Source organism: Engystomops pustulosus, chromosome 2 (assembly GCF_040894005.1).
Source record: "Engystomops pustulosus chromosome 2, aEngPut4.maternal, whole genome shotgun sequence".
In the NCBI taxonomy this organism is placed as follows: Eukaryota; Metazoa; Chordata; class Amphibia; order Anura; family Leptodactylidae; genus Engystomops; species Engystomops pustulosus.
This window is the reverse complement of record NC_092412.1, coordinates 61,883,505-62,027,683: the sequence shown is the minus strand read 5'-3', so window position 1 is coordinate 62,027,683 and position 144,179 is coordinate 61,883,505. Positions and strand designations below refer to the sequence as shown.

Below are 144,179 nucleotides of genomic sequence, written 5' to 3'. Positions count from 1 at the left end.
AAATAAATGTGTACAAAAGCTCCTGGACCAGATGGGTTACACCCCAGAGTTCTTAAATAACTCAGTTCTGTTATTGCTGTACCACTAAAATCTAAAATCTTCAGAGCTTCCCTAATGACTGGTACGGTGCCAAATGACTGGCGCAAGGCGAATGTGGTGCCAATATTTAAAAAAGGGCTCTAGAACTTCTCCAGGCAATTAAATGCCTGTAAGCTTAACTTCAATTGTGGGGAAAGTATTGGAAGGGTTAGTAAAAGACAATATACTGGAGTATAATAGTATAATAAGTGACAGCCAGCATGGGTTTACTAAGAATAGAAGTTGTCAAACTAACCTGATCTGCTTCTATGAAGAGGTGAGCAGATGCCTGGATGGAGGAACTGCTGTGGATATTGTGTTCTTGGACTTTCAGAGTCATTTGACACTGTCCCTCATAGACGCCTGATGGGTAAAATAAGGTCTATTGGTTTGGCAGGAATCATTTGTAATTTAATTGAAAACTGGCTGAAAGATCATATCCAGAGAGTTGTGGTCAATGATTCCTACTCGGAATGGTCACCAGTTATGAGTGGTGTACCCCAGGGTTCTGTGCTTGGCCCACTACTATTTAATATATTTATTAATGATATAGAGGTAGGAATTAATAGCACTGTGTCTATTTTTGCAGATGACACAAAACTGTGTAGTGTAATACAGTCTATGGAGGATGTTCATAGGCTGCAGGGTGACTTGGACAAACTGAGTGTTTGGTTTACCTTCAAAAATCCATATCTTTTTCATTTTTCTGTGTACAGAGCTTTGTGAGGGATTATTTTCTGCCTAACATATTTTACTTCTCAGTGGCGTTATTATTCCATGCCGTGTACTGGGAAGCAGGTTATTCTTTGGTTCAGTATAATCACAGTGATACCGAAATTATATAGGTTTTATTGTGTTTTAATACATTTTCAAAAATTAAACAAATGTGTTTGAAAAAAAAAAACTTTTTTATACTATGGTGTACTGAGCTGTGTGCGGTGTAATTTATTTTGTGAAATGAACTGACATTTTAATTGTTACCATTTTGAGGACTGTGCGACCTTTTGATCAGTTTATTATTTAAAAAAAACTACAAATGCTCACCCCGTCTTCTTTTCATCTTGATCCCGGCAATGTCCATCTTGACACACCAGGGTCATCTAGAAAAGAGTTTTTATGCTTTTTATGTTATTGATTTCCTCAAATAACCCTAAAAGTGAAATCTATATTGAGCGCATTAGGTCTCAGTTTCCCCAATCTGTATATCCACTGAAGTTCTTTATGCTTCAATAGCGCTTGTCTATCACTACCCCTTCTCAAGGGCAGAATACAATCACTAATACAAATGTCAGGACCTGGGACCGGAGTCTAAGTGACACCTGGTCTTCACCAGAGCCCACGGCAAAGCCGGATGGACTTGATGTGGCAGGGTACGACCAGGTCGTTCCACAGGTGCGACTAGCCCGCAGTGGCAGCCGAGGTCAAGGTACCTTAGCAGGAGACAGTCTCGTGATCAGGAGCAGCGGAGAGGGCCATGGAGATGGGTCGCAGCATCACCCGTGACAACAAATTTGTAGCTGACCTTCTGTATGCTTGTCCTCCGACTGCAACACCAACTACGAAGGAAAATAAGAGACAATATGAGACTAAATTACATCTCTTCAAATTAGGAGAGTATTATAAAAAAAAGTGTATACAAAGGGGCGTGAGATCTAGAATCAGCCCAAATCTGTTTCCACATGATAAAACATTTTGTTCAAAATTTATGCAGATATCAAACAAATATTCTTTGGACCTAATTCTCTTGAATAAAGATTTTTTACAACAAGAGTCTGCTAATATTACTAATAAGCGAGTGGAGATTAAGTGTTTGATCAAGTGGCACAACAGGAATTTGATAATTTCATGATCATGGTGAACACTTCTACTGAAAGATTTCGCCTAGAGTTGGAGGAAGTTAAGAGGAAAAAATGGGTTTAAGACATGGAAGATTTCAAGGCAGGGGAAGTATATAATTGACAATTCAGCACCGGGACTTGGGATACATCACCACAGTTGGATACTTGGAAACAACAAAAGGTTTCCAGTAAAGGACCAAAAGGAAGAAAAGAGTTAACACAGGTTATTTTTGTAGAACAGACACCATCAAAATCAAGAGAAGAAGGAAAGAAGCTTAGGATACATCGATTCTCAGAAACAACAGAAAACTCAGCAAACCCAAACTGCGAGAAGTAGCACCCAAGAACAAAATTTGAAGGTAAAACAAATGCAAACACAACTGAATGTATTCAACAAAGGCTTATCCCCCTACCCTAATTCTGATACAAACTGGTCTCCACTGGAGTTAGATTTAAACTGCTTTTATAGATCTCTAAAATTAAAAAGTTGGTTCTGTGAACTAATGTATAACCCAATATGAGTGACAGTGAATTTTATTTAGAGCAGTTTAGTGGATATACCATAAATTGTTTTATACCACCAACTACTGATGTGGGTTTTGAAGCATTCATGAATGCAGCACATTAAAATATACAAGTACTCAACTCAGGGATTAAACAAGATATGTTTCTGCGTCAGTATAGCTACAGCATTCTTAAGCTATGTTCGGTTCATAATGCATGAAATCAAATGGTAGATTTCCTTTACCGTCACAACACATTTCGGAGTGAAAAAGACTGATAAAAAGAATGATACTTCAATCAATCATAGACAGGGCATTGAAGCAGTTAAAAGTAAATTGCATAATTTCAATTGTTTGAGATAAATAATTTATTTTCTCCTTGCTATACTTGGTTTTGGAAAACAATTATTTTCTATATGGTGATGACTTCTATTTGCAGTGCATTGGGATGGCAATATTAACATAACCATTTTGGAGGAGAGATTTATCTATATGTCCCACCACTTTAGAAATGTTTTGAGGTGGTTTCTGATATATTGATGATATCTTTCTCCTCTTGGCTGGTAATGAGGTTGCAGTACAATCATTTTTTGACTTTTTTGAATACTATGGAAAACAATGTTAAATTTACTGTGGTTAAGGCCAAGACAGAAATCACATTTTTGGAGATATTGATCTGTCTTAATGGCTAAGTTATTAAGACCTATATATATATAAACAAAACCAACTGATAAGAATGAAATATTAAGAGTCAAAAGCCATCATCCTAGATCCATGGTTAATTATGTTTCAACTTTTAGGAGTTATATACAGCTCTAACATCATATACACACATACGGCATGTACATATCACATATAGATACATGCACATATAGCACACACATATAAAGGCTGGACAGCTGTTCTGTCATACCACAATCAATAATATGGTCAAAATGAGGTCACCCTGAAGAGGTCAATGGGTTTAGTCAATTTGGGTAGTTAAGAATCTCAAGGGCATGTCTATTAACCCCTTGAGGTTCTGCGCCATAGCTGTACGGCACAGAGGTGCAGGGGATGTATGAAGAGGACTCAAGGGCTAAGCTCTTTTCATACACAGGTGGGGTTTCTTGCATGTTGCAGCCAACCCCCACACTAATAACCACAGTCGGTGCTTGCACTGATCGCAGCTATTAACTCCTCCGTTGCCACCGACAAAGCTGCCTGCGGCATTTAAAAGACGATCCTATCATCGCTCCACTGAACGTCATCGGGGGTGGCGATCGGTTGACGTGACAGCCTCCTGTCTTTGTCAGATCTGAGGCTGTCTGGTTTCTGCAGTTTCGTTACAATGAGCCAGTGACTCATTGTAATGTATACTGTGCAGAAATGTCATATACTGCAATACAGTAGTATGATAGGAATGATCAGACCATCTAGGGTTAATGTAGAGGGTCTAAAGAATAGTAACAAAAAAGTTTCAAAAAAGTTTTAAAAATAATTTTAAAAATCTGACGTTTTTTTCAAAGAAAAATTTTCTGCCTAAGGGATTAAACATTGGTATCTGAGCTTTTCCAATCACGAGTGTTAGTAACGGAGCTGTGACAACCCTGGCTTTGGCTGGAGCAGGACTCGAAGTTCTGAAACATTCTTCTGATATGGTGCTGTACAAAAGCGCCAAATCATAAGAAGTACCCTTAATGGCCACAGTAAAATTTCGGAACAGCAGTCATTTAGGTGTTCATGTATCCTAGTCCCAATAGATCATTATATGATGTGCGGACGTATGGTAAATTTTTTTAAAATTCTACCTTCACTTTCAAACTCCATGGGATTAGGTGTAGTTTTGAACGGACCAGAACAGCCAATAACGCCAATACTTATTGTGGGTGTTAAATCTTTAAATGCTGCTAGTAAAGTCGCCAGCACCATCTAAATTAATATTTTGCACGTGTGCGTTGGCAATATCATACCGGTGCTGCCATTTTTTGGATGATTGTCATTCCCCAATGACATCATCGAGAGCCACGATCCTCCCAAATGTGGCAGGCACAGCAGACGGCTCATCATAATACTAATCACAAATACTAAAGTACCTTACTCTTGGAGTTCATCCATAAACTTAATACTCTGTCAATAATGATGTCACTGTAGAACATTTTTTTCTTTTCCTTTAAATTGGATAATAATTTCATTAATGGAGACATTTTGAATATGCTCCCCCCAAACGCTGCCATGGCCTCTCCGTTATTCAGCTTTACCCTTGGTGTTGCTCTTTTGAGGTGACACAAATTATTCCTTAATCTCCCACCTGACTTCTGTTCTTTTCTCACTTCCAGCTTGTGCCTGCATTTATAGCTTTTAATATTCATTTGCTTTGGTGCTCTCAAGCTGCCAGGTTTTATAACGCACCGGCCAAGATCTGGTGCCTCAGCAGACCCTTCGCTCCATCTTGGGCCCGCCCTGATTTTAATTGCTGGTGACAAGGACAGACACTGGGTCCACATGGGATGCATTCAAAGCAGGGACCTCAGGGCTGGTGTCACAGTCACCATCCGCAAGCACAGGCACCCAAACAGACAAACATACAGATGGAAACAAAAACAGAAATAATTACATTGACATTACCCAGCTTTATGCCCTTGGCTTCTGAATTCACTTTAAATGCATGCAGCTGAACTGCTGATGCTGTTCTCTCTATTTTCCTCATTCATCAGGATATGTGCATATTATTATACTGATTCCAATTACCTTCTAGTACGTTACACAAAGCTGGGGAGATGGGAAAGTCTTTAATTACACAACATTGTGCCAGGTTAAGAATCATTTAAAGTTAATAGACAACACCAATCATTGACCTAACTACAAGAAGATATAAAGAATGTATAAGATATGATATACTTGTAAAATTATGGTAAAACTGTACATATGTGAGTATTGGAGAGCTAGACCTTTTCCTATTACAGACGTGCATACTTTTTCACTGTTTAAAGCTGTCGTAAAGGGGTTGTTCAGGGTTAGAGAAAAAAAAATACATAAAAAATATATATACTAGCTGTAGCCCCCTGCATGGTAAATAACTGCTCTAAGCTGTAACAGAATAGAATGGCTTAACACAAAATAGTTTATATCTATTTCCATTTATCTATGTATCTCTATCTATGTCTATCTATCTATCTATCTATCTATCTATCTATCTATCTCTATTGATAACTATCAATCAATATTTCTATTTATCTCTATCTATCTATATCTGTATTTCTATCTATGTATCTCTATCTATGTATTTATATCTTTCTATCTATGCATATCTATTTATCTATCTATTTATGTATATCTATTTATCTATCTATGTATATCTTTTTATTGATGTATATCCATGTATCTATCTTTCTGTATGTCTGTCTATCTATGTGTATGTCTATCTTTCTCTCCTCCTTGAGATGGTTCTACTCCTTTATTGGAGTCCAGTTTTGTTAATTAAACTGATTGAACATGATTAGGATAGTCACACATCTCTATAAGACCTCACAGTGCATGTCAGAGCACATGATAATCAAGAGGTCTAAGGAACTGCCCAAGTTTTTCAGAGACAGAATTGTGATTAGGCACAGACCTAGCCAAGTGCACAAAAGAATTTCTGCAGCACTCAGGGTTTCTAAGAGCACAGTGGCCTCCATAATCCTTAAATGAAAGAAGTTTGGGGTGACCACAAGCCTTTCTCAACCTGGCTGTTCAGCCAAACTAAGCAATCAAGGGAGAAGAGCCTTGAAGAGAGAGGTAAAGAAGAAACTCAAGATCACTGTGGCTGAGCTGCAGAGATGCAGTAGGGATATGGGAGAAGGTCCACAAAGTGAACTATCACTGCAGCCCTCCCCCGGCGAAAGCCTCTCTTCAGTGCACGAAATATAAAGGCCGGCATCCAGTGTTCAAAAAAAAACATGAAGGACTCCCAGACTATTAGAAATAAGATACACTGGTCTGATGATATGATGATTGAACATTTTGGTGTTAATTCGATGTGGACAAGTACAGAGATATCCTGGATGAAAACCTCTTCCAGAGCACTCTGGACCCCAGAATGGGCCAAAGGTTACCTTCCAACAAGACAATAAGCATCTCTGGAGAGACCTGAAAATGGCTTCCACCAACATTCACCATCCAATCCAAGTGTGAAAAACTTGTTGCATCATCAAAAAGACTCATGGCTGTACTAGCCCAAAAGGAGCTTCGACTCAATACTGAGCGAAAGGTCTGTATACTTATGACCATGTATATTCTTGTTTATTAAATTAGCAAAAATATCTATTTTTGCATAGTGTCTTGGTAAGAGTGTAAACTCATGCAGTTATTAGCACTTTTACTGTACAATCATATTTATAGTTCTTAGGTAACTGTTCACTGGAATGGGTCAGACGTCTTATAGGCTAGATAAATAGATTTAAAAGAACCAACACACTACCTTGTGTTGTAAACTAGATTATTCACTCGGACTATTTGTTAGTTTTGGCAGCTGATATTTGGACACTTTCCAGAAATATTAGTCAAGACTTTTTATTTTTACATTGCAGATCAATGTTATTATTTTTTGCAAAAGGCATGTACTTCTGAAAACAATCTAAAATACAAGAACCTTATGGAAATGTTGAAGCTCCAGGGAACATTAACAATAAGAAGAATGCAAGAAAGTGTCAAGATGTTTAAAACCATGGACATAATTTTATTAAGTATACTCATGGGAATACTTGGGAACTTAACCTTTTAGCCAAGGTTAAAGATGTGGCAATAGCCATCAATTATTAAATCTTTTATAATATATATATATATATATATATATATATATATATATACAGGGCCGGCTCCAGGTTTTAGTGGGCCCCTGGGCGACAGAGCCTTAGTGGGCCCCTCCGTGGGCCGCCCTCCAGTGGCCACACTGCCCCCCCTCCCCTGCGGACACACTGACTCACTGACTACCCCCCTTCCACCTGCGGACACACTGACCCCCACACCCCCCTGCGGACACACTGAACCCCCTCTCCCCCTGCGGACACACTGAACCCCCCCCCCCTGCCGACACACTGACCCCCGCCTCCGGACACACTGAACCCCCCCCCCCCTGCCAACACACTGACCCCCTCCCTCCCCCTCCGGACACACTGAACCCCCCCCCCCCCTCCGAAGACACTGAACCCCCCCCCCTCCGGACACACTGAAACCCCCCCCTCCGGACACACTAAACCCCCCCCCCCTCCGGACACACTGAACCCCCCCCCTCCAGACACACTGAACCCCCCCTCCGGACACACTGAACCCCCCCCCTCCGGACACACTGAACCCCCCCTCCGGACACACTGAACCCCCCCCTGATGACATCCACACTGATGTCATCATGTGCGCCGGCTTCAGAGCCGTCGCAAACCCTGCGGAGCGCTGCATCGTGGGAACCGGGACAGGTGAGTTTTAGATTCTGCCTCTATGCTGCGCTCCCGACCAGCGCAGCATAGAGGCAGAAACGTGATCGATCCGGATGGTGATCAATTGTACCAGTGTCTTATAGCGACACTGGTACAATTGATTCAGGGGCCCGAGTGGGCCCCTCCAGTACCCCGGGGCCCCGGCACTTGCCGGGTTGGCCGGGTGCTGGCGCCGGGCCTGTATATATATATATATATATATATATATATATATATATATATATATATATGCTGTAAGATCGTGCTGGGAGCTGCCATTGCAATGGCGGCACCCAGCACGATCTTACAGCAGAAAGATGTCTGCTCCCTCGATGTCTGCACGGAAGCCAGAAGAGGACCCGTGCAGACATCCAGGGAGCAGCGCTGCACATCGGGGCCACCGGACGGTGAGTATGTAAGTTTATTTTTTTTTTTAATGCTGGGCAGGCTGTATACTACTGGGGGCATGCTGTATACTACTGGGGGTAGGCTGAGGTGGCTGTATACTACTGGGGGCAGGCTGTATACTACTGGGGGCAAGCTGTATACTGCTGGGGGCAGGGCGGTATACTACAGGGGGCAGGCTGGGCTGGCTGTATACTACTGGGGGCAGGCTGGGCTGGCTGTATACTACTGGGGGCAGGCTGGGCTGGCAGTATACTACTGGGGGCAGGCTGGGCTGGCTGTATACTACTGGGGGCAGGCTGGGCTGGCTGTATACTACAGGGGGCAGGCTGGGCTTGCTGTATACTACAGGGGGCAGGCTGGGCTGGCTGTATACTACAGGGGGCAAGCTGTATACTGCTGGGGGCAAGTTGTATATTACTGGGGGCAGGCTGTATACTGCTGGGGGCAGGCTGGGCTGGCTGTATACTACTGGGGGCAGGCTGGGCTGGCTGTATACTACAGGGGTCAGGCTGGGCTGGCTGTATACTACAGGGGTCAGGCTGGGCTTGCTGTATACTACAGGGGGCAGGCTGGGCTGGCTGTATACTACTGGGGGCAAGCTGTATACTACTGGGGGCAAGTTGTATATTACTGGGGGCAGGCTGTATACTACTGGGGGCAGGCTGGGCTGACTGTATACTACTGGGGGCAAGCTGGGCTGGCTGTATACTAAAGGGGGAAGGCAGGGCCGGCTTTATGCTACAGGGGGCAGGCTGGGCTGGCTGTATACTACTGGGGGCTGGCTGGGCTGGCTGTAAACTACTGGGGGCAAGCCGGGCTGGCTGTATATTACTGGGGCAGGCTGTATACAATGCATTTCCCACCCTCGGCATATACTCGAGTCAATAGGTTTTCCCAGTTTTTGGTGGTAAAATTAGGGTTCTCGGCTTATACTCGGGTCGGCTTATACTCGAGTATATACGGTATATATATATATATATATATATATATATATATATATATATATATATTGGGAAAGTGTCTAATATGTTGCAAAAAAATCCCCTTTAATAAAATATAGCACAGCAACCTCAAGTTATATATAAAACAGCAACACTGCCCCTCATTAATATGTAGCACACCAATAGCCTCAGTAATTCAACAGTTCAACAGTTCCCCTTATAAATATTTTGTTTAGTTGGGTATAATATAGCAGCCACCCTCCCTGTATGGAAGGCTTAGGTTGTGAGTATAGATGAGCGGACCTGAACTTTCCGTTTGGTTTTCGGGTGCAATATGTCTGGGTCGCAAAGAATACACCCAAACCCTGAACCCGAACGGGAAGTTTGGGTCCACGCATCTCTACTCATGAGCCTTATCCATAAAGGCTGAATGACAGTGCATCATAAAGATTAAGAAAAACTGATAACGCCATTATGTACAGAACTTTATGATGATTTCTCATGGTCATGACTGCCGCAGAATTAGCTCCCCAGATGTCTATGGTATTTTGCAGCATTTCAAAAAAGAAGCTCAAAACAAAACTGACTACACTGTGTCTTCTGCACATATAAAAGAAATACCTCTGACCTCCATAATTGACCACGCTGCACCCTCTGCACACATCAAAAAAATCTTCTGACATCTACAACTGACCACGCTGTGCCCTGGCATTTAAAATATATACTGTAAGCTTAGCTATGTACCGTATCTCCAGAATTAAATATTATATTACTATTGCACTAATAATATTAAAGGCAGTCAACAAACATTACAGAGATTTATAGAGAGATTCATCACACACGTTGTTAATATGACAAAACCCCGCCACTCCATGTATCCGCTGCTGGATGCATCAGGGGGGATCCAGCCTATTCTACACCAGGCCCTGCCAAGTTGGCATGGAGGTGGTACAAAGTGAAAAATAATCGCAATGCCTGAGGGTTCGCTTGAAAACTGCCGTGCGAGTACTGATAAATGTCCCCCAATCTGTTAATGCCATAGTTTGGTTTAAAGATGGATTTTACAAGTGGACCACAGGAGTACAATTTTTAAGACTATTGTTCTTCTGTTACCATTGAGGAGTCGCTCGCCTTCTACACCACAGGACTCTGTAAATATCAGGACACATTTTACATTCAGTTTAGTAAAGAACTGAATGATTGTTCCAGTTTTAACCTCATTACAGGTAGAGCAGAGTAAACAGGTCGCCCTGGCGGAGCAGAGTTAAGCACTCGTTACCAGCTTACTGCTTCTAATCACTTTGGTCTACCCTAGGCTTCAGACACATCACTCTACAAGTATTTAGCAGGGTCATTTGAATTTATGCAAATAATTCCCACTGCAGCCACAGTTACTACATGTTCAGTAAAGCAGGAGGTACCTTAATGATATGCCAAATTCTCCCGCTGGCATCCGCTGCTCAGATGCTGCATAATTTGTCTTAACCCTATTGATGCTAAAGAGGCTTTCAAAATGTTACAGATCAATGTACTGCGGGTACCTGCAGCAGGAAAAGATTTAATGAGAAGAATAAAATATGGAAAACGATTTTTTCCTAAATATTAAAGTAGAACCACCAAGGTTTTTTTCATTTTAGATCTTTACTGCCTCCTTAGTATATTCTGCTAATATCACCCTCCGTATAACAGTAATGAGGCAAGACAAAGTGGCAGGACATTTAGCTTCCAGACAACTTCTGGCACTGTCCAAGTCACTTTGTATTGTTTCATGTAGAGGCCACAAGGCTCAGTCCATTACTTTTCTATAGGTCCCAGGCATATATTGTAATAAAAGTCATTTCATTAGTGACAATAATAATGAAGAAAGGTCTGTCTTCTCTCAGGTAGTGATGCAGTGCAAGGCTCTGGCTGCTGTCCAGGGTACTGGAAATGAAGGCTAAGAGGAAATTTTTTTGATTAGTAGTTGATAACATTTTTTGTAATTGTGTTCTAAGATTAACTCTGGTGCCTATGAGAGTATGTTGCCTGTTATAGTAGGTATTCATCATAAGCCTCACATTTATTTTTATAATTATTCTATTTAACACCACAGACTATAGGGAAGATTTATCAGAAATGTCGGACTGCAGAACTGTTAAAGTTGCCCATGGCAACCAATCAGCTCAGCTTTCATTTTAAAAACTATTGTGGGAAAATTAAAGGGAACCTGTCACCAGGACCCCTTTTTATATCTCCTCCATACCCCCATAGACAATTGGTAGAATATTCCCAATGTGTTTTTATGACAAATCAGGCTTTTTTAGTTTGAAAGAAAACTTATATCAAAGTTTACCCTTCTCTCTCTTCTCCAGTGTCGGCGTGGTGTGTCTAGTGAGGAGGGGTCCCAAGGTCCCACCCCCTCACCCTTGGAAAACCCGCTCTGTCATCAGCTAGTTTAAAAAATGCCCATCACCACCCTCCCTCCTAGCTTCTCCCTTCTGTACATCATTCCAATTTGCCAGTTCCTGCCTCCTCTTAACAATAATCTTTATTTACACTCACTGGCCACTTTATTAGGTACACCTGTCCAACTACTCGTTAACACTTAATTTATAATCAGCCAATCACATGGCGGCAACTCAGTGCATTTAGGCATGTAGACATGGTCAAGACAATCTCCTGCAGTTTAAACCGAGCATCAGTATGGGGAAGAAAGGTGATTTGAGTGCCTTTGAACGTGGCATGGTTGTTGGTGCCAGAAGGGCTGGTCTGAGTATTTCAGAAACTGCTGATCTACTGGGATTTTCACGCACAACCATCTCTAGGGTTTACAGAGAATGGTCCGAAAAAGAAAAAACATCCAGTGAGCGGCAGTTCTGTGGGCGGAAATGCCTTGTTGATGCCAGAGGTCAGAGGAGAATGGACAGACTGGTTCAAGCTGATAGAAAGGCAACAGAGACTCAAATCGCCACCCGTTACAACCAAGGCAGGCAGAAGAACATCTCTGAACACACAGTACGTCGAACTTTGAGGCAGATGGGCTACAGCAGCAGAAGACCACACCGGGTGCCACTCCTTTCAGCTAAGAACAGGAAACTGAGGCTACAATTTGCACAAGCTCATCGAAATTGGACAGTAGAAGATTGGAAAAACATTGCCTGGTCTGATGAGTCTCGATTTCTGTTGTGACATTCGGATGGTAGGGTCAGAATTTGGCGTCAACAACATGAAAGCATGGATCCATCCTGCCTTGTATCAACGGTTCAGGCTGGTGGTGGTGGTGTCATGGTGTGGGGAATATTTTCTTGGCACTCTTTGGGCCCCTTGGTACCAATTGAGCATCGTTGCAACGCCACAGCCTACCTGAGTATTGTTGCTGACCATGTCCATCCCTTTATGACCACAATGTACCCAACATCTGATGGCTACTTTCAGCAGGATAATGCGCCATGTCATAAAGCTGGAATCATCTCAGACTGGTTTCTTAAACATGACAATGAGTTCACTGTACTCAAATGGCCTCCACAGTCACCAGATCTCAATCCAATAGAGCATCTTTGGGATGTGGTGGAACGGGAGATTCGCATCATGGATGTGCAGCCGACAAATCTGCGGCAACTGTGTGATGCCATCATGTGAATATGGCCCAAAATCTCTGAGGAATGCTTCCAGCACCTTGTTGAATCGATGCCACAAAGAATTGAGGCAGTTCTGAAGGCAAAAGGGGGTCCAACCTGTTACTAGCATGGTGTACCTAATAAAGTGGCCGGTGAGTGTATATTGTGCCATCATATTCTGTAGATTTACAAACCATAGGGGACATATACAAATAAATTACTACATTAAAAAGTGCAAACATAGTCGTATGGAACAATAGGAGTAAGGGTCCTGCTCACAAGGGCTTACAGTCTATGAGGATGGGGGGGGGGGTGACACAAGAGCTTACAGACTATGAGGAAGAGGGGGTGGCTAAAGAGTTCTAAGAGCTTGTATAATGGTCCAGCCATATTTTTTAAGGGAGCAGAATAAAATAATGTAATAAATAAAAATGATGCTGCTTGAACCACCCATCAGCTGCCATCTTGTATACTAAGTCTGGGGTCAAAGAGACTGCAGAGGAGCCTGGAGCTTGGTATCTGTCTGATGTTTGCCGGATAACAGACGGAAAGAGGACACAGTGTTGGTTTGTTCACATTTCATGCAGTTAATGGGGCAGATTTACTTACCCGGTCCATTCGCGATCCAGCGGCGCGTTCTCTGCGGTGGATTCGGGTCTTCCGGAGATTCACTAAGGCAGTTCCTCCGACGTCCACCAGGTGTTGCTTCTGCGCTGAAGTTCCTCGGAATGCACTGAACTTCACCAAGCCTGGCCGAGTGAAGGTAAGCGCGTGTCCAGCGACACTTTTTTTTTTTTTTAAATGCGGCGGTTTTTCCGAATCTGACGAGTTTTCTGACGGCCACGCCCCCAATTTCCATTGCGTGCATGCCGCGACGATGCGCCACAATCTGAAAAAATTGAAAAATTTGCGTAACCTGCCGGTAAGACGCGATGCGGGCCCTTAGTAAATGACCCCCAATGAGTGTGATAGGCTTGCCTAAAAAGTTTTAAGAGCCTCTTCTCACTGACCACATCAGGCAGCTCTAAGCATCTCCTGGTGGACACGTACAGATGAGACAAAGCCAGCCGTCAGGTCTGCGCATGGATCTGTGCATGCACTGCACTATGCTCACATGCGCAGATCGATGCGGGAAACAGCCAGCTTGCTCTGCCTTATGGGGAGACAGAAAAAGGGGTCCTGGTTACAGGTTCCCTTTAAAACTGATCTCTTATTGCTTTCCATGTGCCACTAGAACAGTTCTGATAAATCTTCCCCTATGTGCCCCATATTCCACGGTGTGTTTTGCCTTAGAATTAAATAATTCTTATTCTGCATATCAAATCAAGTATTTCTATGCTAAAAGTGAACCTTTCGCTTTACTTCTGATGTTTTGCCTAAAAGCAGGGAGAGAAGCTGAGCTCTCTGTGATATATAACTTCATATGATTTTCATATGCTGACTCCGTCCCAACCAGGACTTCCACTCTATCTGTATCCAGTTTGCAGATAGAGTTGAATAAAATGATGATAGAGAGAGCTGTCTCCCACATTATGACTATGCCTCTGGGAGAGAAGCTGAGCTCTCTGTGATATATAACTTCATATGATTTTGACAGGACACCTAAGAAACAGAGTAAATGATACAGGACTCCTAGAGAGGCAGTGAGAGTCCTGATTACTCCGCCCATACACATATTGACAGCTTTCCTTGTCTGAAATTATGTATAGAGAAGGCTGTCTTTCCTTTGGTGTGGAAGGGGTAAGCAGGACTACAACAGTCCCTCTTAGAAGTATTTATGCTTCTAACTTTATTAATCTTATTACCAGGTTTTCTCCCTCTATCATACTCTATTCTCAGAAAGTGAGGCTCAAATCACCCGATATTAATGCTGTTCTCTTAGGCTTGATGCACATGAACGTGTAATGAAGCTGTGTGCTAGATGATTTTTTTGCTGTTGACACAAGGAATCATTACATTATATAAACTCATTCCCATGGACGGTGCAATAATTTAAGCTGATTTACCATTGAAAAACCTATCGGGGAAAGTCTACTAAGACTGTCATTTTGTACACTCCATCCCAATCCCACCCGGCACCCAACCAAATGGCATGTCAGATATACTAAGAGGCTCTCTCTGGCCTGCGCTCCATCAGGTCAGACCAGGTCTGACTTGGTGAAGTGTTCATTAATAGTCACTTCCATTTTCGGTAAATATGGCAGGGAGGGCAGAAAAAAAAACAGGTGGGGATGGGGCTTTTTAGATAGCTGAGAAGGCGTAGTGGATCTGCCCCATTGTATCATGAGAAAACTTACTTAAGAAGGACACTTACAGACTACGGTCTTATAAGAAATTATCTACACTCAGGATTGGACTGGACCACCGATGTATCCTGAAACCACCACTGGGCCCTAACACTTGCTGACTCCATCCATGATTGAGCTGGCCCCACCCTTGATATCTGCTGACTCCGCCCCAACCAGGACTTCCACTCTATCTGTATCCAGTTTGCAGATAGAGTTGAATAAAATGATGATAGAGAGAGCTGTCTCCCACATTATGACTATGCCTCTGATTCTGTTGTGTCCAGTAGAGCTGGTAGTCGTGATGTGATTGAGCAGTGTACAGAGCGGAGAAGAGGAGAGGCAAGACGAGTGCTGCTGAGGAGTGGGGAAAGGTAAGTACACAGTGTTTATTATTTTAATTACACAGTAAGAAGGAAAGGTAGAGTTTAGTGAACCACAATATAAGGGGTAGATCAGGGGGGCAAAATGTGAGGGGGAGATAAGGAGTGCACAATATAAAGAAGAGATGAGGAAACAATGCCACTGCCACAATGCCAATGGGAAAAAATATTACAGTGAGCTGGGGGAGGAACAGATTGATTTTAATAAAAGGTCCTGCTGGATGTGTAAAGGGAACTGGTGACCAGGTTTTACCCCACTAAACTACTAGCCCCTTCAGGTAGGGTATGAAATCTCATCTGTTTGCCTATAAAAAATCTCCACAAAATTCAAGCAAATATGACTCTTCTCACCTTATTTTCCCATCAGATAAATCAAGTTTAGTGATTGCAGGGGTAGTGTATGGAGGGCTGAGCCCTCTCAATACAAGATGGGTGTTTGCTGCATCCCACAATCAGTGCTTGCAACCTCCGTAATCGGCGCCACTATCTTGGCTTAGATTAATGCTCCCTGTGATGCCACTGAAAAATAGTAAAAAATGTAGAAAGTAAAAAATTAAAAAAACCTAAAAATGAAAATCATCCCCCTTTCCATGAAACTGATATAAAAATAAATAAATAAATAGTAAAAATCATAAACATGTTGGGTATCTCCGCATCTCAAAATGTCTGATCTATCAAAATACAATAACAATTAATTCCCGGTGTTCAATCCCATAACAGCAACCATTTTGCAACATATAAAAAATGTAATAAAAAGTGATCAAAAGGCCATATCGGGGGATATTTATCATACGCTGGCGCTCGTGTCGGGGCGGGAGGCTGCGAAGCGTATGAATGGGTATCACGTATGAAAAGTCGCCGGCAGCAGCAAGTGCACATGCGTGGGCACAGTAACGCCCCGTGCCGGCCCACTCCCGTCTGGCCGCACCCTTCCGCTCGGCCGGCCGCCCCCCCCCCTTCACGCCCCACTGGCGTGAAGGTGGCAGATTGGGGCAAATAATCGCAAAAGCTAGCAATAAGCTAGCATTTGCGATTATTTCAGGGCCTCCGGTGCGCAGAGGTCCTGATAAATATGCCCCATAGTCCTCAAAATATGGTAGCAATGAAAACGTCACCTCATCTTGTACACTGAAGTATAAAAAAGTCATTAGTGCCAGAAGATGGCGAAATGAAGCCCTCATATAGATCTTTACACAGGAAGATAGAAAAAGTTTTAGATTTTTGAAAAGTGAGAAATGGAAATGCAAAATCAAAAAAGGGCATTGGCGGGGAGGGGTTAGGTTACACTTCTATGAATGCAGATGTTGACCTAAATGTTTGCGTAAGTAGCGTCAAGTGTTTTTTTTTAAACGCTAAAGCATACTTACTAGGCCTAAACGTTCAGGGCGGAGTTACTCCATAAACACATGGCCTTACGCCATATTCACACAGCAGTGTACTCTCCTCACCAGATCCTGTGTATAGCATATGGCCAAGTCATGTAGGAGTTGACCCCAGCTCCTGAGACCTTATGAGGGTTCATGATGAAAACCAAGATGTTTGTTGGTTTCCACTTCCATAAACCTGAAATGACCACACATAATCCTCTTGGAAATACAATAAATAAAAAAAATACTGAAAAAATAAAACATAAAAAGATAAATAAATCCAGTTTAATATTGTGCAGCTGAATCACTTTTTAATATCAAAATTATTTTTATTATCATAAATTGACTATAATTCTTAGGCGCTCTTCTTCCGTGTTCATCTGTACTTTTTCCAATCGGACCATTCAGTCAATAACCTAAATTAAGGATTAAATAGTTATAGCAATGATAGTGAAAATGTACCTAAAATAGAAAGAATAATATTAAAGGCCTTGAGGGAATACATTTTTATTACTTTGAGACGAATACATTTGAGAAACCTGTATGACAGGTGGATGCATATGAGCAAATTTCTTTTTCTTATTTAATATAAGAAAAATTAATATTTACCTGCTCACATTTGCATCTACCGCCTCTCTGTGCCATAATCAGATGCATTCTTTTCCAGTATTATTATTTTCAGATGCTTGGATTTGCTGCATACACAATTATTGAAGAGGAGTTATCAATAAAGTTTTATAATCACATTTAATGTGAAACTTGAACTTTATTGTCGCATTGTTTTCAGCAAAGTTAAAAGTAGGGAACATTTTAAATCTAATTTTCAAACCACATCAATAATAAACTCTGGAGGAGATTTATCAATAGTGGTAAAATATGACAGTAACAATGGCACTCAAGCAGCAAAATGTTGGACATCTTTCTTAATTCACCTCATGGTTCAGATACTTATTTATTCATTCATTAATTTCCCACCTTATTTTCCAAAATATGGCTAAAACCGTTTTCTATATAAATAACGTCTATTATTGGGATCAATGTTAATAATTTCAAATGACAATAAACACTACATTATCTTAAGTATGTGAAGAATTTTGCTTAAATGAGTGTTTCTAGCCACTAATGAAAACAGATAATAAACAAAAAGTTCACAGTTTATGGTTTCTTTTGGCAAGTTAAAATTCAGGCTGCAGTGATTGTAAGAAGAAGCAGCTACAAAAGATAAACTAAGCTATTTTTTAAAATAAAAACTTAATGATTCTTGCCCATTAGAGATGCAAATATTGTCCTTAAGGTGTAACTAACGTATAAGTTGCTCAATTTGCTCAAGTTTTGTACTAATATTTGTTTCCATGGTAATATAATGTATGTGAATCGCTTATCGAATGAACAACACCATGGAATTATTGACTTTTTACAAATTATAATAATGATAAATATACTTTGTTTCATGCAATGTACTATGTACACATGTTATTATTAAAATAAGTAAAGGAATAAATATATGCAAACATAGACACATACATGGGGGGGGGGTATGAGCAAGCACTAAAATGCTTGGGTGCTCGTTTTCGATACGAGCTTTTCCCGATGCTCGGGTGCTCGTATTGAATAACGAACCCCATTAAAGTCAATGGGAGACCCGAGCATTTTTTTAGTAAAAGAGAACATTAAAAGAACAGTGCATAATAAAATATCCCAGATGTTTACAGATGTTTTCCTTGTAAGAACACATTGAAATAACACTATTCTTCACTTTCCAGGTGTGCGCGCGTGTCTCCGGCTAAGTTAGGAGTTGTTCGGAACATCTGGAATGTGAAGAATAGTTTTCTTTCAATGAGTTCTGCACTTAAATGGTCCTGTATTCACTGTTTTTAATGTTTTAATTCTATTCTTCACTTTGCAGATGTTAGCGCGTGTCTTCCAATAATGTCGGAGATGTGCGCGCACATCAGCAATGTGAAGAATAGTGTTATTTAAATGTGTTCTGCACTTAAATGTTCGTGTTTTCACTGTTTTTAATGTTTTAATTCTATTCTTCACATTGCAGGTGTGTGCGCGTGTCTCCCGATAGGTTCGGAGATACGCACGCACAGCTGCAAAGTGAAGAATAGAATTAAAACATTAAAAACAGTGAATACAGGACCATTTAAGTGCAGGACACATTGAAAGAACACTATTCTTCACATTCCAGATGTTCCGAACATCTCCTAACTTAGCGGGAGACACGCGCGAACACCTGCAAAGTGAAGAATAGTGTTATTTCAATGTGTTCTTACAAGCAAAACATCAGTAAACATCTGGGTTATTTTATTATGTAATAAAAATACTGTTCTTCACTTAATTTAATGCTCGATCTTGAGCCGGCGAGATACTTGTCCGAGTAACGAGCCCGTCCGAGTATGCTAATACTCGTCCGAGCAGTATACTCGGATGAGTATACTCGCTCATCTCTAGTATTTATTTAAAAGTCACAGTTCCTGGCTCTTATGCAACCTCTACAACCATTGGGTGGGAAGGGGTGTGTAGTGGGCTGAGCTGGAGCTCTGGCAGGGTACATTGACAATAGCCTGCACCATCCTGAAGGTTATAGCGCAATCCTACACCAGCCAGGATCTGGCATACAATGAATCCTGGTGGCAATTACTATATCAAGGGCAAGGGGAAAAACAAGAGCTAGCACCTTTGTGTACCATCCCTGCAATGCATATTGTGACACGTATACATGTACACATGTTTTTTGTAATATGTCTATAAGTGTGGGGGGTGGGATCAGGGCCGCATCTGCCATGAGGCAGGATGAAGTTCCCGCCTCAGACGGCAGATTGACTACTGTAGATTTGTTTCACTGTAAGGGTATTGTAACAGCAATTTCCTACCATTGTATTTTAGGATTCTGGAATGAGATTACAAGGCAGGTTCTGTGTTCATGCCAGTTCTGCTCATGACATGGGGGGACAGCTATGGAGAAAATAATAATACATCTGCTATATGTGGTTACTTATATAACTACAATTTGTAAAGGGAACAGTAGGGGTAGTAGAAATATACTAGGCTTCTTATTATGGTGTCCATCACTGTAATCGTTTGGAATCTTTGTAGGATTTTATGATGGCAACATCATAAAAATTTCATTACATGAAGGTAATGTTCTTAAAATTTTTGCCAATATCTAGGAAATTCTAGGCACCGCTGGGTCACAACAAAGCAGATATTCCTTATGATTCGGGCTTTGCCAAATTTTTTTTTTCGTCCTTCCTTTAAAGCCAAGGGGCAGCAGTGATCTTCTCATACACAGACCCTGGGCTTCTGATCATGTCCATGTAAATATGCTCTATAATTCATTGAGTAATATCTTAGGCTGCCAGATTTTACAGTATCCAGCAGATCATCCTTATTCTTCCTTCCTTTCACAGTTACTTTATATAAAATTACCAGACAATGGTAAGAAATAAACAAATATTTCATCCACAGATATTTTGCCTTTACACTTTCCATGTATGTAATTTGTTATTAAAAAAGATGTCTGCTTAACCCCTTCACAACCAGCCATTTTTGGTCCTTAGGACTGACTTTATTTATACAACTATTTTTCACTGCCATCCCAAGCCCATGACTTTTTTTTTCTTGGCATCATTGTTTTAAGTGTAGGACGATTTTTATTTTGGAATCGCATCATATTCGTGATATATACCATTTAACTTTTATTAAGCCTTTCTGTGGGAGAATGGAAAAATGCAGTAATTATTTTGTGGTGTAATAAATGTTCTACCACTGACTGCACAGTATAATTTTACCACCAAAAACTGGAATAACCTATTGAGCTGAGTATAAGCCGAGGGTGGGAAATGCATTGGTCACAGACCCCCCAGTAGCCAGCAAGCCCCCAGTAGTATAAAGCCTGCCAACTCAAAGTAGTATATAGCCAGCCTACCCCCTGTAGTATACAGCCAGCCCAGCCTGCCCCCAGTAGTTACAGCCAGCCCAGCCTGTCCCCAGCAGTATACAGCCAGCCCAGCCTGCCCCCTGTAGTATACAGCCAGCCCAGCCTGCCCCCAGTAGTATACAGTCAGCCCAGCCTGCCCCCAGTATTATACAGCCAGCCGAGCCTACCCCCTGTAGTATACATCACACCCCAGCTTGCCCCCTGTAGTATACAGCCAGCCCAGCCTGCCCCTAGTAGTATACAGCCAGTCCAGCCTGCCCCCTGTAGTATACAGCCAGCCCAGCTTGCCCCCTGTAGTATACAGCCAGCTCAGCCTGCCCCCAGTAGTATACAGCCAGCTCAGCCTGCCCCCAGTAGTATACAGCCAGCCAAGCCTTTCCTTCAGTAGTAAACTAAAAAACAAAAACTTATATACTCACCATCCGGTGGCCCCGATGCGCAGCACAGCTCCCCGATGTCAGCGCAGGTCCTCTTCTGGCTTCCGCGTCTGTCTTCTCCCTACAGTTACATCCTCCCGGCCGACAGGCGCATACTGTGATGTGGCCGCTGCTGACGCCTTGCCCTGTTATAGAAGAAAGAAGACAGGCGCGGAAGCCAGAAGAGCAGCCGCGCTGACATCGGGGAGCCGCGCTGTGCATCGGGGCCACGGAGGGTGAGTATAAAAGTTTGGGGGTTTTTTTAAGCGCTGGGCTCTGTATTGACTCCTGTATAAGCCGAGGTGTGGATTTTCAGCACAGTTTTTGTGCTGAAAAACTAGGCTTATACACGAGTATATACGGTATACTATTTTTGGGTACATCAAACCCCAAAATGATCTTTTATTAATTTATGTCACAGGATGTAAAAGTATAAAAAGAGTTTTCTTATGTTTACCTTGTACTTATGGGGGACATTTTATGAACCAAAGAAAACACATAAAAAGACAATATAAATTAAAATCCAAATAAAGAAAAATTATTAAAAACGTTGGCACCATATACAGTATGTGTATATGTTTAATGTATATATGAAGTTTAATCAACGGTGCACCTGGCATGTAATATGCAATTACTACTAAAGGGCTAGGTTCTTTTTTTAGGTTCTTTCATAGGCTAAGTTAAATTTGGCTGACCAAGGCATCCCTGCCCAGGCCAGCCTTGTGACCTGTCTGGCTGAGCCCATTTTGTATGCCTTTTTTATGGCAATATATATCAGGGCCACTGTCCTTATCACCTTATCACCTCAAGACTATACATATTGTACGTCAAAAAGACCATGACACAGTAGATAACCCATTTGTTTCATTAAATTGGTGTCAAATGATACTATATCTTAAAAATATTACCCAAAATTAAACTAAAATGGATTGGCCAGTCCCCTCTAAAGACATTGCATTATTAAAAGGACACATTGGGGCTCATTTACTAATGGTCTCGCACTGCACTTTCGTCAAACTGTTCACCTTTTTCGGGGCTAAGGCGGCTTGCACAGGTATTTAAGAAGTGTCTGCGCTGGATTGTCGCACATGCAACTTTTGTGGTGCATCAGCGCTGGCTTCCATGCGACACTGATTAAAAACTAGGGAAATAATCACAGTTATAAAGATTCCTGGGTGAATATTGCCACAGTCTAAGCTGGTGAGTCCTTAGGAAAGAAGTTGATCTGAGGGGCTCCTTATGCTGGGGTCTCCACTCTCAGCTGCTGTATACTACACACTGCCCATTCATCAGTAGCTGAACATTAATATCAAAGGACTTAGGCAGAGTCAGAGACATAGCAGAAGCACGAACTCAACAACCTCTAATACACCATTAAAAAATATAATTCTAAGATATCTCACCCTAAAAAAAAATCCAAAATTACATCTATTTCATAAGTAACCATTTTTTTTTAAGAACAGAGAAAGCACAGAGTTTCTTTTTTTAGTAACGTATCTCACTTAGGATTGACCTGGTTTATATAATCAAGTCAATTATCCTAATGGCGGAGGGCAATCAGTGTATTTCATCTTTCAATTATGCTATGAGCAATGGAAGCAAAGCCTTATGTCACCAACAATAATTCTCTGTGCAGCATTTTGTATTCTGTTAATATTTTATAGGAAGCAAATATTATTTTACATTTTTATTTTGTTATACTGTCAACTTCATCAACTTATTTTTTACTATGGTTGTAACTTTTCCAAACTGGTTCCAGACCCAACAGTGACACCCAGTGGACAACATTGGCATAACTATAAATCCGATGGATTATTTTAAGTAATTCACCATTTATAGCTTTTTTTAAATATTTGTTGTCTATGTAAATATAGTTTTTTTTAAATATAATACATATAGTTTACTTTTTTGTTATATGGTCTTTATTTTTTGTAAGTTACCAACTTCTGTTTATTCCTTCATATCTTATTTGGACATTTATTCTAAGCAATTTTAGAGGACTCATTATTATTATGTCCTAACAAAGACAAACCCATTTCTTATTATGACATATAGAGGTCCTAGGGGATCCCCTACTGTCCTCATCCAGTCATTTGAAAGGCTGGTCAATAACATTAGGGCTTTTTCACATTGGTTTTGGTGCTCAGCTTCAGTTGTGCATCCGTTGTGTTTTGTCTCCTTTGTGTCTCCATTTTTCTTCCATTTTGTCTGTGTCCTCAAAAAAAAAAACAGATGGTTTAACATTGCTTTTTCTTGCTGTATAGATAGCCATTGTAACCTCATGAAAAAAGTCAACTGTACCACTAGATCGGGTCCATGCCAAATTAGGTGTGGTTACTTACTGCAGGAGGCCGGGTTACCTGACTGTAGAAGGTGGGCTTACCTGACTGCAGGAGGTGTGGTTACCTTACTGCAGGAGGCAGGGTTGCCTGACTACATGAGGTGGGGTTACCTTACTGCAGGAGGCAGGGTTTCCTGACTAAAAGGGGTGGGGTTGCCTGACTGCAGGAGGCGAGGTTTCCTGACTAAAAGGGGTGGGGTTGCCTGACTGCAGGAGGCAAGGTTGCCTGACTGTGTCGTACAAAAGAATAAAATATGATTTTTCATTTATGCTACAACCTATAAATATGCTAAACAGACCTCAATGTGACATACATATTATAAAAGAAGGTGCTGTGTGTGGGCTCGGGGGGTTAATGTGGTGACACCTAAACCTTTCCTTTTCCCTCTTATCATAATTCTGTCTGTATTTTCGTTTCTATGTCCCCTTTTCATGTTGATGTGACATGGTGTTTATTACATGTACATGTCTCTTTTGCTTGAATTCATTTTGTAGCCCTCAAAAAACCTAAAAACCCCCAAAAAACATTGTGAACCAACAAAACGTAGTGACACATCCTACCCTGTAAGATGAGCTTCCTCTTGCCTAAAATTAAATACAGGCAAATATGATACGTTTATGCTAAAGAGCCTTTGGAAAGCGTGTGTTAGAAACAGACTGCTTAGCTGAAGTTTAACATCACGTTTGTCTGTATTCTACTTATGCCAGCTTCACTTCTGCCTGGATGCATGAGCCTGTAACCCAGAGCACCTCGAGGATAGCAGAGGTATCACACAATACACTGTTATTTCTCAGCCCGCAGGCTGTTTAAGCCTGGGGGCGTCAGGACTGGCAGTGTTTGGTCCTGCCCTCCTTTTGTTTTCCCCACCCTCCTTCTTTTTTCTAATACTCCCCCTCCACTCGTCCCCCTCCCCTTGCTGCAGCCATCACGTGGCCAGTAAGTTGCGCCTGGCCACGGGATGGCGCCAGTTCAGGGCTATTTAGCCCTTAGCGCTGAGCTAGTCCAGCCTCTTTTGGACTGCTCCGCGCTCAAGAGATTCCCGCCCGCCCTCAGGTAATGTCTGTTAGGTTTTTTGTTAGGTAATTTTTTGTTAGGTAAATTTTTGTTATGCATATTTATTTGCACAGTTATTTGTTTGTATATTGCTTGTGTTTTAATTTGCTTTCACTGTTGTTTTTGTTGGTAGTCAGCTTGGCCTGTGGTGGAATATGGACCCTCTCGGCTTGTAGCGAAATCACCTGTCGGACCAACAAGGACATGCCCCCGCGTAGGCGGGGCCAGGCATGCGAGGTGAATTGATTTGAGGAGGGTCCAGTTTTTCCCACAGGTCAGTTTAGATTTGTCAATATTGTTATTTAATAAAGCTGTGGCCGACTTCCACTTTTTCATCCATACAGCCTCGATGTTGTTTTTTGTACGGGGGGAACGAGGGGAGTTTTGGGTTGTGTTGGGCTATTGATATGGCCAGTCTTCCTAGGGTGTGAAATTAATTCCTAAAACAATGGGGCACATTTACTTACCCGGCCTCTGCGCGATCCCTGATCCGGAATGTCCAACAAGATGAACTCTGCCAGCATTCACAAAGATTGTGCGCTCGATATCCCGCATGTGTCACTTCCCCGCTCAGGTCCGCCGGAGTTTACCATCTCCGGCTTATGACACAATTTTAAAGTTAAATCCCAGACGATCCGAAACCGCCGGATCGTCTGACGACCCGCCCTCCCCCCCGATTTGTGTTGCAAGATGGCGTGCAACACAATGCCCTTCTAAATTCCTGTCCCATCGGCCCTGAAAAGTTGGAAAACCTGACGGAAATGCGGCCACGGGACCCTTAGTAAATAAGCCCCAACGAGTTTTAAAAATCAACCCCAAATATGAATATGTACATTCTGAAGTCCTGTCCACTGATTGATTCAGTGCCCTAAAAATGTGCAAATTGTTTTGGAAAATTAAAGGTAAGTAACGCTTTAGTAAGTTGCTGGATACAAATGATCAGCCATGTCTGGCATCAATGAGCAAACATAATAGTAGCGTAATACTTAATTACATTCATATGTTATATTGATGCAATCCACTTTCTTCCAGCATGTACGACAGCCTCAGAAATGCAAAAATGAAATAAAAATCAATCTTGTCGATTCATTCGGCTCACTGGTGCAGCTTACACCACTTTACAATTCTTATTCTATTGCAGAATGCTTTAGGTCTGGAGCTACCCTGGCAGAATTAAAAGGTATTGAAGGAAGGAGGCACAGGCCATTTATCTTTAGTAATGCCTGTGAACCACTGTAACCTTCAGAGGAACTCCGCAGTGCAGAACATGTAAATGCAATTCTGTGCCATCAAATGGATTATGTATTTGGGATGGCGCTTGATAAATCATGTTTACATTCTACTCCGCCGACCTTTGACAGTCACTTGTGCCTTCCCTGTCATTCTAGTGCTGGCCCAAGGTCACTGGGGACTTAGGTATATAAATCATTTAAGAGACACAAAATTGATTGAAAATCTGTTTTTGAAACTTTAATTAAAATGTTCCCATGTTGTGGAGATTGACCCTGTATGTTTTCCCTTTTTTATGTGACTGAAATAAATATTTTGATGTCGCACTTCTAGTGCTGGTGCCTACAATAGATATCGTTCTGTTATTTAGTGCAGTACTGGAAGAGGTCAGGGGTCCGAGTATACAGTAGCCATAGGATACAGTGGTCATGTGGGGTCGCAGAAAATCAACAAATACTGGAAGGAACACCCAAAACAGGAGACCCTTTGGCAATGCAGGTGTTTCCCTGGTCGGCTCTGTATACCAGAAGCTACAGCAAACAGGGTGAGGGTGCACTGCCTGTCCAAAAAGGCTTTATTCATAGATTAAAAAGCATGCATGGTTTAGGCAGAAACAAGGGAAAAATGGGGAAACAGAATGTGCAAACCCACTGCTAGCCTACGCGTTTTGACGCTTTTTTAAAAAAAAATTAAAACGCATAGGCTAGTTGTGGTCTTGCGCATTCTATTTACCCTTTTTTCCTTGTATCTGCCTAAACCATGTATGCTTTTTAATCTATGAATAAAGCTGGAAGATTTGTATTTTTACCTAGTGCGGGAGCCAGAGTTATCTGTTGTAAACCGCTGAAGAGGTTGCAAACAAGACAAGATTTTCAGGTGAGCTGACTCTCCACAATTATTATCATTACTGATGGTAGATGGGTCCTATTAAGAATTTCCTGAGGAGCATCATTCCACAGGACTTCTTTTATCATAACTCTATATGCTGTGATTGTGGAAATCTAGAATTACCCTGGGGCACTCAGGCTACGTCACCTGAGCGCTTCAGGAGCCCTGTATTTAAAGGGAACCTACCACCACAAATCTACCTATAAAGGTAGATCGGGTGGTAGGTGGATCAATGGGACGTGAGGATAGCCCTTTTAAAGGCTAATCCTCACGTTCCCGCACTTTTTTGTTAACTTTTATTAGACTTGTATGCAAATTTTCTTATGCGGCTACTGGGGCGTGGAGTAGCCGCATCTGAGGTTACATGGCGCGGCTACTCCAAGCACCGGTAGCCTCTTTTCCCCTCCTACTCACCATCTTCGGCGCGTCCGACGATCCTGCCGCCTGCGCATGCGCAGAACAGCAGGCCCACGCCTGCGCGGTCACTGCTCCGAAGCCGGGGCTGCACAGGCGCGGGCCTGCGGTTCTGCGCATGCGCAGAATGCAGGATCGCCGGACGAGGGCGCACAGCTACGAGGAGCTGCGTGCCGAAGATGGTGATTGGGAGGGGAAAAGAGGCTACCGGGGCGTGGAGTAGCCGCGCCATGTAACCTCAGATGAGGCTACTCCACGCCCCAGTAGCCGTGAAGCAGTGAAGCTGTGAAGCAGTAAACTAATGGTAGCTGTCCTTGAAATACTACTAATTACTGCACCCCACAATAGATAGACCATTAGTATTATTCAAACTAGTTGTATGCAAACAAGACAGACTAGAGAGGATTCTAGGTGGAGAGATATGGTGAACATGTGGACAGGTGGACAACTACCTTTCACACTGCTGGTTCGGTCTGCGAATGGCTGTATGCATAGCTGTATTTATTGCTGTATGTAAATCACTGCTACAAAACAAATCCTGGCAGGACCACCAGAGTGGAGACATTGGGGCAGAAGTGGGGGAAATACTCATCTGATACATCCTTTAATGCTGCTCTGGTGGTCCTCAACCTATTATAAACTGACCAACAAAGACTATCAAGGATTACCATCAATATGGCACCGGAAGACCGGTGCTAGAAATTTAGAAGGCCAGTAATGTTTTCCTTACTAGTTTTCAACTCCCAGAATACTCCCTTGATTTTATAAGAAAAGTAGACCTGAAATCCTACTAACGCTTGTCCTCATCTTCCCTGGATACATAGTTTACAATAGCCAATTATATGCTCCTTCTTCTTGCTGCTTTCATATGTTCAGGTGATGCATTGTGTTTTTTTTTATCTAGCCCTTATTATACAAAGACCCTTACCGACTGTCTCTCCGTACCTTATCTCATCAGAAAACAATATGCAATGCTGTTTGGTTAAGACACCTTTATTAAAATTGCAAAAAGAAAAAAAAAGAGTTCTGTTTATTATAAAAGCGAATGAGGCAGATTGTGACCTGAGTGATCAATATCAGCAGAATTGAAAAAATGGAAATGTTTGTGGCTGACTGTCATGGGTAAGGTGAAGGGAGGGGGTTTGCTCCTTAGCATAATATGGTTATCATTGGAACAAGGGGACTTACAGTATGCAAATCTATAGACCGCGTGGGGAACGGTGAATATTGTTTGCATTAATCAGTATTAAATGCTCGTCTTTGCAAACAAGAGAGAAACTATAGATCAAAATAGAATCTCAATGAAAGCCCCACTTTTTTCTCATCATTTAATACATTTACGGCTCAAGCAGTTTGTATCTCAGCAATGGGAAGACATTGTTTTCCATGAATTTCAAAAGCTTCAAGATCAGAGATTCTAATGGCAATTTCCCTATCTTTTAATACTGCCTATTATGGGGATGGGGATGGTGGTTGTTTGATGTGATTGTATTTTCGCCTTATGATTTATTTATTATGTCTCTGACTGCTTTATTATATCCGAATCTTGAAGGTTTTAAGTGAGGACACATATGTAGGACATAGCTACTATGAATATAGAATTCAGGGTAAAAAATCGAATTCTTTAAAGGCATTAACATTTCTTTAGAGAACTAAAACAACTCTTGCAGATTTTTGGGGCACATCAAAATTGTTGCAATGTAATGTAAGACAGTATAGAGTTAGAATAGCCAATGTTATGCTGTGCCAGATTTATCACTGTGTCTGATGTTGAATGATAAATCTGATTTAGTTTACGACTATTTAGCTAGACTTGAAGGAGGTTCTTATACACACTTGCATTCACTTTACCATGCAGCTGTACAAGACGTCTAACACCTGCTGCAGAAAACATTCCCCAAACCATGACACTTCCTCCAACACATTTCACTCACTTCTATAAATGGTTTGGGTTCTTTCTCCAGTTTTTTAAATTGAATTTCCTTTTATCAGTAAAATGAACTATGGGCAAGTCTCAGTGAGAGGTTTGGTCACTGCAGAGTGGACTTTCAGTCTTCATGCTCATAAATTTTGGGTCACTGTATGACGAGACAGAACCTTACCCTGTTCAGTGCTGAACCGGAGGGCAATTCCAGCTGCAGCATTTAAACAATTACCTTTGGAGATTCTCCACGTTTTCCTTTCCTCTCTTTTACTTGTCTTTTGGGCGTGACTAGCCCTCTTGGGGGAAGTGAATGAGTTTCTCAGGCTGTCAGTTAAATAGGTTTTGTCCGATAACTTGCAGCTATCTGAAAGTGCTCTTCAATTTTGATGAGTGTTCTTTTTCAATTATCTCATTTGCATTTTAATTCTGTGTTTTAGAATATATACCATTTATGAAAAAAGATTAAAATACTGCTGTTTGGGTAGGTAAATACAGCTATTTACTGCTAGTTAGGATATATTCACCTAGGACTGTACAATGGCCTTGACATTTAGGAAATGATGTGTTGTTCTCTTATTTTGATCTCCAGTTTATATATACTAGGGCTAAATATGAAATAACAGTATTAGGAAGCAAATCTGGTTTACCCATCAATCAGGGCAATCCAGTGTCAACTACTGTCGGAAAGAAACTTTCTTGTTCAGCTGAACGCCAATACATTTTCACCCGTAATTCTAAATTGTATGTTGTGTTGCTTCTGGAAACATCAACAAAGTCTATAATTGGCAAACAGGGTACAGAAAAGTTATAAGACGTAGGAGCCATAGGACTAGACCATACAATAAGAGTAGTTAGGTTGGATAAAGGTACGCAGAAACCTAGAGGAACCCATCATTTTCCAGTGACAGTAAAATCATCTGTAATAACAAGGAAAGCCCCTATGATCCTGACAGATCTCATTATGGGCTCAGGCTCCCTGGAGATTGAGTGTGATGGGGAGAATACGATGATACCCATGAATCACATCATGATGAAGGCTCTGGATGTTCTATCCCAAGATTTTAGAAAATTAAATACCAAATATCATTGTCTTATCTTCCATATATTTCTTAAACAAAAAACGGTGACACACATACAAATGCAGAGGGTCAAACAAGAAATGTAAATTTTAAAGAGGGCATCCAGGATCTTATTTTAAAACATCATGAAACAGGAGAATAAAGCTATGACTCACCTGTAAATTTTTTGATGTTTCGATGGTTCCCACTGGTCTTTGGTGAGCTCTCCGTCAGTGATGACAGGCTGTACATGACCACTGTAGCCAATCACCAGCCTCAGTAGTCCTGCATTGTACATTTAAGGATTTCCTCTGGGGCCAATAACTCACTGCATGGAAACATGCATGTACAACCTGTCATCCCAATAGGACAAATCAACCGAGACCAGTGGGAGCTCGTTTACGAAGATGCACCGATACTTCACTCAACATATGGCTACAATAGTAATTGGTGTGAAGCCAATTTCTTCTGTTCTCAAAATGAAAATGCATCCAGCCTGCTTCCAGACTGCCTACAAGCCATAGGAGCTGGCTACTAGTCTTATTTCCACAATCTCATCATAAAACAACAGTGTGCAGAGTGATCCATAGTAGGGAGACGTCTACAGTAAATATTCTTGTCTAGCCAAGTATCTCTGCATAAAGAAATTAATTTATCAGATATTTTGGTTATGGACGGCCAGTTTTATTTATGGAGAATATTGCTTCTTCCTGTCTCCCATTATTCAGTGCAAATAGGGAGGAGAAATAAAGCTTCAAGCACAGGACGCTGGTACAGGATGATAAATTCAATCTGTATAGGACAACAGTTCCCTGACTGAATAGCCTAGTGAGAATACTGGCAGAAATATGTACACTTAATTAATGCACAGCACATAGGAGCTTGTCCAGGGAAAATTAACATAGTGCATTGTTTTTATAAAAGAAAACAAGTACATGTGTATATTATCCTAACCTAAGTAGGTATAAAGAGAGTTATATCATTTCATTCTGTAATTCATCAGTAATTCTTAGTGCAGTAGAATCAAACTACTGTTCGAACTAGCAAGTCAGAAAAGGTCCAGGTCAGAGACAACCAATAAACAGGGTGGAAATTTAAAATAAAAACTGGAAATACACATTCCTAATATTTGGGAATTCCAAACTGAAGATAGCGGGGCTCATTTACTAAGGGTCGCGCTGCTAATTTTTGTCGGACTATGCAGCTTTTTTAGGATTACACAGCTTGCACCGGTATTCAGCAAGTGACTTCGCCGGGATTTTGGTGCACATGATCGATTTTTGCCGCAGCTGCGCTGGCTTCCATGCGACACAATTTAGGAGAAGTGAATGATTCGGACTGAGTGCAGAATTTAACTTTCAAATTGTGCCCAAGCACTTACATGCACCACGAAAAAGAAGGTGAACTCTGAGCGGGGAAGCAACACATTCATGATATCAGGCGCATGATCTTAGTGAATCGCAGCACAACGCATTATTCTCGGACAATGCACTTGGTGAACTCTGGGGTTGGGGTAAGTAAATGTGCCCCATTATGTAAAGCTGACAGTAGCATGTGAAAGGACATGAAATTCGTCCAGCTGGCCCTGATACCCACAAGAATTTTGAATAGCAGTCACCCATTTACAGCAACACCTATACAGCAATATAGTTTAAAAAAAAAAGAAGTTGAAGTGACCAAAATAACTATTTTCACAAAATAACTATGTATCTGATGCAGTGTGGACTTAGTGCTGAATTCTAATATTTTTTGAAAATTGTAATATTGTAGAATAATATTTTAGAACTGCCTTCTTCTAATACTGATTGACAGCTTTCTCCCTATCTTGATCATAGGGAGAATTCTGTCACTCAATAGTATGGGACAAAGTGAAGCAGCAAAGACGTGATTTTGTGAAAAGTACAATAGGCATTAGGGAATCAGGGCCTCTGTCTGTAATGTATTCTGCTCTCAAAAACCTAGGAAATCTACTGTCAGATTTAGGATTATAACTATTAACACTGCTGAGTAGCCCCTTTAGGATCTGGCTATTGCACTCCCCCTGGAGGACTTCTCTCCATCCTCTATGCTCCCTGGGCATTCCTCCTCTCTGCTGGAAAAATTGCATCAGTAAAGAGTTAATACTGTGTGCTGCCACAAAATTTCCAACAAAAGGAGCAGAGAGGCATGGAGAAGTGCTGGAGGAAAGGGGCATGTAATAGCGAGAGCCATCAGAAGGGCTTTGTTAGCATGAAAATAAAGTCTGTTTTCTAAGTAAAGTAAGTAAGTAAGTAAGCAGAGCTTCTAACAAACATAAGGGCAAATCTATCATATGCTGGGGCTAAGTGCGCGTATGATGCTGCCCCCATCCCTAAGCATGCGCCGGATTTATCAGGAGGCTTCATCAGTACAATGCAACAATGTATTTAGCTGACAGGGCTCATCTACGTCAGGACTACGGCAGGTCTGGCCCAGGTGCGTAACTACAGTTCTAGCAGCCATAGCAGCTGCTATGGGGCCCGCAGTGTCGGAGGGCCATGGCATCTGACTTGACACACTAAAGAATGGAAGAAGTGCCCCATTATATACATATTATTCTGCACATTGTACAGTAATATGTATATAACAGTGCACATCATCGGTAGCTCAGATTAGAAATGTCATGGAAGAGGGAGGGGACAGCAGAATGACAGGACTAGGATCTCTCCTCTCTAATTCCCATAATGCATTTCCTCCATGTGCTCAGCAGCTACTGGAACAGATCTGCGTAAATGTATAAATGTATATATCAGTGTATAAATGTATGCACATAAGTGTATAAATGTATATTTTCTGAGGCGGTCGGGAGACCCCATTCAGAAGTCTGCTATGGGGCCCGGTCTCTCTAAGTGACACCCCTGGTCTAGTCTGTTTTCAGGCGTACAAGCCATGATAAATGTACCACATAGTGTTCTTACTACACTGCTGGGATCTACCAAGCAGTGTTAATAATTAATAATCGGAAATCTCACAGTACATTTCCTTTAATAAGGGTTTTCCCACTAAGGACCTTTTTACGCAAAACACAGGATAGGAAATCTGCCTAATTGTTATTAATAGTCCCCTGAAATGTCCAATGTTTGGTCCTCTGTTCCCTTTGATAACGCATACTGTCAGTTCACATACTATAAACTTTTTACATGTCACATTTAATAATCATGACCATTGTCCAAGTGTACAAATAGCAGTTTAGTTCTGTCTTGCAAACTGCAACTGTGCACATCAAACATATGTCAAGAAGAGGACAGGGTATTTATTAAAATTTAATAAGGCCATACTTATTTTTGTGCATGTAGTTTGCCTATAAAGTGGATCTCATTAACTTTGCATAATACAAATAGTCTCTGAGCCGATGCTTATTTAATGTATTCTAATGCAGATGTCATCTGTTTGTGATGGACATTCAGGAGCCAGAAAGCTTGCGAAATTACACCCAAAATCTTGTGTTTTCTGGTGTTTTCCATGACAATGGATGTTATCACCCAAATAACCAAGGAGATTGTCAAGTGGAATGTGTCAATGCTGCTAATAAATATGACCCTGCTCTAAATAATACTGATATTATAGGAGCCCTTTCAAGTGAGAGAGATAAAACAGCAATTTTCTCAATGGCACAGTGTGCATGGGTGCTCCCGAAGCCCAGCGGAACTCACCTCTCCTAGCTCCAGCGGCGGTCTCTCTGGCTCCCGCCGATAATTGCCGCTGGCCAATTCGATAACTGCCGCTGGCATAAATTCCTGCCCCTTCCTGTGACCCTTGCCAGATCATCAAGCCATTCCCTGAAGAGAAAGCCTCCTGCTTTCCTGTGTATCCTGCTTTCCTGTGTATCCTGCATTCCTGCATTACTACCTGGCTGCCACACCTGTGGAACGACCTGGTGGCACCCCGCTGAAGTAAGACCATCCCGATTTGCGGCGGGCTCTGGTGAAGACCAGGTGCCACTTAGACTCTGGTCCCAGGTGTCAGCTAGTACCATCTCCCGTGGTGGTCCAGAGGGTCCAGAGACTCACAGCCCTGACACAAAGGCACATTCCGTGAAGTTTCTCGGTAACTTGAAGAGGATGTAGGCTTTGTGCAGACAATATAGTCCATCGTCCATGGCCAAAGGTTGCGTGCCGCTGGCCTCTAACTGTCAATGTTTGCCAGAGTAAATTAAGAAAACTTATAGATAAACTTAAAGAACATGTTAAGATGGTCATGTAGTAAGGAGTCTACCAGATTCAAAATCACTCCAGCCACACCTTTTCTAATTACCAACAATCTGCCATTATAAAGAAAATTCAACTTTTATTTTTAACCCTTTCTGTGTCAGCTTTATACTGCATTTGTTAAAGGTAATTCCACTAATGACTCATCCTTCTTCTGTGGCACAGAAGAAGTGTAAGCCCTATGCTTCCCAAACCTCTGTCCCTGTCTACTTCTGGCAGGATTCACTCTACTTTTAGCTTCTTATGCCCTGGGTTATTAAAAAAAAAAGGCTTTTAAAATCATGCAAATTAGCTTGGAGCTCTTTAGGCACATTTGCATGATATGTAAATCCTTTTCTTCTTAAAAACAAGAGCATAGGAAACTTAAAGAAGAGTGGATCCTGCCAGAGGGGTCACTCACCAGTATGTCAGTGTGCTTGGTTTACAATCCTGCATCCTGGTGGTCGATGTCTTTTAAGTATTCATTCTTCAAATTATTGTGCCTTCCCCGACGAGGCCTAAATTGATGTTTATTGTTTTATTATAAAAAGAAAAAAATATGATTAAATGTATAAAAAATGATAGACATCACTCATGGACATGTTAAAGCTGCGGTGGTGACCTCAATTCCCACTGATAACATCCGTTCCCATGTCAGGATGTTGTCAATGGTGGCCAGGATGTAGTTCCTGGTGAGGTCTACCAGGGGATCGCTATGGTGAGTATATTGTATTACTTCAAGTATTAAAAGTGTATTTTTAAACATTTTTATTTGTCTAGTCAACCAATTCAAATAGCTTCATTTCTATTTTATAATTGAGCTGATTTCAGTATCAATAGTTACACAGAAGAAAAGTGTTACGTGACTGTTTGTAGCTCTTAGAAAACTATTAAGATTTGCCATCCTCCCGAGTAGCAGCACTCATTGTGTTAAATTGAAGATGATACAAAGTGAGGGAGCGGGTATGCAAGAGCCGATGAAAATGCTGCTTCTGACAGAAAATTGCCTTGGAGACTAGAAGAATAAAAAGAAAAACACGGATTCTATTCGTACTCATTATACCGCAGAGTGCGGTCACTTTCTTGGGCCTATTTATTAGCTGATGGAAAACATGTTTAGGCACAGTCCAGAAGGAGGGGAAGAAACGAGGGATGTTGGTTCCTTATTGCAATTTCTTCCTGACTTTCCTTTCATAGCAATGAATAATGACGTATAACAAGATAGGACCACTGTGGTCGCAAATAAATTCATGGAAAGACAAATGTTTGGGGAAATCAAGCAAGAGGTCGAGAGCTGCAGAAGAAGGGGTCTGGCGGTATTAACTCTTTCAGTATTTGAGTGGAATGTTTGCGCTGGAATAAAAAATTTAAACAGAACAAAACATTTTACACCTCAATTAGACAGTTATTCTGCATGTATTGGAGGAAGTTTATAGACCATAAAATGGGAACCTGTCATCGCGTTTTGACCATTAAACCTAATGACCTAATTCTTACTGTTTCCCATTCAGTTTTTATAATGAAAATCTATAGATCATAACTTTATTTATCAGTTTATTAAAAAGAAACTGGTATCTTGCCACAAGAGTCACAAGGGGCATGCTATCTTTTCTTCATAGTTACTTTGTGACTCAGGGAATTTCTCCCTCACCTCCCTCATTCCCCCTCCCTCAGGAATAAGGCAGCTGAGGGATACAATGTCTAAGACACATGTGGCTGAAGAGAAAACATTCCTGAAGAAGGGGGAAATTAGGGAGATATTGGCCGAGTCACACAGTAACTTGGCTAAAGATAAAACATGAGGGATGTGGGGGGATAAGTAGGCTGAGGGAGATGTTGCCTATATAAACTGCCTAAAGTAAAATGTCTGCTATTAAAATGGATACATATAAAATTATCAGTTCAAATAACAGGCACTTTAGAATAGAAAAGGGTACATTTATTAGGACTTGTATGCCCTGTCATGCAAGCCCTGAAATAATCTTAATGCCTAGCGAACTCCCATTTCACTTTAAATAAGCACACCACTCAATAGCACAGTTAAAATTTCAAGTCCTCGAACATGTCAAAGCACCCATACATGGGGGCAACAGGATGAAACACCTCCAGATGCGAGAAGCATTTTGGATCCATCGCCTGGACGCCATGACCCCTCATGACTATGCTTTATTTATAACAAGACCGCATTGTAATGTTTTATTTGTTCCTTCCTCAGATTCGATAAACTTGTTGCCTCTTTCCGGATTACATAGGTATACCTCTCCTATAGGTCAATTTTTCTTTTCCATTTCCTTTTTTTCTTTCTTCCCCTAACACTTTCCTTACTTTTCCATACATCCTCCAATCCATATTACTTGACATCCACATTCTCATAGCAACTCCATACCCACACTCCGTTCTCCCACTATACATGTATACATCATAAATATCCTCTCCATTACACCTTTACATTTTGCCCATCCATGTACCATACACTATTTCCATCTAAGCATCATATACCCATCATTTCTTCAGTACATCCAGCCCATATCATTCCAGAATCTCACATACTCTCTCATTCTTTTAACACATCTACTTCTCTATCTTACACCCTCTCAGCTTTATTTTACTATTCCCTTGGATAATCGCTAGGTGCCTGTTAATTTTACATTGCGATTTAACATGTAACGCATTGTCCATCCACTTCCGGCTTGTGTTCCAAGGTGACGCGCACTTCCGGTGACCTACTTCCGGTCCGGGATGCCATATTATCCCACTGATCCATCCAAATTCAGACTTTTCTTCTCAGCAGTACTTGCTGCCTTTTCTACTACCTCTCGCCGCACTGCGGCTCATCATCATCCGGTAAGTATACTTCAAGTCCACTACCGATCATGTTGACTCATTATTATACTTGTTCATCATTGTACCTCTTATTATGTGTGCTCAGATTTATGTTAATGCTTTACTGGTATTGTAATCTCGTCTTCCAGTACCCTGTTTAGACTGTCCTTGTGGGCCATGTGCCACTACGCCGGACTATCCACTAATAATGTCCATCTATGTGCATGTTTCTCTTTGTCTATGTAAATTATAGCTGTGATTTTTTTGATCGATTCACTTAGTTTCTATTTTGTTTATGTTCACTTTCAGTGTCTGAAGAAGGTCTTTAGTTAAGACCGAAACGTTACATGAATTTGGATTGTCATAATTTGTACACCAGTAAAATTCTGTGTTTTTGCATCATCAAATGGAGTGCAAAGTGTTTTTTATTATTATTATTATTATTACATGTTGGAGCTTACTTGGTTTATATGCTCAACATGTACATAAAATGTTGTTTGTAGCCATAGCTATTGTTGCCACAGTCTAACAGTGTACCCTTTCTCCTCATTCAGCACACTTGCACCCTCGGATGAGAATTCCTAACTGTGAGGAGATTACAATGAACTTTTTGTTAGCCAGTTGGCAGATACTGATGATTATATAAAAACATTCGAACAGCAGTCCTATGTAAGTAGGAAACCTCGCCTACCAACATATATTTCCATGCAATAAAAAATCATCCTATGCCCCCATTTAATGTGCACTCTCAGTCCCACAGAGTCAGTCTTACCATATATACTCCAGTATAAGCTGTGTTTTGTAGCACAAAAAATGTGCTGAAAAACTTCACCTCGGCTTATCCTCAAGTCATGAAAAAACAACACTGTACTCACCTTAGGTTTTTCCAGTTTTTTTTGTGTTTAAATGAGGGGTCTCGGCTTATACTCGGGTCAGCTTATACTCGAGTATATGCGGTATGTTGATAGTTATAATGCAAATCCCCAGCTTCTCTCGCCCCTATATACATGAAGAGACAAGCACTTTCTCCTCTGTCACCACCTCACAGTCCAGAATCTGGAAGACCACGCCCATTCATCCCTACACCCCTTACCCAAGAAGTTCTGTCCATGTGGAGCACACAGATATAGTTGGACATAGGGTAGAGGTCAGTAGGAGAGAGTATGGTGGAGTTCCCCCTCTCCTTATAAGTGGTGGGTGGTTCTGGGGCTTGCGCCCCGAGTTCCCAGCCCTTAATCTGGCCCTGGTAAGGTACATTCCATAAGTTTAAATATACTGTTAGGGCCAGAAATATTTGGACAGTGACACAAGTTTTGTTATTTTAGCTGTTTACAAAAACATGTTTAGAAATACAATTATATATATAATATGGGCTGAAAGGGCACACTCCCAGCTGCAATATGAGAGTTTCCACATCCAAATCGGAGAATCATAGCTCTGTAATGCATAGCCTCCTCTTTTTCAAGGGACCAAAAGTAATTGGACAATGGACTCTAAGGGCTGCAATTAACTCTGAAGGCGTCTCCCTCGTTAACCTGCAATCAATGAAGTAGTTAAAAGGTCTGGGGTTGATTCCAGGTGTGTGGTTTTGCATTTGGAAGCTGTTGCTGTGACCAGACAACATGCGGTCAAAGGAACTCTCAATAAGGTGAAGCAGAACATCCTGAGGCTGAAAAAAAAGAAAAAATCCATCAGAGAGATAGCAGACATGCTTGGAGTAGCAAAATCAGCAGTCGGGTGCATTCTGAGAAAAAAGGAATTGACTGGTGAGCTTGGGAACTCAAAAAGGCCTGGGCGTCCACGGATGACAACAGTGGTGGATGATCGCCGCATACTTTCTTTGGTGAAGAAGAACCCGTTCACAACATCAACTGAAGTCCAGAACACTCTCAGTGAAGTAGGTGTATCTGTCTCTAAGTCAACAGTAAAGAGAAGACTCCATGAAAGTAAATACAAAGGGTTCACATCTAGATGCAAACCATTCATCAATTCCAAAAACAGACAGGCCAGGGTTAAATTTGCCGAAAAACACCTCAAGAAGCCAGCTCAGTTCTGGAAAAGTATTCTATGGACAGATGAGACAAAGATCAACCTGTACCAGAATGATTGGAAGAAAAAAGTTTAGAGAAGAAAGGGAGCGGCACATGATCCAAGGCACACCACATCCTCTGTAAAACCTGGTGGAGGCAACGTGATGGCATGGGCATGCATGGCTTTCAATGGCACTGGGTCACTTGTGTTTATTGATGACATAACAGCAGACAAGAGTAGCCAGATGAATTCTGAAGTGTACCGGGATATACTTTCAGCCCAGATTCAGCCAAATGCTGCAAAGTTGATCGGACGGCGCTTCATAGTACAGATGGACAATGACCCCAAGCATAAAGCCAAAGCTACCCAGGAGTTCATATGTGCAAAAAAGTGGAACATTCTGCAATGGCCAAGTCAATCACCAGATCTTAACCCAATTGAGCATGCATTTCACTTGCTCAAATCCAGACTTAAGACGGAAAGACCCACAAACAAGCAAGACCTGAAGGCTGCGGCTGTAAAGGCCTGGCAAAGCATTAAGAAGGAGGAAACCCAGCGTTTGGTGATGTCCATGGGTTCCAGACTTAAGGCAGTGATTGCCTCCAAAAGATTTGCAGCAAAATATTGAAAATAAAAATATTTTGTTTGGGTTATGTTTATTTGTCCAATTACTTTTGAGCTCCTAAAATGTGGAGTGTTTGTAAAGAAATGTGTACAATTCCTACATTTTCTATCAGATATTTTTGTTCAACCCTTCAAATTAAAGGTTACAATCTGCACTTGAATTCTGTTGTAGAGGTTTCATTTCAAATCCAATGTGGTGGCATGCAGAGCCCAACTCGCCAAAATTGTGTCACTGTCCAAATATTTCCAAATACTGTAACTATGTAAACACTTGACATTTTCTAGAAGTTATATCAAAGCTATTTAGCAAAGGTTATGACTTGTATGCCTTACATCATCCTAGGTTATTAGTCTCACCTCTAGGTACATCATCCTACGTACATCATCCTAGGTCACTGGTTTCACCTCTAATTCTAGGTTATGTTTCCAGGCCCAGGCTATCTGCAGAAGAGGTTATTACACAGTTCATTTTCTTCTTGGGTTTTAACCAGACTCATCCTGCGATATGTTATGATTTGTATCCTCACAGTGATCTCCTAACTTTTTCATCAGTAGAAGATGGCTGGTAAACACAATTCCTGCCCTTCCATCCATATGAACAGAGCTATGTGACCTTGACACGACTTTGAGCACAGAGCGTGCGGCACGCAGATGGATGGCAGATTGCTTTGTTTAAGTACAATTGCTTTTCTTTTCAGGAGGAGGCTGCTGGCTAAAAGAAAAAAAAGTAAAGAAAATCAAATGGCTAATACAGTGCTGCGTACAGCAAGCCTGAGCCCGGGGGTTGGAAGATACAATTACCAATGTGACAAAGACACGATACAGAAAAGATGGAGAAGCTCTTAGTACTTTAAAGACCTTCCAAAATAGGCCACTTCATAATTGTCCCATGAAAGCCTCGATTTGTGGCCCTTCTTGTGTTTATCACTGATTTCCGTTTCAGGTAAGCGCCAGCAATGGACATGCAAAGGAGAACATAGACAGGACTGAGAGGGCTATAGACCTGAACAATGGACTGCGGCACAACTAGCAAAACAATATAAATACTTAATATGAAGGGAGGAATTATTCAGGATGACATGAAACATTAGAAGCCATGAGTATCATGGCATAAGCAGGAACAGGCATATTTAAGTAAAGAGACAAGATCTAAAATAGCAAAGTCTATAAAGACTGGGATATGAGCCGTATACAGATAGAACGGGCATCGACACATTTATTGCAAATGGAAACAGAATATTCATTTTGCATTTAGCAGATAAAGTGATGTGTTTATTCTACTTTGTGATTTTCCATAGCGCTGCAGGTAAACCAATTCGCATCACTAATATCCCTTATATTGGACCTTTAACTCACTGGATGCCATGCCGCAGCACATAAGAGGTTACTTACAACAGGAATGTTGATCCCCCTGCCTGTGGTAATGCTCATTAATTAAGCTGCAACTTTTAGATAGGGAAAAAAAGTGTTGGAATATAAAAAAGTGTCGGAATATAGCAAATATGTGGATTCCTTTCCGAAACAGTTGGTGCTAGTTGTCCTTCAGAGCTGTCAATGTATTCTAATTAAGATATATAACAAATCATATACCACGAGGCATTTGTCTGTCCTATTAGATTCATTTCTCAAGTTATAAGTTGATATACTTACACCAGAATATTCTCTGACAATCTTCTATTTCTCTCGTAAAAACTGAGCAGATTGTATTAGGTGCCCTGTCTGCAGGCAACATATTATAATGTAGGAGGAGCTGTGTAGGTTGTACAGAGTGTCCTATCTTTAGTAAGCATGATATAAATAGGATTGGCAGGAAATATAGCTAATATTGTCCTATATGTGGGCAATATGTTATAGAGCAGGAGGAACTGTGAAGAATGTTATAGAGCAGGAATTTACATAGTGTCCTATCTGCAGGCAGCATGTTATATACTAGAGAGAGCCTTAGTAAGTATTTAAAATGTTTTTAAATGGTTATTTGGGGCACTATTTTACTGAAAGTAGGCCCCCCTCCCAATAAAATATTTTGATTAATGATTGTGCTAGGTATATTTCAAGGTCAACATCGCATAAATGGAGGATAAAATTATTATGTAGCTTATTTTGATTGTGTCCCACAATATCTGCTGGAAACATGTTATAGAGCAGGAAGAGCTTAGTAAACTGTGCATACTGTAGTGTCCTTTGTAGGCAGCATGGCATAGAGCAGGAGGTGCAGTGCACATCTGGTACAGAGCAATATGACTTTGGCAAATAGTTATTATTGTCTCATTTGTAGGCAGTATGGTATAGATTAGGATACACCAATGTATCAATTTTATATGAGGATGTTATAGAACAGAAGGGCCAAAGCAGAATGATAAAATATAAGAAAGGGTTCAATATAACCTGCCATTTATTCACTTATACCTCTGCTTTTTTTGGCTCTGCTCTGCTCCATCTGCTTAATAACTTACTGCCTGCCTTCTGAAGAAACAAGGTGTTAACACAGCAGTACCAAGATTTTTTTTGTATAATCTCCAAGAAATTAGTACAGCAGTCTGTAACAAAACCGATTCATTTGTTTTTATATTTATAAGTCCTACGCCCTATAAATCCTAGCACCTCTATCCATCCTACAGATTAGTATTTTTATACTTACCTCTATCCATCCTACAGATTAGTATTTTTATACTCACCTCTATCCATCCTGCGGCCGATCTCAATCGGGAACATGCCCTTATCCAACATGGTCACCGCTACTTTCTATGTGCTACGGCGCATGCACCCCACTCGATGACCGGATGAGACTCTCGCTGAGATACATCAGGGGAGTTTTTGGCGACATTACACAATACACTTCCGTCTTCTCTTTGTGTAACAAGCCGAGACAGGTGATTCAATTGCAAGTGATCGCTTTTTATGAATGAACAAGAAGAAGAGGGCTGGTCATAATCCCATAGACGGGACTTCCTGTTTTTAACCTTAAACACTATTGCACTTTACCAACACTGAGATATTAATTTTAGCCCTTTATGTATACGTCATATATGACTTTCATGATGTCAATGTAATTTTGCACTTATGATGTTGTTTTATGCACATCTCGCTTGTATAAACCACATTGACTCTATCCAATCAGAGGCATTTTTCACCTGGTATGTGTTCACTAAGTTTGTGCTTGAGAAAGGTGGGTGCCACCACTGGAACGTCGCAATGGAATAAACTTCACCCTTGATTTTTGTACTGACCTACCGAGTGCTACCTATTCAAGTCATATTAGATAGGAGTTTTTATTAAAATGACAGGAAAGCTACTTTAATGTGGGGGTTTAATGATTAATGGGTGTGCTCAAGCTCCATGCTGCAGCATTAAAATGAAAAAAAAAAAAACCTAATACAAAAAAAACCTTGCCAATGATAGCGTCTATATCATAAAGAAATCTATTCCAGTCTGCGCCTTCAGCGGTCACCAAGTTATTATATAATAGCTAAAAATAAGTCTGAATTCCTAAATGACCATATCATTGCTCTGCAATCACCGCACATCACAATATCATCTACAGTAAATTAGCGCATCATTATCAATTTGTCATAACATTACATTGCAGAACAGGGCAGATATTAGCTGGGCAGTGAAGAGAAACGTCCACACCGGAGAAGATACTGTAGGCAGAACAGTTCCAGGATCAGAGGGGTGCTGAGACATGAGCCACTGTAATAACACCAGATAGCTAGAGAATGGCATCTGATAGGAAGCAGGAAATTACTAAATCTGTATCTGATGACAGTATTAAGAACAGATATAGATGGCTGCTAAAGAAGGACAGAATGGTTATTTAGATACCTTTATAGAATAATGTGCACATCACTGCGGTCACTGGAGAAAGATTGCTTACCGCAAGTTACTTCCATCAATAGAAAGAATTGTAAATTGCAAAATATGCATATCAAATGTTCAGTTAAAGTAAGAAGTGTAATTTTGGTTTCAGAAGGAAGCCCTTACAAATATTATAGTCATGGGCTATAAAGTAAAATATATTATTCTGTAAAATACTACTGACAGCTTTATATTCACTTCTTGCAGAAGAAAATAATCCTGAATAATGGCAATGCCATCACTGTTCTGTGTTGTAGATTGCACATTAGACTGAAAAAAGTTTTCATTACAATGCGCCGGGGGTACACACTGACATTGCAGGATTACATTGCACAAGTCCATTATGTATCCCATAATAATGCTATATGTCCTACAAATAATAGAATTAAACACAGATCACAATGTACAAAATATGGAAAGCAGAAAACTTCTATAGTATTTGTTACAATCTGCTATCCTCAATCAAATTGTAGATACAATTACACAAAGGTATAACAATAGGCTCATGGGATTAAATGCAAAAACTGCCCCAGAACCACCTTCTACTGAACCCTATTACAGGCAGTCCCCAGGTTACATACAAGATAGGTTCCAAAGTTGAATATGTATGTAAGTCAAAACTGTATATTTTATAATTGTAGATCCAGACCAACATTTGTTTTTGCCCCAGTGACAATTGAAGTTTCCAAATATTTTGCTGTAATTGGACCAAGGATTATCAATAAAGCTTCATTACAGACGCCTTACAGCTGAATTTTGCAATCTGGAACTATAGTAAAGTATCCAGAGAGCTTCACCAGAGGCCACAGTGAGGAGAGGGGTCCGTCTTTAACTAGAGGTCATCTGTAAGTCGGGTGTCTTTAAGTAGGGGACCGCCTGTATACTGTATAATAGGGATCTTTTATAGCGCATTCATATTCTGCAGCACTTTACATGGTCTACATATACAGACAAAAAAAAGACATTACCGGGCAATAACATGGTCAGATGAAACAATCGAAATGAGGGCCCTGCTTGTAAGAACTTACAGTCTATAAAGTGTGAAACAGGAGTTGACAGTGATTTTTCAATTAATTTTTATTTATTTTCCACATAATATACAAAATCTTGCAGTACAAAACAAGACATAACAATCCATATAACATTCAAAATTGGACATAAAGATGTCCCAATCCCTCAAAGGTACATAATATTAGTATAGACAAAGTATCAGTAGACAAAGGAAACACAAAGCAAGCATAGTTAATAACCTAATAATTTATGTAATTCTAGAAGACATGATCCTATCGCACTAGTCTGATTTTGCTTTAGTTCTAATTTAGCAGCTCCAGAAAAAGCTCCCGGTTTTCTCTTAGGTTTGGGGCATTAATCAGCCCATTATCAAGTAATGCTTTTTCATAATTATGATACTCTTTTATTCTCTTAATCACGTTTAGAAGATTGGGGGGATAGAGCTTTTCCAATTGGAAGGAAGTGTATGTACAATTGTTGTACAATGGTCCAGGTATTCCTTGTCCTGTATGAGAATAAAATATGAAAATAAATAAATAATGCTGCATCATCCATAACCAGCCACCATTTTTGGTATTGTTATCAAGTGCTGAGGGATCACATAGACAAGGGAGGTGAAAATGTGAATGGCTTTACGGCATTTCAGAGAGTTAGTGCAGCTCAGGAGAAGACCTGGAGACGTGAGTATGAGGTTTGAATGAAAGAATAAAATAGTCTTAGATCACTGGTAGATCTAAGAGCAAGGGTAGAGCCAGTGTCAGACTGGGGTGCCTATGGCCCACCCTACCAGTGGTGGATTAAGTGTCCCATGGGCCCTGGGCTGTTCACACGTATAGGGGCCCCCCAGCATCCAAACCAACATGTGCCCAGATGTTAGGACTTAAGTGCTACTTTATATCCTCTATATACTGTATATACTCTATATTCTTAATCTTAACTGTTCTTAAAAGTAATTTAACAAAGAACTTCAATCTTGCTCTTATGACTGTTACCTAACTGCATGAAACCCTTCACCGCAACTACTGTTCCCCAGCCTGTGTGCTCTCTGCAGCTGAACTCCCCCTCATACTGTAAATACTCACGTATAAACCAAAGCTCCTAATTTTACCACAAAAAAACTGGGAAAAGTTACTGACTTAAGTATAAGGCCAAGGGCAGTGATGGCCAACCTATGACACGCGTGTCAACACTGACAAACGTAGCCATTTTCAGTGACACATGGCTGCTGGAGAAAAATTGCTGTAGTGCAGTTGTCTGGGGCCGGTCGGGCGGTCGGTTGGCGATGTGGTCTGCAGCGAGCGGCTGCATCTCAGTCAGAGAGATCGCAGCTGCTGCTCCTGTCTTCCTGTCTTCTGCGGAGGCCGCCCAATGACGCCAGAGTGGAGCGTGGAGACAGAGCAGCCCCAGCTCGCAAAGACGCAACCTATGATGTGTCCGCACGGGAACATCTACACAGGAGCTGAAGCGGCCTGAAGAGGAGTAATGGAGGTCCGTGGTGTCGTTGGAGCCTGTGCCAGTTAGGTAAGTTAATTTATTGAGTTGAGCTCTGCCCGGCTGGGCTGTGATGTACACTCTTTGGGGGGCACTTCTCAGGACACAAATGTCCTTAAAACTAGCTGTTGCTGGACTGCCACAGGTTTGCCATCACTGGAAGAATTCCCTCTCCCCCTCACTTATCTTAGTTCATGGCACCCCACACAAGTTAAATAACAGCAAGACCAACAAAAGAAGCCAACTGACCAATTAACAAAGAAGTCACTAAGCAGGTAAGTTAATTAACTATACGTATTTGTTATTTAAACTCTAAATATCACAAAATTAGGTTTTTTTTCTCAAGGTGACACACCACCCAAGTTATGCTCGGTTTTTTGGCGAATTTTGACACACCAAGCTCAAAAGGTTGCCCATCACTGGCCTAGGGTAAGAAATGCAGCTGCTATTCTAATAAAGAAATTACATTTCTAATTACAGAAATGTCCACTGCAGAGGCCCTTTAATGAAATTTCCACAGCAGATACTCCCTTAAATGAAATGTCCAAGGCAGATGCCCCCTTTAATGAAGTCTCCACAGCAGATGCCCTCTCTACTGAAATATCTGATCCAGATGCTCCCTTTTAATAAAATGTCCACCCAGATAGCCCCCCTTTAACAAACTGTCCACAGCAGATGTCCCCCTTTAATAAAATGTCCACCACAGATGTCCCCCTTAAATGAAATGTCCACCCCAGATGGCCCTTTTAACTAAATATCCACCTCAGGTGCCCCTTTAATGAAATGTCCACCCCAGATGTCCTGTTTAACTAAATGTCCACCCCAGATGACCCCCTGTAATAAAATGTCCACCCCAGTGGCCTCTTTTAATAAAATGTCCATCCCAGATGCCCCCTTTTAATGTTGTGTCCATGTCTATTATGACACAGACAGAGGTGGGATCTAGTACCTCACAGATGACATGTCTTCTCTATTGGGTCAAAAGGTGTGTGACGATTTCTCCCGAAATAACATTGCTGCAGAGTTCTTTGCCAGATATCTTCAGCGTAGCTTATCTCCACAAAGTCACTATCAATAAAATGTCACCTGGATAACAATGCGCCAAACTGCGTTCCATAATAATATTACCTTTGCAATACACCAGACTAAAATGTGCGACCCACATATATCAAATATATCTATATATTATAGCTTACCATAGCGTTCACCATACACAGTCTGCAGGCTAAAGCAGTAGTGGATCAACACTATGGTAGCGACAGAGAAAGGTAAGTTAAACGTCTTTAATTTTTGGGGGAAATGAGGGAGGCCAAAATTTAAAAAAAAAAAACTTAAAGCCTTGACAACCCCTTTAATTATTATATATAATCGCCTCCAAATGACTCATTTGCATATGGTGGCCGTGCAATTATTAATACATTTTTTAAACATATTTCTATTAGAAATTTTTCCAACTAAAAATATAACAGTAAACATGGAGTGATATAGTAGCCCGTGATCTAGTGAAGTTACAAAAAAGTACCTTCAACAGTGCTCATCAATGAGGGCTATAATAAAAACAGAAAAGAAGTGGGGAGAGGAAGGGATTAGGGGATAGAAGGTGGGGAAGGGTAGGGGGTAGGAAAGGCATTTTATATAGAAACAGTCATATATAGCCAAGTCTATACAAGTAAAGAAAAGAGCAGAAAGGTCCATACATGGGATAACTGTAGAGATAACCCGTATTGTGAGCTTATTTATGTGCATGGGCAACAAGGATTTGCGGTGGAGAACCAAAAATATTTATTTATATAAAGTGTATGCAATGGATTACTTTAAATACAGGGGCCCCTCAATATTCTTTGTATTATATTATATTACAGACCTCCTCCCCTTCCTCCCACACACACACAATTCTGATATGGACCCATACATTTGAGGTGCTGAGCCTCAAACCTTTATTAGTCTCCTGAACTGTGGGTATTCTGTGAACCTATAGCAGTGCTTCCGTGTCCTCCATTCCGACTTCTCTCTGATGTTTAGCAGGAGTTGGGACTGACGGTGCCCTGCCCAGTGATGACATTATGACGCATTGCAATTATACTATGGTGTATAGTGTATGTCTGTATGTCAGAAGAGACTTAAAAGCAATTGTTAATGAGTCAGTGGTCTCAGAGTGTGAGGAGGCTGAAACTTTGTGGGTTGAAATTCAAAGCCAAGAGAGCTTTGAGAAAATTATTTTTGGTGTAATTTATAGAGCCCCTAACAACTCTGAGGAAATAGAGGGTCACCTATATAAACAGATGGATCGGGCTGCATAGGAGGGGACCATAGTGATGATGGGAGACTTTAACTTTCCAAATATAAATTGGGGTCAGGGCTCTTCTTCATCTGTGAAGGGGAGACATTTTATCAACTTTCTGCAGGATAATTTTATGGTGCAGCTTGTAGAAGATCCCACAAGAGGTGACGCATTATTGGACCTTGTGATTTCTAAAAATGAGGAGATTGTCCAAAATGTCAGTGTCCGGGAACCCCTTGGGAACAGCGATCATAATATAATTATTTTCCTTTTAAACTGTAAAAAGCAAAAACAGGTGGGAAAATCGAAAACTTTGAATTTTAAGAGGGCTAAATTCCGGAAATTCAGGGCTGCAATACAGAATATAGACTGGGATCAGATACTGTCAAATGATGATACTAATGTTAAATGGGAGAAATTCAAATCTATCCTGGATCATTATATTTCTAAATTTATTCCAATTGGTAACAAGTATAGATGGGCTAGATTACACCCCGTGTGACTTACAGCTACAGTTAAAAGGGCAATTAATGAGAAAAAGAGGGCATTCAAAACATATACATCTGACGGGTCACTTGAGGCTTTCAATACTTACAAAACTTAACAAAATCTGTAAGAAGGAAATCAAATCAGCCAAAATACAAAATGAAAGACAGGTGGCTAAAGATAGCAAAACAAATCCCAAGAAATATTTTAAATATATCAATGCAAAAAAAATGGGTCAGAACAGGGTGGACCCCTTTATTCTGAAAATGGGGCATCGGTGACTGGATACTTAATGGGTTTTTTAGCTCCGCTTATACGATAGAAGAAATAACTTCTGACGTGGGTGATGCCAGTGCGGGTCATGCACCCTGTAATATAGTAGACTGGCTGAATGTAGACATGATCCAATCTGAGCTCAATAAAATTAATGTGTACAAGGCTCCTGGACCAGATGGGTTACACTCCAGAGTTCTAAAAGAACTGTTATTGCTGTACCACTGTCTAAAATGTTCAGGGGTTCCGTAATGTCTGGTGTGGTGCCAATCGACTGGCGCAAGGCAAATGTGGTGCCAATATATAAAAAGGGCTCTAGAACTTTGCCAGGCAATTACAGGCCTGTAAGCTTAACTTCCATTGTGGGGAAAATATTGGAAGGGTTAGTAAAAGACTATATACTGGAGTATGTGACATCAAATAGTATAATAAGTGACAGCCAGCATGGGTTTACTACGAATAGAAGTTGTCAAACTAACCATATCTGCTTCTATGAAGAGGTGAGCAGGTGCCTGGATGGAGGAGCAGCTGTGGATATTGTGTTCTTGGACTTTCAAAGGCATTTGACACTGTCCCTCATAGACGCCTGATGAGTAATAAGGTCTATTGGTTTGGCAGTAATCATTTGCAATTGGATAGGAAGCGGGCTGAAGGGTCGTATCCAGAGAGTTGTGGTCAATGATTCCTACTCCGAATGATCACCAGTTATGAGTGGTGTACCCCAGGGTTCTGTGCTTGTCCGACTACTATTTAATATATTTATTCATGATATAGAGGTAGGAATTAATAGCACTTTGTCTATTTTTGCAGATGACACCAAGCTGTGTAGTGTAATACAGTCTATGGAGGATGTTCATATGCTGCAGGGTGACTTGGACAAACTGAATGTTTCATCATCCACTTGGCAAATGATGTTCAATGTGGATAAATGTAAGGTTATGCACCTGGGGGCTAATAATCCAAAAGCAAAATATGTCCTTGGGGGAGTAAATCTGGGAGAGTCCTTTGTTGAGAAGGACCTGGGGGTACTATTAGATCATAAATTGAATAACAGCATGCAATGTCAATCAGCTGCCTCTAAAGCCAGTAGGATTTTGTCATGAATCAAAAGTGGTATGGACTCTTGGGATAGGGATGTAATATTACCCCTGTACAAGGCATTGGATCGGCCTCACCTGGAATATGCTGTCCATAAAAAGGAGGCTCTGGAGCTGGAGAGGGTTCAACGTAGAGCCACAAAAATGATAAGGGGCATGGAGGGTCTCAGTTATGAGGAAAGATTAAAACAACTAGATTTATTTAGTCTGGAAAAGAGACGACTAAGAGGGGACATGATTAATTTATATAAATATATGAATGGTCCATACAAAAAATATGGTGGTAAGTTGTTTCAGATTACATCAAATCAAAAGACGAGGGGGCACTGTCTCCGTCTGGAGAAAACAAGATTTAATCACAAGAGGCGACAGGGCTTTTTTACTATGAGAACTGTCAATCTGTGGAATAGCCTGCCTCAGGCGCTGGTCACAGCAGGGACAGCAGAGAGCTTCAAGAAGGGTCTAGATGCCTTTTTACACCTAAATAACATTGAAGGTTATGTTATATAGAATTGTTTCCCCTAAATCCCACCCTCATGCAAACCCTTCCCTTCCTTGGTTGAACTTGATGGACAAGTGTCTTCTTTCAACCATATAAACTATGATACTATCAAAGGCACCTAAGCCTTAAATTCTCTGATGCCATTGACTGCTTTAACTTAAGTCATTGTCCTACAGCGGCCGGAGATGAAGGTCCCTGCCATTGTACAGGTGTCAGGGCCCACTGGTGGGCCACTCCTTGATAGGATAATAGGCAGAGATGAGGGAGGAGATGTAGGAAGGTGTAGCACAGGTTCTGGGGTGCATCTGCTACTAGCGGCACATGACTGTGTTTGGTCCAAAAATCACGGACATTGTGCTGGTTTGATTTCAAGGATAATGTGGCAGAAGCATGATTACACAATGTGCAACTTATATGCAGCAGTACAAACCATTAGTGATAGTGATTATTGCATAATGATATAGTCACAGTGTAAATATTCCATATATATTTTACTACATATACTAGAATATAAAAACAGAAAATGCTTAATATATGAGAATCATAACATAATGCCATTTAGTTTGGAATCATAGAATGGTAACAAAGCTGGGACTGGAATGCACATCATATTGTTGCTGACACACCGTGTGCAGATCCTTACTCATGATGAGGGACTGAGGTCTGTGATAAATATTTTAGCAGATGGGTGAGGAGGTGACAAGCCGCTTTCCTCTGCCGCTTTGTCAACCTTTGATCAAAAGTAGACTGTTCAGATCAATTCCTCTGGAAGAAGCGAAGGCAGCCCATATAGAGAATAAGATGATGATAACCATAGCTGCTTTTCGTATACTTTATTAAAGTGAGACCAGGTTGTAAGAAGACTAAAATGGTTGCTATAGGACGTGTATGCATTAGATTCATTTCAGGGAGCTAATTTTGGAGTAAATTGCTAATTTGGGGTGGAAGTTGCTATTGACACATTATAAAACAATATCACAACATATACTTGGGGATCATTTACATAATACAGGAATATTACACTATTGCACATCCCAATCTTTAGGGATCCAGATCTGTAAAGTTGTTCTGGGGATTTTTTTTTTTACAGATATCTTGGAGCCAACTAGATTACATGATAATACTGCACAAAATTGGTGTAGATATCATGTACATGCCTCCAGCCAGATAATTTTACGCCAGGCCCAGATGTAGGATAGATGGCCAAGTCCATTTGGTGTGGAAGTGGCATAAGGGGGGAGAAAAGTTGAAATTCCTGGCTGTTCATTGGGAATTGTGACTTTCTCAAGACTTGATAAATCCCCCTCCCCCGCCTGTTATTGTCTTTAATCAATTTAATTCTTACTTTCACATTAATTAGGTCGGCCACTTCAAGTTTTTTGTAATGTGTGTTTAAGTGTTGGGAGCAGGATATTAGGTAATTTACCAACACAGATCTATTACCAGTTCTTCTCTGCTTTCTTGATATGTAAAGTAAAGTCTCCTGTCTTTTATCTCATCAGCCAGACATTCCTGTCCTTAAAATGGCCACAGCTGGAGGGTCATGTGATCTCTATCTGTCCATGAGCAATCACCCTGTCCGGACCTTATAATAGCATTCACGAATTTAAGATCAAGATCCTGGCAGGGTGATTGTGCATGGGCAGTTAGAGATCACATGACCCTCCATCTACGGCCATTTTATGGACAGGAATGTTTGGCTGATGAGGTAAAAGACAGGAGACTTCACTTTACATATCAAGAAAGCAGAGCAGAACTGGTAATAGATGTGTGTCGGTAAATGACCTTATATGCTGCTCCAAACACCTACACACACAGTACAAAAAACTTGAAGTGGCCAACCTAATTAATGTGAAAGAAAGAATTGATTAAAGACAATAACAGGCGGGGGAGGGGGATTTATCAGGTCTTGAGAAAGCTTCACTTCACATATCAGGAAAGTGGCGCAGAACTATTAATTGATTTACATTAGTACAAAATATCCTGTCCCTAACACATACACATATCTGAAAAAAATAACGTGGCCAACCCGTTTAAGAAAATTGGTTGTAGAAAACCGTGTGACTGAAAATCCACTCCATATAGATGAGCATGTTTTTGTAGCATGTATCCAGATTTCTGCACATACAGAAGCAGAAATTTTAAAAAAAACTAATCTGCCACAAGTGAATGAACACTTACTGGCTTTGCTGAACATGAGGATCTTATCACCGGCTTTAGATGTGTGACTGTCAAGTACATGAAGTTGTACATTGTGGTGAAAAACAAAACATAACGTTGAAACGTAAAGACCCGCAGTACAAGAAGAACAATTTTATGGATTTCAATTTCATTGTCACTGAACCGTTAAATCCTGATAACAGTTAATCCAATTAAGAAGAGATAGTTGCTCATTTACGAAAGCAAATTGCATTTACAGGCCAGACAAAGGGCAATGGTTTCAGTGTAATTTTACTCTTTACTGCAGAGTGAAAAATAATCCAAGTCTATTTTATGGCATCCATTGCTTTACAAATATAGTAAAAACTGCTGAAACCGTCTCAGAGTTTCCAACATCAAGGTTGAAAGTTATGTACGTTCTTCTCAAGACTGCAGCAAAGCAGTAATGGACCGACTTCTTCTTAACTTATGGGAAGTTAATATAAGACGTTCAGAAAGAACTTTTTCTTATCCAGTCAAAAGGGCATTACTATTACTATCACAAATGTGCCAGACTCCGGACCTAACTTGCTCGACAGAACTGTCCTATATGCAGTGTGTATATTTATGTATTAGGTTACAGGCTTGAACAACATACAAGTAGAGTGAAGATAGATGAGGCAGTCTTACATTGCACCCAAATTGCCACAGTGCCTGATGCTGGATGATAATCCGACCTTAACTTTTTAGTTTTAGTTAAAGAGGACCTGTCACCTAGAAATCCGGAATTAGGAGCCGCTTACTAAAATAAGCAGCACTTAGTGTTAAAACAAACGCAGCAGTGTTACAATGATAGCATTATCAGAAACCTCCGATAACGCAATCTAACACCGCTGAGGAGCACAATAGAAATGTATTCATGAGGGGGCGGGATTGTGGCCGGGATTAGTGGCAGTGACTGCCGCAGTCACCGCCGAGCTATGGAGCAAGCGAGGATGTCCAGGGAAGAGGCAGCGCCTCGGACCTCCCCCTCATGAATAAGACGCACTGCTTTGAGAGTGGTCCATAGTTTCTATTGTACTCCTCAGCGGTGTTAGATAGCGTTATCGGAGGTTTCTGATAATGCTATCATTGTAACACTACTGTGTTTGTTTTAGTAAGCAGCTCCTAGTACCAAATTTCTGGGTGACAAGTCCTCTTTAAGCTTCCTAGTATGACAAACTATCTTCGGTTAGGTCACCTACAGTGCACAATGGAGGGAGCTATCCGTTTAGGGCTCAGTACATTGTGTAGTTCCAGAACCAAAGCTGCTGAAACCTGCTAGTCAGTGAGGGAGTCAGTTTTCAGACTGATCTAATCCAACGTAAGCTTAGGTCATTAATATGTAAAGCCCCAGAAGACCAGAAGCCTTGTGAGGCAAGTTCATTACTATGTACAGTAAAATGATACAACCTCACACATTTACAGCATATCCAGAGGTCCCAAATCAGGTCCCAGATGGGAAAATACCCTTGAAGTGGGTCTCTGTGAAACTCTTAATCTCCCATAGGTCTGGGATGGGGTAACAAAATTGAACGAATCATACTTACCCTGGTCAGCTCCTGTCTCCAGCACTACGGTGACCGCCAGGCTGAAGACGAAGTGAAAGTGGTCACAGGACCCACTGTGCCCAATCTGTGGACTCAGCAGGCCCTGATGATACCTCTAGTCTCAATGTTTCTATAAATATAGAAGGCTGTCAGTGTGCCAGAAGGTCCTTGCCAAGTGTGAACTGAAACCAGGAACACAAGCCAATTCAAATTCAACAACTTTGAGTCATTGACTAACTGAGGCCAGTTTTAAAAAAAACTGACAATTCTATATTTTTTTATCATTATACGGTGTTGAGAGCTATGGTATTATGTTATATATTATAAGATTATTTTGTACTGTGACATCACTATGTTTACTGTAATGTCAGTGCTGTAATATTTCTATGTGCATTGTCCTTGTACTGTGACATAACTGTGGGTATTATCGGTCTACTGTTACATCACTCACACACACATTCATCATTGGGAAGGATTTTACTCCAGTTTATGGTGTTACTTAGGATGTCTGATTTATTATAGTGGCAAAGGCAGCTTAATAATTGAAACATTCAAGTGTTTGTTTTTTTTGAAAAGTTTCATTTTATAATTCTGTCGGGTTTCCCGAAAATTACCGGTTTGTGCTGAATTGCCCCGGGTTTTTGGCGCCTGCGATCGGATTGTGGCGCATAGGCACCGGCATGCATGCAACGGAAGTTGGGGAGTGGCCGTCGGAAAACCCGACAGATTCGGAAAAACCGCAGTATTTTTTTTAAAAAATGTGTCGCTTGCTTACCTGCACCCAGGATAGGATGGTGAACTTCAGCAAACTCCGACGGACTTCAGCGCAGAGCGACACCTGGTGGACATCGGGCTACCTTAGTGAATTGCCGGAAGACCCAAATCCTCGACGGAGAACGCGCCGCTGGATCGCGACACGACCGGGTAAGTAAATGTGCCCCAGTGTGTTTCCAAAACGTTTCATAAAATAATAGAAAATTATAACATAAATGCAAAAATACATCCCCCTGTGTCATAGTATCATAGTATCATAGTATATAAGGCTGGAAGGAGACGCAAGTCCATCAAGTCCAACCTTTAAGAATTAAATAAATGTTTTATCCCCGTAACCCATGATATTTTTTCTCTCCAGAAAGTCATCCAGGCCTCTCTTGAACATGTACATAGAGTCCGCCATAACAACCTCCTGCGGCAGAGAGTTCCACAGTCTCACTGCTCTTACAGTAAAGAACCTTTGTCTATGTTGATGGTAAAATCGCCTCTCCTCTAAGCGTAGAGGATGCCCCCTTGTCCTGGTCACAGTCATAGGTATAAAAAGATCTTTGGAGAGATCCTTGTACTGTCCGTTCAGGTATTTGTACATTGTAATGATATCTCCCCTCAGTCGTCTTTTTTCTAAACTGAATAATCCCAAATTTTTTAATCTGTCAGTGTATTCTAGTTCCCCCATTCCCCTAATAATCCTGGTTGCTCTCCTCTGCACCCGTTCCAGCTCTACTATATCCTTTTTATACACTGGTGCCCAAAACTGTACACAATATTCCATGTGTGGTCTGACCAGGGATTTGTATAAGGGCAAAACTATGTCTTTATCATGAGAATCTATTCCTCTCTTGATACATCCCATTATTTTATTTGCTTTAGCAGCAGCCGCCTGGCTCTGGTCACTAAAATTAAGTTTACCATCCACCAATACCCCCAAGTCCTTTTCAGCTTCAGTTTTACTAAGTAATTGACCGTTTAGAACATAATTATACTTTTTGTTTCCATGGCCCAAGTGCATAACTTTACATTTATCTACATTAAACCTCATCAACCATTTCTCTGCCCATCCCTCAAGCTTCCACAAATCCCTCTGTAATGCTAAACTATCGACCTCAGTATTTATTACTATACACAGCTTAGTATCATCTGCAAATATTGAAACTTGACTGTGTAAACCCACTACAAGGTCATTAATAAAAATATTAAAAAGAAGTGGCCCCAATACTGACCCCTGTGGCACTCCACTGGTAACATCAACCCAATCTGTTTTCTATCACTAAGCCAATTACTTACCCAAATACACAGATTTTCTCCTATTCCCAGCAGTCTCATTTTATATACCAACCTTTTATGTGGCACGGTGTCAAATGCCTTTGAAAAGTCCAGATATACAACATCCACAGCGTCCCCCAGATCCAGTCTTGAACTCACCTCCTCGTAGAAACCAATCAGATTAGTCTGACAGGACCGATCTCTCATAAACCCATGCTGACGCTGGGTTATAAGGTTGTGCACAGTGAGATACTCCAGGATAGCATCTCTAATAAACCCCTCAAATATTTTCCCCACCACATCAGTTAGACTCACGGGTCTGTAGTTTCCAGGATCGCTATTTGATCCTTTTTTGTATATTGGTACCACATTTGCTATGCGCCATTCCTGTGGAACATAACCAGTCCTCAGTGAATCTTCAAATATTAAAAATAACGGTTTGTCTATCACCGTACATAATTCATGCAGAACCCGGGGGTGTATGCCATCTGGCCCAGGTGATTTATCTATCTTAGTGGTTGCGAGGCGGCGCCGTACCTCTTCCTGGGTTAAACTGTTGACATTATAAAAAGAATTAACATTATTCCTCATTGTGTCTTCCACCAGGGGATTTTCCTGGGTAAAGACAGTTGAGAAGGCGACATTCAGGAGATTGGCCCTTTCCTCATCTCCTTCCACCATGACCCCCATGTTATTTCTAAGGGGACCCACACTCTCTGTTTTTAGCTTCTTATCATTTATATACTTGAAAAATAATTTGGGATTATTTTTGCTCTCCCTGGCAATATTTCTCTCAGTCTCTATTTTTGCGGCCTTTATCTGCTTTTTACAGGATTTATTTTTCTCTCTATATTCCTCTAATGCCTCATCGCTACCTTCACGTTTTAGCACCTTAAACGCTTTATCTTTCTCGCTTATTGCTTTCCTTACAAGACTAGTTAGCCACATAGGGTTTTTCTTGTTCCTTTTATGCTTTTTCCCATAAGGTATGTGTTTCTCACAGGACTTTTTCAGAATATATAAGAAAAAGTCCCATTTTTGGGGTGTACTTTTGTCTTTGAGAACATTATCCCAGTCTATGCCTTTAAGGTCTTCCCTTAGTTGCTGAAAATTTGCCCTCCTGAAGTTTAGAGTGTTGGTTGCCCCTTCACTAACGCTCTTAGTAAAGCATAATACAAAATCAATAATATTATGATCACTATTCCCCAGGTTCCCCCCAACCTGTAGTTTTGATACCCTATCAGGTCTGTTGGTAAGGATAAGGTCCAGCAGTGCCCCCCCTCTTGTTGGCTCCAGGACTAGTTGCGACAGGTAATTGTCTTTTGTTGTTGACAAGAACCTGCTGCCTTTGAAGGACCTGCAGGTTTCTGCCCCCCAGTCAATATCTGGGTAATTGAAGTCCCCCATGATAAGTACTTCACCATGCTTTGAAGCCGCATCCATTTCACTTATCAGCATTTCCTCTGCTGCCTCCATTATATTTGGAGCCTTATAACAAACCCCTAGTAATATTTTATTATTCTTTTTCCCTCCTCTTATCTCAACCCATAGGGACTCCACATTTGCGTTACTGATGTCATCTCGCAGGACGGGCTTGAGGCGAGAATTCACATATAAACAAACCCCTCCCCCTCTTTTATTTATACGATCCTTTCTAAAAAGAGTATAACCATCTATAGCAACAGCCCAGTCATAGCTACTGTCCAGCCATGTCTCGCTGATACCCACTATATCATATTTCTGCTCCAACATCAAGAGTTCCAGTTCCTCCATTTTGTTTGTGAGGCTTCTGGCATTTGTGTACATACACTTTATATGGTTTTCCCTGTCCGTATTCCTTTTGTCCTTATTCCCCAATCTCATTCCAGCCCCCCTTCCTCCCCCATGGACTATGACTCTTCCCAGCTCTCTATGTACACTGTCTATTTGCCCTGCACAAGTGTAGTTGCCCTCCCCCCAGGTCTCTAGTTTAAACACTCCTCCAACCTTCTAGCCATTTTTTTCCCCAGAACAGCTGCACCCTCCCCATTGAGGTGCAGCCCATCCCTACTGTAGAGCCTGTAGCCGACAGAAAAGTCAGTCCAGTTCTCCATGAACCCAAAACCCTCCTTCCTACACCAACTTTTGAGCCACTTATTTACCTTCTTGATCTCCCGCTGCCTTTCTGGTGTGGCACGTGGTACAGGCAGTATTTCAGAGAAAATTACCTTTGAGGTCCTTGCCCTGAGCTTATGGCCTAAATCTCTGAAATCATTTTTAAGGACCTTCCACCTACCTGTTACTTTGTCATTAGTGCCAATGTGGACCATGACCGCTGGTTCCTCACCAGCCCCTCCCAGTAATCCGTCAACCCGATCCGCAACATGAGCACCCGGCAAACAACACACTGTTCGGTATGCACGGTCTTTGTGACAGATTGCCCTGTGTGTTCCCCTAATAATGGAATCTCCCACTACCAGCACCTGTCTGACCTTGCATGTGCTTCCATTACCCTTCTTACTGGAGCAGACATTCCCCTGGTTGCTAGCGGCCACATCTTTCTGCAGCATTGCTACCCCAGAGCTTATATCCCCCTCATCCGCCAGCCTGGCAAACTTATTGGGGTGCACCAGATCAGGACTAGACTCCCTACAACTCTTCCCTCTACCCCGCCTTCTACATGTTACCCAACTAGCTGCCCCCTCACTCTGCACCTCCATACTTCCCTCCCCACAACCATCTTCCCCAGAGAGTTTGTGCTCCAGGAGCAGCAAACTTCGTTCCATATTATCAATTGCCCGCAGCCTTGAAACTTGCACATTTAGATCCAGAATCTGGGCTTCCAGATGAGCAATTTTCACACACCCCACACAGCAGTATTCCCCCTCGAACGCCTGTTCAAGGAAAGCATACATGGCACAGGATGTACACCGTGTAGCAATGCCACTTATGGAGTCCATTATTCTAATGGGGATTACATTAGAAATATGCACAGAAAGAAGAATCTACAGTCAAAGTAACACAAAATACCCTGTACTGTGACACCACTTTATCATGCCATACTGTGAGCATTATATCTGTACCATGAATTCAGTGTCTTTGCTATCCCTATACTGTGACAAAAATGTGCTTATTTTGCCATGACATCATTGGGGCAGATATATTATTGTCAGGGCCGATTTTAGCCATTAGATTGACTGAGGCGAAAACTGAAGTCAGCCCCCCCCCCCCCCCCTTCACCCCTATACACACACTCACAAAGCCTAGCCCCGATCCCCTTTTATATTCAGGCCACTGAATTTACAGACAATTCTTTATAAAGCACCTAAATCCTGATTAAAGGGGTTTTCCCATCTGTGCATTTACATTTAATTAAATTCATTTGCCATATGTTAATTAAAAAAATGTTGCTGGCAGCGGTGGCCAGACTTGCGCTATAGAGTCCTGCCGGACCACCAGGATTCAGCGATCATTACCACAGGACGGCTGTGGGACATGAAGTAACTCCCGGACATTTTATATACAATAACCTTTTGTTTCTTTGTGCACTCACTCCAGCAGAGGTGGCCGTATCCGAAGAAGCTATCTCGTTTCTAAGGGACAACATGGCTACATTTATGAGAAATTATCTTCACACAGGAACATTTTATTTAATAACATCTAATTGAAGAAATGTTTATATATGGCAGATTAATGAAACTGAATGTGAGTGCCCAGACGAGAATACCGCTTTAACCCTTTCACGACCCGTGACGTAATAGCACGTCACGGGTCGGCCGCGGGTGCATGGAGAGGGCTCACGCGCTGAGCCCTCTCCATAGCCGGTAAGTCTTTGCTGCATATTGCAGCAAAGGCTTACCGTTAACACCCGCGATCGGTGCTAGCACCGATCGCGGGTGTTTTCACCTCGATCGCCGCCGGCAATGCTGCCGGCGGCATCAAAAGCATGGCGGCGCGTGGGCGCCGCCATCTTTTCGAGGATCGCCGCTCCCCGTGACGTCATCGGGGAGCGGCGATCCGTCGCCATGGTAACCTCGGGTCTCGCGAAGACCCGAGGCTACTTCTGGTTAACCCATGCATTACAATGTGCTATCAGCACATTGTAATGTATGAGGAGTAAAATCCCCATATACTGCCATACTGTAGTATGGCAGTATATGATAGGATCGTGCAGACCCCCTAGGGTTAAAGTACCCTAGGGAGTCTGAAAAGTACTAAAAATAAAAATAAAAAAAAGCTAAAAAAAAAAAAATCATAATAAAAAACCCTAAAAACTCAAATCACCCCCCTTTCCCTAGAACTGATATAAATATAAATAAACAGTAAAAATCATAAACACATCAGGTATCACCGCGTCCGAAAATGCCCGATCTATCAAAATATGATAACGTTTTTTCACTGCGTTTAATCCCGTAACGGAAAATCGCGCCCAAATTCGAAAATGGCACTTTTTTTGTCATTTAAAAAAATTTAAAAATTCTATAAAAAGTGATCACAAGGTCTTACAGTCCTAAAATTGATAACAATGTAAACGTCATCAAAATCCGCAAAAAACGACACCACCCACAGCTCAGTACACCAAAGTATAAAAAAGTTATTAGCGCCAGAAGATGGCAAAATCCCAAAAAAAATTTTTGTACAGGAGGTTTTAATTTTTTTAAATGTATGAAAACATTATAAAACCTATACAAATTTGGTATCCCCGTAATCGTACCGACCCAAAGAATAAAGTAGACATGTCATTTGGGGCGCACAGTGAAATCCGTAAGATCCAAGCCCACAAGAAGGCGGCACAAATGCGTTTTTTTACCAATTTCACTGCATTTGGAATTTTTTTCCCGCTTCCTAGTACACGGCATGGAATATTCAATACCATCTCTATGAAGTGCAATTTGTTACGCAGAAAATAAGCCGTCACACAGCTCTGTACATGGAAAAATAAAAAAGTTATGGATTTTTGATCATGGGGAGTAAAAAATGAAAATGAAAAAACAAAAAAGGGCCAGGTCCTGAAAGGGTTAAAGTATGTAGACAATATTACTATCAAGATCTCGACACAGTGCTACTAGATTACTGACACTGTAATTGACACTGAACATACTGACACTGTCTCACACACTAATAGTCAGCGACATTAGTGGCATCTAGAGCCACAAGCCACTTGTAGGGGGGAGGGGTAAGTGCTGCATAGGTAGTTGAGCAGGAGTCGGGCAGGAATAGGACCTGCTCTACCCCATTGTGGTGAGGCTGTTCGGCACATACATGCATCTCGATGGTGGCCGTAAGCTAGCTAGTGTTTAATGCAGCTAGCTCACTGTTGCCATTTGCAGATGTGTGGATGGAGCCTTACATTGCAGTTTTACTGACAAAACAGTCAGAAATGGGGCTTTATACATCACTTGTCACAAAGCATGTTACATTTCTTCCAGTGTTTCCCGCTATTGCAACACATATAGCAATAGACTGATACAAGGTATGCACATAAGTAGTACACATTGCTCTTTTTTTTATAAAGTATACAATGTAACTACTACAGGGTGGATGGATTTATCAGGGGCATCTAATGATGGGTTACTATGCCTATAGAAGTGCAACACCCCTGCCGATGTAAAGGGTTAATAGGTTTTGCGAACGTATTCCTCTTCATGTCTGGTGAGCCTGATCACCTCACTAGGAGGTATCGCGGCGTGCAAGGCCGCACTAGCCAGCCACTGTGGTAATCAGTACCCCGGCTTCCTCCAGCCACCAAAAAGGTCAGGCCCTTGTGGGGGATGTTGCAGAAGAAATTTTATGATATAAAGTTTAAAAAAAAATTATTTTAGCTGTTTAGCAAATAGTGTAAATGGGAAAGGGCAAATATGGAAAATAAATCAATCTAGGTAAAATGGAATAAGTCGTAAATGCTTGACAGATGTGGGTCCCACCACTACACCCACTACTACCTATAGAAGTCATGGCAACTGGCATTGGAGGGATGGCCACGCATGAGCAGCTTTCTTCAATCACTTCTAAAGAAGTTTTAAAAATATACAAGCAAGTGATCAGGATAATAGACATGTACCTAAACAATGTGATGATTTAGAGATTTTTTTTGTCCACCTTTATGAAAATAGTTCACATCAATCTCTCCACAGCAGCTCAGGTTACATGTTTTGCATGACACTGCAAATAGTTTGGAAGAAATTAAAATATTCTTGTTTCTCCGCCAAGATCTGTTGTAGTAAAAATGTAAATGAGGATGGGGGAGTCTTCAGACTACTGTCTGTTCAACCTGAACTCAAGCACATCAGCGAAACCTAAGCATATAATGAATACATTATCAAGTCTTTATATACAGTATAACCTTTCCCTACCATGGAACAGTAGATAAGTTGACATTCATTAATATTTATATAAATGTATACTGATAAATTAACACTTAAGGGGGAGTTCACACAATGAGGCATTTCTGTCGCATGAAAGCCGGCGCCAATGTGCCAAAATCCGATCTTGTGTGACACAATCCCCTTCTAAATACCTGTCAAAGCGACGCAAATCCCGAAAATTTCTAAATTCCAACGAAAGTGCAATCCGCTGGCCCTTAGTAAATAAGCCCCAATAACTTAACTAAAAGGAAACCAAACATGCCTAATGTTCAGATTATTTTTTTTTTAGCAGGACTGTGAAAGTGGATTATAGCTGGACTTGGAACACTCTGGTGCACTAGTATGTGAGATCTCTTCAAAGAATGCAGCTCAGCCCCTCCCCCTTAGTAACTGTTGCAGTATTCAAACAGAAGCCTGCTACAACAGTTACTCAGAGCAGAGGGGAGGAGCTGTGCTGTGTTCAGTAAAGAGATCTCATACACCAGTGTGTTTATAATCCAGCTACAATCCTGTATTGTAGATGCTACCTAACACCGTCTACAGCTTTGTATGGTCAAAACTTCTGATTCCCTTTAAAACATTACTTTTTTGGTTAATAGAAATGGATAGAACATTTAAGCCATTGTAAACATCCCAGTCTTAAGATAGAAAGATTATCAAATTCGTTCTCCAATTAAAACACACGGGGTAAAATCTACAGCAACATTAATTCATTAAAGTCTTGAGAGAAAATGCTTGGAAGATTTGCTTTTTGATGTTTCTTTGGACTAATTTTAAGCAGAGACTTTGATAAATGACAATTTCATCTTCTCATTGCCTTATGTTAGGTCTGTTCCTGTGTTAACTGAAAATATATCTGATTGATTTTATGGTACAAAATGTAAAAAATAGAATTAAGATTCCAGAAACGCATTGAACATTTCAAACAAGACGACTTGAGTGGGAGCAGCGAGAACGGCTATGATAATATGTATCACGTAAGTTTTGTTTCATTAAAACAAAAAGAACACCTGGAACCTCAAGTCCACGAGTTGTTGTCTTATATCAAGATCTTAGTTACAATTATTGTAAGATCTCTTGGTTCTCAGGGGGTCCTGTTTCTCCTTGCAGAGTCGGCTTTGAGACAATTACAGGCTTCCCCATGGGAAGGGGTATGTAGGTTCTTCAAAAAGGAATGGGAGGTACCGTAGTTAGTTTGTAAAGGGCCCTCTACTACAACAGATTATTAACTCTTTTATGTAATATAAAAGAAGAAAGATTGTAGGCAGCATTTTAGCTGACAATTAGGAAGGAATGTTCAAAGTAGTTGTTACCCCTTTGCTTTGCCCCAGACTTTACAAAAAGCTACTACAAATAAGTGCCAAGTGTCTGACCCTTTATCAAGTCTTATCAGTCATCTTCTTTGGAGTACATCTTGATTTGGTTAGTAGGCCACCTATTTTTTTACCATACCTGTATATGGTAGAAGATCCTAGAAGAGCTAGGGAGACAATATGGCCACCAATACAAAAAAGTAAACCATACTTACCCTGCTTCAGCTCCCAGTTTGCTGGTACTTCATGTTTTCAGCACTGTGAATGGTCAGAAACGTGGGGGAGTCATGGGACCTTCTTCAGATAATGAGTGGCCTCCTCAGATCAGGAAACAACTAAGAAAGTGATGTCCCCTGGTAAAGGAAAGCGATGACCCATAGGCCTAGGGAGCCAGCCATTGGTCTCAGTGGTTCCCATGGTATAAAAATTGGAAGTACCGGAGGAACACATGAACCAGGAGCCAGAAAGTAAGTAACTTTCTATTGATTAGATAGCATTTATCCATGCCCCTGTGACAGCTGGGAGCCTTTAAAGGCCTCTGGCAGACTGTGATATAGAAGCAATGTATTCTCCATATAGTGCAATACAGTTCTATTGCAGTATAATGTATGAATGATCAGACCCTCTAGGATAAAAAGAACCCTAAGGGGTCTGAAATATTATTAAAAAAAATGTTTTTAAAGTTCAAAAGAAATAGTTCAAAAATAAACAAGTAAAATCATAAATATGTTAAGTACCGTATTCCCTGTATTTTATATCCTATCAATCAAAATATAAAGATCATTATTCCCAGTGGTGAACCTGTTTTGGAAAACAGGGTCTAAATGCTAAATTGTCACTTCTTTGCCATTTTGCAAATTTTTAAAAAAGGTTGTACGGTTCCCAATAAAAAATTGTCCTATAAAAAAGTATACCTGTACACAGAATTACAAAGAAATTATTGGTGTCAGGATTTGGCAAAATTAAAAATGTATTTTTGGACAAAAGGTTAAAAAATGTTTTAATAGAATAAAACCTAAAGAAATTTGGTATCTCTTTGATCGTACTGACCCAATGAATAAAGGGGAGATGTTATTTGGACTGCACAGGAATTAATGTAAAAAAAAATAAAGCACAATGGAATGTGGCATAACTGTGGTTTTTTTTTTTGGCAATTCTACCACATTTTGAAATTTTCTTCTGCTTCCCTGTACGCTGAACAAATTATAAAATGGTGCCACTGGAAAGTACAATTTGTCTTGCAGATGATAAGCCCTCGTATGTCTCTGTAAATGTAAAATGCCCTTTTAAGGAAAGGGATAAAGGGGTTGTCCAGTTTTTAAAAAAAATGTTATACATTGTAGGGTGAAAACGTATGTAATTTTCCAATAGATTTACGGTATCAATTTCTCACGGTTTTCTGTTTACTGTCCTTCATTTCTTACTTTCAGTATATGAAGACCAGTCATTGTAAAGTGACATTGACACATGACCATGGTTTGGTTTTTATCCACTTGAAGTAAGATATGAGTAACAGCATGCAGAAATCTAGAAAACTAGAAGAATTTATATAAAAAGTGTTTGGGAAACTACAACACATATTTACAATATTTATTTGCTAAACCTGGAAAACGCCTTTTTTTAAGCAGTACATTTACTAAGAACTATGTGCAGTTTGCCTATGTAGTGTGCAGGGGGTGCCAGATTCAGGATTTTAGGTGCCTGTTCTTCATGAATCTGGCGCCCCCTGCAAAGCTTTGACATAGTGCACCACAATTTTTTTATGCACCTTTAGCATGGGGTGTGTGAGACAATGGGGGTCATTGACTAAGGGCCTGATTTGCATTTTTGCAACGTGTTACCCGAATATTTCCAATTTGGGTCGGTTTTCCCTGTATTGCCCTGGGATTTTGGTGCACGCAATCGGATTTTGGCGCATCGGCGCCAGCATGCACGCGGCGGAAATCAGGGGCGTGGCCGTAAAAAAAACCCGACGGATTCTGAAAAACCCTCGCATTTAAAAAAAAGAAAGTGTCGCTTGGCTTGCGCTTACCTTCACCCACGATGGCTTGGTGAACTCCAGTGCGTTCCGATGCTCTTCAGCGCAGCAGCGACACCTGGTGGACGTCGGAGGAACTACCTTAGTGAATCCCGGCCGGACCCGAATCCACCGCAGAGAACGCGCAGCTGGATCGCGAATGGACCGGGTAAGTAAATCTGCCCCAATTTTGTCAGAGTTTGCATGTTAAATCTGGTGCACGGTCTGACTGATCACCAGAATGGGGCATCATCAGTGCAGAAATTTGTGTCGTGTGAAGAATAGTGCAGCCGCGACACAAATGTGGCACAGGTACTTCTTAAATACCTGTTCAAGCAGTTTGCACTAGAAAGAAAGTGCAAAGTCCGACAGAAAGCTGGCGCACAAGCTTAGTAAGTGTGCCCCATTGCCTTTATATAATAATAAATACAAATTATAATTAAATCTGTAAATATCTAGATATTTTTCCAGAAAGTCTAAAAATGCTCCTTAAAATATGTATTGAAAATATTAACAGAAGTTTGAATTAAAGGTAAAATGATGGAATCTTGTCACATGTTATGTATGCAAATCTGTGTAAAGCAGCAGAAGAAGAACGGAAAAAAAACAGTACAAGGAGTATCAGAGCAAGTAATCAAAGAGGCTTTAGTAAGGGGATAAGTAAGGAATGCTAAACTAGATTATCAGCTTAGCAGGGATATGCATATATACAGCTCCTCCAGGAGTGTTATTCACACCAATTAATGGATCACTTTTCTTAAAGGTACAGACGGTCCCTGACTTAAGAACACCCGACTTACATACGTCCCCTAGTTACAAAAGGACCTCTGGTAATTGGTAATTTATTGTACTTTAACCCTAGACTACAATAAACAGCTATAACAGTTATCACAGGTGTCTGTAATGCAGCTTTATAGTTAAACCTGGTTCTTTATGAGAATCCAATATTTTAAAAATCCAATTGTCAGTGGGCCAAAAAAAAAATTTGTCTCGAAAAAGTATACAGTTCTGACTTACATACAAATTCAACTTAAGTACAAATCTACAGAATCCATCTAGGTACGTAACGTAAATGGAGGGAGAGGCAACCCCAATGAGTAGATAGGGATCCCTGGGGGCCCGTGATGTTGTAAAGCCGGATCCAGGAATTACTCAGAGGCACATTGGTGGAGTATAATTTACAGTTCTCTATTGGAACAAGCGACGGCCTGAGCATCAGCAAAAACTTCAGCTGGATTGTGGTAGCTGGTTGGAGCAAGTCCTCAGGAAGGTGTACACACAGCCTGTTAAGGTAGCTTCAGGCTGGACTAGTAGGGATGGAAAAGAATCCTTATGTTGACCTCCTGTTTTGGGCATAGTCTCTTGACTGACCTGCAGCTCCCTATTATACATGTAAAAGGGAGCCGTTCAGGAACCAGAAGAGCCGGGTCTTCTTAGTGAGTGGAGCCTAATGAGCCAGCTCACTTAGAAGAGCTGTATTTTTCGTCACTACTTCCTGGGCTAAGACAGACTCCTCTGGAACTTTCACAGCAGACTCCAGATGGACTGCTCACTAGTACTGGACCATGGGCTCACACCCACAAGATTTTATAACCTCCCCTTGTGAGGTAGCAAGCACTTACTCCTTCCTTACAGCAAGTACACAGCATTCTGTTCCCCATGCTACAGACCTCCTAGTGAGGTGATCACTCTCACCAAGTAGCTACTGACATGGAGAAAGATATGTTTTGCAAGACCTTTAACCCTTTGCATTGGCAGGGGTGTTGCAGAAGCCTGTTGTACAAAGAGATTGTGAGTTATATCTTCATCAACCCTGTCTCCATGTGTGATGCTGCTACCCTCACGGACTTCCCCTTCACCATCTGCCCAGAGATTCCTTCACTACACACACAATAGGGCACATTTACTAAGGGCTTTGCACTGCTTTGCACACTATTTTTGGACTGTGCCCGTTCTTCAAAGTTAAAATGGCTATCACAGGTATTTAAGTAGTGGGTGCGCTGCGATTGTGTCGCACGTGTCCTTTTTTGTGGTGCAGCTGCCCTGGCTTTCATGTGACACAATTTGGCGGGGGCGTGCCGTTGGAGGGTTCGCAAGCCCTAGCACTTAGATGCACTACTAAAAAGATGGTGGACGAGAAGCAACATATTCATGATATGGGGCGCACAATCTTAGTGAATCGTGGCACAGTGCACTATAGTCGAACAATGCACTTTCTCTGAAATCCGGTGACCAATGTGAGTGCCTGAGGGGGAACCTTCAATGATATTGCAGCCTCTCCCTTTTCTTGCATCTGTGCGCTGGCCCTGACCAGTGTGGATGATGCCTGTTTACCTAGGCCAAGCCACCCATGACATGACTTCCTAAAACCAGACACTCAGGTACCAGGAGAATAAAGCTGCCCCACACCTTAGTTCAGGCCCCGTGGGTGGATGTTGCTCTTCCAAGGCCCTATGTATAAGCCGAAAAATTTAGAGTAGGTCCTATTTCTGTCTAAGGCCTCATTCACACGCCTGTATGGGGGACGTATATCCGGCGACGTATCCATTGCATATACGTCCCCTAGCAATGGGCGCCCGGTGCCGTACCATTCTCAGCATATGGCGTTGTGCGCCATACATCACTGTGGAGGGGGGGGGGGTTAGCGGCGCTCACGTGTGAATGTTGCCTTAGTTTACAGCTTAAGCCTGATATAGATAAATAGCAATTGCATATACAAAGCTCTTGTTTAAAGAAGACATCTCCTAGACACATCTGTATAGCTCATATATCTTATGAATGGACTTAGGATGTTTGGGAATGGGTTAAGTGTCTGACCAGGTTGGTGGATCTATGGCAGTTTGATTAAAAAGCTGACAAGAAAAGCAGCTGCTGCAGGTATTAATGTGTTGGGAGAGAGCAGATGGCCTGCCTATTTATCAATAACAGCCGCACTTTCATTTGGAGACAGAACGCAAGGTAACGTTTTCCCCATTGCACCCATGTAGGTTTAGATATCGCTATATAGTTGTATGTTCTAGCACCGCCACCTAGTGGCTTTCCTGCCCATTGCTCTGTATGTATTCAGCTATTGTCATTTTCATTTGATTAAATATTTGTTACTTTTCTGTTCAATTAATCATTTATTTTCATTTACCCATTTAGATATCTTCAACTGGAAATTTTCAAGCTGCAAGTATGAAAAAGTATAGAGTGGCATTGCAGAGCACACAGAAGTAATAATGAAGTTCTATTGTGCTTGCACAAAAGTTGCAGCGAGCAGCAGAAAACCTTTGCTTCTTGAGACATGGCCGTTGTCCCACCCCAATCCCTCAGTGTACCTACAAAGTAAAAATTATTATTGACTCTACATAGTATAATGTCACCTCCCTTCAACTCCTCCCTAATGCCCCTTTCCTTTGACCCTCACACTTACGATGCCCACTTTTCTGTTGCCCCCACCCCTCCCCAACTTAGAAACCCTCTAATCTGTAGCACTCTCCTTGCTACACAAATGACTTATGCCCTTTTATGTCCTCCCCTACTAATTCTCTTTCTTCAATCAAATTTTTTGGGAAATAAACAGCAACTTACCTTAATGGGGGTCATAGAGTGATAAAATGGGGGATGTAAGGAGTGAAAGCATAGAGAGTTAAGAGGGGGCAACATAAAGATGATTGTGGATAACTGCTATTTTGCCATAATAAAACTAATAATAATTCTTTCTATTTAGTGACATCATATTCGAAGCTCAGATCATGGGGGAATTATACAGATCAAACCAGACATTACAGAGCGATAACATTGTTAGATGTCACAAGAGCTTACAGTTAGGGATGAGAGGACCCGAACCACAGTCTTTGGGTTCATGCCGAACATTATGGGTTTGGGACCTGAACCTGGATTTCAGATAGTAGTTCAGGTTCGACATTCGGACATTTTTTAAGGTACGGGTGAACGTGAACCCAAATGGATCCTCTAATCTCTGTTTACACTCTATGAGGAATCTTTCCTTTTTTTCCTTGCCCACAGATTTGGGGGGAATTTAGAATTTATTGTACGATAAAGGCCTCCCGTCTCCGTGGATAGACCTCCTGACGTATCCGTCGAGCGGCCAAAACGCCGGGCAGTGCACAAGAAATTGCGATTATTTCAGTAATCTATGACAGAAAACTGTTGTAGAAGCACTGATACATGATACTGATATCATGTAGACTGATACATGTCCCCCTCTGTGAGGCCCATTATACTTCACCTCTGTATATTCACTGGAAAGATTTGCACCTGCTCCATGTGTACAACAACTTCTGGTTTTGTCTCACAATAACTAATGCAAATAACTGAAGACCTAACAGAGATGTGAACTGGGCCTTACTGCTTTTATCATCTACATATCTTGGCTTCACATTTTCAAAGTAGTGTTTAAGCCATTGACCTTGAGTTGTCCTTCCAGCTTAGCATATTCAGTTTATAGACTACAACCATCAGAGGAGGAAGCTGTACATTTTTAAGAGTGTTAGCCTATGGATCCAATATCTGATATGCTGTAGACTATAGAGGGCATCATATAAAATGCATCATCATTATTACATTTCACTGAAATACATGAATGATGCCTGATGTCGCTTGTTCTCAGCAACAAATTTTCCAAAAAAATGTTTACAACAAATATAGAGCGAGAGACTAGATCCATGGACACTGTGTACTTAGTCCATTAATATAAACACACTAGTGATTTGCTAGAGCACATTAGATGCTAAGATTTCTAAATGTTGCATCATTTGGACTTGGCAAGTGTCCTGGACCTGACTGTATTGTGTATTAGTAGAGAAAACAGCTGTCTTTCTAATTAAATTGAGTAATGAGCCATCCTGAAGAGAACATGTACCGAAATGAGTGGGGGGCAGTAATGTGAGCGGAGATGGAGGGGTCAGCGCAGGAGAGCAATTTACATGATAAAGATAGATGAACTTGTATTACTTTATATTATTAGCAGATTAATAAGAAAACAACATTCCACAACCAGAGATACATGACAATCCCCAGCAATGGTAGATAATTCAATATTTGTAAGAAGAAACTACAAAACACCATTATAAAATACATTGCAGAGTCTCAATCCAGATTTCCTCATAAAAATTCCACAACTAAAGATAAGCCGACCCGAAATGTAGGTTCAGGTTCTGCGTTTGGGCACATTCCTCCCAACTTAGAAATATTGCTGGAGTGATACTCCTAACAACTAGCCATGGCTATGATTGACCTAGGCTTGGGGTCCACTTATCTCTATCAACAACATATTACAATACGCACAAAATGGAGAAATTTACCTGTGGTGTACATTTTCACCTAGCTGTGAGGATGCCTGTGTTAGGCCATTTATCCACCATCAAGCCATCTCTAATGACCCATTAATTTATCATTAATAGTTACAGTGACTGCAAACCCCTTAAAAGTCTGTACCACAGCTGTACTGTAATATGCTGTGAATTTTTCATCAGAAAAGATGTTGATATTCTGACCTAAAATAATGTGGATATTATAGAAATTATCGATAAGTCATTGATAAGTTTTTGATTGGGGTGCTACAATCGTCAGCGATCTATTATCAGTATATTATGCATGGAGTCAGAAGCAGACAGCTCTATTGGTAGACTAGCAGCAGCTCTCTGTGTCTTTGCTTCTCTGTACGCCAGTTGGCCTGCCCAAACTACGCCTGCAAAAAGGGGTGTCCAGCCCCACCTTCCCAAATTCCGTCCACCCACCCCTCCTTCTGTGTCTATACTTCCCTGAATGACCCAATTTCCATCCGCCCAGCACAAACTCCGATCAACCCACCCACCCAAACTCTTCGATGATGTCACCAGGAGAAGCAATCTCAACAAAGATGGCGGTGCCCACGAAATCAATGCTAGCACCAATCGTGGGTATTAGCAGTGGGTGTTTGCTGCAATATGCAGTGAACCAAACCTCTGTATGAAGAGGGCTCATACACCCTTCGTAGCTCTGTACTGAGAGAGCGTGAAGGAGATATAAGTATATAAATGTGTGTAATTGTATAAATATGTTTGGGCCCCTCCTAGTTACGCCACTGCTAGCAGCCGTCCCTACTCACACTGTCACTGGGGGCAACAATGGTAAGGGGGGACATTTGCAGCTAAGGTGTAACCGGTCCCTGGTTGGTGTTAATGAAGGAGGTGATTGGTGGTATGGTGGTATGGTGGAGTAAATAGCACAGGGATGCAGGGTTGAATGTTTGCAAAAGAGAACTCAAGTCTATTGAAGTTGCCTCCTTCCATGCAGTAGAGGCACATCTTAGTAGTAATGTTTTTTGAGCAACCCTGAGCAAGTGAGATCTGGTTCCCAGAATAATTGGTGAAACACATTTCCAGCTCTCACTCTCCTATGTACACCATAAGCAGTATCCAATACTTCTCTTTTAGGGTCTCCGTGGAGAGAGTGTTCAATCCTCTGCAAACACCAGGATCCTTGCCCAATAAAGTATGAAGAACTGTGAGCAAAAAACAAAGCACAAAGAACCCAAACAAATGGTGTGGTAGGTTATATAAAGAATCTGTGGAACATCTAGAAAGTTTTATAATTTTGAGCAATAGGGAACCATGTCTCACTTCTTGGTTGTTTCAGAATTGTAATGGTTTAGCAGTTGACGTGGCAATTCCAAGCAATAACAACTTTTGACCACTAGATGGTGGCACAGTATTCTTGAGTCACCTTAAACCAAGGTCTAGTTGAGGCCTATCTGGATTAACCTAGACCAAGCATAATGCTATATTAACCAGCCACCAGACTATTAAAGTATAATACAGTGGTGGAGGCATGACCCTGGCACACTACAATTTATTAACTCTTCATAAAGTCAAGTAGGCTGGGGATTCCAACATAATTACAAGCTACCCCGCCACCTCTCATACTTGCAAATGTCTTACCTGCCACCCTGCACAACGTAATCCTCTTCTGATGTCGAGTTTTCCCACAGGTGCAGTACACCCATGAGCTGGACTCTGGCACTGCGCGCTGGATACACAGGCGCATCGCACATGCCCAAAGGCCAATGGTGTAACTTGAAGCTGATGGACCCCAAGTTCAAAGTCTGTGCCAGGCCCCGACTATAATGTAGGGTTTATAGTACTAGTTTCCTCATATGGGAAAGTGGTATCTTATGGGCCCCCAAAATCGCTTGGGCCCGATTGCAACCGTACCCATTGCAACCCCTCAAGTTACACCCCTGCCCAAGGTGCATGGCTCATATGTAGAGATGAGCGAGCACTAAAATGCTCGGGTACTCGTTATTCGAGACGAACTTTTCCCGATGCTCGAGTGCTCGTCTCGAATAACGAGCCCCATTGAAGTCAATGGGAGACTCGAGCATTTTTCAAGGGGACCAAGGCTCTGCACAGGGAAGCTTGGCCAAACACCTGGGAACCTCAGAAAAGGATTGAAACACCACGGAAATGGACAGGAAACAGCAGGGGCAGCATGCATGGATGCCTCTGAGGCTGCTTAATCGCACCATTATGCCAAAATTATGGGCAACAGCATGGCCATGACAGAGTGACCGAATGAGGCTAGATAGCATCTAAAACATCCAATAATTGACCCTGACACTATAGGGGACGGCATGCAGAGGCAGCGGCAGCAGTGGCAGGCTAGAGAGTCTCATGGCGACATACCCTAAATGGACTCAGATTTCACCAAAGGAGGTGAAATGATTTCCTATGTGAACAAAAGGTTGACGGTATATTTAGTCGATAACACAGCATGGTGGCGACATAGTGACCAAGTTCCATAACGTATCTGGTGAAACACCCGAAAAATGAGCCTGACACAGCTCTTTTGATAAGGGGACGACATGTGGAGGCAGCCATGGAGACGACTTCCATGATTAAGAGCGACAGTATGGGGCATTCATATTGCGCTGCTATGATTGCAACTTCAAGTCTTCAGCATGGCGGCGACAGATGGGCCGAGTTCCACTATGTATCTGGTGAAACACCTGAAAATTCTGCCTGACACAGCTCGTTTGATAAGGGGATGATGTGCTGCATATCCTCTCGTGCTCCAGCGTCTGGGGTATAGAGAGTTGAAATGAGACATTGGTGGACGCTGTGGAGGATCGTGGAGGCAAAATGGACAGGAAACAGCAGGGGCAGCATGCATGGATGCCTCTGAGGCTGCCTAATCTTGGGATGGAGCTGCCGGTCCACTGCCAGGCGAGCTTTCGCCTGTCCAAGCCCCTGTCTCTCGGCTCCTCCCCACCCAAAATGGGCCTGGGGGCCAGAAGCGTTTACTTTGAAAAAATTATAATTTTCAAATCATGCCGGGTCGTTTGAATATTTCACCTAGGAATAATGGAATAGCATAGTGGTTCTATTTTTAATTGTTTTTACGGAAATGGTTCCATGATTAAGAGCGACAGTATGGGGCATCCATATTGCGCTGCTATGATTGCAACTTCAGGTCTCCAGCATGGCGGCGACAGATGGGCCGAGTTCCACTATGTATCTGGTGAAACACCTGAAAGTTCTGCCTGACACAGCTCGTTTGATAAGGGGACGATGTATGGAGGCAGTGAACTAGTAGTAGATTAAAGGTGCTGCAGTTAAAACTATGTTAGTTGGATCTTGAGATGGAGCTGGCGCTCCGCTGCCAGGCGAGCTTTCCTCAATCCAAGCCCCTGTCTCTAGGCTACTCCCCAAACAGCACTTCTAAGAACCTTTTGTATAAGATCAAGTGTAGTAGCGTTCTTATAAGTTTGGGATATGGCGGGTGAGGGGAATGTAAACAGATGCGCAAGAAGCGCTGAAATAATATCGGTAAATGATAAAAGTTTGCCAGTATATTTTGTGGATTACACAGCAGGGTGGCGACAAAGTTAACAAGTTTGATGTGGAATCCATGAAAACAACCCAAAATTCTGCCTGGCACAGTTCGTTTGATAAGGAGACAATGTATGGAGGCAGCTATACGGACGACTTTTGGAGGCAGCTATGGCGATGACGTGTGGAGGTAGCAATGGAGACAACGTGTGGAGCCAGCTAAAAAGACGACATGTGGAGGCTGCTATGGAGACAATTTAATTTGGATAGTGCCTGTATGTGGCAGTCCAAAAAAGTTTTCAAACCAGAGGAGCAGGTAGGTGGTCCTCCAGAAAAATTAAATAAATTGAGTGCCTGTATGTGGCAGTCCAAAAAAGTTTTCAAACCAGAGGAGCAGGTAGGTGGTCCTCCAGAAAAATTAAATAGATTGAGTGCCTATATGTGGCACTCCCAAAAATTGCTTAAAACAGAGGACCGGGTAGGTGGCCCTCCAGAAAAATTAAATACATAGAGTACTATAGCTAGAGCCAGTTGGACCTGGCAAAAAATAGCCAGTTTCCTATGCTTTAGTGTACAAAGAGGAGGAGAAGGAGGACAATGAGGAGGAGTAGTGCATACATTATTCAGGTTGAGCTTCTTTCACCTGGTGGAGAATGAAAATCCGGAGAAATCCAGGCTTTATTCATCTTGATAAGCGTCAGCCTGTCAGCGCTGTCAGTCGACAGGCGTGTACGCTTATCGGTGATGATGCCACCAGCTGCACTGAAAACCCGCTCGGACAACACGCTAGCGGCAGGGCAGGCAAGAACCTCCAAGGCGTACAGCGCCAGTTCGTGCCACATGTCCAGCTTTGAAACCCAGTAGTTGTAGGGAGCTGTGTGATCATTTAGGACGATGGTATGGTCAGCTACGTACTCCCTCACCATCTTTCTGTAAAGATCAGCCCTACTCTGCCGAGACTGGGGACAGGTGACAGTGTCTTGCTGGGGTGAAATAAAACTGGCAAAGGCCTTGCAAAGCGTACCCCTGCCAGTGCTGGAAAAGCTGCCTGCTCGCCTACTCTCCCTCGCTACTTGTCCCGCAGAAGTACGCCCTCTGCCGCTAGCGCTGTCAGAAGGGAAATACTGTTTCAGCTTGTGCACCAGGGCCTGCTGGTATTCATGCATTCTCACACTCCTTTCCTCTCCAGGGATGAGAGTGGAAAGATTTTGCTTGTACCGTGGGTCCAGGAGAGTGAATACCCAGTTATCGGTGCTGGAATAAATTCTTTGAACGCGAGGGTCACGGGATAGGCAGCCTAGCATGAAATCTGCCATATGTGCCAGAGTCCCAACGCGCAAGAATTCACTCCCCTCACTGGCCTGACTGCCCATTTCCTGCTCCTCCAACTCCTCCAACTCCTCTTCTTCTGCCCATACACGCTGAACAGTGAAGGACTGAACAATGCTCCCCTCTTCTGTCTTGCCAACATTCTCCTCCTCTTCCTCCTCATCCTCCTCCACCTCCTCCGATATGCGCTGAGAAACAGACCTAAGGGTGCTTTGGCTATCAACAAGGGAATCTTCTTCCCCCGTCTCTTGTGACGAGCGCAAAGCTTCCGACTTCATGCTGTCCAGAGAGTTTTTCAACAGGCCAAGCAGCGGGATGGTGAGGCTGATGATGGCGGCATCGCCACTGACCATCTGTGTTGACTCCTCAAAGTTACTCAGCACCTGACAGATATCAGACATCCACGTCCACTCCTCATTGTAGACTTGAGGAAGCTGACTGACCTGACTACCAGTTCTGGTGGAAGTTGACATCTGGCAGTCTACAATCGCTCTGCGCTGCTGGTAAACTCTGGATAACATGGTTAATGTTGAATTCCACCTCGTGGGCACGTCACACAACAGTCGGTAAGCGGGCAGTTGGAGGCGGCGCTGTGCTGCCCTGAGAGTGGCAGCATCTGTGCTGGACTTCCTGAAATGCGCACAGATGCGGCGCACCTTCATGAGCAAATCAGACAGATTGGGGTATGTCTTGAGGAAACGCTGAACTATGAGATTTAACACATGGGCCAGGCATGACACATGTGTCAGTCTGCCGAGTTGCAGAGCCGCCACCAGGTTACGGCCGTTGTCACACACAACCATGCCTGGCTTCAGGTTCAGCGGTGCCAGCCACAGATCAGTCTGCGCCATGATGCCCTGTAATAGCTCTTGGGCGGTGTGCCTTTTATCGCCTAGGCTCAGCAGTTTGAGCACCGCCTGCTGTCGCTTAGCGATGGCACTGCTGCTGTGCCTAGAGCTACCAACTGATGGCGCCATGCCCACGGATGGTAATTCGGAGGGGGAGGAGATGGAGGAGGGGTGGGAGGAGGAGGAGGCATAGTAGGCCTTTGAGACCTGGACCGAGGTAGGCCCCGCAATCCTCGGCGTCGGCAGTATATGAGCAGCCCCAGGGTCAGACTCGGTCCCAGCCTCCACCAAGTTAACCCAATGTGCCGTCAGCGATATATAGTGGCCCTGCCCGGCAGCACTCGTCCACGTGTCCGTGGTCAGGTGGACCTTGTCAGAAACGGCATTGGTCAGGGCACGGATGATGTTCTCTGACACGTGCTTGTGCAGGGCTGGGACGGCACATCGGGAAAAGTAGTCGCGGCTGGGGACCGAACACCGAGGGGCGGCCGCCGCCATGAGGTTTCGAAAGGCCTCGGTCTCTACCAGCCTATAGGGCAGCATCTCCAGGCTAAGCAACTTGGAGATGTGGACGTTGAGGGCTTGGGCGTGTGGGTGGGTTGCGCTATACTTCCTTTTGCGCTCCAGCGTCTGGGGTATGGAGAGCTGAACGCTGGTGGATGCTGTGGAGGATCGTGGAGGCGAAGATGGGGTTTTCGCACGGGAGGTGTTTGGGCCGTGGTCCTGGGCAGGGTGCTGACTAGCAGATGACACAGGGGAAGGAGCAGTGGTGTGCCCGGCCGGAGGTGAACAGGCTTGGTGCCATTGAGTGGGGTGTTTAGCATTCATATGCCTGCGCATACTGGTGGTAGTTAAGCTAGTAGTGGTGGAACCCCTGCTGATCCTGGTTTGGCAAAGGTTGCACACCACAGTCCGTCGATCATCCGGTGTTTCTTTAATGAACCTCCAGACTTCTGAAAATCTAGCCCGCGCCACGGGAGCTTGACTACGGGCAACATTTGGCGCTGATGCACCAGCTCTGGCCCTGCCTCTCCGTCTGGCCCCACCACTGCCTCTTCCAACCTGTTCTGCTATAGGACTCGCCTCCGTCTCAGAAGCACTGTGTTCACCCGGCCTATCAACCCAGCTTGGGTCTGTCACCTCATCATCCTCCGATCCCTCAGTCTGTTCCCCCCTCGGACTTCCTGCCCTGACAACAACTTCACCACTGTCTAACAACCGTGTCTCCTCATCGTCCGACACCTCTTTACACACTTCTTCCACTATGTCAATAATGTCATCATCACCCACAGACTGCGACCGGTGGAAAACCTGGGCATCGGAAAATTGCTCAGCAGCAACCGGACAAGTGGTTTGTGACTGTGGGAAGGGTCCAGAAAACAGTTCCTCAGAGTATGCTGGTTCAAATGCCAAATTTTGCTGGGAGGGGGCAGACTGGGGGGAAGGAGGCTGAGGTGGAGGAGCTGGAGGAGTGCTGGGTGGACATGGGTGGACTGCGTGGAAGACTGTCTGGTGGACAAATGGCTAGAAGCATTGTCCGCAATCCACAACATCACCTCTTCACACTGTTCTGGCCTCAACAGTGCTCTACCACGAGTCCCAGTAACTTGAGACATGATGAACCTAGGGAGTGTAGCTCTGCGGCGTTCCCCTGCTCCCTCATCAGCAGGTGGTGTCTCACCCCGCCCAGGACCACGGCCTCTGACCCCTGCAGTAGTTGGACGACCACGTCCACGCCCTCGTCCTCTACCCCTAGCCCTCGGGTTAAACATTTTCCAAATTAAAGTGTAAACTTTTAATTTTTTTTTTTTTTTGTGTTTATTTTTTTATTTTTTATTTTTTAACAAAACGATGCTATCCTATTGCTATGTCTAGTTTCTAACCTACACTGACAGCACACAACTGGATTTTGTGCTGTGCCTGATGACTTTGAGCTATAAAATGAAATAAAGGTAAAAAATAAATAAATCAGCAGACTCTGCCTAATTCTAATCAAACCCCTAATAAATTGTCCCACTTCGGTGTTTGAGATATGCGTGTCACTAAGAGCTAAACACAACGGCCGCAGGTCTCTCCCAGCAAATTCCTCACAATATGGTACTAGCTGCACTACTAATGCCAGCAAGCCCAGCCACAAGCAAACAAAAAAAAGGAAAATATAATGCTATTGTAGGCCTAAGTAAGCCGTTGGGGTTCTGCTATGGCTATTTTGTAGCCTACAATGAAAGCACACTGCTTTGCAAGATGAGTTTGAGCTATAAAATGAAATAAAAGTAAAAAATAAATAAATCAGCAGACTCTGCCTAATTCTAATCAAACCCCTAATAAATTGTCCCACTTCGGTGTTTGAGGTGGATATGTGTGTCACTAAGAGCTAAACACAACGGTCGCAGGTCTCCCAGCAAATTCCTCACAATATGGTACTAGCTGCACTACTAATGCCAGAAAGCCCAGCCACAAGCAAACAAAAAAAAGGAAAATATAACGCTAATGTAGGCCTAAGTAAGCCGTTGGGGTTCTCCTATGGCTATTTTGTAGCCTACACTGAAAGCACACTGCTTTGCAAGATGGGTTTGAGCTATAAAATGAAATAAAGGTAAAAAAAATAAATAAATCAGCAGACTCTGCCTAATTCTAATCAAACCCCTAATAAAATGTCCCACTTTGGTGTTTGAGGTGGATATGTGTGTCACTAAGAGCTAAACACAACGGTAGCAAGTCCCCCTGCAAATTCCTCACAATATGGTACTAGCTGCACTACTAGTGCCAGCAAGCCCAGCCACAAGCAAATAAAAAAAAAAATGTATAACGTTATTGTAGCCCTAAGAAGGGCTGTTGGGTTCTTGTAGAATCACTCCTGCCTAACACTATTCTAATAGAACAGCCTAACGCTTTCCCTGACCAGCAGCAGCTCTCTCCCTAGCGGCATCCAGACACAGAATGATCCGAGCAGCGCAGGCAGGGGCTAGTCTATTCCAGGGTCACCTGATCTGGCCAGCCAACCACTGCTATCTACGTGTAAGGGTACCACGTCATGCTGGGTGGAGTGCAGAGTCTCCTGGCTTGTGATTGGCTCGGTTTCTGGCCGCCAAAAAGCAAAACGTCGGGAGATGCCATTTTCTCGAGCTGGCGAAGTATTTGTCCGAGCAACGAGCAGTTTCGAGTACGCTAATGCTCGAATGAGCATCAAGCTCGGACGAGTATGTTCGCTCATCTCTACTCATATGCTTTTAGCCGGCAAGAAATCCAGAAAAGAAAAGAAAAAGCATCTTTATTTCTACTCTGCCTCACGAAGGATCAATTCTTGGCAATTTCTTCAAGAAGATGCTTTTATAGGACACATATGAGTTAAATTTCTGTATCATATGGACCCTTTCCTAAGCTTATAATATGCATACAGGAGTACACAGTACATGCTGCTTCTAAGACTCTATTTGTGGAGGATCTGTGGCCTGGCCTTTTCCAGCAAGCACCAAACAAACCAACATGATTTTGGGATACTGTTGTGCTGCTTGAACTTTCTTGTAAATGAATGTTTTTTTATTCTGTTTTTTTTATCTTATTTCTGTAAATAAATTGTGTAAATTAATGTAAGGGGTCTGTACAAAGCTGACACATGTTTGTTATTGGTATATCCTGGATTTCTCTATTCCAGCACAATAAGTGGAGCTTGCATGGCCTCTAAATAGTAAATTCTCCTTAAAGGGTTATTCCAGGAACATAAATGTCTGATACAAGATCCCATAATGCTATAAATAAATTAATAAAACAGGTCTACAGGTCTCAATGTCATTAGTCACAAAACTGAGCTTATTTTTTTCTTTTATTATTCACTTAATGTTTCAGTTATTATTTTTTTTCTAGAAATCCAATTGTTGTCCTATTCGCAAAACACTGTTTGGGTCAATTCATTTTTTTTTCCTGAAGGTGCAATTTAAGTGTAGATTTGCAGGATTTACTATGATGTGATGTGTATGAGAGGGGGACATGGAGGTGCAGCCTGGAGAAAAAGGGTAACATGGATCTTAAAGCTGGAAAAAGAAGATGCATTGGGGTTCATGAAGGTGCAGGCTGGAGAAAGAGGGGTATCATGGTAGTACCTGTCGGACCCCCATTCTTATGATCTGTGGGGTGTCTCATCACGAAGACCCCCACGATCAGCAAGTTAGGCCTTTAAGGAAGAGGAGATCATAGGGTACAATTTGGAAAAATAGGAGGGCATGGAGGTGCAGCTTAGATAAAAGAGAACATGGTACTGCTGGTTGAAGTAAGAGGAGGCATGTGGTGCAGGTTTGTTAAAGAAGGGGAAACATAGTTGCAGGCTGCAAAAATAGGAAGCTCTGGGGTCCTGACTGGTTAAAGAACAGGACATGGAGCTGCAGACTGGATACAGAAGGCAACATGGGATGCAAGCTGGAGAAAGAGGGGGCATACAGGTTGGAGAAAAAATGGGTACATGAAGGAGCAGGCTGGTTACAGAGGGGGGCATTAATGCACTGTCTGGAAAAGGCAGAGACCAGGGAGGTGAAGGTTGGAGAAAACTGGGGACATGGAGGTACAGGCTGGAGAAAGAGGGAGACATGCAGTCCAGAGTAACAGGAGGTTAAGGAGGTCCATACATTGAATTCTGAAAAAGTTATATGCGTCCCAAAATAGCGATATACATTTTTTTTACAATGTAGTAAACATAACAAAACAAAATTGATTCAAAGAATAAAGACGAGATGTCAATTGTAAATCTAAAAGCCTTAAAAAGCCGCGCAAAAAAATTACTCAAAAGTGGGGGGGGGGTTTTGTCAATTTCAGTTCATTTGGAATATTTTTCCTGCTACCCAGTACACGGAATGGAATATTAAAGGCACAAACAGGAAGTACCAAGTACCATGTTTTGTGGAAAACAAACCCTCGAATGATAAAATGAAAAAGGAAGCACAAAAAAGGTCTTTAGAGCAAGAGAAGGGAGTTGACCTCTGCTCTATAGATGATATTACTCTTATTGTTTGCCCTGATATACAGAACCAGATTTTCCTCACAGTCCTATTCATATCAGACAATAAATCCCCCAGCCTTATACCACTAACTCTCTACAGGTATTTATTTCTATAATTGTAGAAAACATTACTCATATTTTCCATTGGAAAAAATGCATCTCCTGTCCAGGACAGAACACATTGCTGGTTTAGTTGACACTGTGGGACTAGACCGCAGCCAGAAGATGACGCAGATCATTTCTTCTCTAATGACTCCACACATAGTGCAGCATTAACATCCTCCGCTGTCAATATAAGCTGGAAGTATGTGAAGATTATCGCTTCTCTATTCCTCTGCTATTAGCATGGGAAGTCTCTAGTTTACTCATTGGGGAGGCTTCAATCTCCTTCTGGTGACTACACGGGATTTGGAAAAGTGTTTGGACTATAGTCATCGGTGCCTGGAATTTAGAAAGTCTAGGACACAAGTGGTTTTCTTGAGGTCTTGTCGGGAGTTGTTACTGGCAATAGCCTAGAAGCAGCTGGTAAAGTCACAAGGGCATGTGCTTATTTTGGGCTTAGCTTAATAACTCATCCGTTTTCAGCACTCAAAGAATGTCCTATAAATACCTGTGTGCTTTAATTATCAAAATGTGCATTCAACAACGGTATCTGGGTTTTAAACCAGCGCACAGGGCATTTAGAGGAAAACAGGAACTATTTTATTAGAAATATGCAAATGATGGACGGAAAGGTAATAATATCTTTTATTAAAAGATACATACACTTAAAATGACAACAATATTCACATTAATGTTTTGCTTACATATTTGGGAAGTGAATATAAAGTTTTCCAATTTATGTATGAACCCAGCCATGAAGAATACATTTAGGGCACATACGTTATGTAATTTGGCATGTCACAGAGAAGAGAGGGCCCGAGCTTAAAGTGTGCATTACATTTCAGAAATTATTACGAAATCAGTAGTCCAGGCTGGGAACATGAGCATTAACCCTGATACTGGATATTATGTGATTTATAACCTGTATTCCTGCTGTGATTTTAACTGTTACTCACTCCTTCCTTCTCCATAGACATCTATTACATCTGACACCTCAGTAAACTTCTGCTCATCTTGCTAGCTAGCCAGGATTTATCAGAAGATCATTTTACCAGGTAAAGACAGAGCATGAGGATCTGTCTTTTAGGATCCTGAGAAATGGAGACAAAAGTACATTGCTCTGATTGATTTATGCAAAGTTTGTTGAAAAGTTTCCGTATATAAATTAAAATAAGTAAAAGCTAACCTGCTGAATATATGAAGTTCCTTAGTCAAATGTATTTAAAAAATAAATACTTTAAAAACTGTTATATGTGAAAATATCCATTAGACTATGAAATAAATTATGAGAAGTATTGCTTTATTGTAAATAATATTTATTTTTAGTGAATCTAATGTTAGTTTTCCCGGGTTTACTAAAGTCATTTATGCCCTAATGAACATTTTATCCTTCTTCACTTTACCTATCACCACTAATAACAGATAATATCCATAGAATATTCAAACATGACATATCTTCCTAATGTTTGGACTGGCCCAACATGGGATTAGCGGATTTTCTACTTGTAGGAAACTCTTTAGAGGTGACAAGGATTATAAGACCCCAAGACCACACCTTTAGGGCACACACAGACTCTGTATCCATGGAAGGTAAGACTTCACAATTCCCACCACTGGTGGGTCTGTTCTATCCCAGTCACTACCCCACTTCAGCCCCTCAAATCTGATTAGATACATCCATTAGCCTAATTATACCTTGCCCTTCGAACTTTTCTGACCTGCTTTAAGCCTTGACAAGTTGTTAAACCATTGACCATGAAATATTTTGTTTGCCATTTCACCAAGCACAAATTATGGAACATCTATGACATTCAAATAGAAGTACCATCATTTCATGTTTTTTCTCTTTGATAACCTCAGTAAACAGAAAGCAGGCAGTCCCCGGGTTACGTAGCAGATAGGTTCTATATGTTTCTTCTTAAGTTGAATTTTTATGTAAATCGAAAAGATTTAGTTTTATCTCATCACAGGAACAAGGATTGTCAGTAAACCTCATTGCCGACATATTTGATAACTCTTAAAGTTGACCATCGCAGCCTGGAGTAAAGTTCAGTAAATTTTCAGCATCCAAAGGGCTTCATCAGAGGTCTAAGTGGGCATAGATGTCCGTCGGTAACTCAAAGCTGTCTGTAAGTCGAGTTGTGGTCGGCTTGAAAGCCTTATTGTTATATATTTTTTTTAATCTGGATGATTTAATATTGTTCAACTATTTTTGATGATCTAACGCAAGTCTGTAGAGGCAGGGTATTGCACAGTGTATAGAACACCTAGGGGGTCATTTATCATTTGCATTGCAATTTTTGAGGACTTTTTGAAATGTGCACTGAAGTCCGTCATACATTAGTTTATTGTCAGTAAGACACATTTATTTTCTATTCCAGATGTGCTAAATGTTGCAAATGACATTTATCTTTTCAAAAAGAGATCTAAAAAAAAACATTTAACACAAGGAAAAAGTGAGATTCATAAATTACCAAAATAGCAGAGGCAAAAAAAGATAGACAAAAAACTAGCCAAAACAAACAGAGATAAGATAAATGACCCCCTTAGTGTCTGCAAATTAAATTAAGGAATTGAAAAAGAAATTGCAAAGTTGCATTATACTACTTTCACTGTAAATTTTTATAATTTTTTCAATTTCTCTATAAACACTTTTTTATAGACACTTACAGTTGCCCTACACTGATGCCATTTTACTATGCAATAGGGTCTTTTTTACAACAAAATCCTTAAGTAGAACTATTATATAACCTCGAGATGGGCAATTTCTGGCCAATAGACATTGCATGAAGTTGAGTATAGCTGTATTACTATATAATACACAGTGTTTCCGTCCCCAGTGTAAACATATGATATCAATAATGTACAGATATCAATCAACCTGCATTGTAAAGAGCAACAAATTAATACAGGTCAATGTTAACTGTATTAATAAATAACAGAAAACACACAACACTCTTATAGACATATATGTAATTGGGATTTTAGTTTTAAATTACTTAACTCTGTTGTCAGATTTTGATATGATTTGTTTATGGGTTTTTTGCATTTTTTTAGTTTCTATTGTTCCTTATTCTATAAGCGATAAGGAAATAACTCATTACTTATTGTTGATCATATGTGGACATTTTGTAATAACATTTTTGTTCAATTAATTTACATTATACTAAAAATATTTTTAATACAATAGAAGCAAGCTAATAGTGTCATATATGAGCTTTTCATGAAAAATCTGTGTTTTAGAGGATTAGAAGGGTTTATATACTAATATCCACGTGTGTGTGTGTTTTCTTTGAGAAACCGTAAATCCTTAAACTGGATAGAAGGCAGTAATGAAATTTTCCCACCCTATATACTTTAAGGTATAAAAAGTTCAAAAAAAAGGAAAAAAAAGAAAATAATCAACAAAAACTTGGCGACACAAAACTGTGTTCTGTACCTTTTAAAGTTTGTAAATTACCTCAGGTACATTGCAGGGGGAAAGGGGAAAAGATATAATAGCACACAGCACAAAAGTAGATTAGTCAGGACGGACAATAACATTTCAGATCCTTCATAATCCTGAACATATATTTTTACAAATATAAATAGTGGGGCAAATATTTTGATCTGTAGGTTAGAAATCTGTCATAAACTGCTTTGCTCATCATTTATTGAGAGTTTTAGACACCTTTTTGACACTTTTACAACTTAGGGGTTGGTTTGGTTTAAGAGGATGTGGCTTTGCTAAGCCAACAAATAGGAGGACTAGATAGTCCTAAACTTAGATCAGATTTATCATTCTGCATAAACACATGTCCGTCCAGCTATACACTCTCTAATTTGATGTCACTTTTAGTTAGTTTAGTGTCCCATTGTGTTTATACAGTCGATACTTCACTTGACAGAAATGTCATAGAAAGTCCACTTGATATTTCGAATATTGACAGCTGGACCTGTAACATTGTTTTTTACAGTGTTTAACTTATAACATATGTAGACTCCTTTAAACCCCAAAACCCAACTCAACTATGTAAGTTTGGATCAGCTGATACCGAGGCGATAACATGATACCATCGTTAGTTCAAGTAGAGCTAAAAGAACAAGTTGTCAACCACGTTCAGATCCCGATAGTATTGGATATGAGCCTTATATCCCAATGCTCAGTGGTGGATGTGATCACTATGTCAATCAGTATGTCATGTTCCACTTCACAAAGTTTGGCAGCGTCTTTGTTTTTTCTCATATTTCTTGCAGAAAGTCTACAGGAAAGAGTCCCACCTTCCGGCCAGTCAAAACTTTGATGTATCCATTAACTTCTTCTCCTTTCTGTACCACAATCTAGATCAAGGAGAGAGCAGATGATGGTCAGTTACTGAACAAAGTCAGACTTGGGAACTAACGTACATATAGCAGATCCTGAAAGTAAAGGGAACCAGCCTTGACCTGCCTTGGTGTTATAGATCAACTACGTCACCTGATATCTAACTGTTAGTGGAGGACAGATAAAATTCCACTGCCTCCGAAGCTAAAAAATAGTGTCATGGTTCACCTGACCCAGTGAGCTTTAAAAAAAAAACTCCTGCACACTGATTATTTATTTATATTCATATATGTACCTTCTAGGATGTTCTTTTTTTTTTCTTCCCTTTATGGGGGGTTTGTATTTTTAATATTGCATGGCACTAATTTAACAATAGTTGTATGCAGCCTGTCATACGCATGCACATCTATTTTAGGCACCTTCGATAGCAAGAATCATTCCCCTCTTCTTACGTATGCGCGACGTGTGTTTTTTTGCGGCGCTGGACGCCACAATCTTGGTCACATGACTCATTATCACGTGACTCACGGGCACGAGTTGGACGCATGCGCACTACACCAGAGAGGACGCCGAGCGCTGACATTCCACCACAGCGCTCCACACCTGCCACCACTTATTAGACTCACACAGGTATTTATACTGTGTTACCCATCATACCAGTTAACCCTGAGGAAGCCACTGTTAGTGCCGATACGCGTGGGGCCTTTCCCAGCCCCTTTCCCTGCCTGCCTAGCCTTATTGGTAACTATCATGATTTTCCTTATCTACCATGCTTCTTACATGGGCTATTTTGCCATAATGTTGCAGCATATTTCTTTGTCATCTTTTTCGCTACTCTTTGTATTGGTGTAGCTGGACAGGCAAAGGGTTTGGGGCTGAGTAGGGAGGTGGTGTCTTGGTGGGCATTATCATATGCCCTACCCTCCCTGTGTTCTTGTATAGAGGATTTTGTTCCTTTTTAAATGTTTTTATCGATTCTTGGTTTGGTGTGATAATTCATTTGTTGGTTCATTAATAAAGATTATATTTTGGCATAGCACATGGCTTTTCCATTTTCGCAAATCATGAATCTGGCGCCCCCTGCACACTACACAGGCAAACTGCACATAGTACAGACTGCAGTGTTTTTGATAAATGTGTCCCAGTCTGGTTATCTTACTTAGCTCCTCAAACTTTATAACATGATGCCTTCATATTACATAGTATTTTTTGTGATAGTTTCTATGTGAAAATTTCTCCAATATAAGTAAAAAATAATTTGTTTTCTTCTAAAAACGCTCCATTTCCGAATACTTGCTATGTCTTACATTACAGATCTCGGCCATTTGTAATTAGGGCTGGACTACATTACTAGAGATAGTCAGTAGAGAAGAGTAGCACTTCTGCTAGAATAATGTCATACATAGACACATAAATACAACAGACAAACATATAGACGCTTCATTCTATGCTTACCTGGTCTTTTTTTAGCGTGATCTGTCCAATTTCTTTATTTCCCACAAAGGATCGAGTGACTCTATACACCCGCTCACCAGCCCGCACACGAATGATGAAGTTAGCTGGAAAGTAGCCAGCCTTCTCACCTATTTTACCCTATGGTGAAAAAAATAAAGATTTCATTCTGTTTAAATGCTTTCTAAGGGATTATGTGTTATGTCTATTGCAGGGTTTAAGTCAGGGCTGTACAGTTAAGTTTTCCAGAATATTTGTATTATGTTTTATGTTTTATTTTATTCAAATTAAATCTGACAATAAATAGCTATAATTATATTTCCATTGAGAGGAACATAAGTCCTCTACAGAAACTCTTGTGCCTTCTTTTTAATACTAAAGGGTATCATACAGGTGTCCTATAAATATAAGCGGGGGCCTGTATATTACAATTTACATATAGGGTAGCACGGTGGCTTAGTGGTTAGCACTATGGCCTTGCAGCGCTGGGGTCCTGGGTTCAAGCCCTAGGTCAACATCTGCAAAGAGTTTGTATGTTCTCTCTGTGTTTGCTTGGGTTTCCTCCGGGTCCTCTGGTTTCCTCCCAACCTCCAAAAACATACTGGTAGGTTTATTAGATTGTGAGCCCCATTGGGGACAGGGACTGATTTGGCGGCTCTGTGCAGTGCTGCATAATCTGTGTGCGCTATATAAATAAAGGAATTATTATTATTATTAGTGGGGTTATTTATCATGCGCCAGTGTAAGATAACCCTGCCGACCCTCAAGGCACAGCTGGATATCTGGTGGGTGGCTGATGATCTTATTTCTACACCAGGCACGACCTGGCGTAGAAATCAGCGCAGACAATGTCCAGGCACTGTGTCCAGGCACAGAAGCCTTAATAAATACCCCCATATGTATGCATGCATTTTTAATCTGAGACAATTTGTTTATTAAGTCCACATTAGTGCCAATACTCTCCCTATGTTATTCCTATGAATAACATAACTTATCCGGTTTAGTTAAAGACACACATACCCTCCACCATTCTTCATTGGAGTCATCAATGACTGTGATCCTGTCCCCTGCTCTGTAATAAAATACAGTGTATCATATATTTTAGTTTTTTATATGAGCAGATATTAGCAATATTACATTTGTTGATCATCAAGTAGGACAACTAAACTGATAAACTACTTAGCAACTTATAACAATTCTAATAGTTGTAGTAGTAATTTCATTTAAAAAAAAACAATATGTCAAAGATGAGCATCAGGACAAGCATTTATATGACCCCTACCATTCGTACATAAAGAAACACAAAAAAAAAGTTTACCATAGATTTTTAAAAAAGGATACAGGCCAATCTTACTACAAACAGTGTCTGACCAAATTTATTATATAGATTCAGTACCAGAAGCAAGTTGACTCCATAGATACAGTACCAGAAGCAAGTACCATACATGCTGTACTAGTACCAAGTTTACCACAAAGATACTATACCACCAGAACAAAGCTTCTAGTACCAGGATCCAAATTATGCCATAAAACAGCAACAGAACCAAACATACTTCCACGAGAGTAAAGAACCAAAATACAAGTTTTGAAAACAGTAAATGTTTTTACTTTTGTTAGCTACAGTGTATGCAGAAATACATCGTACTTTGTTGTGCCAGGTATTGCACCTTATGTAGTCATGCTGTATCACACATGCCTTGGCTAACTTTTCCGTACAGTTAATATACATATTGTTACGGATGCTATATGACCAAATTATCTCGTAATTGGCTTCCTAAAGTCCTAAAGCCTTAAGGGGCTACTCCCATGTGAACATTCAATTTTAATTTAATTCATTGGACATATTCAAACATTTCTTCAATTGCATGCTATTAAAAAAATTGTACCTGTGTAGAAAATTTCTCATATGTGTAGCCTTGTTGTTCCTTAGAACCAAGATAGCTGTCCTTAGATACTACCACCTTTGCACCCTGGTAGCAGTGGCCAGACATGCTATATTGAGCCATGCCAAAGTTTTTGTTTATTTCTACAATAACTCCAAAAGCAGTGGTCGTATCCCAGGACAACAATCTTGTTTCTAAGAGACAATATGGCTACATTTATGGTAAATTATCTTCTCACAGATAATGGGATTGAAGAATGGGATTGAAGAAATGTTTGTATATGATAGATGAATTAAATAAGAATGTCCATAAAGGAATGCCTCTTAAAGGCTGTATTTTTTAATTGAAGTTTTACAATATTATGGGAAAAACTGCAGTGAGCTATGTATCCTTGCATTCTAGATGGGTTTTGGTGACCATGAGCTCTGGGTGACACCCAAACTGCATCCACTCCTGGATGTAATAATAAGATTTGGTACTGGTTTTAAAAGATCCAAGCTGGGTGGTGGAGTGAGGCCGGTGACCAGCACAGCCCTATGGGTTGCATGCAAATATCTCCTCAATAGGCTTCTTGTAGGCATGTTCTTGGCTGCTTTATAGATACTATTAGATAGGAAGTACCTTGATGCCTCTTACTGCTGGAGGCACTGCCTGAGACGATTACCTGGACTCAGCTCAAGGCAGGTCCATCTAACCAGTGCATATAAATGCTTATTGAGCAGAGGCATAGGAACTAATACTTACTGGAAATCTAGGTCATCCTTCTCCAATGCTTTGAAACGGTAAAGAGCGACAAAATAGTGAGACTGCATGAAGCCAGGTTGTGTCTTCTTATTCTGGCATGAAAATAAATATAATATTAGTCAAAATCAAAATTAAATGAATTTTCTAATGTAATTTGTGTATCAGTTCCTGACGGAAACACTCTGCTTCTATAGAAAGCTTCTACGTTTACTTCCAGTATACATAAATCTGTCAATGGTTGTACGAGCAATTGGTATTGGAGTAATCGGAGCTGTGTCTTAATGGCTCGTGCACCTGTGTGACATCACATGATCATGGACTGGTTTTTATCCACTGGAAGTAAACATAGAAGCTTTCTATAGAAGAACAGCAAGCAGAGATCTAGAATGGATAAACACAGTATATATGAATAATGTATAACTTACCATTACACAGACATATCAATTATTTGCTTAAAGAGGACCAGTCACCAGATTTTGACCACCCTGACTAACAATGCCTGCTGATAAAAGGTTAAAAGTCCTCCCCATATCACCCAAAATTAGCTGCCAGTGAGGCACTGTACCTTGAAGGGAGCCTGTCATCAGGGACCTCATCTCACTGGCAGTGAACCACGCCCCCTTATTCTGACTGACAGCTCTGTGTCTCTTCAAATCACTGCTCTGCCTCCTTGTATTTAGGGACTGCCTGCTAAAATTCTCTATGTAAATATGGTAAATACTGTGTCAATTTTTTTACACAGTGCCTTGTGTTACATTTATGACATGTGACCAGAGTGACATCTTTGCTTAGAGATTTTTGTACTGAATTGTCTTATTGGTCCAGACTCCTATTTGGAGACTATAATTTTCTGTTTTGTAATTTTGCTTTGTCTTTGTCTCAGTATTTGGCACAGGAAGGGAATGTCGACCAGTTGTCTCCATTGTTTAGTGTAGGTATGGCAAATAGAAGGGACAACTGGGAAGTGGGTTTGTGGCATTGAGATGACCTGTCCTTCTATGTCTATTCCTTTACCCTGTATAAAAGGGACCTTCAAGTTTAGCTTAAAAGTTGGATTAATATACAGAATTTAGCAATTAAAAAATCCTGATACTTTGGGTTCTTTGCAGCCAGGACAAGGATTCTCCAAAATAAAGCAGCAGGAATCTAGAAAATGCTAATAATGTTGAATCTATTTTCTATATATATATAGTTTTCCTTTAAGAATTAAGAACTGGAGTTTTACCCACAGCCATTTTGTGACTTTAATATGACTATATTTTCAAAATTTTAAAAAATTAGTTACTAACTAACTTTTACCATATGTCTGCTCTATGTTTTCAGCAATTTTCCAGATGTTTAAGGACATTTTGTTTTTAATGAGATCTGAAATACTGTATATAATAGAGAAACCCTATGTAAAATTTAAAAGTGCACCCCTAAAACTTTTGTAAACAGCTTTATAGTAAAAATGGAGGTGAAATTTAGAATAGTCTTATTTTGTAAGTTATACTTTACACATTCACAAAAGATAAAAGGAAAATAAAATCTGTTATGTATGTTCTCCTGAGAACAAAGACATCCCTCTTGTGGATGTTACTTGTTGTATGGGTGTAGAATGGAAGACACTGCAGAAGTTTTGCCCTACAGGAATGGTTTTTAGTTTCTTCAGGTGCACTTTTGGGAGTTATAAAGTATTTGTTTTTCCATTAATGTGGCTATGCGAGGTCTTATTTTTCTGGGATGAGATACATTTTATTATTTTGGAATAGCTATGCCTTTGATGAAAATTGATTTTTACATGGGGGATTAGGTAAAATATTAGTTCTGTAATTGATTTTTGACATTTTATTTTGGTATTCACCATATAGCGTACTGAATATGTTACCTTTATTCTATGTGTCAGCATGATTACAGCGATACCACATTTCTATATTTTCTTTCATGTATTACTAATTTTGTAGAATGAAACTCTATGTGGGGAAAAAAATCTATTATTTTTGCATCTCTGTCTTCCTAGTGGTATAACACTTTTATTTTGATGACTTATTTTTGTGGGATATGTTTTGCTTTGGACCAGTAGCATTTTGGAAAATATATGTTCTTTTCATCATTTATGTGGTAAGGGCTCGATAGTAATCAAAAATGTTGGTGGCTTTGTAAATTTCTTTTAGAGTGTTTAATACATGGGTTATATTGTGGAAAGGGTCATTGCGGATACGGAGATACCATATATGGGGTTTGTATGGTGATTTTCTCTCTATGTCATTATATGACAGGTTTATATGTAATTCAGACTTATGGGGCTTTTGTATTGATTTATGATTTTTTTTTATTTTAAAACTTTTGTTTTAACTTTTTTATTTGTCCCAATATGGGGAATGAACAGGCAATCATTTGATTGCTTGTTCATTATAATACCTAGCAATACTTATGTATTGCAGAGTATTATACCTGTCAGTATATGTAGACTAACACAGTGTTTGTCAGGTCCTGTCTGTGACAGGATCTTACAGGTATTTAATAAGGACAGACCTGAGGTCTTACATCAGACCTCGGTCTGCTATAGCAACAATCGGCACCCCAAGAACGCTGCTGGGGTGCCGATTGTGTGGTAAATCCCCTAGCTAGCTTATAAATTATGTTGTTGGCATTGACAGCATCGGAAATCACTTGGACTGCGGGTGTTACACAGAGAAGCCAGCTGTAAGTTACAAATGACACCCTGTGTTTTCTGATGTTGGGTCAGCTCTGGTGATGAGCTGAACTGACATGAGCTCTAAATTATAGTGCTTTATGATGTACCTGTATGTCAAGGAGCATTAAGGGGTTAATATATGGAATTTTCTGCCCTGTTTACAGACTGAAGCTAACACCCAGTTTGACCTGCCATTGTTTTCTGCCCATAGCATTGGCGAATGTAGAGAAATAAGGTATGCCCGGATGACAGGATCACTGTTACAGTATTAGTTTCATGTGACACATCTTCATGGAGTGCCGTTTTACTTCTGCAGAACAGTTGAACTCTATTAATTTATTACTGTCCTCCATTGTCTTATATTTCACTTGTATTGTTCTAAACTATTACCATATATCCTCTATTACATTCAGTGCTACATCAAGAACACTTTGCTCGTTCACCTCTTAGAGGAAGGTGAGACATTTTAGAAAACGGCAATTACCTTTGCATCCTGTGCATTTTTATCTCCTTTCTTGTCACCATCAGGATTGTCTAGGATGAAACAAGACAACAGTGGTGGGAATGACACTTGTGAAGCGCATTTCATTCCGAGACCTCAAAGATCTTTTCAGAAACAATTAAAACATGGGATTTGCAATTATTATTACTCATTTATAATTGGCTCTCATTATCTCCCTGGAGAGGATAAAAGGCTAAATTGACCTTCTGTGGAATCGTAAATCTGACCTTCACGTCAGGGAGGATATTACCGAGAGCAACCATTACTGGCTCCACTGTTCTTTTGACATATAACTCTCTGCTAGCTCTTAAGTTAGCTGTATATAATGACACTAATTCTGCAAATATTTCGGAAACATTTGGAGACTAATGGGGTAGTGTGAATCCACAAACTCTATTAGACGTCCACCATCAATGATCACCGGTGAAGACCCTTACCTCCTTCCTGCTTTCCTTCCTCCTGTTTTGGGGGCTCGGGTTCCTCATCAATCATGGCAGCAGGCTGAGGGGAAACAACACAGTCATGTATACAGGGGAAGTTGAAACAAGGGCAATTTTAATCAGAATATTTAGCTTTTATCCCTACACTTCATAGCGGAACACGGCACAATTATCATATCAGTGCCAGGCTCATTTTCTAGTCAAGAAATGTACTCATTTGCACAGGAATGAAAGTCGGAAAAAGACCTTGGAAAAGTTTGAACTTAATTTTCTACGAGAGTTTGTAAAAAAAAATGCAGATAAAACATAAATTATCCGCAAAGTGATGACAAAGCTGAATCTGAACAAAATGGAGTATGAAGGAGACACAATGGCAAGATACAATATAAACTGATACACTGATGGAAACTGATGGAAAGCCAAGATGACAACATATGTTTGGAGGGGCACTCATGTATGTGCTCCAGGTGTTGAAGGCCTACAAGTGTATCAACATTAACAACACTCTGTTTTGGCCAGAGAACTAAGATACAAGACTGGAGGTGCATAATAGTGATTTCCTTCTGTAAGATCTGGTCTATATGGCAGTATTCTGGTCAGTATTTTGCATCAGAGTTTTAAAGGCACACCCCGAAATTACTAATCTTTCAATTATACAATGGCTTGCAAAACCGGGTACAAAATACTGATTGTGTGAAACCTGCCCAAGGAGATATGCGGAATACAGCTCTAGAAATCATCTATATTTCTAGGTTATATAGCCTACAAATGTGCTACGGTGTTGCATTTATATTATAAATTTATATTACAGTGTATAGTGTCCAAATGAAATGTTATTGAAACAAAATAAAAAATTAGTAAATTAGTATATATATATACCGTATATACTCGAGTATAAGCCGACCCGAGTATAAGCCGAAACCCCTAATTTCAACACAAAAAACTGAGAAAACCTATTGACTCGAGTATAAGCCGAGGGTGGGAAATGCATAGGTTACAGCCTCCCAGTATATAGTCTGCCAGCCCCTGTAGCATACAGCCTGCCCAGCCCCTGTAGTAGGAAAAAATAATAACACTGTACTCATCTTTCCGACGTCCCCCATAGGTCCTCTTCTGTCTCAGACAGAAGAGGACCTACAGGTGATGTCAGAAAGGTGATTTTTGACTTTATTTTTTAGTTGACTCGAGTATAAGCCGAATTAGGGTTTATGAGCACAAATTTTGTGTTGAAAAACTAGGCTTATACTCGAGTATATAAGGTATATATATATATATAGGCATAATACAGAAATAGAAGTTTATATAAAAACATCCGGTTGAAAATACACAGAAGGGTTTTTCATCTGGTAAAAAAAAATGATTTTTGCAGGTAAAATTTGCACATTCTGGGGGAGATGTACGTCTCGCCCACTTGGTTTCTGGCAAGCAAGACTCATTAAAATCAGCAATGCCGCTGTTTTTATTTTTTTGCTATTAGCGCCCTGCAGGCACCTGGGGTGTGATGAGGTGTGGAGGAGAATGGATGGGGGTACGGACAGTTTGGCTGGGAGTGTGAATGCCCTCCCCAACCTAAGTTACTAAACTCTGCACCTGATGATTGCAAAAATTACTACTGCTGTTTATACCAGATTTGACTTGGTCTAAACAACTCAAACCTGGCAGAAATCTGGAGAAAGCTGTGGACCGCCATGTTGGATTTACTACAAGGCTGAAATTACCGTATATTCCGGCGTATAAGACGACCTGGTGTATAAGACGACCCCCCTACTTTCCTGTTTAAAATATAGAGTTTAAGATATATTCGCCGTATAAGACTACCCCTTTTCCAACGCATACAAAACACCGGTAAAAATTAAAACAAAAAACAGATTTGAATTTAACATGGTCCTTTTTTTAATGTAAATTCTTATGACATGCAGGTATATAGCAGGAAAACTGTCGCTCATAAACATAAGGCATACAACAACAACATTACCATTACAGCACAGCCCCCAGTAGTATACAGCACAGCCCCCAGTAGTATACAGCACAGCCCCCAGTAGTATACAGCACATCCCCCAGTAGTATACAGCACTGCCCCCAGTAGTATACAGCACTGCCCCCAGTAGTATACAGCACAGCCCCCAGTAGTATACAGCACAGCCCCCAGTAGTATACAGCACTGCCCCCAGTAGTATACAGCACTGCCCCCAGTAGTATACAGCACAGCCCCCAGTAGTATACAGCACTGCCCCCAGTAATATCCAGCCAGCCCAGCATTAATAGAAAATAATAAACTTATATACTCACCCTCCGGTGGCCCCGACCTGCAGCGCTGCTCCCCCGATGTCCGCGTGGGTCCTCTTCTGACTTCGGCGCCCGTCTTCTGTCTTCACTAACTTCGTGCCGGGCGCCCCATTGTTCTCCCCTGGACGGCGCCTAGTATGACGCGCCGCTGCTGACGTCATACTAGGCGCCGCCCCGGGGAAAAGCATGGCGACGCCCAGCAGAAGAAAGAAGACTGCGCGGAAGTCGATCCGCGCGGACATCGGGGCCAACGGAGGGTGAGTATGCACCCCAATGTCTTTTTGAGGCTGCCGGCAGCTTTTTGAGGCTGCCGGCAGCCATCGCTGTGCAAACACCCTGTGCTAGCACCGATCGCGGGTGTTACCGGTAAGCCTTTGCTGCAATATGCAGCAAAGACTTACTGGCTATGGAGAGGGCTCAGCCCGTGAGCCCTCTCCATGCACCGGGACCCGTCGTATAAGACGATTACCGGCGTATAAGACGACCCCAGAGAAGACAGAAGATTTTTCTGTCTTCAAAAGTCGTCTTATACGCCGGTAAATACGGAACTGAGCAAATCCCATTTTTTGCAATGGCAGCGGAACAGTGAAGGCTGCCATTTAATACCCAAGTCTTAGCACATCCACCCCTTTGTGTTTCCAATTAATGTAAATCCTTAAACAAAACAGCTACCACAAATCCCCATGTATTTCTATAGGCTCATACACATGGCTGTGTCATGTGTGAGTTTGTGGCTTATTAGGCAGTCTTTTCTACTGTCATCAGCACATGAGTGAACCTCATACTCCACACAGGCAACAAACAAGGGAGCACAGGTCTATTGTATGTTGCCCAAAAATACACACACTTGTGTTTATGAAGTGAAAAAACACAATCACAAATCCATTTTTTTCATTAATACGTTTTTACATGTATTTTATATGTGATTTTGATTTTGCTAATTCAAACAGAAGCGCCTATGTATTATATAACAAAAGTTCAACAATCTTTTATACCATTTAGGGTTCATTCACATGGCCATACATAGGACATGTCCTATCTTTCCCCATGTGCACGGCCTTACGCCGTGCAGCTTTATGGAGAGGGGAGGGGTCACCACTCCTCTCCAGCGCACTGGACGCTACAGCGGGCACAAGTTCATGTGAATGTAGCCTTACTCAGACAGATCTAATATAAAGCTGAGTGTATGTATGTATGTATGTATGTCCACTAAAGAAATCTGTACCGTCGCGTTTTGCACAGCAGCTCTCTGTGACTCAGGGAACGTCATAGACTCAGTTTTGACTTGAAATTTTCACCCCCTCCTTTCCAAAATCCACTTATTAACCACCATATATAGAAGGCATTGTCTGCTGTGGCAGTTGGAACGCTGAGCCGTGATTGGTTGCTGTTCTGCCACAGTTCATTTATATGAGCTCTGAACTGTGATTGGCTACTACAGGCAATGAGTAGAAGATGCTGATGTGGAAGATAAGGTGTATAGGGATCCAGAGATGGGGGAAATTTATCAGAAATGTATGAGATAAAACTGTTTCAGTTGCTCATGGAAACCAATCAGAGCTCACCTGTAATTTTATGAACAGCTGTGCAAAAATTAAACTTTAGATCTAATTGGCTGCCATGTGCAACTAGAGCAATGAGAGTGCCAGCAACAGACAGTCACTAAAAGAGTCTGCCAGAGACAGACAGTGTCAGTGACAGAGACAGTCAGTGACATAGACAGTCTATAGATACATATAAAACATTTTTTGTTAACCCATTCTATTTTGTTATAGCTGAAAGCAGATATTTACTATCCCCGGCAGCGTTGGAAGCTACAGATTTTCTATAAATGTAAGTATGAGAGATATAATGGATATGCAGTTTAATAAATGTACAATTCAATCAGTAAAGCCAATTTAACTTTAGAAGCACATTAGAAAGACATACTGTATGTTCTCAATGTTTACTTTTATTTTACAATGTACATGATAGATTACTCACATTCTTCTTGTCATCCTGCCCCTTTTTCCTTTCTTTATTGGCCATGATAACACCAGTCCTCAGAGTGTCAAAGACAGGATCTGTGCGATTGGCCGCAGCTGTGATAGAAAAGGTAAGATAAGTTTAGTGTGTATGCTCAGTTACACAACTAAGCTCCATGCCAAGATTTGTACTTTATAACCTGTAAAGTTAGGCTTATAGGCTAATAACTGCATAATACCCGCATTCTAACTTAATATAATGATCCCAAAATGTTCCCCTCATGTGCATGATATGCCTCTGGGGCCTGGATGAGACCAAGTTCATACTGTGTAGTCACCTGCCCAGTGAAACACATCACTTACTTTATAAAGTAAATATATTTCTAAAGCTGCCAGTGACAGATGAGAGTAATAACTCATCCAATCCACAATGGCAGAGAAATCAAGCCATAAATTAAGTTATGTGCAATTATGAGAAATGCAGGGGAAAAGGTTTGAACATATGAAGAAGGAGAGGAGCCGAAAGCCATGGAAAGCCATGACACCGTCTGAAATCTATCAATTATAAAATAATTAATAAGCGATCCTGCCACTTCAACATAATCCATGACCAGGTACTCCCCACAAGATTTCAGGTGGAAGAGTGAAAAGAATTATCCAAGAGCCAAGGACCACCTTTAGAGAGCTCCAGACCTGAAGCCATTAGCTAAAAGGTGGGGGGCACAGAAAGGTGGCATAAGATGGGGATACTGTAAGGGTCATTTTAAGAGTCATTTTAAGTGGCTACTATAAAGGGGTCGATATAAGTGGTAGAAATTCACAGTTTTGCCATAACATGTAGTTTGTACTTAGACATCCATGGCTTTATCTTTAAGACAAACATTTGCTACTGCAAGAGGCTTGTATGACTGTATAATGTTATCCCACACTGTGTATGCAGGTATTTTCTAGACTTTCTCACTGTGCACACTTCAAGTCCTACTTCTCAGGTGATCTCTGTATAAATCTCAGATGCAATGAATTCTGGGTACCAGTATCTGCATACAACCTACTTCTAGACACATTACTTACGTAATGGTACTCATATGTAGGTATGTACTCGATTATATAGAAGTGATACATACTACACCATCCATGAAAGCATTGCACTACACACTATGTAACATATGGTTCCACCTTGCTATGTTGTATTCCGTACACATTTCCTTGTGGCCTCTGAGATTTGTATACATCACTGATTCTTCACCTGTTACCATTTAATGTCTTGTTATAGTCAATTATTTTTATATTTTTTTATAGTCTCCCAAAGGAACCCTTTAGATCTATTGGGATCTCATGAATGAATACACCAGTTAAAGGTGTATTCCTGGATTATGAACATCTGAAACAAAAACCCATAATGCTATAAATAAATGATTATAACAAAACTCAATGTCATTAATCACAGTTTGATTTTATGATTCACAAAATGTTATGGGCTTTCTAAAGTAGACAGAGGTATCACAAAGAGGGCTGCCACTGGAAACTACAAGCCCCATGATCGCAGTAACTCCTCCTCCTCTGCTTCCAGTCATAATCTAACAGACTGTCTTGCTCTGTTAACATAGTGATGATGTGTAACTGCTATCACTGCACATTACCTCACTGAATTGGCCTCTCACCACAACATTGCCCATACTGGATGCAATGCACCCAACCAACTACAGCCAAACATAGTGGTGATCACATGACCTGCCCGGGCAGGTGCAGGACATGTGATGTTGACATGTGACCAGCAACCATCTTCTGTCCTGTGTTTGCTCCACGCTCAGAAGATCAACGGACTGGTTAAAGGGCCAGTAGCATTTTAATTCTTCATTATAGTATATGTCAACAGCATTATTCTACTAAGGGGAGCAAAATTTAAACAACAACTAATTACACATTAGCTTATTTTTTAAGGACCCATTTATATTTTAATTATCCTTATTCCTGGAATACACCTTTTATGTTTTTGCATTTTCATAGAAAGAATATCACTGCACTGTAATTCAGGATGTGGGAGGGAACAGGTTACAGAGACAGTGGACCCTAAGACTAAGCCCACTTCCCACCTGGAGGCCACATTCCTTTTGTGTACTAAAGTGTAAAACATAGAGACCAAGCAAAGGGCCAAGCAAAGGGTCAAATACCAGGATACAGAGTAGAGAATAACAGGATACCAGGGGCCTACTTAGAACTAAATCTAGTGCAGGCAGACCTATGTGATGTCAGATCCAGCCCCAGAAAGTGATTGGACCAGAACTCTGAAATCCAGACAAGACAGAACAGCAAGGGAATAATGTAAGTTGAACAATAGTCTGTCAGTAACAATGGGTTAACTATTGATAAACCTGAGCATAGTTCCAGTAGACCTATGGATGTGGTGCAAATCAATCAATGCTGTCAGTGAAAACAATACACCACGGTTCACATAAACAAAAAAACTGCATTTTTATTATAATTTAACTAGTCTTTAAGAAAAATCTTTTGGTGTCGTATACACCATCTACTATACAATAAAGCAATAGAATTCTTTGCAATTTCTACACTCTTCCAGACAGGTTCCAACACAACATCTCAATAACAATAAGCCACAGGACATTTCTCACCTAAACTGCAAACAAGAATGTTCTAATTAACAAAACAATGAAACGAAAGCCCAGAAATAACTTGCTTCTCCTCACACTAATGCGAACAATTGGAAGAAATCTTCTACAAAGTCCCTTTAATTATAAATAACTTCATCTATTTGGCAAAGAAAAACTGATAGGAGGAATTTAATGCGCTCTAGAGGAATTTAGACGATGTAAAATAACTTGCCTTGAACATGGTTCTTTCATGATTAGATTAGTGACATGAGAAGGAGTCATAAGATTCTCCCTTCTCCTTAAAGCGTGCCTGTTAGAGGATTTGTACATCATTGATGGTAATCGTCTGCAATTTAATATCCTTTCTAGAATTCCCACCTTTATGTGAATTCTCACCCAATTCAGATGTGATTTGAAAGAAGAGATTCTTATTTTTAATTTTTTTTTACCAAAAACATGTTAAATATTTCAGTCAAAAGAGGGAATTACTGAAAGGATATTTAAAAATATACTGGATGGTCCTGATAGTTTAGTAGTGTGATAGCTCTCTCTCTCTCTTTAAGGCCACCTGCAGATGGCCATGTTCTCAACTGGGCTATACCTGGGCTTAGCACATGACTGGGGTGGAGGGTGAGAGCTCTTCACCCATCTTCTCTCTAAAGCTAGCCGGGTGGCTGTTCTGTAAACATGTTCCATCTTTTACAGTACGGCAGCCTGTCTCGCACACTCTGCAGAGGGTAATATGACCTTTCAGATGAATGACCCTATTGCCCGTTAGTATTAAAATGCGTAGCACACGGAGGTTTAAAAACATTTGTGGGCAAGGGGCCTTAGACAGTTACTGCACTTCAATTGGACTAAGCTACAGCGAGCGTCAAAACAGGGCACAGCCACTTCAATTTGTGCAGAGTTAAGCTTGATAGAAAAAGGATATAGGAGGTAAAGAACTATACTGCAAGGGTTGGATCCTCAACAATCTAATATTCATACTTGCCAACTTTAAAGAGGGGTAGTTGAGGGAATTTTTGGGTGGCCACACCAGACGGCCATTTTTGTGATGTGGTCTCTCAACAAACCATCATACTCCTTTTGCGGGTTCTAATTTATAGTGAAAGTCCTTAAGTAAGATTTCAAATGACTGTGTGAACATGTGTGAGAAATGCACCTGGCTTGGAATAGTCACAGTCATCTGGGACTCTGAAGGTCACCAGTTTATTGGGAGTCTCCCTGACTTTCCGGAAGATTTGACAAGAATGCTTATGTTACTAAACCTATCCAAAAAATAGGTGATCAATCTGGTGATTGAGACTACCTCAGTAACATCACAGTTATGCAGCTTTCATCATGCCCTTCTGTTAATTATAGCAGAAAAAAAGTGTAAAAATCTCATTTTTTTCTGCTATTTATAAGAAGACCATAAAGGAAGCTACCCTTCTGTACTTGGAATCGTATGGGCAATGGAGTGGAAAACCTTCCACTCATCTTCTGTATTTAATTTCTGTTACGTTCTATAATGAAAGAGTGTAATGGAAAGGCCTGGTGCTGGTTTCAACTGGGCCTTGAGTAGAAGAGGTGTAGGCTCCATAGTGATACGGGTCTTACAGTAAATAACTTCTTTTATGTTAATATACAAAACATTCATTCCTCAAGATGTAATAGATGCCCCCTGCTTAATCCTGGATACACATAATCCATAAGGAGAATGTTGTATTACCAAGACATTAGTTGACCCCTCATTTTATTTCTAACCTAAATTCAAATGTTACAAATATTTCTAAGTACTTTTTATGTGTTAGGGCTTCTTGTGTTATGTGCATACGATTAACACTCTCTTTTAGATTGCCAAGAGTGGATTTTGAGCTCAATTTGTGAACATAATTTGTAGAATATTTTATCTGTTCTGTACTTGCAGATGAAAAGACTGTCAAGACCCATCCACACCATGTAAAGAAAAAAGCTATTTTAGTTTAAACTACTTATTAAGGCCTTCTGTTACAATGCTGGTAAAATGTAAGATAATGTGGTATCACAAGGGTGTATCAGTCAGGGGCGCTGCTGTAACATCATGCTCTCTATCATATAAGCTGCTCTAGTGTTGAGCTTTCAGTCAAGGCAGCTGCTGTGACATGACATCCTCAGTCAGGTAAACTGCTGTTACTGTGAGATATTGGGGCTCATTTACTTATCTGGTCCAGTCGCGATCCAGCGACGCGTTCTCTGACAAAGATTCGGGTTCTGCCGGGATTCACTAAGGTCCGTGCGCCTGATGTCCACCAGGTGTCGCTGCTGCGCTGAGGTCTGCCTTAGTTCGCCTTCCTCTCCTTGGTTACATGTAAGTGCTGATCTTGCGACACAAATTATTTTTTTAATTCCGTGGTTTTTCTGAATCCGTCGGGTTGTCCAATGGCCACGCCCCCCCATTTCTGTTGCGTGAAAGCCAGCGCCGATGCGCCACAATCCAATCGCGCGCGCCAAAATCCCGAAGCAATTCAGGGCAAATCGGAAATTGTCGGTAAACCCGACGAAAGTGCGCGATTCGGGCACTTAGTAAATGAGCCCCATTCAGTCAGATGCTGTGATGTCACATTGTCAGTCAAATAAGCTGTTGTTTTTCATATATAACATCATGTCTGACGAAGAGAACTAGTATTCTTGAAAGCTCACCATCAAATATTCTCAGTTAGCCATAAAAAAGGAATTATTACTGTGACATAATCAGAGTAGATGCTGTGACATCACTCTCTCAGTCAGGTTAGTTGCTATTACTGTGACATAATCAGTGTAGATGCTGTGACATCACACTCTCAGTCAGGTAAGTTGCTATTACTGTGACATATTCAGTCAGGGTATATGCTGTGACATCACATTCTTAGTCAGTTCAGCTGCTGTGACATCACATTCTCAGGTAAGCTGCTGTGACATCACATTTCTAGTCAGGTCCGCTACTGTGACATCACTGCATAGACATCACAACTCTTGTTTCTGGGAGGTCAGTTGTTGGGATATCACAAATATATTAAGGTATGATAAATCATGTGTAAATTGCAAACTTTCTGTTCTTTAGACCTACATTTAAGTTACATTTTAATTTATTTATTTTAATAAAATTAAAAAAAAACACATGCCATATCATGTTCTTACAAATATCCAATTATTACAATGGCAGAGACTAAAATATTTTCTTAGAGCCTTCCTTCCTAAATCCCAGCGACATCTCTGCTATGAAGGTTGGGGGTAGGTATGGACACCTGGCTGGGGGTAGGTATGGACACCTGGCTGGGGGTAGGTATGGACTTTATGGTTGGTCTACAGTTCTTTTCCTCTTATCTACCACCGCTTAGATCTCGTTTGAAATTGTGCTTGTGAGGAAGGAGACTAGATGAAAAGGACTGTGAACAGGGGCGTAACTTAAGGGGGTGCAGAGGGTGCTATCGCAACCGGGCCCATAAGGGGTCACTTTCCAATATTAGAAGACTAGTACTATAAAACATACATTATAGTCATGGGGCCTGGCACAGACTTTGCACTGGGGCCCATCAGCTTCAAGTTACACCACCGCCGGTGACACTGGATAGAAGTATGCAAGCATAGGAATTGGAGTGAAAGAGGAGGGAAGGGGAAAGAGAGGCGTGTGTCCCTGGTTTAACCCATGAATGTGCATAAACGCATAGAATCTAATTTGCATACACAGGGGATACAGAGTTATTACAGTAAATTGGAGTCTAAGAATTAGATGTATAATAAGCTGCTGGCTAGACAAACCAACACTAGTAAGGGAAAGCTTAGTGCTCTATGTATTGTTTAGCCCATAGTAAAATTCTGTGTTGATACTTTTAACTGTTGGGCCACACTACTTTACAAGCGCTTTGTTAAGCTACCAACAGATTTATGAAAAAGTGCAATAAATACGTGTCTTAGATTCAGACCAGGTGAAATCCCCTTATTTTAACCTCTTGGATTCTTTTGTCTTTTAACAGTTACCTGACTTTATTGTATATGCAGTCTACATGAACAGTTTTATTGTCTGTTTTTTGTAAAGTTTATTTCTTTTAAATATAGAGGAGCTTTATTTTTTCAGTCTTGTATTTATTTTGTATAGAGAGAACCAAATATCAAAGTTAGAATTATTATGGGCTTTTTTTTTTTTGGAACAAAGAAGTATAATGGTGCCATCTTGTGGTCAAGAGTGGAGAAACAGCCATAGTTTATTGGGGTCATTTATTTTAGCCTTTTCTCTTTTTTTCTCATATACAGGTGGTCCCCTACTTAAGGACACCCAACTTACAGACACTTCTAGTTACATACCTACCCCTCTGCCCCCCTGTAACCTCTGGTGAAGCTCTCTGGATACATTACTTTACTTCCAGGTTGCAATGATCAGCTGTAAGGTGTCTGTAATAAAGTTTTATTGATAATCCTTGGTCCCATTACAGCAAAAAATGTTGAAAATCCAATGTCACTGGGACAAAGAAAAAGTGTCTTGGGCTACAATTATAAAATATACAGTTTATATACAAATTCAACTTAAGAAAAAACCTAAGGAACCTATCTTGTACTCGGGGACTGCCTGTTTTTGCATTTGCATATTTCTGTGAAAATTTGCGACATTCACTCACATAGCAAAGTTCATCACAACACAATTTTTTTGTGTTGCCTCTGAATCCAGATATCATATCTAAAATGTATATTGTATTTTGCAGTCTTACCATGCTTTGGAGTAAAATCATACAACCATCTAGCAGCAGTGGGAATGACAGTAGTAGGCTTCTAATAAGCTACTTTTAGTATTCTGTATGCAGTTTCAGTATGTAGACTGAAAGTTTGTATTGTTCCTGCCACTGTCCCAGACAACTGCATAAGGTTTGGAGAAATGTACTGAAAATAAACTTCAGTCCCATCTATTTATCTATCTATTTTTGCTTCCCAATGACAATGGATTAGTGAAACAAATCTTTCTCTCTCAATCTCTCTCTCCCTCTACATATGAATATGTTTTAAATCAGCTAATTGGTGCACAGTTTCTATAGTATAATAAGACATAAAGAGCATCAGAACTCACAGAAGGGCAGCAGTTCCTTTACACACGCATACTGCTGGTTGCTGTACAGAGGGGAGCTGTAAGCCCTGCGGAAACCAGGAGGCTGCAAGAAAAAGTCAAACATATTAATACATATATTACTGTTCAATTTCTATACAGGTACATAGTGTGCATTACACAATCTGTACATCATTATGTAATTGAATGGGGATTTCTTGAGTAATTTTGTTAATAAAACTTTTCCTATGAACTCTAAAGCCGCTTCGTGCACTGGTGTTTGTCCCCATTTTTACAGGTCACACAAATTCACTGAATTCGTCTATAATGCTGCTTGCGGTGATTCACTAAGATTGTGCGCCAGAAATCATGAATCTGGCGCTTTCCTGCACTGGCCAGTCAGAGTTCACCATCTTTTTTGTGGTGCATCTTTAACATAAGATGTTAACACAATTTGAAAGTTAAATACGACGCTTGGTCCGAATCAGTATGACCATCCGACGGCACCCACCCTAATTTGTATTGCATGGAGGTTAGCGCAGCTGTTCCGCAAAAGGGTCACATGCGACACAATCCCAGTGCAGACACTTCTTAAATACCTGTGCAAGCCGCTTTAGCCATGAAGAACGTGCACAGTCCAACAAAAGTTTGACGCAAAGCCCTTAGTAAATGTGCCCCTATATGGGAGACATTGCTGTCTGGACATAATTTTTCTGTTACTTTAAGGAAAAATAAGTTGCATCTCAGTGCTTCGGGGGAGTGTCCTCACCTGCCGGGGCACCTGCTTTCTTCTTTTTGTACTTTTTATTTAAAGGGATGTCAGTCATTTAGTACGAGGGCAGTGCTGGGCATCATAGAAAGAGGAAAACCAGCAGGCTAGGCCATGCCCCTGGTGCACTAAAATGCACATTTACATAAAGAGAAAAACAGAATTTTCTCTAAAATAAGAGATTTTTGGGAAGGCCTTTGTCACATTTGTACCAGGATGTCTGAGAACATGAACTTACTATTTTCCCAAAACATTTCTGGAACTCCACATAGGACTGACAATGGTGGTGAATGTTAGTCTTGCAGTTTTTGCATCTCAATCCAAACTTGTTGTTTACTGCAACCAAGAAAAATACAAAATCTGTTATAAGTAATGTTTTTTTGTCATGTATGACTTTTACAAGTGTGGACTTTTCCATCTATCTAGTGAGTATTTCACCTAATATGATAGCATCAATCATGGAACAGTGCACTTTACACAGACTGTAGGGGGGTTTAGGAGCTTCGGTCGGTAAACACATGCCCAGACAGAATAGTTAAGTGGCTCCGGTGCCTCTGCCAGGCCTATGAGTAATTGAGGTTCCTCTAACGTTACATTGCCTCAGCTCTCTCACTGACACGAAGCAGCAGCTTTGGATGATATCACAAAAAAAATGAATAGGAAAGGACTGGATAGAATGACTTTTGCAGAGGGTCATAAGTACCAGGACATGATATCATAAAAACAATATGAGGCATTCTATTCTCATGAACAATTGCCAAATTTACTATTGCTGGAATCGTCAAGTCTGTGATGGAATCTCTATAAGGCTGTGTTCACATGTTCAATTTTTCAGATGCAGTTTTTGATGTCCAAACCAGGACTGGAGTGAAAAAGGAGCTTGTCTCAATGATATGTTCCCTCTCATTCTGATCCACACCTGCTTTTGGCTTCAAAAACACCATCTGAAAATCGGAACGCTTGTATGCACCCTCACCCCACCTTTATAAAGACTAGTGTTGAGCATACATGAAAAATTTGGGATTTGTACCAAACCGGGGGCTAAGGACAGGTTTGACGCCACTACCCCAGCAGTTAACGCATACGATCAGTGCTGGCACCAATTGCAGGCATTAACTATTTGAATGCTGCTAGCAACACGGATTACCTGTCCTGGATGATGACCCACCCTATTGACACTCTGGTGGCAGGTCAGTGCCAGCGCACATGAGCCTGCGCTAGTTTATATACTACTGGAAACACCCACACCCACCCGCAATTGGCTCTAGCAATGGTGCTGGCAAAGTTGCTTGAGGATATAAAAATTTGTGTTCAACTGAATTTGGCTGAACCCGAATTTAAACAGGTCCGATCATCCGACTAATAGGTCCGACTAATAATGACCTGTGTGATCCCAGTCACTAACAATGGATCCACAGTCCTTATTTGTGGCCCGTTTGTCATGACTGTATGGGATTGCTGGGGAAAACCACAGCTAAATGTATGAGCCCAGAGAAATACATTTGTCCACATGAACAACGTTCATGTGCATGAGGGCAAACAGTTACAGCAAACTTAATCCGGGGAACCTGAAGATGCTACAGATTTTTATAGTGTAAAAAAACCGGCACATGTTGCCGAAAGTCGGATATTTTTGAGTTTGCCATATTTTAGTTGACTATTAATTTGGTGATGCCAGCACACTTTCAGGATTTAGATTCCTTTATTCTTTGCAATAATGGTAGAGGTCAATGGACACTTATCAAACTGATGTGGCTGGGCCCCTTTGTGTAGAAATTCATCTTTCAAGAAAGCTGAACAAAAGCCCAATGAATGAGGAGAAGGTTGAGTATGTACTCTGCTGCTCTAGTCAATACAATGGGAGTATTGGAAATAACTCCGCACATTGGTAGAGTATCTCTCGCACTCCCATTCTCTGCCCATGAGAGTGCTGAGTGCTCTGACCGGAGATTTGCACCACTCTCATTCCCTGTCTATAGGATTGCTGGAAATAGTCGAACCCTATGCTTGGCAATTTCCAAAGTTTTCATAATATTTAATGGAGGGGTAAAATGCATGCTCAACCTGCCACTCCATCAATTAGTGTGAACAGAATCCCTCATTCTTGTTATCGTGTGAGTCCCAGACCCTTTAACTCTATAATGGAATATATGAAAATAGGCTTGGAATATTTCAAAGATCATTAAATGAAAATATAAAAAATATCATGTCCTGAGTTTGTGTGTTTTCCTGCTTTTACCAGCTGCGACTAACTGCAAACGTAACATTTGTGAAACATAAGGCTGACTTACAAACAATCATACGGGCGCAAACGTCACAGAACTTGGGCTTCTTCAGGTAGTGATCCTTGAATTTATGAGGTTTGTCATTGACGGGCCTAGGGGGTTCTGGAGGAGGTTCGTCGTTCTTGTCTTCCTCTTCTTCCTCTTCTTCTGACTCATAGATATAATAAATAATAGGACCTGAGTTTGGTATCTCACCATTTGGCTGATTTTCTGGAGTTGGAGCCTGGGGTTCACTTTCTTCCTTCTTCTTCTTTTTGAACATGTTCTTTAACTTTTGAACCTGGAAAAACATTTAATAATATAACTTATTCTACACAATAGAGAACTTCATTATCTGTTCATAACTGGAACATCCAAAGCAATTGTAGGTTTGTTGACAAGTAAGACAATAAGTAACCCAATTTTTTTACTTTAGGCTCAGCCCCATTTTTCGTCATTTGACATGTGTTGCTTTATATAGTTTTAACTTTTGAACACTTTAACTTAGCAAAGTGTTGTTGGGAGCGTTTTTTGTCACATGTTGTACATTAGTGGTAAATTTTCGCGGATACGTTTTTGTTTTATTTATAAGAAAAATGTAAAAATGATGCTTTTTTTCAATTCCCATTTTGAAAATTCGGAATTATGTCGTTTTCATTCAAATAATTTTAAGAACAAAATTAGTTACTAAATTACATTTCCCATATGTCTGCTTTATGTTTTCATATTGTCTTTTGATGTCACGCAAACTCAAAAATCGAACATTGATTTTCCGTATTTTCAAGTAGATTTCAGAATTGACTTTGTTGTGGATCATTATTGTTTTTAATGAAATTTGAAATATATACTATTATCCCCTAGATATCACTCCATTTTCAAATCTGCACCCCTCAAACTATCATAAACAGCTTGTAGGAAGATTGTTAACCCTTTGAGATCTTCATAGTAATTAAAACAAAACGGAGGTGAATTTAGAATGGTCCAATATTGACATTAATATGTTCATTTAGCCCTAAAATTTACAAAACTCATCTTGAGATCTGTTATGCAATTTCTCTCGAGTACGGAGACTCCCCACATGTGGATGGTCCTTCTTGTGGGGCGCACAGTGAGGCGCAGAAGGGAAGAATTACATGTTCATTTCTGCCTCTTAACATCTAGTTTTTAACTCAGCTCCCAATGTATTCAGGGAAGAATGCAAATAAGTTGGTGTTAAATGGAAAACAATACCTCCTTTTGCTACCTTGAAAGGCAGCCCCCTTAACATCAAGTATGACTGAGTGTATCTATTGACATGTATTGGCAGGTGGAGGCATAGTTGTTGCCTACGTCACATCTGCTGAAGAAGGCAGGATGGAAAAACGTAGCAAGCTACATCTTTGCATCCTGCTCCTTCCTGCTGAGCAACATACGCACTAATCAAAGGCAATAGTAGCCTATGGAGAGCAGATACAGGGTATTGCATCCCTCGTCTGGCTAGCTGAGCAAATTTGTCGCTGAGCAGGAGGGGCAATCCGTTGCTGTCATTATCAGACATATAAGGACAGTGACATCACTAGGGAAACACCCCGTACATCGGCTGCTGGACTCCTCCACCAGGGAGGAGGGGGAGGAGGAGTCACTGTGTGACATATGCTTATACAGTGGGATATGTCTGTGCCATACGCGGTAAGTACACATCAGAATCCCCCTAATGTGTCCTTATAACTTAAGGCACAAAACGAGAGGTGCACCCAGCCTCACGTGTATTGACACTAGAATATTACTATTAGTGCAAGTACTAAAGTTAATCATTTCTATTGAGAACCTGAAAAATATGTTATATAAAATATATATTTTTCTGGTTTGCAATAAAGATGCCCTTTAATCCTGTCATCAGGTACAAAATACTAAATGATACTGAATGGCACCTTCATTTCATTCCTGCTGTTGCTCTGACCAGTTTCTGTCCCTGGTACCATCTTCTGTCCCGAGTGCCACAAATCTGTAAAGCAGTCAGAGAATTTTCAGAGCCGCAGCAATGGCCACTGTAATAACAGCCAGAGGACATAGTCAACTTTGTCCCCTGGATTATCAGCACCAGAACTTCCACAGGCAGAGAACTGTGGTAGATTTCCGAGTGAAGATTTGTATTCTGCTAGAGCAATTTTATTTTAAAATAATGTAAAATACACATATTAATTGTATTATTGTTTCCATACCACGAAAACCATGGCCCTTTTAGGAGCAGAGGTGGAGCAGGCGGAACATCTCTGGGTCAGAGTAGGGAACAAGCAGTTGGAGTGCCACAAAAAAACGGAAATCCCATAGTAAATATCCCCAGTGTATTTTTCTATGGAATTTTTTATTTTCAGTGGCCAACATTAACCTCTTAGTGACCAAGCTCATTTGTGCCTTGAAAACCAAGGCCTTCTTTTTCAAAACCAGCATGTGTTACTTTATCCGGTAATAGCTTTAAAAGGCTTTACCGGCTTTATTTTTTAGTTGATTTTTTTTGTGACATTATGGGGGAGATGTAGTATTGTACCTGCGCCAAAAAAAAATGCTGGGATTTCACTTTTTTTTGGTGCAGAATTGTTGCGGATCATTTATAATGAGTTTGCGCCAGAAAGAACACATGTTTCCGACTATACCGACTCCTCCAGGGGGGGTTTTGCCCAAGTGGTCCTGGCCTAACTTTTCCACATTACCTATTACATTTATGTGTATTTCGTCTGCATTTTTTGGCACCAATTTTGGCGCACAATAAACCAGGAAAAAAATGGGCAGAGAGCAAATTTAATGCGCAGTCCATGTAAGATTTTGGCGCACATTTCATTGATGTCGGCATTTTTATGACGCATGACTGATTAGTTCCGTCTACCTATTAATTACTAACAGCCATGCTTTAATACATCGGGCTGCGCTTTCCGGAGACTGATCTCTGATGCTGACAGTCGTGCTTGCGCCAGAATTAGTAAATCCCCCTCTATATACTTCAAGTTAGTGGGAAATTTTGGTTGATATATTTAGCTTAATAAATCTATTTAGATTTAGAATTATTTATTAAAAAAATGTGAATTTTGTAAACATTTGAAAAAAATTGCTATTCTCAAAATGTTCTGTTTTTCAAACTGATAGTCTTACCACCCAAATTAGTTACTAACATTTGCCATATCTCAGCTTTGTGCTGGCATCCTTTTAGAAGTGTCCTTTTGTTTTATTATGACGCTGGAAAGATCACAAGATCGAACAGCTTTCTCTCAAATTTTCGAGAAAATTTTAGAATAAATGATTTTAGAGACTATTTTATTTCTATAGAGGTTTTGTTAATAGAACCCCAACCCCCCCCCCCCCCATATCACCCCGTTCTATTAACTTCACTCCTCAAACTATTCAAAACAGCAGGTAGGAAGTTTGTTAAGTATTTTACAGAACTTCAAACAAAATGATGGTCTGATTTGGAATTCACTAATATTTATCATTAATACATTCATTTAGCACTAAAATTTACTCACATTTTCCATTTTATTTTCATTTTAGTGCTCCTCACTTTGATAAAAATTGATAACTTATTTATTTTTCCGTGTACAGAGCTGTGTGATGGTTTATTTTCTGTGTAACAAATTGTACTTTCTAGTAACGGTATTTTATACACCATGCCTTGTACTGGGAAGTGGAAATACAATTCAAAATGCAGTAAAATTGACAAGAAACCGCATTTGTGCCATTTTCTTTTGGGCTCTGTTTTTACGTCTTTCACTGTACATTCCAAATGGCATCTCTAATATAGTCTTTTGTTCGGTACAATTACAGGGATACCAAATGTATATAGGTTTTATTAGGTAAAGAAGATTACGTCAGTCACAGTGTCTCTGGATCTTTGAGTAAGTGTCCCTGGTTTATCATGCTTGGTTTAGATAGTAGATTTAAGTGGCTTAAACTGTTACTCTATTTCACACGAACCGTAGCACGGCAGCACGCGTGGGCGCCGTGGAGCGCTGCTCATGCCCGCCACTCTGCATAGAGAAACATAGTGCATGGCGCCATTTTACGGGGAAAGATAGGACCTTTTCCCCAGCTATATAACACACGTGCGGCACCGTACCACTCCGTAAGGTGCTGTGCTCGCATTGCCGGCCTATGGGGACGGATATGCGGCTTATATACATCGGCCGTATATGCGTCCCCCAGCGGCTGTGTAAATGCAGCCCTAATAAAATAAAAATACAATGTGGTACTTTTTTTACATATAGAATTAGAACATTAACAATAGAATGAATGTCCAAACTGGCTTCTGGCATGCAAAGTCCATAGAGATTAAAAAAACGAATTAATTCACAATTAATAGAAATAAGTACATGAGCAAAAATCAAATCTCCTAAATCTTAGGGGAAAAGAACTTTCTGCAACTGCAAATCTTTAATTTGCCACAAATGGTAAGGGACAGTTGTCAACTGTTTTTCTATGTTTGTTATTCCTAACCCATAGAAGTCAATGGGTGAACAAGAAGAAAATAAACACAGGATACATGGAGGGTATTTGTATATGGTCCTTTTTTTATCTCAAAATATGCTGGAAAACCAGGCTTTTGCCATCTAATATTAGCCAACAAATGGTGGGCATGATAAATTGGATGCCATGATCCCATGAAAAAATGGATGGTGATACAACAAAAACACCATTTTTTGCAGATGCTGAACAGATACACCCATCTGAATGAGCTCTTAAACTGTTTCCTGATATGTTACTATGGCTCCACATCTGACATCTGCTGATTCTGAAAACATTTGTAGGAAATTTAGAGCCTTCCATATCAATACACATATGATATATATGACACATCAAAGGCCAAGCCCAACTAAAAACCAAATAGAAACCCATCACATTTCAAATATGAGACACAAAATGTAAAAGTTACCTTCTTCATGGCTGCAACTTATTTTCTTAGTTGTATTCTGAATAACAATTGTAGCAACCTATCTACATAGTCCATCAAAACTGACTGTGAAGAAGAGGTCCAGGGTACCAAGCAAGGTGCTGAGAGGATTGTTCTAATGAGTGAGTGGGCAGAGCAGGGGAGCATATCCTGAGCATATTACATAATTGTTGACATTGTTCTAATTTCATGGCTGGCAAGACTATATTTATATGGCTGGCGTAGTATGGGAGTCAGCTGATCACTTAATGCTACTAGGCCGTAAAGAATTTGGCTTTGGTCATCTTTACTGCAGACAATAGAACAGGATGACTGAGAAGAAATGTGCCTATAAGCAAACAACATTTTATACCGTAGTTGGTGTGTAATATGTATCTTCATTGAAGGATCAGACAGTTAGTTTGTAACTATACTACGTCCTTATCTTAGCTACTGCCTACTTCTATGCCTGCTCCCTTCTTTTTCCTCATGCCTTTCTTCAGTATCCAAGCAGTTTGTAAATCAGCTTTCTGTCCTGAGTCTAATGAAATAGCTCTTTACAGACCATCAATGGATAGTCTAATCTTTTCAGAGAGCTGTTTCATAAGGTAAAATATTCCCTAGGTATGGAAAACGTTACTTATTAGCCTTTTGAAACATGAGGATAGAGCTGGTAGGCTCCTTTAGGGTTCCTGAAGGTGTGAAAATTACCTCGGCAAGTATATAGAGTTTCTAACTGACCACTTTCTTCCATGGTACAAAAAGAAGAATCGTGCCTTCTGGAGCTAAATACTCTTCATGAATGACAATGCACCATCTCATGCTGTGAAGATACCTCTGTGTCACTGGCTGCTATGGGCAGGAGAGAATCTCATGGTGTGGCCACCAACTTCCCCTGGCAGACACCTGAGAGTGGAGTCTAAGTGGCACCCGGTTTCCATTAGATCCCGCCACAAAGTGGGTTGGACTTGCTGCCGCGGAATACCACCAGGTCGCTCCACAGGTGAAACTTTTCTCGCCAAGGCGAAGTACAAGTACAAGGCAAAGTACAAGTATTGAAGGAATGCGGACAGATAAGGAGACCCACTTCTGCCGCGCTAGGGGAGAGAGGGGTGCCAGGGACCTGGGTTGCAGGAGCACCCGTGACAATAATCAAGCAATAGATCTATGAGGGTGAGAGCCATTTCACATTTAAACTCTGAGAGGCTATTCTAACATGATGCAAAGAGATTCAAGCAGAAACTCTCCAAAAATACACAAGTTCAATGGATGCAATAATTTGTGATATCACAGAAGTGTCCTATGTTACATGTAACTTGGCCTGTTACGATGTTTTGGATTGAAATAACTTTTAAATTTCAGTGAATGTGACCTCCTAATGCTGCTCATTCAACAAATGATTGTTTTCAGTTCTTAACAACCTATAAAATGTTTTAAACCTCTGCTGTGCAAAATAATTTGCTACTGAGCATTTTGAGTTTTTGTTAATTTTGAAGAATATACTGATATCATTGGGAGGTTTGTTCAATAAAATTCAATTTATACTCTTAACAAGTGATATCATTTGAATGGACCATTTAGGAAAATCAGAGATAAATATCAAGTCCAAATCTCCTTTTATTTATTTCTCCTTTTATTTTCAAACATTTATTATTAAAAACATTAAAACATTTTCTTAATTCTGTGAATTGTAAGGGTTCCAATGATAAAATACTTTCACTTTCTTATTCATCTTATGGATCTCACTTCAGGAGTGTCTGAATCAACACAGAACATTTTAATGGCCAGGGTTAGTGATAAGCTGCCTTCTTGAAAATTTCAAGAAAAAGTTTGGTTCGGTACACGGATTTGATTGCGAACCTGACCCCGAACCCCATTGAAATCAATGGGGACCTGAAATTCAAAAGTGGATATTAAATGGGTGTAGTAAGGGGTTGAGGGCTACAGAATGGAGGTAATGACAGGGCAATTGCCCTGCCAAAAATGGGCTAGAGAAAGTATTTAAAATAATAACAGAAAATTAAAAGTATAATAAAGAAATAAATCAATGAATTATAAAAAAAAAAAATCAAAACAAAATAAAATGCTGTTAATGTCACTGTCTCATAAAATGCTATTGGTATCCAGACACCGCTATTCTCCTTGGGCTATAAGGCGCTATTGCAGTGACAGCAGTATGAGACCATTCGACATTAGACAGGCAAGGACTGTGTATGAGACTGTTTGACATTAGACAAGCAGTGACTGTGTATAAGACTGTTTGACTTTAGACATGAGACCATATGAAATTTAACATGCACTCACAGTCACTTGCGCTGCACTATTGTTCAGTATCATTATATATGCAGTTCTTCCCACTGCCCTGAAAAGGGCAATTAATTACAATTTCTAGCTATCCCTGTATATAACAGCCTCCTCTTCCTACCTGGCTGCCCCAAAAAGTCCCTGCCTTTTCCTCTCTGTCATGGTGCCTGAGCATGTGACCCTGCCTTTTATACAGCATGCTCACATGTCATGAGGCCAGTAGTGTTTTACTGAACCATACCTGCTATCATAATATGGTGTAACAAAATCATAAAAAAGCATTACATGTTATTATTGAAATAAAAAAGAATTAAACTATCGGTAACATTATTCCTATTAAATCCACACCCCCCTCCCTTTCCCAAGATGGATTTCGGGAACTGGTTTCCCAAGGATACATTTCTTCCATAATGCACGGTTTCTCAAACATACAAAAGCAAGTCTTCATACCGCTGTGCGCAATAAATAAAAATTAACAAGGTAGTTTGGAATTGAAGGTCTGAAATAGACTGATCAGTTAAGAGTTAATTAAAGCTGCGAGTGCACCAAAACTTAGAGGCAAGATTCTGGTTACTCCAAATTGTGACAACCACAGAAGAAGCAACGCTGCAATGACATATTGGGGCTCGTCAGTTTCTGCCCACAGGTGCTCAGCCCGGTTATCTATACAGGATTGGTAACTTATATGCACCTTTGTCTGTAGCCTATATGTTTTTATTTGGCTTGTATTATAGTTACTTCATATCTAGCCAAGAAGGGGGGGTATTAATTCATCATTAGCTTGGTTTTTTTTTTTAGCAATTTTAGGCATACACTTTTTATCTATGCCCTCCTTTATATGCTAATTTTAACAATGTATTGTTTTGTTTATTAATAAAGATTTAAATACAAATTTAGAAAAATATGTGATGTTCTGATACATAACTGGTGGTAGTATATTACTAATGGCCCACACTGCCAAGTGTATTGTTGTGTTGTGTCTATTACTCCATAGTGTACAGCATGTAAGTGCGCTGTTTGATAACGGGTTTATCACAGTAGAGGCTGAAATGTTCCCTCTGTGTCTTTTGGTGCACTTGTGGCTTGAATGCTTTTTCATAGAGCCTTGGAGTGTCATCTTGGGGTGCACAAAGTTGCTAATATGGACCTATATGAAGTCCTTATTCTCACACTGAGTGTAATCTCTGCCTTTTTTGGCATTATAATCCTCACAATCTTCATCTGTGCTCCCAAGATCTTCAATGGTGTCCTCCAGTGACCCGGCAATCTGCAGTCACAATAATCGGTTTCTGTACAAAATGATAGCTAAGTAGCTGATGGAGATACAGTTACAAAACATTGTTCTAATAATAATAATCTTTATTTATACACTCACCGGCCACTTTATTAGGTACACCATGCTAGTAACGGGTTGGACCCCCTTTTGCCTTCAGAACTGCCTCAATTCTTCATGGCATAGATTCAACAAGGTGCTGGAAGCATTCCTCAGAGATTTTGGTCCATAGTGACATGATTGCATCACACAGTTGTCGCAGATTTGTCGGCTGCACATCCATGATGCGAATCTCCCGTTCCACCATATCCCAAAGATGCTCTATTGGATTGACATCTGGTGACTGTGGAGGCCATTTGAGTACAGTGAACTCATTGTCATGTTCAAGAAACCAGTCTGAGATGATTCCAGCTTTATGACATGGCGCATTATCTTGCTGAAAGTAGCCATCAGATGTTGTGGTCATAAAGGGATGGACATGGTCAGCAACAAGACTCAGGTAGGCTATGGCGTTGCAATGATGCTCAATTGGTACCAAGGGGCCCAAAGAGTGCCAAGAAAATATTCCCCACACCATGACACCACCACCATCAGCCTGAACCGTTGATACAAGGCAGGATGGATCCATGCTTTCATGTTGTTGACGCCAAATTCTGACCCTACCATCCGAATGTCGCAGCAGAAATCGAGACTCATCAGACCAGGCAACGTTTTCCCAATCTTCTACTTAGCTGAAAGGAGTGGCACCCGGTGTGGTCTTCTGCTGCTGTAGCCCATCTGCCTCAAAGCTCGATGTACTGTGCGTTCAGAGATGCTCTTCTGCCTACCTTGGTTGTAACAGGTGGCGATTTGCCTTTCTATCAGCTCGACCCATTCTCCTCTGACCTCTGGCATCAACAAGGCATTTCCACCCACAGAACTGCCGCTCACTGGATGTTTTTTCTTTTTCGGACCATTCTCTGTAAACCCTAGAGATGATTGTGCGTGAAAATCCCAGAAGATCAGCAGTTTCTGAAATACTCAGACCAGCCCTTCTGGCACCAACAACCATGCCACGTTCAAAGGCACTCAAATCACCTTCCCCATACTGATGCTCGGTTTGAACTGCAGGAGATTGTCTTGACCATGTCTATATGCCTAAATGCACTGGGTTGCCGCCATGTGATTGGCTGATTAGAAATTAAGTGTTAACGAGCATTTGAGAGGTGTACCTAATAAAGTGGCCGGTGAGAGTATAGCTCCATCATATTCCGTAGCGCTTTAATAATCCCATGGGACAAACAGTAACGGCATCCATTCTTGTGTAGCTGACAAGACTGTAAGTTATGGTCAGAAGTGTACGCCACATTTTACATTTGATATGGTCAACTAGAGGGGAAATAAGGACAACATATTTAAAGCGAGAAGACAAGCTCAAACTAGAAGGACAAGAATCTGTACAAAAGGGGCAGAGTTTCATAAAGGTCTGTAAGCAGAAAAAAGCCTCCCAAACAACTACCACCTCTAGGTAATTGACTTGTAAAGAAGTGTGCACATTACCAATGTTGCTACTCATAGCATAAGCGTGAAAAGGAAAATTAACTCGAAAGCTACCTGTTCACAAACTTGGCCAAAAATGGTTATTGATAATGGTACAATAGCCCTATATTAGATGATTTAGTATTTAGATTTGGTTTAGTATAGAGTGCAGCCATGTGCCGACGAACGGAGCACGGCCAATTTTCTCTGTTGTGTGCAGCTCAGGGCCCATATAAGCCTTATCCTTCAACAAAGCAGAGGAGAAAACAGATCTCCCAATGTTTGTGGTGAAATTCCATCTTCTTTCTTGTAATTCAGGTCATCTCATAAAACCTCAAATCTTCAGAAAATAGGACAAGAAAATGTAAAACCCACTGTAACTCATCAGCCATGAGTGCAGTGTAGCAATTGATACACATTGTTTTTTTAATCCTTTTTTCTTCTGTTTTTTAAAGACTTTATGTTTTATGGTATTATCATAACATTAGACTAACTTTAGACAAAGCTAAGCCCAAAATTTTAAAAGTAATTTTATTGCCAGAAACAGGACCTGTATTGTCCATTGGTTGAGTCTAGTATTGTAGTTTAACTCTATTGAATGAAGATGTGCTACATTATTCAAGACTATCCAATAACAAGACTGGTACCATTTCTGGGGGGGGGGGAATAAATATGTTCCTTTTATTTAATGTAGCAATATTGTCCCTTAGAAATTATATTGTTGTCCCTGGATACGACCATCCCTATACTCTGGAAGCAGTGTGCTATTAAGGAGCTTAACCACCTAGATTTAGCATTCCGCAGTAACTTCCAGCCATTTTTTTATATTGCACAATAACTCCAGCTGAGGTGGTTGTATCCAAGGACAGCAATCTTGTTTCTAAGGGACAACAGGGCTACATTAATGGGAAATTATCTTCATACAGGTACAATTTTTTAATGTCGTCCAATTGAAGAAATGTATATATATGGCAGATGAAATAAATTAAATGCAAATGCCCAGACAAGAATATCCCTTTAAGCTGCGGTGGGAGCCTTCTGTCTAATATCAGAGATAGCATATTGATTCCTTTTAAGTGATCATTCCTAATTTAAGTGTATGATCTTCAAAACAGAATAGCTCCATGGCACAATTCCTAAGGTCCAAAAGAAGGCATGTCAGCATGACGTCACAGGTAGCTATTCATGACATGACAGTTTTATGGCTTCCAGTAGAGTAGTCTCACGTATCATCTACAACTGATTTACCAGCTTCAAGTCCCGTCAGAAGGGATTTAACACGAGTAGTCATTTTATATAACCTGACCCTCTTATTTATATTGGGTATGTAGTCAAATATGGCTCCCATTTTCCCATTTCTACCAGTGGTGTATACATTCTGCTTCCCAACGTACAAGTACTTAGCAGGGGAACTTGGTGTTTCTGCAGTCACAAGGACATGAAACAAGAAGACCTGTGCTACATGTAGACTGAATAGAATAAGCTATAGATTTATCCCAAAGTTACAGTCATGGGGCTGGTGACACAGCCTGTGGTTGGATCTTGGGGTCACTGATTAAATCAGGGTCAGATCTAAATGAGGAAGGCCAGTGACACGCAGTTTTCCATAAAAATAAAATCACTTAACCCCTAAAAAGAGATATCAAGCCTGAAGAGATATCTGTTAGCTGAGAAATGGCCGCTTCTTGATCCACAGACTGGGATTTCAGAGTTGTTTAGAATGCCTAGGTCAGCGGACCTTCCATATGACTGTAAATGTCCGCTTTTGAGATGTTTGTGGCTTATAAAATTATCTGCAGCTGCATTGAAAAATGTGAAAAAACTCTGCACATTGTGATCATCTCAATAAACTACAGAAGTAAATGAAGTTAAATATTGTTCATTAATATTTACTCCCATTATCTTACTGCACATCCATACATCAGTGATGTGATGTTCCAGAGTCCTCTCCATAACATACAATACAGCTATCATCTTAAAGCCAATAAAATCATGAAAATGGCAAATAGTCCCATTTGCAGCATGTGATAGAGCAGGAGATGCTGCTTTTTACAATGGTTTATCTGCAGGTAGGAGGAGATTCTACAATCACATCTACAGGGAATATGTTATAAAGCAGGTGCAACGGATCAGATGAATATAATGTCCTATCTGCAGACAGCATGGTATATGTACAGCAGGAGGAGCTGAGTAGATTGGACATAGGGCCCTATGTGCTTAGAGCATGTTACAATGGTAGTTTATCTATTGGCCATGATAACCGCACACCTAGAACAACACAGTGGGGCACATTTACTTACCCGGTCCATGCGGGATCCCCAATCCGGACTGTCCAAAGAGCATGAATTCTGCAGCAATTCATGAAGATCGTGTGCCCGATTTCCTGCATGTGACGCTTCCCCGATCAGGCCCGCCGGAGTTCACCTTCTTCTTCCTGGTTTATGTAAGTGCATGGCTTGCGACACAAATTTAAATGTTAAATCCCGTGCTCAGTATGAATCCATTGGATTGTCCGGCGGCCCGCCCCCCGATTTGTGTCGTGTGAAAGCCGGCGACACAAAACGATCGTGTGCGATAGAATCCACAGCGCGTTCCCCAAAAAGTCAGGAAAACCGACAAAAATGCGGCTGCGTGACCCTTAGTAAATAAGACCCATTGTGAACCAAATAGCAGTTGTGTAAAAATAGGCAACAATGCCAAACAATTCAAAAATATACTACAGTTTTATTACCTACCATCTTTTTCGGACTATAAGGCACACAAAAAATCCTTTGATTTTCTCACGCCTTATAGTCCTGTGCGCCTTATATATGAACCTAGACATTTTAGCAGGCATTTATTGATGGTCCGCCTTATACTCCAGTGCGCCTTATAGTCCGAAAAATACTGTACATTGATTTTAAAAACCTTTACACATCATTCCAGCCATGCATGTAGTATAATGCTATGACAAGTGCCCCTACTACAACCTTATATGTTGCTACACAACCGTCCTGTATCTTGGAATGTAATGCAAAAAAAAAAGCCTAAAGATTGTAATCTATCATTGTGCTGGTGACAATGAACATATAAAAATTAAGTGCACAATACTAAAGTATATAATGAAGTATTAGTAGATAAGGAAGGGTAACAAGTAGGTAATAAAGGCAAAGTTCAATAAGGCATAAAATCACAGACAAGTAGTTTGTAGGGGCACTAAGATGCCCCACAGGCATTGTCACCACCTGGCAGCTTCCTCAGGGGACCTTTCTGCTCTATAACATGCTGCCAGCAGATAGGACACTATGTAAATTTGCTCTGGTTTTTTTGCTCCATATTATGCTGTTCTGTATATGCAGTTTGCACAGGTCAGATCCCCTTGCATGCTGCCTGCAATGTACACCACATTTTCTAGGTGACACATAAGTACTCCATGTAAGTACTGGAGGGTAAACAGATATAGTTTAAGTTATATGAAACTTAGACTAATGTTTTTTTCTCCCTTTTTTTCTGCATGAAAGTCTATGACATTCCACACCATGCTAAATTAATATTTCCCATTGAATATTCATTGATCCGTCATTCATTGATGAGTCTCAATCTCCTGGAAATGAGTGGGAATTCAGAAGACTAGAACTTATGAATAGGCTGATGGATGATGCAGAATAACCATGTTTAGGGGCCTGTCCATATACCAAGAGAAAACGCAGGTACAAAAGGTGAATATCCCATATACAGGCAGACCCCGGGTTACGTACAAGATAGATTCTGTAGGCTTGTTCTTAAGTTGAATTTGTATGTAAATCGGAACTGTATATTTTATAATTGTAACCCCAGCCAAATTTTTTTTGGTCTCTGTGACAATTGGATTTTAAAAATGTTGGGTTGTCATAAAAATCAGGATTAACAATAAAGCTGAATTACAGATCTTTAATAACTGTTATAGCTGTTTATTGTAGCCTAAGGCAAAAGTAAAGTAAATTACCAAAATCCAGAGGTCCGTTCGTAATAGCGGTTGTATGTAAGTCGAGTGTTCTTAAGTAGGGGACCGCCTGTACTGTATTGTTTCTGTACAATACTGAGCAGAGCTCAATTGTACAGCTGCCTAATAATTACTTCTTAATACTGAAATCACACATGAAGAGGGACACGAGGTGGAGAAGCCAATTAAAACAAATGACAATGGTCCCTAGTTTTGTCTTCTTTATACCTGCGATGTCTCATGTTCATTAATAATTAACACAAACATTTTTCCATTAAGAAGAGATTGTTGTGAGAAATACATGTACCATGTGTAGACAATGCCGCACGTCCGGTATAAATCATACAATAGAGGTGAATATCAGACATAGATATCATTACCTCCACACACACCGCTCCCACTCGGGATTAGAGGGGCAGACTATTTTGGAGGTCTGTGTAACAGGAGACGCAGAGATATTAAAAACCTTGTGTGATGACTGATAACAGCTGTAGCGTGCCTGTACCAGCGCCATTAACCCATCACAGGTCCGCTCAATGTTATTTATCCAGTATATGGAAGCTAGTTAAATACTGACAAATCCTTCAAGTTACCATCAGCCTTTCTTTATCATGGAAACTTCAGAAAACCTGTACAATACAGAAGGAAGGGTCCCTGATATTTAGCTCTAGTAGCATGTTATTGAACTCATCTATAACATTACTAGTTATACATATAACATCAGGCAGGAGCAGAGCCAGCACTGGGCATACCGGGGCCCAGAGCTGATGGGGGGGCCCATATACGGCTGGATGTAACGAATCCATGGTAGTTAGGGGTGGTTGTATTTAATGAAGTCCACAGATGAGTAAAGTCCATTCACAGCAAAATGTGACACTTTTTCTTTTTGAAAATTAGCTTCAAATTCCATAGGTTTATAGCTTATATTGAAAGAAATGAAGTGCGAAATTGTGTGAATATGCCATTAGAATATGTTAAGGAGATCACTGTGCTTGTCAATGCTCCCATAGTATTGAATGGAGCAGCAGAACACTGTGCTTCTTAATGGTCCCATAGTGAATGGAACAGCAGATCACTGTGCTTTTCTATAGTCCCATATAGAGATGAGCGAACATACTCGTCCGAGCTTGATGCTCGTTCGAGCATTAGCGTACTCGAAACTGCTCGTTGCTCGGACGAATACTTTGCCCGCTCGAGAAAATGGCATCTCCAGCCGTTGTGATTTTTGGCGGCCAGAAACAGAGCCAATCACAAGCCAGGAGACTCTGCACTCCACCCAGCATGACGTGGTACCCTTACACGTCGATAGCAGTGGTTGGCTGGCCAGATCAGGTGACCCTGGAATAGACTAGCCCCTGCCCACGCTGCTCGGATCATTCTGTGTCTGGATGCCGCTAGGGAGAGAGCTGCTGCTGGTCAGGGAAAGCGTTAGAATAGTGTTAGGCAGGAGTGATTCTACAAGAACCCAACAGCCCTTCTTAGGGCTACAATAAGGTTTTATTTTCCTTTTTTTTGGTTTGCCTGTGGCTGGGCTTGCTGCCATTAGTAGTGCAGCTAGTACCATATTGTGAGGAATTAGCAGGGGGACTTGCTACCGTTGTGTTTAGCTCTTAGTGACACACATATACACCTTAAACACCAAAGTGGGACAATTTATTAGGGGTTTGATTAGAATTAGGCAGAGTCTGCTGATTTATTTTTTTTTACCTTTATTTCTTTTTATAGCTCAAAGTCATCTTGCAAAGCAGTGTGCTTTCACTGTAGGCTAGAAAATAGCCATAGGAGAACCCCAACGGCTTACTTAGGCCTACAATAGCGTTATATTTTCCTTTTTTTTGTTTGCTTGTGGCTGGGCTTGCTGGCATTAGTAGTGCAGCTAGTACTATATTGTGAGTAATTTGCAGGGAGACTTGTGTTTAGCTCTTAGTGACACACATATCCACCTCAAACACCGAAGTGGGACAATATATTAGGGGTTTGATTTGAATTAGGCAGAGTCTGCTGATTTATTTTTTTTTACCTTTATTTCTTTTTATAGCTCAAAGTAATCTTGCACAGCACAAAATCCAGTTGTGTGCTGTCAGTGTAGGTTAGAAACTAGCCATAGCAATTGGATAGCATCGTTTTGTTTAACCCCTTAAGGACGCAGCCATTTTGTAGCTTAAGGCTCAACCCGATTTTTTGGATTCGGACTTGCGTCGCTTTATATGGTTATAACTTTTGAACACTGTTACTTATCAAAGCGATTCTGAGATTATTTTTTCCCCACATGTTGTACTTCATTTTAGTGGTAAATTTTGGCAGATAAGTTTTGCGTTTATTTACAAAAAAAAGAAAATATGATAAATTTTTTGAAAAATTTGCCATTTTCGAAATTCTAAATCATTGCGTTTTCAGGCAGATAGATTTACCACCTAAATAAGTTGCTGAATAACATTTCCCATTTGTCTACTTTACATTTTCATAATTTCTGAAATGTCTGGATAATTTATTTTGATGTTACGCGGCTTACAAATAGAATATCGCTTTTCCGGATTTTCAGAATTGACTATTTTGGGGATAAATACAGTTTTGAATGAAATTTTACATATTTAGCATCAAAACCCCCTATATAACCAACCCATTTTCAAATCTGCACCCCTCAAGCTATCAGAAACAGCTTTTACGAAGATTGTTAACCCCTTGAGATCTTCATAGTAATTGAATCAAAATGGGGGTGAAATTTAGAATGGTCATATTGTTCCCTTATATGTTCATTTAGCACTAAAATTTACACATTTCCAAAATATAAAAAGAGAAAACCCACCATACAATTTGTTCTGCAATTTCTCCTGAGTACAAAGACCCCCCACATGTGGCTGTGACTTGTTTTATGGGCGCACAGCGAGGTGCAGAAGGGAAGGAGGGCGCTGCAGCTGCCAGGATTTTAGTTTTCTCGTTGCCCCCTTTTGAAGGCTATAAAATTTTCGCTTTTTCGTTATTTGGGTCATGTGACGGCATTTTTTTTGCGGGATGAGATGCTTTTTCCATTGTTACCATATTGGGGTTGGTATCACCTATTGTTGAAAATTTAGGAACTTTTTTTGAGGGCAGAAGTAGAAAAGCATCAATTCTGTACTGGATTTTTTACTTTTTTTTTTTTTGGTGTTCACCGTATAGACTAATAATCATGTTATCTTTATTCTATGGGTCGATACGATTACGGGGATACCAGACATGAATATATTTTCTTACGTTTTACTAAATTTGTCAAACAAAACCCTAATGTGGGGAAAAATCTATCATTTATGTATTGCCGTCTTCCAAGTGGCATAACACTGTTACTTTTTTGGCTACGGAGCTGGTTGATGGCTTGTTTTTTGCGGGACATGTTGTACTTTGCACCAGTATCATGTCTGAGTACATACGGTTTTTTGATCGCATTTTATAGCATTTTTTGTGGGATTGAAAAGGTAAAAATCATAATTTTTGGAGGGTTTATACCAGTTTTTTTTTACGGCGTTTATCGTGGGGGTTCAATAATGATTTACTTTTATTCTACGGGTTGTTATGGACGCGGTGATACTATATATGTGGGGTTTGTGTTAGGATTTAGACTTTTTTTGAGTTATATGTCTCTTTATATGTTTTGGGAGTTTGGGGCATTTTTAGTGATTTATGACTTTATTTTTTTATTGAATAACTTTTTTTTTTTTACTTTTTCACTTTTATACCATGGGACATGAAGAAGCAATCTTCTGATTGCTTCTTCATGATAATATTCTGCAATACTGATGTATTGCAGAGTATTATCAGTGTCAGCCTATGCACTTGCATAGGCTGGCACTGTGCCAGTAAGATGACGTCACAGACGCCATCTTACTGGCAATTCTTGCAAGTAACTCTGGGGTCCAGATTGGACCCCAGAGTTACTATAGCAACGATCGGCGCCCCCCGAAAACAGTTCGGGGGGGCCGATCGTGGAGGAAAGACCCCCCAGATGCAGGTTAGATGCTGCGGTCGCGCTGATCGCGGGTGTTACACTGGGGTGCCGGCTATTAGTTACAGCCGGCACCCCGTGTTTCCCGATGCCGGTTCGGCTCTGATCCAGAGCCGAGCCGGCATAAGCGCCGTGGCGGATATATCCGCCACTGAGCGCTAAGTCACTGCGCTCCGTGGCGGATATATCCGCCACGGAGCGTGAAGGGGTTAAAAAAAATAAATAAATAAACACAAAAAAAAAAAATTTTAAGTTTACACTTTAATTTGGAAAATGTTTAACCCGAGGGCTAGGGATAGAGGACGAGGGCGTGGACGTGGGCGTCCAACTACTGCAGGGGTCAGAGGCCGTGGTACTGGGCGGGTTGAGACACCACCTGCTGATGAGGGAGCAGGGGAACGCCGCAGAGCTACACTCCCATCATGTCTCAAGTTACTGGGACTCGTGGTAGAGCACTGTTGAGGCCAGAAGAGTGCTAAGAGGTGATGTCGTGGATTGCGGACAATGCTTCTAGCCATTTGTCCACCAGTCAGTCTTCCACGCAGTCCACCCATGTCACCGAAATCAGCACTCCTCCAGCTCCTCCACCTCAGCCTCCTTCCCCCCAGTCTGCCCCCTCCCAGCAAAATTTGGCATTTGAACCAGCATACTCTGAGGAACTGTTTTCTGGACCCTTCCCACAGTCACAAACCACTTGTCCGGTTGCTGCTGAGCTATTTTCCGATGCCCAGGTTTTCCACCGGTCGCAGTCTGTGGGTGATGATGACATTATTGACGTAGTGGAAAAAGTGTGTAAAGGGGTGTCGGACGATGTGAAGACACGGTTGTCAGACAGTGGTGAAATTGTTGTCAGGGCAGGAAGTCCGAGGGGGGAGCAGACTGAGGGATCGGAGGATGATGAGGTGACAGACCCAAGCTGGGTTGATAGGCCAGGTGAACACAGTGCTTCTGAGACGGAGGCGAGTCCTATAGCAGAACAGGTTGGAAGAGGCAGTGGTGGGGCCAGACGGAGAGGCAGGGCCAGAGCTGGTGCATCAGCGCCAAATGTTGCCCGTAGTCAAGCTCCCGTGGCGAGGGCTAGATTTTCAGAAGTCTGGAGGTTATTTAAAGAAACACCGGATGACCGACAGTCTGTGGTGTGCAACCTGTGCCAAACCAGGATCAGCAGGGGTTCCACAACTACTAGCTTAACTACCACCAGTATGCGCAGGCATATGAATGCTAAACACCCCACTCAATGGCACCAAGCCTGTTCACCTCCGGCCAGGCACACCACTGCTCCTTCCCCTGTGTCATCTGCTAGTCAGCCCCCTGCCCAGGACCCCGGCCCAAACACCTCCCGTGCGAAAACCCCATCTTCGCCTCCACAGCATCCACCAGCGTTCAGCTCTCCATACCCCAGACGCTGGAGCGCAAAGGAAGTATAGCGCAACCCACCCACACGCCCAAGCCTTCAACGTCCACATCTCCAAGTTGCTTAGCTTGGAGATGCTGCCCTATAGGCTGGTAGAGACCGAGGCCTTTCGAAACCTCATGGCGGCGGCCGCCCCTCGGTATTCGGTCCCCAGCCGCCACTACTTTTCCCGATGTGCCGTCCCAGCCCTGCACAAGCACGTGTCAGAGAACATCATCCGTGCCCTGACCATATCGGAGGAGGTGGAGGAGGATGAGGAGGAAGAGAATGTTGGCGAGACAGAAGCGGCGGACCATTGTTCAGTCCTTCACTGTTCAGCGTGTGTGGGCAGAAGAAGAGGAGTTGGAGGAGTTGGAGGAGGAGGAAATGGGCAGTCAGGCCAGTGAGGGGAGTGAATTCTTGCGCGTTGGGACTCTGGCGCATATGGCAGATTTCATGCTAGGCTGCCTATCCCGTGACCCTCGCGTTCAAAGAATTTATTCCAGCACCGATTACTGGGTATTCACTCTCCTGGACCCACGGTACAAGCAAAATCTTTCCACTCTCATCCCTGGAGAGGAAAGGAGTGTGAGAATGCCTGAATACCAGCAGGCCCTGGTGCACAAGCTAAAACAGTATTTCCCTTCTGACAGCGCTAGCGGCAGAGGGCGTACTTCTGCGGGACAAGTAGCAAGGGAGAGTAGGCGAGCAGGCAGCTTTTCCAGCACTGGCAGGGGTACACTTTACAAGGCCTTTGCCAGTTTTATGTCACCCCAGCAAGACACTGTCACCTGTCCCCAGTCTCGGCAGAGTAGGGCTGATCTTTACAGAAAGATGGTGAGGGAGTACGTAGCTGACCATACCATCGTCCTAAATGATCACACAGCTCCCTACAACTACTGGGTTTCAAAGCTGGACATGTGGCACGAACTGGCACTGTACGCCTTGGAGGTTCTTGCCTGCCCTGCCGCTAGCGTGTTGTCCGAGCGGGTTTTCAGTGCAGCTGGTGGCTTCATCACCGATAAGCGTACACGCCTGTCAACTGACAGCGCTGACAGGCTGACGCTTATTAAGATGAATAAAGCCTGGATTTCTCCGGATTTTCATTCTCCACCAGGTGAAAGAAGCTCACCCTGAATAATGTATGCACTCCTCCTCCTCATTGTCCTCCTTCTCCTCCCCTTTGTACACTAAAGCAGAGGAAACTGGCTATTTTTTGCCAGGGCCAACTGGCTCTAGCTATAGTACTCTATGTATTTAATTTTTCTGGAGGGCCACCTACCCGGTCTTCTGTTTTAATCAATTTTTGGAAGTGCCACATACAGGCACTCAATCTATTTAATTTTTCTGGAGGGCCACCTACCTGCTCCTCTGGTTTGAAAACTTTTTTGGACTGCCATATACAGGCACTCAATTTATTTAATTTTTCTGGAGGACCACCTACCTGCTCCTCTAGTTTGAAAACTTTTTTGGACTGCCACATACAGGCACTATCCAAATTAAATTGTCTCCATAGCAGCCTCCACATGTCGTCTTTTTAGCTGGCTCCACACGTTGTCTCCATTGCTACCTCCACACGTCATCGCCATAGCTGCCTCCAAAAGTTGTCCATATAGCTGCCTCCATACATGGTCTCCTTATCAAACGAACTGTGTCAGGCAGAATTTTGGGTTGTTTTCATGGATTCCACATCAAACTTGTTAACTTTGTCGCCACCCTGCTGTGTAATCCACAAAATATACTGGCAAACTTTTATCATTTACCGATATTATTTGAGCGCTTCTTACGCATCTGTTTACGTTCCCCTCACCCGCCATAACCCAAACTTATAAGAACGCTACTACACTTGATCTTATACAAAAGGTTCTTAGAAGTGCTGTTTGGGGAGTAGCCTAGAGACAGGGGCTTGGATAGGCGAAAGCTCGCCTGGCAGCGGAGCGCCAGCTCCATCTCAAGATCCAACTAACATAGTTTTAACTGCAGCACCTTTAATCTACTACTACGGTAGTTCACTGCCTCCATACATGGTCCCCTTATCAAACGAGCTGTGTCAGGCAGAATTTTGGGTTGTTTTCATGGATTCCACATCAAACTTGTTATTTTTGTTGCCACCCTGCTGTGTAATCCACAAAATATACTGGCAAACTTTTATCATTTACCGATATTATTTCAGCGCTTCTTGTGCATCTGTTTACATTCCTCTCACCCGCCATATCACAAACTTATAAGAACGCTACTACACTTGATCTTATACCAAAGGTTCTTAGAAGTGCTGTTTGGGGACTAGCCGAGAGACAGGGGCTTGGATAGGCGAAAGCTCGCCTGGCAGCGGAGCGCCAGCTCCATCCCAAGATCCAACTAACATAGTTTTAACTGCAGCACCTTTAATCTACTACTAGTTCACTGCCTCCATACACCGTCCCCTTATCAAACGATCTGTGTCAGGCAGAATTTTCAGGTGTTTCACCAGATACATAGTGGAACTCGGCCCATCTGTCGCCGCCATGCTGGAGACCTGAAGTTGCAATCATAGCAGCGCAATATGGATGCCCCATACTGTCGCTCTTAATCATGGAACCATTTCCGTAAAAACAATTAAAAATAGAACCACTATGCTATTCCATTATTCCTAGGTGAAATATTCAAACGACCCGGCCTGCTTTGAAAATTATCATTTTTTCAAAGTAAACGCTTCTGGCCCCAAGGCCCATTTTGGGTGGGGAGGAGCCGAGAGACAGGGGCTTGGACAGGCGAAAGCTCGCCTGGCAGTGGACCGCCAGCTCCATCCCAAGATTAGGCAGCCTCAGAGGCATCCATGCATGCTGCCCCTGCTGTTTCCTGTCCATTTTGCCTCCACGATCCTCCACAGCGTCCACCAATGTCTCATTTCAACTCTCTATACCCCAGACGCTGGAGCACGAGAGGATATGCAGCACATCATCCCCTTATCAAACGAGCTGCGTCAGGCAGAATTTTCAGGTGTTTCACCAGATACATAGTGGAACTCTGCCCATCTGTCGCCGCCATGCTGGAGACCTGAAGTTGCAATCATAGCAGCGCAATATGAATGCCCCATACTGTCGCTCTTAATCATGGAAGTCGTCTCCATGGCTGCCTCCACATGTCGTCCCCTTATCAAAAGAGCTGTGTCAGGCTCATTTTTCGGGTGTTTCACCAGATACGTTATGGAACTTGGTCACTATGTCGCCACCATGCTGTGTTATCGACTAAATATACCGTCAACCTTTTGTTCACATAGGAAATCATTTCACCTCCTTTGGTGAAACCTGAGTCCATTTAGGGTATGTCGCATGTTTTAGATGCTATCTAGCCTCATTCGGTCACTCTGTCATGGCCTTGCTGTTGCCCATAATTTTGGCATAATGGTGCGATTAAGCAGCCTGTATCAGGCGCTGGAATATGGTGATGGATTGGAGTGGCCGGCCACCTCAACTGGCCAGAAGATTCCATGCCCATGTAAACAAACAGGGGCACGAATCAGACGGGCTGCTGCGCGGGACATCAGGAGCGGAGGAGGTAAGTACACATTTATTTTTTTTAAAAAGCCCGGCTAATAATTTTTTCGAACTGAATTTCGAAATGACCCCCTATCCTGGCAGATGGAGGCATCATTTTTGCCTCTCTCTGCTCAGTATATGTTACATCTAGTAGGAAACATTGGATGGAAAAAGGCCTATCCCACTGGTTGACGCTTCCTACAGAACATAGATATTATATTTGTTATCCTTTGCCTCTTTTAAAATTATGCTAATTGGCCTGAAAGGCTCTGGGGGTTTTACCAGATCCCCTCCATGCTACAACTTCACAGGCAATTACATTATAACAGTCTTTGAAGTTACAACATATATAAGATGATTACTATAGTCGCAAAGTCTGGATCTATGAGCTGGATCAGATCTTTGTCACTATTTCTGTCACCACTACCTGTTGGAGCAGCTCACAAGGATCCATCCCAACCTTTATCTAGTAAATTCATACATTAATCATTGTAAAATCATCTTTGCTTTATTATGTAAATGAGGCTGGTCACATGGTCAGAGGCAGTGATGTCACCCCTGTTACCCCTCCCCTCTCCTCCCACTGCTCATGTCTGTGTGTAATGTATAGTAAAGCATTGCTAGGGTCTGTGCTTTATCTGCTGACATGCTCTCCCTCCTAATACACATGTGTGAGACACAGACATCAGCTACACAAGTACCGGACATGTTCTGCTATAACATGGCAGCCTGGAGCTGTTGTATCTCTCCTATACACACAGGCTGCAGGGGGCGCCAGCACCAGGAAGCACATGGAGGAGCCATTACACCATTATACCTCACATCATTATACAGGCTGTCAGTCATGTGTATAGGAGTATCTCATGCACACAGGCTGCAGGGGGTGCCAGCACCAGGAAGCACATGGAGGAGCCATTACACCATTATACCTCACATCATTATACAGGCTGTCAGTCATGTGTATAGGAGTATCTCATACACACACAGGCTGCAGGGGGCACCAGCAACAGGAAGCACATGGAGGAGCCATTACACCATTATACCTCACAACATTATACAGCCGGTCAGTCAAGCACTGGGGGGTGTGGCTGTTCCTCCCACTCATGAATAAGCTGGGCAGCTGAATATGATAATGACTCATTGGGCATCTCACAGGTCATTGCTTTTAGGACCTCATTGCTTAAGTTTACAGGCATGTAGAGGGACAATGAAGGGATAGAGGCAATGCTTTCTAATGGAAGTTTATGAAAATATATTTAGTTTAGGGGGTTATTTTGCCTAACGGGTTCTCTTTAATGTCTGCAATGGATATAGGACTGTTTAGTCAAAGAGTAACAAATAAATTGCAAATTTATCAAAACTAGTTTAAGTATTTCCTACAATGAGTGACTGGAGTGGATTTGCGCCTTCACTGCATAAATCGATCTACCACACCTACCACATGATAAATCTGCACTGAAAAGTGGAGTAAATAAGAAAAAGTCACAAAAATGGCACAAACTGGCAGATGCGACAACTGTGATCAGGGATTAAGGTTGGTGGGTGCCTCTGGGCGCAAAATCTGGTTAGGGCCCCCATTGAATGTAGTCTAGACAGGGTTGAGCAATCGCTATATACTGCCCCCCAGCAATAACTTTATACAGCCTCCCCAGTAATAACTATATACAGCTCCCTGTATTCACTATATGAAGACCCAAGTAATCACTATATACAGCCCTGCATCAATCACTATATACAGTCCCCCAACTATAACTATATACAACCCCCAGTGATCATTATACACAATCCCCCAGCAATCATTGTATACAGCCCAAAGTAATCACTATATACAACCCCCCAGAAATCATTATATACAGCCCCCTTAATAACTATATACAGCTCTCCCAGTGATCCCTACATACAGCCCCCAGTTATGACTATATACAACCCCCAGCAATCACTTTACATAGCCCTCAGTAATCACTATGTACAACCCCCCAGCAATCACTATATACAGCCCCAGTAATCACTAAATACAGCTCCCTCAGTAATCACTATGTACAGTCCCCAGCAATCACTATATACAACTCCCCAGCAATCACTGTATACAGCCCCCCAGTAATCACTATATACAACCCCCAGTAATCGCTATATACAACCCCCAGCAATCACTATATACAGCCCCACAGTATTCACTATATACAACCCCCCAGCAATAACTATATACATCCCCCAGTAATCACTATATACAGCCACCAGTAATCACTATATACAGCCCCCCAGTAATCACTTTATACAGCCCTCAGCAATCAGTATATACAGCCCCCTAACAATAACTTTATACAGCCCCCCAGCAATCAGTATATACAGCTCCCCCAGCAATCACTGTATACAGCTCCCCTACAGTCCAAGGTAAAATAATAAAATTGTACTTCACCTTCCTCCATACAGCAATCATTGTATACAGCCCAAAGTAATCACTATATACAACCCCCCAGAAATCATTATATACAGCCCCCTTAATAACTATATACAGCTCTCCCAGTGATCCCTACATACAGCCCCCAGTTATGACTATATACAACCCCCAGCAATCACTTTACATAGCCCTCAGTAATCACTATGTACAACCCCCCAGCAATCACTATATACAGCCCTCCAGTATTCACTATACACAACCGCCCCAGCAATAACTATATAGAGCCCCCCACAATAACTATATACAGCCCCCCAAGCAATAACTATATAGAGTGCCCAGTAATCATTATATACAGCTCCCAGCAATAACTATATACAGCTCCCAGTAATCACTGTATATAACCCCCGTAATCACTGTATACAACTCCTACACTGAGGGACTAAAGTGGATTTGTGCCTTTGAAATTTGTCACTGCATAAATCGATCTCCCACACCTACCACATGATAAATCTGCACTCAAAAGTGGAGTAAAATGGAAAAAGTCACAAAAATGGCACAAACCGGCAGATGTGACAACTGTGATCAAGGCCGGATTAAGGTTGGTGAGGGCCCCCATTGAATGTAATCTAGACAGGGTTGAGCAATCACTATATGCTGCCCCCCCCCCCCCAGCAATTACTATATAGAGCTCCCAGTATTCACTATATACAGCCCCCAGTAATCAATATATACAGCCCCCAGCAATAACTATATACAGCCCTCCAGCAACCACTATATACAGCCCCCAACAATAACTATATACAGCCCCCAGTAATCACTATATACAGCCCGCAGTAATCACTATATACAGCCCCCAGTAATCACTAAATACAGCTCCCTCAGTAATCACTATGGGCAGCCCCCAGCAATCACTATATACAACTATACAACCCCCCAGCAATCACTGTATACAGCCCCCCAGTAGTCACTATATACAACACCCCAGTAATCGCTATATACAACCACCCAGCAATCACTATATACTGCCCTCTAGTTTTCACTAAATACAACCCCCCAGCAATAACTATATACAGCCCCCCAGCAATAACTATATACAGCCCCCCCAGTATTCCATATGTACAACCCCCAGCAATAACTATATACAGCCCCCCAAGCAATAACTATATAGAGTGACCAGTAATCATTATGTACAGCCACCCAGCAATAACTATATACAGCCCCCAGCAAACACTGTATATAGCCCCCAGTAATCACTGTATACAACTCCTACACTGAGGGAAGAAAGTGGATATGCGCCTTTGAAAATTCTCACTGCATAGTCACAAAAATGGCACAAACCGGCAGATGTGACAGCTGTGATGAGGGCCGGATTAAGGTTGGTGGGGGCCCCTGGGTGCAAAATCTAGACAGGGTTGAGCAATCGCTATATACTGCCCCCCAGCAATAACTACATACAGCCTCCCCAATAATTAATATATACAGCTCCCAGAATTCCCTATATACACACCCCCAGCAATAACTATATACAGCCCTCCAGCAACCACAATATTCGTCCCCCAACAATAACTATATACAGCCCCCAGTAATCACTATATATAACCACCACTAATTACTTTATAAAACCCCCAGCAATCACTGTATACAGCCACCAGTAATCACTATAGACAGCCCCCAAGTAATCACTATAGACAGCCCCCAGTAATCACTATATACAACCCCCAGCAAACACTATATACAGCCCCAGTAATCACTAAATACAGCTCCCTCAGTAATCACTATGTACAGTCCCCAGCAATCACTATATACAACTCCCCAGCAATCACTGTATACAGCCCCCCAGTAATCACTATATACAACCCCCAGTAATCGCTATATACAACCCCCAGCAATCACTATATACAGCCCCACAGTATTCACTATATACAACCCCCCAGCAATAACTATATACATCCCCCAGTAATCACTATATACAGCCACCAGTAATCACTATATACAGCCCCCCAGTAATCACTTTATACAGCCCTCAGCAATCAGTATATACAGCCCCCTAACAATAACTTTATACAGCCCCCCAGCAATCAGTATATACAGCTCCCCCAGCAATCACTGTATACAGCTCCCCTACAGTCCAAGGTAAAATAATAAAATTGTACTTCACCTTCCTCCATTCCCTTCGATGTGCTCCAACCTCATCTTCTTCCCTCGCGATTACCTTCAGAGGTGCAACAAGAAGGTGGCATCCTGCCATCAGGCGGCCCAGCGACGTCAAACACTGTGCTGGCGCCAGATGCAGGGCGCCCCAATCTTGGTTTACCAATGATCGTCTAATCAGGTTTTTGGACAATCCCTTTAATTGGTATTGTGAGATCAAAATTATTATGTTTATTAGATCTAAAACATTATTGTAACAAACATAAATTTGGATTGATTAGAGAAGTGGTCCCCCGCAGCTAAAATCATAGACCACCTGCCTTGGTGCATCATGATGTCCATCACGTATGGACACCATAAGGGTACAATCAGACGGCTGTCTGGGGGGATGTATTTGCGGCCGCATCTCCATAGAATGCAAATGCAGCTCGGCAGCAGTGCGGTGCCACACATGTGTGGCACTGTTCCACGCCGTGCACTGGGAAAAGATAGAATAACGCTTTTCTCTATGGAGGGGTCACCTCCTCTCTAGCACACAGCGGTATGCCCGCCCATCTGCGGCCCGGCGGGCATACGGCTGTGTAAATGTACCCTTACACTGTGTTTTGAGATGTTGCCCACCGGGACAAAATGAAGGAAGAGCATCAGGAAATGTTATCCAATCACCACAAAAAACTTTTTTCAGGTGTGTCATTGCTTTTATGTGTCATATGATACATATAGAGTGTGAAATATAATCCCATCCCTACAAGTGCTACTTGTACTGTACTAATCTAATCTGTCACAATGGTTTATATGGATTCCATATTTGACTAAATATACACTATTCATTAATACACTTTCAGAACTATAGATTATTCATCTTGTGTCCTAAAGGTTTGATCACAACCACCTGTCCTGGACCATTGATGGACGAAGGCTTTGTAGGTAGCATTAACCCCAGAGATGTTCTCAATTTCTAATGGAAACACAAGTTCTGGTTCTTATAAATAACCACCTATTACTGGAGGGACGCCTCTCCTGCACCGGAATAGCAGAGACATTTGACTATTCCAACCATGGGAGGAATTCACTAAAGTTACTTTTTTAGACTTGAGGCTTGTTCTAATAAATTCTTTAGTCTGGATTCACAGTATAAGGCACATGTGATAGAGCTAAAAAAACACTTAGAGAATTTCTATTTTTATATAAGTGACACATTTTTATGATCTGTTCCACGATATTTTAAGGTTTCAAAGCAAAGATCAACTAAAAGAAAATTGACCCAAACTTCTGTTTGCATGGCAGAAGTCTAATGTTTATAATTACCGGAGCAAAGGACGGAGGATAATGTAGTATGCCCTTGACTAGTGGCACTAATATTTTATTACAGCATTTGAGCGTGGGACAGTAGTCCAGTGATAACAATGGGGCTTAAATAACCAAAAAATATTGGTTCAAAGAACTGTTTTAATTGCTGAAATATATGACGGACATATTGCTCAAGAAGACCATCTCTTAGTATGGAGCCTTTGGGTGCATATACAATGGGGGGAACATTTTTAGAGACATATTTTTTAATTTCGTTTTTCAAGCAGTGCCGCGCATCGGTAAAAAAAAGCCTGTATCAATAATCCTCTAATGGTCTGTTTTACCTCTCTAAAAAAATCCCTGCAAAGTGGGGATCAATGGGGGGAGTAGTAGCACACCAGAAATATGATCACTGCCTAAGACCAATCAACAACTCGTAGTAGTCGCACCCTTCTAAAAGGGCGGAGCTAACACTGAATTATTTTACTATTTGTTTGTCACTAATTGTTTGTTGGAGAAAATAGCAGACAACAATATGGCCTCTATCCAGAAGATACACACCAAGGATGTTTCCATTGCTTCTGTCCAGTATTGTTCATGAAGCCTTCCTGATCTATCAGAATAGCCATACTCAGTAATACATGAGTTAGAGGTGAGAAGACAACTTTCATATTTCTTGATTTTGAGAGGGATTAAATACCACAAAACACCTTAAATGATAAAGGTGAGAATGCATAATTTTATGTACTCCCCCATATCACAGATAATATTAGTGCTTATTGCAAATGGGAGCTGTCAACTTACAGAACCAGATACACTAACCGGCACATTCCAAGGCAGTACAGTCACCCCACCACATACGTATGTGACAGTAATAACAGTAATATACAGTGTGTATATCCTTCAACACTGACTCAGAGAAGGGCAAAAATTCTCATTGGAAAAAAAATGATCTTTTTCTAGAGGTAATTTTGTTTTCTAACTCCAGTTATGGCCTTAATGATAAATCACACGCCTACAGATAATGTACCAATGTACCCCCCTCCCACACACAGACATGAGCCATGACGTTAGTTTTTGTTGGTACTTATTAACATGGAGGGAGTGGGTGATTTGACTGTATCTCAGAGCCACACTATTTGAACACCACCTATCTCTATATTGAGATGGTTAAAATCCAAAAGGTCGGTTTATATCATGCTGCGTTCCCATCTGAATCGCCAGTCTCGAAGCCTCTTTTGGCAGTTGGGTGGTGAAGAATGGCGCAGGATGTGGTACTTTCCTACCCATCAATAAAACATTCAATGGGGTCTACTCCGGCGCTGCATCTTAGTTTCTTGTGTGAACACATTCAATAATTCCAAGTAATTCCAACCATATCAAATATTTCCATATGACCTAATCTTTCCAATACTGTATAATTATCCAGTAAACAAGCAAAAAATATATACAAACACAAGGTAGTGAAGAACTACAAAAATAGAAGTAAAAACTGCAAAAATAAGTTCTTGAAGTAAAAAAAAATCGAACATCTAGAAGTGACCTTTTACTTACCTGAGGTTCCCAGGTATAAATCCACTAAATAATTTTATCTTCCGAAAAAAAGCAGCCAGAGATCTGTGACAGAGATCACTAGTTCACTCCTCACTGATAGCAAAACGATAAAGTGCTCCTTGAATGAGGAGGAGTGACAAGTGTAGAGGTGACAGGACAGCTGAGATGTTAAGGCTGACACAGAGAAATCGGAGACTGCATAAGCTACCAGTAATATGGCTGCTGCGGGCCCAAGCAAGGATGACACCGATGGAGGAGACGGCTACAAGTTGCTCGATGTCACTATTAAAGATCATGTCACTGCAGAGGGGGACTCAAAATTATAAGAGTCAGTGGGGGTATAAATAACACCTAAACTGAAACGAAGAAATAAGATTTGATTCTGATTATATTAAGTTACATTCCATACATTCCTTTGGTAGCCTAGAGGATTCCTCACATTGCAGTGGGCATTCTGTCTTCTTAGGTGACATTCTGCATGGCATGGGGAAAGGAGGCATTCCTCCTGCCTCTTCTTTCATGATAGCTTTATAAACAGATCACTTAAAATTCACAGACAATAAGAAGAAATGAAGAGTATTATAAGGTGATAAATATAGGTAGGTCTTTCTTGGTTTTCTGAAAGATTAAAAAAAAACTGTGGAGTAAAATGTCATGTGTTTTAAAGAAAAAAAAACATTAAAACTTTACAGTGGTATACGGTATTTTTTAAAGAAGAATAAAAAAACTAGATAACTACATGTGGACCATGCTGTCAATAACTGCAATTATAAGCTTGTTTGTTTTCAGGAAACATACCAGAGTTAAGGGGCGGAATTGACATCCAATTATTTGTGACGCCACTAGAGAAATCTTTTTTTCCGGCATTAGATTTTTTTTTGTATAATGTTCATCTTTTCACATTAATTTATCTGTTCACAAAAATGAAAACTTAAATGGGTGGAGGAAATTTTTGACATACATCTGGTGGAACAGTGGCAGGTGCGTCCACTGTAGACAAGACCTCATCGCTGAGCTCCTGTACATAGAGGGTGGCAGCAATGTTTATACCTCCTTTAGACATATATAACGGACACTCTCTGAACCAAGACAACCCTTTTCAGTATTTTTTCAATGGTTTTTTGTATTTGGGGAATATATATATACAGGTGGTCCCCTACTTAAGAACACCTGACTTACAGACAATCCCTAGTTACAAACGGACCTCTGGTAATTGGTCATTTACTGTACTTTAGTCCCAGGCTACACTAATCAGCTATAACAGTTATCAGAGGTGTCTGCAATTAAGTTTTTTTTAAATCCTGGTTCTTATGACAATCCCACATTTTTAAAAATCCAAATGTCACAGAGACCAAAAACAATGTGGCTGGGGTTACAATTATAATATATACATTTCCGACTTACAGACAATTTCAACTTAAGAACAAACCTACAGCACCTATCTTGTAAGTTACCCGGGGACTGCCTGTATATATATATATATATATATATATATATATATATATATATATATATATATTAATCAAAATTAGAGAACAACACACAATTTCAAGGTCATTGTGCACTCTTATGTGATTATATCTTAAAATGAGTTAAATATGAGTATTTTAAGTTTATTTAATATAAATTATATATATTCTAAAGCACATAATAAAATCTAAATGAGATAATTGTAAAAGAACACTGATTTAAAGTAGAGAACATTTTTGCAATACTGCAAGTTAGTGGTGTTAATCTGGCACTTTATGCTAATTTCCTTAATTATCTGACAAACCCTATTAAACTGGAAGCTTAACTTTCCTGGTTTCACTAACTTGGCAAAAATGTTGTGCCACTCCAAAGTGACTGAAACCCTCCGGCAGCCATATCAGCTACAGCATGAGAAGTTGGTAATTACAAGTGTTATTTCTAGAATTTAGCATGTTTACAACATCACAAACTCATTCAAGTCCCCTAAGAAGGCTGGTCTCCCACGAAAGAAAAATGCAAGAGAGGACAGGATAATGATGACAATCTCCATGGGTAATCGTTTTAACACTGCAGCTGGAATTGCTCGCATGTTCAGCAGTGAACAGGGTAAAGGTCTGCCTCGTCATATAGTGTCTCGACCTTTGAGAGCATTTAGACTGAAAGCACACTGCAGTGACCAAACTTTTCAAAAACAGAAAGAATCAAAATGATAGACTCACCTTTGCTGAGGAGCGTTGTGTGGACAGAGAAGTGGTCCACAGTTCATTTTAGTCACTAAAGAAACTTTAATTTATTTGGATCTGATAGAAAACATATAAACTGGAGAAAGATTGAACCCAAAGTGTGTGAAGAAGTCAGTGAAAGGTGGCAGAGGATGTGTTATGGTTTGGGGAATGTTTTCTCCAGGCAATGCATTGCTGTTTATTTTTTTAATTCATTTGTATATTTATGGTTATATGGTGTGTTCTACATTTTAAGAATTCAAAATATTAATATAACATTAAATAATATTGAAGGGTATAATTTAGCTATAGTAAATTTGCTATTAAAATTATACATGACTCATTTACAAAGGAGTCACATGGTGTAAAATACAAGGAGAGTCCTGGCACAGGTCCAATAGCTCTGATTAGGAAACACACTGTGATTAAAAGAGAAGACAGAAGTGATTAGAAACTTGAGTGATAAGGCAGCTATATCAAAATACTTTCTTGCAGAATCGCCACCTACACCCCCTCCTATCACAAGAGAGCGGGTAGTCGCTGAGGTGGTACATTTTTAGCTTAAACCCATATTGTTTTTAAGATGTGTAATTGTGTCTGGGTTTTTAAGACAAAAAAAACATAATTTTTTTTTTATATAAAGCACAAAAACAAAACCTAATGCCAAATTTCTACAAGGACAACATTCTGAGAGGCGTTTTAACAATGTGCCAGAATTCTTCTTTTAGTAAACATATGGGTAGGGTTTATCCTGTTTTTATTTATTTACTTAATAAAACATTAACAAAAGATAATAAAAATATATTAAAATCAATGAGCCCTTATAACTAATCCGTTAAAACGTTGCTGTTTTAGTCATGGAAGATAATGGAGGTGTGAACTGGGCTTAAGATTCAGAATTCATCTTATTAGGGGGCATTGTTTCAAGTCAAGTCAAGGTGCAGCTAGGCAAATTGAGGTGAAGAATGTGTCATAGATCTCTAAGTCCTCATGCACACAACAAATTGCGGCCAGATGACATCCCACCATACAGGTCTATGACACCCAGTCATGGTGTTGTGAGCACGTATGTCCTATATTTGGCCAGACTTATGGGGCGCACACTGGGCTTTCTATGCAGTGCTCCTCACTCCACCAGGCCCCGATGAGTATTTGGTTGTGTGCATGAGGCCTATGTCTTAAATGGCCATGAACAGAGCCAAATTCTGGATACTGAATGACATAGTACAGTCATGGGCAAAAGTTTTGAGAATAATACAAATGTTAATTTTTACAAAGTCTACTGCAACAGGTTTTATAATGGCAATTTGCATATACTCCAGAATAAACAGCAATTAATTGCAAAGTCAATATTTGCCTAGAAAATGAACTTTTTCACCCAAAACACATTACAACTTCATTGCAGGCCTGCCTTAAAAGGAGCAGCTAACATCGTTTCAGTGATTGCTCCATTAACACAGGTGTGGGTGTTAATGAGGACGGGCCTGGAGATCAATCTGTCATGATTAAGTAAGAATCACACCACTGGACACTTTAAAAGGAGGCTGGTGCTTGGCATCATTGATTCTCTTCTGTTAACCATGGTTATCTCTAAAGAAACATGTGCTGTCATCATTTCACTGCACAAAACTGTCCTAACAGGGAAGAGTATCACAGCTAGCGAGATTGCACCTCAGTCACCAATCTATTGCATCATCAAGGAATCCAAGGAGAGAGGTTCCATTGTTGCCAAAAGGCTCCAGGGCGCCCAAGAAGGACCAGCAAGCGCCAGGACCATCTCTTAATAGTGTTTCAGCTTTGGGATCGGGCTACCAGCAGTGCAGAGCTTGCTCAGGAATGGCAGCAGGCAGGTGTGAGTGCATCTGCATGTACTGTGAAGCGGAGACTCTTGGAGCAAGACCTGGTGTCAAGGAGGGCAGCAAAGAAGCCACTTCTCTCCAGAAAAAACATCAGGGACAGACTGATATTCTGAAAAAGGTACAGGGAGTGGACTGCTCAGGACTGAGGTAAAGTCATTTTCTCTGATGAATCCCCTTTCCGATTTCCGAACATCTGGATTCATGTGTGGGGTTGCTTCTCAGCCAAGGGAATCGGCTTTCTCACAGTGTTGCCTAAAAACACATGAATAAAACACATGAATAAAGAATGGTACCAGAATGTCCTCCAAGAGCAACTTCTCCCAACCGTCCAAGAGCAGTTTGGTGATCAATAATGCCTTTTACAGCATGATGGAGCACCTTGTCAAAAAGCAAAGGTGATAACTAAATGGCTCAGGAAACAAAACATAGAGATTTTGGGTCCATGGCCTGGAAACTCCCCAGATCTTATTCCCATTGAGAACTTGTGGTCAATCATTAAGAGACGGGTGGACAAACAAAAACCAACAAATTGTAACAAATTGCAAGCATTGATTGTGCAAGAATGGACGGCTATCAGTCAGGATTTGGTCCAGAAGTTGATTGAGAGCTGCCAGGGAGAATTGCAGAGGTCCTGAAGAAGAAGGGTAAACACTGCAAAT

General features: G+C 41.2%; 1 protein-coding gene across 4 annotated transcripts; it reads right to left on the bottom strand.

The window, feature by feature from the left end:
- Positions 1-82,928: 82,928 nt before the first annotated feature.
- STAC3 (SH3 and cysteine rich domain 3) lies at positions 82,929-139,723 on the bottom strand. 4 transcript variants are annotated; one of them, XM_072134908.1, is made up of 11 exons: positions 139,470-139,723; positions 109,261-109,534; positions 107,208-107,305; positions 106,225-106,306; positions 98,576-98,673; positions 94,304-94,367; positions 93,849-93,898; positions 90,688-90,779; positions 89,081-89,132; positions 88,064-88,201; positions 82,929-86,625 (listed from the first exon to the last, which is right to left on the bottom strand). In XM_072134908.1, exons 2-11 carry the CDS (start codon positions 109,514-109,516, stop codon positions 86,527-86,529), a joined length of 1,029 nt encoding a protein of 342 aa, XP_071991009.1. In that variant the 5' UTR covers positions 109,517-109,534; positions 139,470-139,723; the 3' UTR covers positions 82,929-86,526. The 4 variants fall into 4 exon arrangements, with proteins under 4 accessions (XP_071991009.1, XP_071991011.1, XP_071991008.1 ...); XM_072134910.1 differs by having other exon boundaries at positions 109,450-109,534; positions 139,470-139,717; XM_072134907.1 differs by lacking the exon at positions 139,470-139,723 and adding an exon at positions 114,134-114,295.
- Between the last annotated feature and the right edge of the window lie 4,456 nt (positions 139,724-144,179).

What these genes read in the sequence shown, in the direction of transcription:
- STAC3 (XM_072134907.1), bottom strand. An exon ending in GGCAGGATGACAAGAAGAAT is followed by an intron (nt 94,368 to 98,575) that starts GTGAGTAATCTA and finishes GTTTCCCCTCAG; the next exon opens with CCTGCTGCCATGATTGATGA. An exon ending in AAAATGCACAGGATGCAAAG is followed by an intron (nt 90,780 to 93,848) that starts GTAATTGCCGTT and finishes TTTTCATGCCAG; the next exon opens with AATAAGAAGACACAACCTGG.